Source organism: Rhineura floridana, chromosome 14 (genome assembly GCF_030035675.1).
Source record: "Rhineura floridana isolate rRhiFlo1 chromosome 14, rRhiFlo1.hap2, whole genome shotgun sequence".
NCBI lineage: Eukaryota > Metazoa > Chordata > Lepidosauria > Squamata > Rhineuridae > Rhineura > Rhineura floridana.
Genome location: NC_084493.1, coordinates 9,469,996 through 9,584,184, shown reverse-complemented (window position 1 = coordinate 9,584,184; position 114,189 = coordinate 9,469,996). Strand labels below are relative to the sequence as shown.

General features: G+C 43.8%; 2 protein-coding genes across 4 annotated transcripts; both read left to right on the top strand.

The window, feature by feature from the left end:
* The first annotated feature begins 7,496 nt into the window (after nt 1-7,496).
* Nucleotides 7,497-58,334, top strand: LOC133369616 (tropomodulin-3). Of its 3 annotated transcripts, XM_061594964.1 has the most exons (11): nt 7,497-7,638; nt 25,831-26,034; nt 27,859-28,015; nt 41,006-41,128; nt 41,548-41,637; nt 42,202-42,332; nt 44,272-44,379; nt 45,057-45,200; nt 46,060-46,204; nt 48,639-48,708; nt 53,226-58,334. In XM_061594964.1, exons 2-10 carry the CDS (start codon nt 25,909-25,911, stop codon nt 48,692-48,694), a joined length of 1,080 nt encoding a protein of 359 aa, XP_061450948.1. In that variant the 5' UTR covers nt 7,497-7,638; nt 25,831-25,908; the 3' UTR covers nt 48,695-48,708; nt 53,226-58,334. The 3 variants fall into 3 exon arrangements, with proteins under 3 accessions (XP_061450948.1, XP_061450946.1, XP_061450947.1); XM_061594962.1 differs by lacking the exon at nt 48,639-48,708 and having other exon boundaries at nt 7,502-7,638; XM_061594963.1 differs by lacking the exons at nt 7,497-7,638; nt 48,639-48,708 and adding an exon at nt 10,456-10,476.
* Nucleotides 58,335-61,711: 3,377 nt separating this feature from the next.
* LEO1 (LEO1 homolog, Paf1/RNA polymerase II complex component) lies at nt 61,712-81,012 on the top strand. Its single transcript, XM_061595541.1, has 12 exons — nt 61,712-61,986; nt 63,489-64,301; nt 65,347-65,451; nt 68,246-68,340; nt 68,866-69,011; nt 69,677-69,761; nt 71,479-71,573; nt 73,501-73,635; nt 74,900-75,035; nt 76,041-76,227; nt 76,569-76,666; nt 80,733-81,012. Exons 1-12 carry the CDS (start codon nt 61,929-61,931, stop codon nt 80,838-80,840), a joined length of 2,061 nt encoding a protein of 686 aa, XP_061451525.1. The 5' UTR covers nt 61,712-61,928; the 3' UTR covers nt 80,841-81,012.
* The last annotated feature ends 33,177 nt before the right edge of the window (nt 81,013-114,189 follow it).

Here is a 114,189-nt window from a genome sequence, read left to right as displayed (position 1 = left end):
GGGAGGAAAGGTGTGTGTTTGTGTGTGTCTCTGTGTGTGTGTGTGTGTGTGTGTGTGTGTGTATGCAATGACCAACCAACGCATAGGTAGACACACAACAAATGACTAGTAAATAAATAATACACAAGGGTATGAGAGAATATTGGGCAAGTGGCTCTTGATATTGATATTACAAGTGTGCCCCTATTTTAATCTGTGAAACATGGGGGTGGTGGCTGTAGTGGTTGGAAGAGGGATAGCCAATGTGGAGCCCTCCAGATGTGGCTGGACTCCCAACTCCCATCAGCCCCAGCCAACATGGCCAACTGTTAGGGATGATGGTCCAACAACATCTGGAGGTGTTGGCTGCCCCTGGGTTTGAGTGCCAAACTAAGACCTGGGTGGCCAAAGTTCAGATCCTCACTCAGCCTTACCATCCACTGGGTGACCTTGGGCCAGTTGCTACCTACCTCATAGGATCACTGTGAGGATACAACGGAGTGGGAGAGAAGAAAGGAAGCTGTCTTATACCAAGACAGACTATTGGTCCATCTAGCTTAGTATTGTCTACACTGACTGGCAGAGGCTCTCCAAGGTTTCAAAGAAGGCGTCTTTCCCCCAGCTCTACCTGGAGATGCCAGGGGTTGAACCTGGGGCCTTCTGCATGCAAAGCAGATGCTTTTTTATTGAGCTACATCCCCTAAGTTCACTCTAAATTCAGACTTCATGGCTAGAACATCCACCTATTTTTTTGTAATCTTCTATTGTTATTTTCCCCCTCGTTCCCCACCTCCTTGCTTTGTGCAACATCTTGTCTGATGAGATTTCTGGAGAACTCAAAAGCAGGGGCAGCTGCAAAGGGGGGGAAGTTCCTCCCAAACAAGGAGCTACCCCCCCACTTAGTATATTTCACCCACCGAGAAATATACTTTGCCCCTTCTGTGCCACCCCAGAATTGTTTTTTCTGGTGTCCTTGCAAAAGCTTGCTCACCATTTTGTGACATTCCTAAAATAAAGATATTGTCCAACTGTGTAGTTTGCAGGGGTTGTTTTTTAATGGACCAACAAGGCAACCTTCAATTTCTATAAAATAGAATGGTTAGCAAATTCCTCACTGAGTGGAGGGGAAGAGGAAGGGAACTCTAGAGACTTAAATCCTGTGGTTGGATCTGAATCATCCCAGCTCCCAGAAGAATGATCTCAATTGGGGGAGGAGAAATACTCATAGTAAGGTTATAAATACAATCTTGCATGCCTTTAGAGAAAAGGCGAGTCAAAGGTGACATGGCAGAAGTGTATAAAAATATGCATGACATGGAAAAAGAGGATTTCTCTCCTCTCATAACACTAGAACGCACGGACATCCAGTGAAGCTGAATGTTGGAAGACTCAGGACAGGACAGACAAAAAAGAAAGCACTTCTTCACACAGTGCATAGTTGAACTATAGAATTCACTCCCACAAGAGCCAGGGATGGCCACCAGCTTGGATGGCTTTAAAGGAAGATTAGACAAACTCATGGAAGATAGGGCTATCAATGGCTGCTAGCCATAATGGCTGTGCTCTACCACCATAGTCAGAGGCAACATGCTTCTGAAAACCAGTTGTCGGAAGCCACAGGAGGGGAGTGTGCTCTTGCACTCAGGACCTGCTTGTGGGCTTCCCATGGGCACTTGGTGGGCTACTGTGAGACCCGGATGCTGGCCAGATCCAGCGGGCTCTTCTTATGTTCAGCATTAAATTGTCAAAAAGCAGTGTAGATTTTTTCCCCAGAGCATTTGTGGTGGTTATTTCATATTACCTTCTTGTAAACCAGCGATCTGGGTGCTTTGGAGGAATGGAAAATGGAAATGGCCTGTCTTCAAGTGGATCCCGACTTATGGTGACCCTATGAATAGGGTTTTCATGGTAAGCGGTATTCAGAGGGGGTTTACCAGTGCCTCCCTCTGAGGCTAGTCCTCCCCAGCTGCCTAGGGCCTGTTCAGCTTGCCACAGCTGCACAAGCCAGCCCCTTCCTTCTCCGCAACTGCCAGCTGGGGGGCAACTGGGCTCCTTGGGACTCTGCAGCTTGCCCACGGCTGCACAGGTGGCAGGGCACGTAACCCCTGAGCCACTCATTTGGGGGAGTGATCTTTAGCTCGCCCTTGACACCCAGTAGACATGAGCGGGGATTTGAACTCACAGACTCTGGACTCCCAGCCAGGCTCTCCTCCCCATTGTGCTATACCAGCTGCTTTGGAGGAATACTAATGTCCTAAATTATGCAGAAAGATGGCGACTGTCTCTCTTCCTTAATGGCACACCTGCCTGTCCAAGCCATTCCTAGGAGCAATCTTAGAAATTCTCATGATCAAAGGTTCTGATTACTAGTAGAGCAATATCCTTCAAGGACACATGGAAGCGCCTGTTAAAGATGAACCTGACCACGAGCAATAACCTTGTTCCTAAACTGGAGCTGCAAGTTAAGCTAGTCTAGTAAGCATCAAACAGATCTTCCCTTATCATTGAAATATAATGAACCATGCACTCATTTAATTAAACAGTGTGCCTCTTTATAGTGACACATCATTTATGACTTAATTGTGAGAAAGATACTGGAACATGTCAACTAAGATGCATACCTCGTTTCTGTCATTGCCCATGATAGATATTCACTCATCAAAGGGCATATATGCATCGGGCTTTCTGCCTGCCCCCAAATCTCCAAATGCACTAGTTCAGTGCACCCAATTCCTGCTAGTGAAACAGTAGCAATGAGATTCAGCTCACAATGCTGTGTTTGTTGACATAGCACAGGCTGTTTAAATGTTTTCTTGTGTTTGGTCAGTCTTACATAGGGGAGCCTCCAGACTCAGGATTTTGCAGGAGGGATTCAAGCACAGACTGGGAAATTTAGGTTTGCTCAATTAAAAGGGGATGAAAGCGCTGTGTTGTCCTAGCTAGCATAACAAATCCATTTTTTAAAAAACTGACTTTTTGTGGCTAGGAAAGTAATGGGGAAATGCATTGAGACGTGGAATGAATGAAGGATTAATGGGGAAAGGCATATCAACACAGTTCAAGGAAATCAGGATGAATTTGGTAAGAATGCTTCTTCTTGTATAACCTCCCAGCAAACAAGTCAGAATGAACAAATCAAAATGAAGGCTTACGCTTTGTGCAAGTGAATCTGGACGAAAGCTGAATAAAGACCAGGCATATTCTAATCCAAATAAGAATGAATGCTCAAAAATAGGTCACCTGGAGGAGCTCTAAATGGCTCTTTGCATAGATTGATAGATTTAAAAGTATTTGTATACTGCTTAATATTTCAAAAATCTCTAAGCAGTGTACTATCTAAAAAACAAACAATATATAGTTAATAGAAAAACACAACCTAAAACAAGTAAAACAGCAATATAATGAAGCATAAAAGTTCATTGTTGTTGTTCAAGTCAATTACAACTTACAGCCACCCTATGAATCAGCGACCTCCAATAGCATCTGTTATAAAACACCCTGTTCAGATCTTGTAAGTTCAGCTCTGTGGCTTCCTTTATGGAATCAATCCATCTCTTGTTTGGCCTTCCTCTTTTTCTACTCCCTTCTGTTTTTCCCAGCATTATTGTCTTTTCTAGTGAATCATGTCTTCTCATTATGTGTCCCAAGTATGATAACCTCAGTTTCATCATTTTAGCTTCTAATGATAGTTCTGGTTTAATTTGTTCTAACACCCAATTATTGGTCTTTTTTGCAGTCCATGGTATGCACAAAGCTCTCGCCCAACACCACATTTCAAATGAGTTTTCTCTTATCCACTTTTTTCACTGTCCAATTGGTTCCTCTAGCTCAGTATATTCAGCTAAAGTCCACTTCCTCAGATGAATGAAGCGTTATCCTAAATTGCAAGTATATATAGTCCACATGGACATTTTCTCTTCATTTTTTCATTGCTACTTTGGTCACATCTGTTTGTTGTTGTTATGTGCCTTCAAGTCGATCATGACTTATGGCAACCCTATGAATCAGCGACCTCCTATAGCATCTGTCATGAACCACCCTGTTCAGATCTTGTAAGTTCAGGTCTGTGGCTTCCTTTATGGAATCAATCCATCTCTTGCTTGGCCTTCCTCTTTTTCTACTCCCTCCTGTTTTTCCCAGCATTATCATCTTTTCTAGTGAGTCCTGTCTTCTCAATATGTGTCCAAAGTATGATAACCTCAGTTTCATCATTTTAGCTTTTAGTGATAGTTCTGGTTTAATTTGTTCTAACACCCAGAGAAATTGCATGCAAAAATTTTGTACGTTAGTCCAAAAAAATGGAAAATGGAAACAGCCTGCCTTCAAGTCGATCCTGACTTATGGCAACCCTATGAATAGGGTTTTCATGGTAAGCAGTATTCAGAGGGGGTTTACCATTGCCTCCCTCTGAGGCTAGTCCTCCCCAGCTGGCTAGAGCCTGCTCAGCTTGCCACAGCTGCATAAGCCAGCCCTTTCCTTGTCCGCAACTGCCAGCTGGGGGGGGGGGCAACTGGGCTGCTTGGGACTATGCAGCTTGCCCATGGCAAGAAAATCTCAAGGGCTGCAGAAGTACATAAAATCTTAAGTGGCAGGGGGAGGGGACCCCAATACAGCTTAAAGAGGACTGAGCATCCTCAGTGGCCACAGAATGCTGCCTGACTGTTGAGGAAGAGAGGTAACCAGAAAACTGGGAATAATGGTGGAATAGAGCATTCTGGAAAAGGGCATGGATAGCTGGCTGGAACTGTGAACTGGAGCACTCGAACTGCAACATTTTCTGGCAGCAGGTCCCACTTGTTTCAACTGACACCCATTTATAGACCAATCACAGATTCCCCCATGTAATGTTGCATCTGGCTCTTTGCTTGGGTTTTGCTAAAAGAGCTTCTTTCAGTGTCTGTTTTGAGTTATTAAAAAGAAGATGTAGCCCAGTTAGGGCACTGCAAAAACTTTCTGGGGCTGTTACAAGAAGAAATAAAAAACACAATTAAAAATCAATATGAATATTGAATGCAATGGCTCTGTTGTCTCCCATCATCAACCACAAATCCACAGACATGCCAAGGACCACCTGAATTAAGCTCATGGGCCCCTGGTGGTCCATGGACCCCAGTTTGGGAACCCTTGCTATAATGTATTTATGTTTTTAAATGCAAGTTGCTTGGAGACCTTTTGGATAACAAGTGACTAAGGCTACAATCCAATACATGCTGACCAGTAAGTCCCATTAAACCCAATGGAGCTTATTTCTGAGTAGACATGTCTTGGATTGCAGCCTAATAAGTCTAGTTATTTATTTATTAATAAATAAATGATCATCATCATATTTTTCTGTTAGCATTTTACACATTTTGCATTTTCCCAAGAGCTGCAACGTTTTAAACTGTTGTTTCATTACAGATTTCAGAAGCTGGGTTACTCCTTTGAGAAGGAGCTTTTGTTTTTTAGTCATCCTCTCATGCTCAAGCATATTAGCTGCAAGTTTGGGAAAAGACTAGCCTCCTAAGGAGCACCGCTGAATTATAATAGAGCTCTTCTCTATGGCAAGCATACTCTTGGGCATACAAAAGCCCCTCTTCATTCAAGCCTTAGGCAATGTGCCAGGAGTACTCAGCTTTGCTTGGTGGCATCTCTCACCCCCACTCCCTGCACATCACTCTCAAGTGAAACTCTCACAGCCATTAAGCAGCTGAAGCAGATCAGTTGCAAAAAAACTCCCGGCTTAGTACACAGAGGATGCTTTTTATGTGTGGAACAAAGAGCTCTAAGATAGCTTTGTCTTTCATGTTGGACTCTCCCATCCCAAGGCCAGAGGAAGGGGGGGAGAAAATGACAGCACACCATAAGTATAGTTGAGTAGCAAAAGCAAGGGTCATTATAAGCCTCAGAACACTAATTGTTCTAATCTCTCTTTACCATTTGTCCAGACCATAAAGATGTCATCAATATAACTAGGGGTGCCACGTTCGTGGCCTGAGACTGATCCTGTATCTTTAGGAGAAGAGAAAATCAGTCAAGTGCAGATGTTCTTGCAACTCTGTAATGGGGAAAACAACAAGGTGGAATTCTCCCTTCCCTCTGCACAACTTTTAAAGATACAGAAGACCTCTTGGTTGCCAGGCCTATCTCCAAGAGGTCTTCTGTATCTTTAAAAGTTGTGCAGGGAGAAGGGAGAATTCCACCCTGTGGTTTTTCCCATTACAGAGTTGCAAGAACACCTGCACTTGGCTGACTTCCTCTTCTCCTAAAAATACAGGATCAGTCTCAGGCCATGAACCTGGCAACCCTATAGTAGTTTGTTAATGGCCTTTTTGAGGATCTCTTGTTCCAGTTTACCCATCAATTCACATAGGATAGAGCCATGCAAGTCCCCATAGTTGTGCCTTGTAATTGCAGGTAGTGTTCTCCACTGAATGTAAAGTTGTTGCAAGTCAGGACTAGTGTAGCTCAAGTTTTGATAACGTCTGTTGGAGGATTGTTAGCATTTCTGGTGTTAAGGAACTCATTTAAAGCCTGAATCCCATCATTATGTGGTATATTGGTATAAAGAGATGTGACATCTAAAGCAGCTAGTATAGCATTGTTGTAGAATTGATACTGCTTGTTTAAAGACTCAATTTTAAGTAAGAAGTCATTGGTGCCTTTGCTATATGATGGGAGGTTTTGCACCATGTTTTGTAGATTTAAGTCAATGTACAGAGAAATCCTTTCCGTAGCTGTGTTGTTACCTGAGACAATTGGGCGACCACCATTATTGGTTTTGTGGATTGTAGGCAGCATGTAAAACCTTCTAGGGGTGGGATTTGGATTAACAAGATCAGCAGTCTCCTCTTTAAGAGGTTTCTTACTTGTAAGGTTTTGTATAGTTGTAATGATGTATTGAGATCTGTGGCGATGTCTTTGTCAAGAAGTGTATATTTTGTTTCATCCTTTAGCTGTCTTTGACCTTCTGCTATGTAGTCTGCCCTGTTAAGTATCACGACAGCACCACCCTTATCCACAGGCTTGATGACACCATGTCTTCTCATCTGAAAGTTCCTTAGGGCTATTCTTTCTTCTTTTAAAGGTTGTCATGAGTAGGAGTTGGTGTGTGGTTGTTAATGACTGTTTATTGATAAGAAGGAAAGTGTGCATAAAATGAATATATTCGTGAAAATAACATACAAAACTTCATTATTCTAGGAGGAAATGCTTGCAAAAATAAATACACTAGTCAAAACTGCATACAAAATTGTGTTTATTAGGAGAAATCCGCCCTAAAGTGGTGAAGAATGTACTCGGGGAATTTTTAAAAGAAATCCATAAACTGCTGAAGAAATCTGGAGAACTGAATTTAAGACTGGGTAAATGACAAACTGAGAGAACCGAAATTGACAGCTGCTTCCATCCCTGTAAGCTCAGGGGAAACCGCAGGTCGATCAATGCGATAGGCATCGGATAGGAAGATCCTCCCTTCCCCCTTCTACACTGAACGCTGCGGTCGCCGAGCGGACTACAGCCCAAATCGATGACGGACTACAGCTCCCATCATTCCGCGAAACAACTTCGCGTCAGCTCAGAGAGGGCGCGCAGGCGTAGTGGCCGGGCGGAGACTTGCAACCGCAGCTTTACAACTTTCAAAGACTGGGCAGCTGGGCTGGAAGTTCTCTTTCTGGTTGGGTGAGTCTCTAGTGGCCGCGGGTGGGGTGCGGGGGCATCAGCGCGGCGTGGAAAGGATCGGGGGGGGGGACGGCGGCTGGGATCTTGCAGTTGTTGGGAGACGCTTCTGACGCTTTAGGTGCCCTTCAGGAAAGCTGAAAGAAGAGGAAGTGGCAGCGTGGGGAGGAAACGGGCAGAACTTGCTGTTTTAAAAGGGGTCGTAACTGCGGGCTGCGGGAGAGATTTATGGTACAGGGAAAGAGGTGAAGCCCTCTGTTGCTTGGGTAGGCCGAGTTGCTGCCTGCAGCTGCTGTTTGGGAGTAATGAGAGAGAAGCAGAAAAGGCAGTGAGAAAAGATAGGATTTGGATTTGTGTAGGAGTCAAACTCCACTCCCCCCCTCTCCAGGGCTGCCTTCCTTCCCTACAGCTCTGTCTCTGAAAACATGATAAACCCACCCAGGAAGAAGCACACTCCACCCCATGCCACCCAGTGAAGAATATATATATATATTCCTCCCCTTCCACTCTGGAGGATTTCTTCCGTCTCTGACTTGTCCCTCAAGCCCTCCCTTCCTCGGGGAAACTTCCTTCCTCTCTGAAAACTTTTCTTGAGTTGGGTTTAGTGTTTTGTTTAAGATTCTCTTTCCCCCCCCCTTTGCACTTTTCTGATCAGGACTGCTGCCTGGTGAGCTTCCAGGCACTGGTCTGTTTCCCCCCCCCCCCGATAAAGAGCATTAAGGTGTATATATTTCAGCCTGCACTCGATTTAAAGTGATCGAGAGTTCAGTGGTTTTTACGACGAGCGAGGGTGGCCCACAGTATTTTGCTACCATGTGTGGTTTCGCTATGGAACATTTTGTTTTGTGCTACACCCAACTGCTTTGTGCAGCGGAGTTGTTCCCTCCTTTTCCTTTTCAGTGTATTCACTGTGCTCAACAAAAGGGCGTTAATTGCCACTGTAAATGGTGGTAGAGAAAGGAAGGGGAGTTCTTACTCACGGAAAGATATGGTGGTGCAATTAGGCCACTGTAGACTCTGGACTTAATATTGTCTTATGATGCACCCACCCACACCCTTTGAGATGGTAATGCAGGAATTTGGAAGCTGGCTTATACCAGCTTAGACCATTGGTCTACCTAGCTCAGTACTGTCTACACTGACTGGCAGCCACTCTCTGGGGTTTCAGCCTTGCCTGGAGATGCTGGGGACTGAACCTGGGGACTGAACCTGGGACCTTCTGCATGCAAAGCAGATGTGCTGCCACTGAGCTACAGTGCTGTGTGAATTGCTTCAAAATGCAGCCCTGCTGCATCATGCTGGGGTCTTTACTCTGTTCTGCTGGAGAGCCCCAAACTTCTCCCCCCAAGTCCTGGCCTAATGGCGCCACTCAAAGTAGCTCAGTGGCAGAACACATGCTTTGCATTCAGAAGGTCCCAGGTTCTAGGCCCTGCCTGTGATACCAGGGTGTGAAAGACCCTCATCTGAAACCTTGCAGAGTGGTTTCAGTGCAGGTCATTGTGTACACATATGTTGTTTCTATTTTTCTGGCCTTTTTTTCCCAATCGGTTGATTTGAGTATTGTTCTTACGGTGCTGTGTGCTATGAATATAAATTAAAACATGATTGATAGAGCAGTTGAAAGGATATTGAATAGAATTGCCCACCCAGGTTATTTGAAGTGGTGGTGTGTGGCTTGCTAATACACTTCTGTCATCTTGGACAGGCTTGCAGTGCTAGTGCCAACTTTCCCTCTTGGGAAAGATGCCTTTGATGTGCCTCCCCAACTTTTTCTGTGTCGGTCCCTCCCCCGTCTCTGCCAATACTGCTTATTTGCTTGTCATGTCCCTAAGAGCCAAATTTGCACCAACTTGCTCCAGAAGTAAAAGACCAAGGCCAAGTGAAGGTCTCTGTCTCTTCTTGCTCTGGTCGGCACTCTCGGAAAGGGCGGGTGAACATGTAGCCTTGGACACGCAACAGAGGAGAAGGAGTGAGGGATTTGCGGTCAGCCAGGGCCCCTTGCCTTAGCACAGAGGTAGGGAACCTCAGGCCTGAATGTGGCCCTCAAGGCCCCTCTTTCTGGTCCTCAGAACTCTTCCCCAAGCTGCACCTCCTCTTCCTCGGCCACACCCCTCACCAGCCCTGGCTGAAATGCTTAAATTGATTCCATAAAGGAAGCCACAGACCTGAACATACAAGATCTGAACAGGGTGGTTTATAACAGATGCTCTTGGAGGTCGCTGATTCATAGGGTCGCCATAAGTCGTAATCGACTTGAAGGCGCATAACACACACACATTCTTGGGATTCTAATTTATTTTAAACTGTTTTCAGTGTTGTATTTTAAATTGCTGTGACCTGTCTTGGGACCTTGGGGTGAAGAGCAGGTAATAAATGAAATCATTAATAACAATAATACCAACAGGCTAGTGCTTAAATGAAAGGCTGCTGTATCAGTGTAGCTCTTAAAAACAAACAAGCATGTCATGGGCATCCATTTAACCTCTCCAGACTTCCAGGAGAGTCCAAAGAACGTCAAAAATTTATCTTGAAGCTTTCCTAAAATTGTAACTGAGGGGGTGGGCCCAGGAAGTGTTGCTTTCAGAACTGAGATCTCCTGCGCATTTTGTTGTTTCTGTTCATGCAATCGTATGACAGCCTCAAATTAGTTGTTTTACTTTCCACGTGACTTAAAAATTGCACAGGTATGTGATTATCTCAAAGGATGTCATGACTAAGGAATGCTCACTCAACATGATGTGGCTAATAAAAGGTTAGGCGTGCTCTGTCACTTTAATGCCAAGGAGTTCCAGTGCTAGGGAGTATTGCTGAGTGGAAACAGGAAATAAGAGCATTTGAAAGGTATGTTTACTTCTAGAAATGGAACTTGAATGACACGGGCCCCTTGCAACTCTGTGTTCTGTTTGCTATCTAAATGTGTACATACTCGAAATGTTTCCATAATACCCAGGGCATCTCCTAGACCAGTTTGTTTGCTTTGGGTCTCAAGGATGTAAAGTTCACTGGGACAGTTCTGGAATACAGAGCAATTGTCTTTTCAAAAAAGTAAATACGAATAAACTCTGGGAAGAGAACGGGGTGGCAGCCATACCAACCTTATCTGAGTTCTCGGGTTGTGCAAGCATCTTTCAATTTCTGCTGAGAACTTTTGAGTAGTGAATGCCTGGGATGTCTTATAGCTCAACCAGCTGTGAAGAGCCTGGCTATTGTGAGCTGATTCCCAGTGGGCCAGTTGTCGCTATGGGAGAAAGGGGGGGGGAATGATTTCAGGCCAAAATATCAATGAGTGGGTGTTTTTTTTTTGAAATCTGGCTTTGAGATCTAGAATTGCTGAGTTGAGAGGGAACAAAGATCATCCAGCCCAACCCTCTGCAATATCCATTAGCCTTTCTGCTCAGTTTTAGGGCCCAAAGTGCGGCCCTCCAGGCCTTTGTATCTGGCCCTTGTGACACTCCACAGGCCACATCATTTGCCAGCTCTGCTTGTACTCTCTTTGAATGTTTTTGCACAGCTGGAAAGTGTTTCTGAACTCTGTTCATGCCTCCTGGTTGCCTAGATAGAGAACCTAGAGGGCTGTGTGTAGAAACTAGCGTACTGTACAAAGATAAAAATTCACATTAGTAGCTCTGTCCACTTTTGCCTCTGGCCCTGCCCACTGCTAGCATATGGCCCCCAGAAGGTAATGTGGCCCTCAGGCTGAAAAGTGTTCTACATCCCTGGCCTTACTCAGTGCACATCAAGGAGAGAGGAATTGCAACATGGCAGGGATGGGCAACCTGTGGCCCTCCAGATGTTGTTGGACTACAACTCTCATCAGTGTGGCCAATGGTCAAGGATGGTGGGAGCTGTTGTTGCAGGAAAGATCTGGAGGGCCCCTGGTTCCCCATCCATGCTCTCCATAACTGAGATCAGCTGCAAATGGGCGGACTGACAAAGTGCTACCTGGTAGCTCTTCACCACCACCCCAAAAAAACACCCTGCAGATTTACTGGCACCAGTGACACAACAGCAACAGTGTTGCCGCGATCTCCAGTGGGTTCAGCTTTCCATTTTGATCTTGCAATGCTCTCATGTTAACATCTCACTCCGTAGCTCTGTGGGAATGTTAAAAGAATAATTCCCTACCCTCTCCCCACTGCAAAATTTGAGTCCAGGGTTGAGGATAGGTGTCAGGGTCCAGCTTGAGCACCTGTAGGCTGTTGGCAAATACGTAGCCATGCTGGCCCTGTTCAGTGATAACTTTGGATCCAAGAGCTCCCAGTGTTTTGCATGTAGTATATTGGTGTCCGTGTTCGTCCCTGTTATTAACTTTTTCATGACTCCTTACTCAGCTCCTTACTCCATCTGGCCAGCAGGCTGAATCCTCATGGATCTAGTATGATAGGTGGATAGGGCACCTGTTTGACCGGTGCGCCGTGCAAGCCCCGACAAATGCATAGTGCTGCTGACAGGGCATTGCAGGTGCCGCTGATCTGCTCTTTGGGGGTTCCTGCACACTGCTTTGGTCCAGCCACGTCTTTACCTGCCCGACATATACGTCAGATGTAGGGCAGGGTGTGGCTTGGCCAAAACAGCCCCATGGACCAAAGGGGACGGCTTGGTGGGCATAGTTAGGCCCACAGGCTGCAGGGGTCCCCACTGCAGCCTTAGTCTGTATTCACCAACTGGTCCCAGACTATGGTCTGAAGGCACATGAGGCCAGCTCCCTCCTGAAGCTAAGCAGGGTCAGGTCTGGTCAGTGCCTGGATGGGAGACCGCCTGGGAACCACATGTAGGCACTGACCAGACCTGACCCTGCTTAGGAGGGAGCTGGCCTCATGTGCCTTCAGACCATAGGCTTATGTCAGGGCAGACTATTTGTCCATCATGGTCTACTGGTTGGCAGCAGGCTGCTTGACCTCAGGCCGAGGTCTTAACCATCACCTCTGGTCCTTTTATGTGGAGACACCAGAGCAGGGGTAGGGAACCTTTTCTAGACCGAGGACCACGTTCCCTTCTTGGCAAGCTTCTGAGGGCCAGCGTTGGGCAGGGCCAGAGACCAAAATCGGACAAAGAGGGGGGGAAATAATTTTTTACCTTTTGCAATAGGCTAGTTTCTGCACACACTCGCACACCTCTCTCTTTCCTGCATCCTGGCAAGTGCGAGGCCTTACTGGAGTTTGACAAGGACGCCTTCCAGCTGGGCAAAAACAGTTGAGGAGGGTGCAAAGTGATACTGTGGAGGGGGGTATGGCTGAGAAAGAGGTAAAGCCTGGAGAGAGTGTTGAGGGCCAGAGAGAGAGGCCGGGGGAGGGCGCATTTGTCCCCTAGGCGTGAGGTTCCCCACCACTGTGCTAGACCTTTGAACCTGGGATCTTCTGTATTTTAAATTTGGGGTTGTCAGCTTCTCTGATCAAGAACCTGTAATTATTTTGTGCTCAGGTCCTGCTTGGGGGCTTTCCATAGGTATCTGGTTGGCCACTGTGAGAACAGGATGCTGGACCAAATGGGCCATTGCTGCTCTTCTGATGTTCTCATATTTTTGCTCTGTCGTCTCCCCAGATGATGGCTGTTTCTCCTTCCTGGTCCCCTCGCCTTAATGTTTTGTCTGTGGCCTATGTTTGTGAATATAGCACTGCCTCATCTCCATAGAACTCTGCCTAAATAAATACATTGGGGAAAGGAGAAGGAGTGGAAGGTTGCTCCCCTGCCCCAAGGAGCATACATTTCAATACAGGTGGAGACATCAAAGGGAGAGGCAGGTGGACCATTAGGCCTGCAGCTCCTGAAGCTGGCAACTGGGTGGATGATGCTTTGCATCAAGGAGACTTGGGTACGCAGGAGGTGGAGAGCTTGACAACCGTAACCTTTGCACACTTGAACTCCCAGTACTTGAAAAGATTTGTTTATGATCCCTTATAATTATGGTATAGCACAGTGGGGAGGAGAGCCTAGCTGGGAGCCCAGAGTCTGTGAGTTCAAATCCCCGCTCATGCTCCTGGGCGTCAAGGGCCAGCTAAAGATCACTTCCACAGTGAGTGGCTCAGGGGTTACGTACCCTGCCACCTGTGCAGCAAGCTGCATAGTCCCAAGGAGCCCAGTTGCCCCCCAGCTGGCAGTTGCGGACAAGGAAGGGGCTGGCTTGTGCAGCTGTGGCAAGCTGAGCAGGCCCTAGCCAGCTGGGGAGGACTAGCCTCAGAGGGAGGCAATCAGAAACCCCCTCTGAATACCGCTTACCATGAACACCCTATGCATAGGGTCGCCATAAGTCGGGATCGACTTGAAGGCAGGCCATTTCCATTTTTATAATCTTGCTCTTACATGGTGCTTCCCGTGGTCTCCCATGCAAGGGACGGACCAGACCCTGCTTAGCTGCAGCATCAGATGCTCCTGAAGCCACTGGCTCTTCCCAAAATTTTCTCCTTGTAATGAGTACAGAAAGAACATAAGTGTGCAGGGCCGACCAACATCCACATTCCCTTCTGGGCAGCCTTGCAAGGGCCATATGCTAACAGTGGCTGGGGCCAGAGGCAAAAAAAGTGGTTGACGCAAAAAATGTAAGCGTTGCCTTTGTACAGTAAGCTAGTTTTCCACACGCCCCTGTCTGTCCTCCAATCTGGCAGGACAAACACTTTATAATGTGCATCTTTATTGCACAACTACAGCAGGAATGCCCTAACCTTTTTCATGGTGGTGAAGAGTTAATGCTGCTGCCATTGTAAGGATCGTCTGGTGAGAAGGTTGAAATTAGCTTCCCTTAAGCTGCTGGAACAGTTTCAAGCCTCTGATTGATGGTGGAAAACTGATCAACTTTGTTTGCAAGACCCTCCCTTCTCCGGTTTAGGTTCATGCAGAGGCGGAATGGAAGAATAGGCAAACCAAATTTTTTTTAAAGGATATCGTTTTAGGTTTGTTAGCATTCTGTGCAGAACCAGTTCTGTTTATTTGCCTCTGATGTCATAATCTATTTTAAAATATGAGTAACGTAGGTTGGTTTGCAAGTATCATCAGTAAACTTGGAAGTTCCACACTCCTTCTAAAGAAATTTGTGACAAGAAAACCAATTAGGACTGTAACTTTGCAGCTTGCTTGTTTCCGATAACCTCTTTGTAGGCTTGGTAGTGCCTGGGATCAAGGGGTCCTGGGTACCTGCATTTTGCATGCATCTGCTAAAATATTTATTTAGATCTTAATTCAGGACAAATAGCAACATTTCCGTTTTTTACTGTAGGTAAATTGCTTTCAAGTTCACGGGCAATGGACTGAAAAACAGTATTTTCATGTACAAACACTTTGCCTGGGGGCCTGGAGAAAATACTGCCAGTCAGAATAAGACTATACAGGACTTAGATGGTGGCATGGTGTAAGGATCATTCAGATCATGGTATTCCCAATCTCTGTGTATGCATGTGAAAGTTGGACAGTGAAAAAAGTGGATAAAAGACAAATCAATTCATTTGAAATGTGGTGCTGGAGGAGAGCTTTGCACATACCATGGACTGTGAAAAAGACAAATAATTGGGTGTTAGAACAAATGAAACCAGAACTATCACTAGAAGCTAAAATGATGAAACTGAGGTTATCATCCTTTGGACACATCATGAGAAGACATGATTAGCTAGACAAGACAATAATGCTGGGAAAAACAGAAGGGAGTAGAAAAAGAAGGCCAAACAAGTGATGGATTGATTCCATAGAGGAAGCCACAGACCTGAACTTACAAGATCTGGTGGTCCATGACAGATGCTCTTGGAGGTCGCTCATTCACAGGGTTGCCATAAGTCGTAGTCGACTTGAAGGCACATAACAACATGGTGTAAGGCAGATATGCTTTTCGGGAGCAAGCTTCTATTCCTCATTGTTGCGGAGAAAGAACCTGAATGTGTTTTGTGCTTCTGGAAAACAAAACAGAGTATGTGCTTTCAGATTCAATCCTTGGCACCTTCTGTTTTTGGCGAAAGGCTATTGCTTCAGGGTAGAGAGCACGTGCTTTGCACAACAAATGTCCCAGGTTCAATTCCTGGCATATACCAATAATATTTACTAATTTCATTTTTTAATCACTTTCCATACAACATCCCCAAATAATTTAAAAATAAAACACCAATGATAAAAGCATGTTTAAAAACTTCAAGGCCGATACAGATACAGACAGTGCAGTAGAGATACGAAAGATCCCTGTCTGAAATCCCAGAGAGCCCCTGCCAGTCACCGAGGACTATATTGAGCTAGATTGGCTAATGATCTGACTTGATGTTAGGCTGCTTCTATGTTCCTAAAACAGAAAAAGCGTCTCACTCCTTATATATCTGGTTGATCACTGCATTCTGCAGGTGAGGGCCTGCTGCAGATACCATCTTATCAGGAAGCCCGTTCCTCACAACATAGGAAACGGACCTTTAGTGTGTCGGCACCTACCCTGTGGAACTCCCTCCCCTTACATATTAGACAGGTGCCATCTCTGTTATCTCTTTGGCACCTACTAAAGACATTCCAGACAGCCAGTGTGGTGTAGTGGTTAAGGTGTTGGACTACGACCTGGGAGACCTGGTTTCGAATCCCCACACAGCCATGTAACTCACTGGGTGACCTTGGGCCAGTCATTGCCTCTCAGCCTCATGAAAACCCTCTTCATAGGGTCGCCATGAGTCAGAATTGACTTGGAAGCAGTACATTTACATTTTAAAGACATTCCTCTTGCAACAGGCCTGGCACCAGTGTGTGGCCAGATTGGGCACTGGCCAAAGGCCCCTGGCGCTGAGAGGGGCTCCTGCTTCTGGGGCTGGGCAGCTGTAGCTCCCTCTCCATGATCCGCGCTTGCATCAGGTCACGAAGCAGGTACCCTGTGACCTGATGCTGATATGGAACGTGGAGCAGCAGCCACCCTCCCAGGCATCTCCCACCTGCCGCTAGCGTGGGCTGGCTGTGCAACTTCCTGTGGCAGTGCCACGCCAGCTGTAGTGCCGCTGCCGTGGGCCCCTGCAGTTTGGAGCCCAAGGGCCCACTGCAGGCTGCTGCCTGCCCTGTCTTTCAACAAGACTTTTTTAAGTATATAAACTATTGTATTAGAGTTTCAGTAATACAGAAAAAATGGATGGTAAGAGAGGGGATGATGCACAGCTTACAATATATGGTCCTGTATAAACAATATAATACAAGAAACCTCTATCCAGAGAAAAGGTGAGGAAGGAAAGTGAAAAGAAAGGCATAGAAATGACTCAAGCCTTTTAAGTGGAGAGCTTAAAATCCCAGTCTGCATCTGTTTAAGATCTATTTAAGATGTTTTCATTGTTTTATTAGAGAGCCAGTGTGGTGTACTGGTTAAAGTGTTGGACTACGACCTGGGAGACCAGGGTTCAAATCCCCGCACAGCCATGAAGCTCACTGGGAGACCTTGGGCCGGTCACTGCCTCGCAGCCTCAGAGGGAGGCAATGGTAAACCCCCTCTGAATACCGCTTACCATGAAAACCCTATTCATAGGGTCGGAATTGACTTGAAGGCAGTCAATTTCATTTCATCATTGGCTCTGGCACCACCTACTGTTGAACTTCCTGTCTTCCATCCTACCAGTCCCAATGGCCACCAGCCACCACCATGGCTGCCATGACCCTTATGTCTGGCTGCTTGGATTGCATGACTTTCTGTGCAGTCTCAGAGGGAGGCAATGGTAAACCCCCTCTGAATACCGCTTACCATGAAAACCCTGTTCGTAGGGTCGCCATAAGTCAGAATCGACTTGAAGGCAGTCCATTTCCATTGTTTTATTGCTTGTCACTTGCCGCCCTGGCCTCTTTTGGGAGTAAGGGCAGGATTTAAATTTAATGTATAATAATAATTTAAAAAAATATTGAAAAGTAAGCAGGTCTGACTGAGAATTCCAGTAAGAGGAGTACTTTTCTAGTGAGAATGTTTTTTATTGTTGATGTTAATAATATTAAGAGCACGTCTGTATCCCTGCCTCCAAAGTATTTGGCAGCTCTGATCCTTGACATGTTTACTTGGAAGTAGACCCGTAGTTCAATGGGCTTACTCCTAAGTAAGCTCCCGCACAAGAACGTGCAAGCAACACGTGACCTGATCAAGGTTTTGCGGGTTGGCTGCACCTCAGGACGACATGCAATCTGCAGAACCAGCTGAGCATTTGCACTGTGTTGAGCAGGTCATATGGGCATCTCGTGGGACTGGAGATGCTCCCAGAGATGCTCCCAGAGATGAAGTGGTTGGCTGAGGAAGGCAGATGATGGGAACAATGACCAGCATCACGTTGTAGTACAATAGATGCTTGTTTTTTTCTTTCTGGAATGAGATGGCATTCAAGAGGCAATCTGTTGGGAATGCTTTGATTTGGATTCCTGCACTGAGCAGGGGGTTGGACTTGATGGCTTTATAGGCCCCTTCCAACTCTACTATTCTATGATTATGAAATACAACTGGACCCGTTGCCTGCTTTGGGATAGATATTAATTCATTGGAATGGATGCAAATGTAAGTAACATTGTGGTTGAGCCAAAAAACAAAACAAAACTAGAGGCCATGACAGTCTGGCTTAAAAACAGCCAGCTAGCCAAACCCTTGATAGGAGAAGAAAATGAGGAGGCTGGAAATACTGAGCATGTCAAAACCTTTTCTTTTTTTTAATGTTCACTGTATGTCTCTGATCACCAGCACTCATGTTGTAAAGGGTTCCCTTCTCCCAAAGTCTTGCAATCTGGTCTGATTATAAACAGATTTGCACAATGCTGGCAGAAGGGACAAAACCCCAGTCTAATGTCGACTTGGCAAATGGATCTGCAGCTTGGCAGCTAACAGTGCCATGGTCATTAACTGCAGGAAGCCATTTCCTTTTTAAGACGCTGGCTCGCATTGAAGTGCAGGTTTGGAAAGTAGGGAGGGGGAAGACCATCTGTGGGTTAGGAGCAGGAACTTTTGTTTGCCTGCCCTACGAGATCAGCCGCTGTTCCAGGCTGGTTTGTTTGTTTTTAATCTGATGGGGATGTGCCGTGCATCCAGTGGTAGTGTTGACACTCTCATGGGGAAGAGCCAAAGAACAGTGGTTAGAGCATCTCTTTGCAAGCAGAAGGTCCCCATCCCCGGCATTTCCAGGTAGAGGTAGGAGGGGCCAGTGACTGAAACCATGGAAAGCTGCTGCCGGTCAGTGTGGACAGTGCTGAGCTAGATGAACCAATGATCTCACTTGGTATAAGGTAGCTTCCTTTGTTCTTTGGGTATCAGGTGGAGCTCAAGGCACCAACGCTGATGCAAGGCAGCTCCTTTGAAGAAGGACTGGCATATAAGTGTGTTTTCCTGGAGTTCATGCAGATCAAGAGTGGAGACCCTTTTTCATTCCAAAAGCCTCATCTGCTTCTGGGCAACCTACTGGGCGATGTGCAGTAGTACTTTCTCGTATCCTTATAGAATGTGATGATGCTGTTCCCGTCCCCGCCCCCAATCTGGTGTCCAGCTATTTAATGGCAAGCTTGTATCTCGTAATATTCTTGAGCGTTGATGTGCAATGCGCCCTGTGCATCGAAGTGACCTGTTGAGTCCATTCACTAATACGTGGCTTGCCTGTTACCTTTTGAAATGTGGTCCCATCCTATCCTAGCTAGCAGTTTAAGCTCATCTGTTGCTGTTAGAATCGTAAGAACTGGGAGAGACCTCAAAAGTCATCTTATGTTAGGGTTTATTTCTATGCCACCTTTTGGCTAAAAAGGCCCCCAGTGCAGCTCACAAAGTATCCACACAAATACAAAATACAACTCAGAAAAGAACAATGCAATTTACAAAAATTTAAGCCAACAGAAGCTTAATGTTTTTTTTAAAAAGGCAACAACAAATACATTAATCTTCCTGGTAAAGAGGCATTCCCCAGGAAGATGTCAGAAAGAGCAGGAGGCAAGGCAGGTGGAAAGGTTTGCGCCTTGATGGTCCTAGCGCAGTCTCACTCCTGCAGCAGTTCCTCTCAGTTCGCAGCTCCTGCTTATAAGGGTCCAGGCAGAGGGACCCTCTAGTCTAATCCCCTGCCAATGCAGAACATCACCTGCTACAACATCCCTGCTAGGTGGGCCATCTAGCTCCTGCTTAAAAGCTTCTGACGAAAGAGAGTCCACCACCTTCTGAGGTAGCCTGTTCCACTGCCCAACAGTTCATACCACCAGCACTGGGGTGTGGGTTGGAAGCCAGCAAACAGGTGACTTGCGGTGCTGCATCCTGGAGAGGAAGACAAAGCAAGTTGGGTGGGATGGGTCTCAGCAGTGGCTTTTCAGTGTGACCCAGATGATGGCTGGGGGGGGGGGATGCAAAGAGCTTCAAATAAAGATTTCTGAGCTCTCGCTGATCTGAGATCACATGGATGATTTGCCTTTAGGCGCATCATTCTTCTCCGACTCTCTAGTGAATGTGTAAACTCAGTGGAAGAGCATCTGCTTTGCATGCAGAAGGTCCCAGGTTCATTTCCCCGGCAACTCCAAGTGCAGCTGGGAATGTCCTGTGCCTGAAACTCTGGAGAGTTGCTGCCGGTCAGAGTAGACAGTGCTGAGTTAGATGGACGAATGGTCTGACTTGGTATAAGGCAGCTTCCTGTGTTCCTATGACATTATTATTATTTTTATTATTATTATTATTATTATTAGATTTATACCCCGGCCTTCCTCCCAGCAGGAGCCCAAGGCGGCAGGGTGGTGAGGCTATTGGACTACAATTCCCATCAACCTCAGGCAGCTTGGCTAATGGCAAGGGAGAATGGGAGTTGTGGTCCAACAGTATCTGCAAGGTAGTGTGTTGGTTACCCCTGTGTTTGAGGCATCTCCCAAGGTAGATAAAGGGTTCTCAGCTACTGGAGTGACTCTGCCCATCTATATTGGCCCCACTGGCTCTTCTCAACAGGAAATACTAGAACAACTTCCTGTTCAGGTAAGGATTTTTTCCTGGACAATTATCACTGATTCTGGCTTTTAGCATGTTCACCAGCTCTTTCTCCCTGCCTAGCCCTCTGCTTCCCACTCAGCAGCTGCCCTGGTTCAGATCTGTTTGTTACAGACATGCTGTGAATAATATGCCAGTGGTATAAACTTTTCTTTGTGTACCTGACATCTTTTTAGGGACCTGCCAACTTCCACTTCATATAGAAGTTGGACCCTGACATGTTTTCCCTTTGCCTCTTGTGAAAAGTACTTGTACTTGTCTGTAATAAAGATGTGAGGTTAATGTTGATCTTTAGCAGAAGTTCTTAATCGGTTCCTGACTTACTAGGAGATGACAAAATTTTGACATTTCCTGCCGGGTTCCCAAAATACAAAGAATTACCAGCAAATGAGACAGTGTTTGATATTTACTTTATGTATAATAGTTAGATGTTAAATCTGTGCTTTGGAGCAAGTAAATGAAAGGTCCCGCGTTCGAACTCTGCAGTCGAGGAACAAGTTGTTCAATGGTGTCAAGTACCAAGATCAAATAGTTAGGCACTTCCTTCAAAGTAAACAGTGAGGTTCAGATAATTCTGCAAGTAGAGCTCTCATGAAGTTGAGTAAGAAAGGAGCTTTGGACTTGACTGCGCAAGATGTAAAAAAAAGACTGCATATTTTGGTTATCAAATAGGAGTAAAGTGATCAAATGTTCCAAAATCCACATTGGGGCAATACCTTTCTTAGGCCCATCAGCATGCCAGAGAATAGCGTGCAAGCTTTTTGAGTTCTCCAAAACTCTTAATCAGACCAGATGGTAAACAAAATGGATGGGGGAGGCAAAACGTTGGCTGATGTTGGAGCGATGGAGTCTGACCTTAGTCTTAAGATGGAATGTCTGCAGTCGCTCTATTACATGCTATGCAAGTTTCAGGTTGTACCTGGGACTGCTAGGAAGGAGGAACACACAATAATTGAGCCCCCATTTTTGAACACATAAAGTCTAGCTGTTACCCAGATCTCTATCCTTAGGCATAATACAGAGGTTCCTTCGTAGGTGGAATAGAAGCCAGGCTATTTTCAACAAAGGTGGAGATTAATTTTAGTAGGTGTGCTAGGTTAAAAAATAAAGTCAAGAGGAGTCCAATTGGGCAGCTTTATCTAATAGATTTGGTGTGGGGAACCTTTGGCCCTCCAGGTGTTACTGAACTACAACTCACATCAGTCCCAGCAAGCATGGCCAATCAGTTCCCACCTGTAATAGATGAAGGGACTGTTCCTTCAGAATAAAGTCCCATTTGTCTGGTGGTATGAGATCCTCTTCCTCTAATTTAGGATCCTGTTGTTGAATGGCTTAAATTCTGTATTCTTCAGGTCAAACAAAAAGCAAAGGTACTATGTTGGAACCTAAGAAAAACTGTATGACAAAATCAGCATGCATTAGTAACTGAGATGGCTCTTTGGGTTTGAATAAGGCAACCGTGAAAGGAAATATGTAGATATGTAACACGCACAATAGCATGCAAGTATCGAGTCCCACCTCCAGTTGGAGCAAGGAAGCTGTTTTGATAGAAAAGGAGGTGGAATCTGGTGCAGAAAAGGCTAATAAACTTCATTGTTTATCTCAAATAGGCAACACGTTCCTTTAAAAAAAACCCTCTCGAGAATTATATAAGAACTCTGGGTGTGCTTTAATTTGGATTCCTGCACTGAGTGGGGGGTTGGACTCGATAACCTATAGGCCCCTTCCAACTCTATGATTCTGTCTATTGTCTCCCACTGAGCTGAAGAACATTCCCCCAGATTTGTTTTTTTTGGGGGGGGGGGCACATCTAGCCCCAAGTTTTCAGTTGGTCATTCTTGCTATAAGGCAGGCATGGAAAACTAGTGGTCCTCCAGATGTTGTTGGACTCTCACTCACATCAGCCCCAGCCAGTGCAACCAATGATCAGACATGATGGGAGATGTAGCCCAGCAATATCTGAAGAGCCACAGATCCCCCAGATCATATTTTCTCTGCCTGTTAAGCAATATACCAGGATGTCTTGAGATCTTCTCAGCCAGTCTCCTCCAACCTGGTGCCTTCCAGATGTTTTGAGCTATAATTCCCGCCATCTTTGACCATTGGCCATGCCAGGTGGGACTGATGAGAGCTGTAGTCCAAAACATATGGAGGGCACGAGGCTGGGGGAGGCTGATACAACCAGTAGCTAGCACTGGGATGCAAGCAACTCAGCAGAAAATAGTTTTGCCATGTTTGCTGAATCATGTCCCTGTGTGTGTGATCTACTGAGAATGTAGTTTAAACCTCCTTTGTGCAATCGTCATGTTCATGCTGTGAAGGTGACCTTGAGCATGAAAAAAATAATAAATGGTCTTACAAAGTTTCTATATACACAGCTGACTCCAAGGTCATGGGATTATAGCAAGTGTTTTAAGAGTAGATAAACACTCTGCTCCCCCCCCATCCAATAGGATAGTGTCTTTGGATTTTCCATTGGTGTTTTAACAATGAAACTTATGTGTTCAGTTACTGACCAGGGCTAAAATTTAAAGGGGGGGGGGAAGTGCCAGTATGAGATGGCAGGGAGAATAACCCATGCATTTTTTCAACAAAACCCAGCAAGGTAGGTAAGCATTCAATTTTAAAAAAGAAACCGGAGATGTGACCTGAGTTAAACTCCGACAGGAGATCTCAGACGTTGCCCTTAAGAATCTTAGGATCAATTCTCACTTTACATTCTGTACTTCAGCATGGCTATCTGAATACAAAATGCATGAGCCTCTCAATGAAATGTGTACTTCTCCCTGTTGTTTTATCAGTATACTGCCTTTCCTTGGATATTTAAAGAAATTTACTGCAAAGCATGGTGGAAGCAACAGCAATTTATTTATTGAATTATATTGATTATCCTGCTCTTCCTCCCAGAGGAGCCCATGGCAGCAAACCATGAAGCGATAAAACAAATAGATCCACAACAGCTTATGAACATGCTTACAAATGGGCACTGTTGTTATTGTTGTTGTTATTACTATTATTATCAATAACAACAATAATAGTAATAATAATATTTAAATCCCACCCTTCCTTCCAGTAAATATTTGCCTTTTAAAACTTAAAATATTTCAAAGCCATAGTTGGGAAAGGGTTGGACCTTCCCACAGCTTCCTCCTGCAGCCTGGGATTCACCTTTGTTTCCAAAACATTAACTTTGCCCCCCCCCACTTCTTTGTTTTACCATATATTTGGCACCCCATAGGTTAGATCAGGCTGCCCCAAAGTAGTGGGACTTGACCCATCATTTGAAAACCAATGCTTTTAAAGCTGGAGTGGTTAACCTATGGCAGATGTGTGGAACCTTTGGCCCTGCAGATATTGCTGAAGTACAATTCCCATCAGCCCCAACAAGCGTGGCCAATAGCCAGGGATAATGGGAGTTGTAGTTCAGCAACAATTGGAAGGCCCGAGGTTCCCAATATCTGACCTATGGCCATTCAGGTGGTGTTAAACTACAACTCCCATCATCCCTCACTATCCATCTTGCTGGCTAGGGCTGAACTTCACAAGAGGTTTGTCTATTTCATAACTAAGAGTTGTATCCAATGCTAGTCCTACTGAAAGTAGACCCACTGAAATTGGTAAACATGACTAACTTAGGTCCATCGATTTCAGTGGGTTTACTCTGAGTAAGATTTAGCTGGATACAACCCCTAAGCATACATACCTAGATTTAAAGTGTGGATTGGTTCAAAGCTTAATTGCTTGAGACTATCAAAGGTAAAGTCCAACAGCAGGAGTGAACACTGGAACATCAAGGACCGCAAGAAAACTACAAACGGATGTAGTTGTCTGGGGTTACTTGGGGGGAGTCATAGACCTATTACTGTTTTGGGACCAGGGTCTCAGCCAGGTCCCTATGAGCCAATCAGCATGAAAAGGGAGCTTGTTTGCCACTGAGAATAGTCCTGGTCCTTTTGTGCTGGTTGGAGCCAATCAGTGAAAGGAGGTGAGTCAGCCGCTGAGAAGACTGTTCTCAGTAGCTAACACACAGCCTCCCCTTTGAGGCTGATTGGCTCCTAGGGATGTCTATTGTAGTGGAGTGTGGACTTGCGAAATGGCAGAGGGAGCAAGGGAGACAAAGGAAAGTAGAAAGGGGTGTGTGGCTATGAGGGGGTGTGGCATGACAAAGGAACCCTGCACATCTGAATTTGCCACTACACTACTGACTACAAATCTCTCACACACACACTCTCACACCCTTCTAAATTAGGGATGGGGGAGAAAATCATTTGCTTCACATTTTAGTGTGATTACCTTTTTTGAACTCCCTCATCTGAAATGTAGGTATCCAAAATTTGCACTCCTCCCTTCGAGATTCAGCTGTGTCTCTCAGCCAATATGTTGTAGTGGTTAGAGTGCTGGACGCCTGTTCTCAAATCCCCATGAAGCCATGAAACTCACTGGGTGACCTTGGGCCGGTCGCCAGCTCTCAGCCTAGCCTAACCTTGCAGGGTTGTTGTGAGGATAAAAATGTAGGGGCGCCACGTGTGCCTCGTGGAGTTCCTTGGAGGAAGGGCAGATTCGCAAATGTGATTAGTAATAAGTACTACTAATGATGGGTTGTAGCCAACTAAGTTCTACTCAGAGTAGGCCCACTGAAATTAATCGACTTAAGCTGTTTATGTCTATTGATTTCAATGGGTCTACTCTGAGTAGAATTAACATTGGATGCAACCCTGTAGTGAATGGAAATGGACTGCCTTCAAGTCAATCCCGACTTATGGTGACCCTATGAATAAGGATTTCATGGTAAACGGTATCCAGAGGGGGTTTACCATTGCCTCCCTCTGAGGCTAGTCCTCCCCAGCTGCCCAGGGCCTGCTCAGCTTGCCACAGCTGCACAAGCCAGCCCCTTCCTTGTCTGCAGCTGCCAGCTGGGGGGGCAATTGGGCTCCTTGGGACTATGCAGCTTGCCCACGGCTGCACAGGTGGCAGGGCACATAACCCCTGAGCCACTTACCGTGGGGGTGATGTTTAGGTGGCCCTTGACACCCAGGAGACACGAGCGGGGATTTGAACTCACAGACTCTGGACTCCCAGCCAGGCTCTCCTCCCCACTGTGCTATACCAGCTGAACCCTGTAGTACAATGGTGATTTTTTTTGCTGTCACTGTTGGAATGGCTGCTCTGTGCCAACCTACAAGTATACAGCTCAGATAAATTGTGCTCCATTTGCACGCCTCAACAGAGAGCAAATTTTCACTGAGGAGATGCCCTTGCTCAGGATTTCTTTTTTCCACACCTTTCCGCAGCTTCCAATTGCAAACAAAAGCCAAGTTGCCCGCCTTGCTGTCCCCTTGTAAACTGCTTGCCTCTTGCAAGCCAGAGTGATGGCTCTCCCCTTCCTGAAAGACTTGGACAAGTACAAGGACCTCGATGAAGATGAAATTCTGGGGAAGTTGTCAGAAGAAGAATTGAAGCAACTGGAAACCGTACTGGATGACCTTGATCCAGAGGTGTGTATTGGGTCAGCTGGAAAAATTCCCATGTTTCAAAAGTGTGTTTATCGCGCCTGTCATGCAGACATTTAAGGCGGTGAAGGTTACAAGATAATGCAAAAACAGTGGGTTGGATCTGTTGGAAGCGCAACGGGGGCAGGGGGAAATTGTTCAGTTTGTAACAAGGGTTAACTATGTTAGTGGTGAAGTCAGTTAGCCCAGAGGGGGGCAGGTGAGGGGTGTTGCTTAGCAACCAGGCAGAGTGGCATGATCCTTAATGACATAGCATATGCTCTGATTAAGTGTGTAGTCCTGAGGCAATTTTCAGAGCTTGGAAAAGTTACTTTTTTGAACTACAACTCCCATCAGCCCAATCCAGTGGCCATGCTGGCTGGGGCTGATGGGAGTTGTAGTTCAAAAAAGTAACTTTTCCAAGCGCTGGGAGTTTTTCCTCCCTATATTTGGCTGAATATCTTGCTGCCTGGTACAAGAACCGATCTAAGAAAGACAAAACCTCTCTGTTCCTTTCTCCTCAAATTATACACTGTTGTTGTTCAGTTTGCTCAGTAAAATGTTATCAGGGCTTTTCTGTCTAATACAGTAGTGGGGAAGCTGTAGCCTTTTGGATATCGCTGCGCTCTCAACTCCCATCAGCCCCAGACAGCATGGCCAACAGTCAGGGATAAGAACGGAAGAAGAGCCTGGCTGCGAGATCAGGCTAAAGGCTCATCTAAGTGAAGCATCCTGTTCTCACAGTGGCCAACCACGTACCTACGGGAAGCCTGCAAAGCAGGCATGAGCATGATAGTGCTCTCCCAGTTTGTGACACTCAGCAACCTGGCACACAGAGTGAAGGGAGAGCATGTTGAGAGTGGTAGTCCAGTAACATATGGATGGCCACAGGCTCCCCATCACTGTCTTAATGGCTGGGCTGCATGAGACTGCTTGCACCCCACCCAGTAATGGATATGCACATGTAATAGATTTTAAGCTATCAATCGTTAAGGATATGGATTCCAGAGAAACATGTCAATCGATTCGTTTCTTACGGTCACAGACCAGCAGAGTTAATATAAAGCATATAAAAGATCATTAAAAGGTGACATGAGAGCAATACAGTAGAATTCTTTCTCTCAGGAAGATAGCAACATTTCCCCCTAATTTGCATGGAGGTCATAAAAACTGTAGGAACCCTTTCAGTGATACAGGAGGACACATCCCTTTAACAAATTAGTACCAAATTTGTGGAGTTACTTCCAGAAAAGGCTGTTAATAATGGAAACATTAGCTTCTTTCTGCATTCCTACACATGTTGCAATACAAGAGGGCATGTTTAACAAATTCCATTGTTCCAGCACCACAGGGACATATCCGTTCCTTAACCAGGATCTTACTAAATCGTCCTGATAGTGGTGATGGCAACACATTAAAGCGAGCAAGGGTGAATGCTCTTCTGTACTTTGGAATGGTTAGCATATGCAGAGATATGAAGCTGCAGTGAGTCCATAGTTATTAAAATCATTCTAGACAGAGAAAAATAGGCAACGGATCTTGTGCAACTGTTTGCCGAAAGGCTTGCACCACTGGAAGGACATCTCTGGATTTCAGTTCACTTTTCACCCTTGGACCCAAAAGGTGCCATTCCACAAGGAGAGCCGCCTCTCACAGGTCCAAAGTCTGTAAAAAAAAAACTGGGTGTCTGCAGGGCTGCTGACTTGAGTGCTGAATGGGACACAGCAGTGGATAGCCGGAGGAAACTCTATCAGTCTTGGTGTCTGCCCATAAAAGCAAGCCCTGCCATGGGACAATTAAAGTGACTGTCTGTTTTGTTTTGCTTCGCAGAATGCCCTTTTGCCAGCAGGGTTCCGGCAAAAGGACCAGACTGCCAAAAGCCCCTCTGGTCCTTTCAACAGAGAGAAACTTCTTTCGTATTTGGAGAAGCAGGCGCTGGAGCATAAAGACATTGAAGATTTTGTCCCGTACACAGGAGAAAAGAAAGGTAACAGCTCTGCACCCTCACCCATCCTGAGCAAGGTGGTTTGTGCAAGTGCACCCTCCTCTCTTCCACCACAGGCGTGCAGAACCTCCCTGTGAGCTAAGTGCTTCCTCAGACGTGACCAATCGCATGCGCACATGACCTCCCACCCTTTTTTGGGGGGGGGAGAATCGTACAAATATTGGCATCTGCACAATTAGACATTTCGGAAGAGCATCTTGCAGATGCATATTGGGGGAGGAGTGGATGTGGGCTCCTTCACCCCCATGAACTGGTCCTCAGATGTGCCCTTGGCTACACAGATTTGTTCTCTTCAGAATGTTGCTTTTCAATATCAAAATGGATATGGCCACTTTTCCAAAATAACAGAGTACAATAGTGTTTATTGTGTTAGCCCATAGGCCATAGCAAGATGAAACAAGGTACACAGACTTTCACTAAAAGTGTAGTACTCACAATTAAAACCAGTCAGTCAAAATCAATTTTCAAGATACATAGGTTGGAAACAAGCAGGGCTTTACTTATAAGACAAATAAACATTACTAAAGAAAGGTGACATTAGGAGATTTTCAGAGCACTTTTTAAATTGGTTGCTTAAACTTAAAAGCCTCATCCTGTTCCATCTGTTGATAAAAACCTACAATGAGCTACTGTTGCTGGTGGAGAGGACTGATACAGTAAAACTTTTATTTCATGAAATGACATTTAAAAATACAAATTTCATTAATTCAACAATGGAAGCTTTTTGGCCGGAGGTCTTGTGAATATCAAAAAGGCATGCAGACAATCGTTGTCTGCTGCAAGCAAGACAGTCATACAGTTTAAGCACCGAAGGGGTTGGGGAGTTGATTTTCTGCTTCAGAGGTGGGGACCCTCCAGCCTGTGGGCCTAATTGTTTTTCACCAAGCTGCACCTATCTGCCTTACATATATGATATCAGATGTGAGGCAGATACGAGATGCAGCTCCTTGCAGGCACCACCACTCACCTGATCGGCATCCCCTTTGCCCACGTGACTTTATTTCAAACCATACAAGCAAAGGAGGCAGGGTTTGCAGGTTCTGCCAATTCATTGATCATCGCCACCTGCGAACCCCCATCCCTTTGCTTGCATGGTTTGATTTGTCTGGTTTGATTGCCTACAAATCCCTGAGCTTTTGCTTACGTGGCCTGCAACGCTGACTTCCTGTGCCACCTTGGCCAAGTCACTAAGGGTGTATTCAGACTTGACCAAAAGGGAAATAGGTCATTGGCTGCCATTGACATCCACATGCTTGCATTTCATGTTGATCACCTTGTTTTGCAACCCTAGCCAGCTTGACTTGTGGTACAACCAGTTTCTTGTAAGCAAATGTCTAGGTTATAATCTTCCGAGTTACAAATTTCATCTTAGAATGGTTTTATCTTCTGTAGTGGAACTACTTTGAAATCAGTGGTTGAAGACTTGTGATCTATTTATTTTCTTGAGAGTAAAATAGTATAATTCCATCAATGTTGTGAAGCTTGCTGCCTTAATGGTTATAAAACATTATACTTGCAGGGTGGAATTTGTTGATGGTGGCCTGGTTCATTCATGATAGCCAAACCATGGTTTGGCCATCAAGGCCTTGCCTAAAACTTAGGCATTCCCTAACAGCCTTGCACACTCAAATGATCTTCCTGGATTTCTGAATCATATAGCCATATAGTTTACCATGACATCTGAGTCTGCCAAACCTTGGTTTATCGTAAAACCTAGTTTACCTCCATAGGCTGCCCCCAGTTTATTTCCCCAGTTCTGGTTTGGCCACTTCAGATGTCATAGTAAATATTGTTATGAACCAGAAAGCTAGGGAGATAATTTGAACATGCAAGGTGAGGAAGGCATTTGGAAGCTTAAAAATGGCCCCAATATGGCCAGATCACAGTTTGGCTTATCATGTCTGGGACAGGCCCACTGTTATTATATTCCACCCTTCAGTTTAACATGATACCAAGCTGTCATGGCAAACTATCACTTATCACAAACCGGGATTTGAGGGAATGATTTCAGGTGCGTGAGGCCAGAAGGGAGTGAGCAAGCCCGAGGCATGGTGCTGGTGACCAAAACCTGCTTTGTCCATGACAAGTCTTCCCCAACCTGGTGTCCTTCAGATATTTTGGATTACAACTCCGATCAGCCCTAGCTAGCTAGCTGGAGCTGATGGGAGTTGTAGTCTAAAACATCTTGCTTGCACATTACTCGGCTTCAAGGTCTACTAGGCCTTCCTTTAAATTCTACCTACAAAATCCCATTATTTTCCTATAGTTGATTATGCATTTTCAACCAGACCACCACCACCACCATCCTGGCATAATAAGTTGAAATATACAGACCTACACAGGTGTGTATCTGGACTCACCCAGTGTCAGTTGGCCTAAAGTTAGTCATTTAAAAAAAACTAAAACCTTTGAAGCATTAGGAATTGCTCTTCTGGAAAATCCCCAACTACAACCATAGCTGAATTTAGTCATTTTTATCAGTCCTGTTTGAACTAGAATTGCACTTGTGTCCCACCCACCTTCATTCTGTAATGGAGAGTTCCATGCAGTCTCCCATCCAGGCACTGGCCACACCTAGACCTGCTTAGCTTCAGTGAGCACGCTCTTTCATGTGCACTCAGAACATGCCCCGCAACTATTCCTAGGTTCCGCTTTCAAGCTCATTTAACTATATAGCCATCGGTATACTTATTCTTGCATACTTTTGTCTAAAAGGTTTTTATAATCGTCTGAACGGTGCCAATGAATTTCACAAGCCAATTATGTGTTTGGAACATAGGCAGCTTCCCTGTACTGCGTCAGGCAATTGTTCCCTCTAGCTCAATATTGTCGGCACTGAGTGGCAATGGCTCTCCAGGGTTTGTATACAGTCCTTCTCAGCCCTTCTTTGAGATGCCAGGGATTGATCCTGAGATACTGCATGTACAAAGTATGTGCTTTGCCACTGAGCTACAGTCGTTCTCTGCTAAACCTACTTACCAAACAACTGTCACACTGAATGAGCCCTAAGATCTGGTGCAAGGGTGGGGAAAGTTTTGGCCCTCCAGATGCTACTGGACTCCAACTCCCATCAGCCTCAGCCAGCATGGCCACTCCCCAGGGTTGATGGGAGCTGTAGTTCAGCAACTTCTGGAGGGCCACAGGTTCCCTACCCTTGATCTAGTGTTGCTGGACTGTAACTCCCATCAGCCCCAGCCATCATGGCCAATGATTAGGAATTAGGGGAACATTAGTCCAGCAACATCTGGGGACCCAGAGGTTGGGAAACGCTGATCTAATGCTTTGAAGTGTCTGTCTGTCTTTTCTTGTTTCAAAAATCCATTAAGGTACGCCAGGGCTGGGGAACCTATGGCCCTCTAGATGCAGCTATGCTACAAGACCCGTCATCCCTGAACATTGACCATGCTAGCTGGAGCTGATGAGAGCTGGGCATCGGGGGAGCGGGGGGGCAGTTATAGGCTCCCCGCCCCAGATTGTACACTCTTCAGTGGTACTCAGCACCTAACCATCCAGACGCTCTTGACACTCTTTTGCCAAGCTGTTTGGTTCGGAAGCGTTTTGATGGTTTTCTACAACCCTCTCCTGTGTGATCTCATTTTTAAATAAACGAAACGTTCCCAGTTCATCAGCAAAATGGTTTCTGTGGCCCTTGCAAGCTCAAGTGCAGATGTGTCCTTTTGACAAATGTTTGTGTTGGTATGTGTCGAGGAAGAGGAATCTCTGAAAGCTGGCTTGGCTGCTTGCCCGTTAGTTAAGTCATTGTTTCCAAAGGCTCTGTAGAGCTTTATCCTTGGAGTGACTGAACAATCAGCTTGAGTTTTCAAAGTATTTGCTCATTACCTGGAAAGGAATCTTGAAGTTTTCTCAGAATAGAGAGAAGGGTGGGTCTGAACAAGATGAGACTTGTTTTGAGCGCCTATGAAACCAAGCTTGCACTTGCAGGAGGGTCTTTTTGACTTTTTATGCAGAAGGAAGCAGTATTGATCACAGCATTTTAAAGGGGGGGGGAATAGCAGTGTTTGTATTTGGATCAGACATGGGGAGCCTGTGGTACTTCTTGGACTTTAACTCCCATAAGCCCCAGCCAGCATGATCTGACATGGCCGAAGCTGTTGTCCACTGACACCTGAGATTCCCCATCTCTGAATTATGTACAATCCAATCCTATGCCCATTTTTTTGGTAAGCAAGTCCCACTGAACTCAGTGGAACTTAACTCCCATCTACGTGGGCAGAAGATTTGGAAAGGAAAGACATTGCCTGATTTTCCAGGTTTCCTCTGCAACAAGTATACTGTTATTGATATTTGTACCTCCACCGTTGGAAGCAGTATGCTTCTGAATAACAGGCCGAGTAGATACCATACATTTCAAGCACACAATGTTACCGCAAAGAATCCTGGAAACTGTTGTTTGTTAAGGGTGTTGGGAATTGTAGCTCTGTGAGAGGTAAACTGCCATTCCCAAGAAACTTTGGGGGAAGCAGTGTGCTTTAAATGTGCTTTCAAACACATTTCTCTCTCCCCCCCCAAAGAATCCTGGCAATTGTTGTTTACCCCAACAGAGCTACAGTTCCCAGCACCCTTAAACTAACAGTTCCCAGGATTCTTTGGGAGAAGAAATATGCTTGAAATGTATAGTGTGTATGCAGCCACAGTTACTGGGAATCAGGACCAGTGCCAGGCATGACCGGGCCCGTGGGCACCAGCCTACCCCAGGCAGGTGGCTCCTGCCTGTTCCACCTACCTCTCTGCTGTCTTCTGCTGCTGTGCGTGCTGCGCGCCCAGGGCTGCCATCAACCAAGATGGTGGTGGAAGCTTTTCTAAGGGGCTGATGCCCCTGCCGCCATCTTGGTTGATGGCACGCATGTGCGGCATGCCATATGCGCGCACATGCCTGCTGCCATCAACCAAGGTAGCAGTAGGGGCATCAGTCCCTTAAAGAAGCCTCCGCTGCCATCTTGGTTGATGGCAGCCCTGTGCGCACAGCGCACTCAGCAGCAGAACACAGGAGAGAGGTAGGTGGAGTGAGCGAATGGGCAGGCTGCCTGGAAGCTCCCTCCCTGTGATCCGCAGCAGGGACCCTAACGAGGGGTCCTTCAGGGGCCCTCTACCAGGGCCCGACCTGGCCGCCCTTTGGCGCCAGCCCTGCTGGGAATCGCAAATCGGAGGAGTGCTGTTGCATTTGGGTCCTGTTTGTGGGCTTCCCATAGGCATCTGTTTAGCCACTGTGAGAACAAGATGCTGGACTAGATCAGCCTTTGGCCTCATCCGGCATGGCTTTTCTTTTGTTGTTCTTAATCATACATGTGTACGGCTGTTCAGTAGAGTCTGCCAAAGAAATCCAGATTAGATTCTCATAATGCATTTTTGACGACACGCTTCTGGTGCTTTTGCATGCAGATCTCTCAGCCTGCATTGCATGGCTGCGCATGCAGATTTCCGAGCCTTTGCATGAGAGAGACGTCAAAGCGGAATGGGGGTGATGAAGAGGCACTGTAGGTTGAGCCACTTCAGTTCGTAACATCCAGTTCTCCAAGGCCAGGTTTCAGAATGGAAACAAATGGACACGAAAAGGGCAAGTTTGGCAGTTATTCCTGGAAAAAAATGGGAGGGTATGTCCTTTTTATCCAGTTGCGTGCTTTCCATTTTGTTGTCGAGGGGTGACAGCTTGTGCGTTTCATCAGATTGCCTCGGAGCCCTCTTTTGCGAAGCCAATTCTGTTTTTAATAATTGGGTTCTTTTCCTGTTGGACGCCATGAAGTATAATACTAATTAGAAGGAACAGAAAAGCAGTCGTGGAGGCTATAGCAGACACAGGAAAGGGTAGGAAAGCCTGTAGTATATATCCATAGCCTCCAACCTTTTCAGATTTGGGTCCTGCTATGGTTGGGGAGTTCATAGAGCACAGTCCTAGCCCAAAGTTCAACCCCTGATATCTCACAGGAACATAGGAAACGGCCTTCTACCAAGTTGGGTCATTTGTCTATCTAACTCCATGCTGTCTGCACAGACTGGCAGTGTCTTCCCAGGGTTTCAGGCAGGGGACATTTTCAGCCCTACCAAGAGATGATGGAGATTGATCTTGGGACCTTTTGAATGCAAACCGGCTCAAATGGCTAAGTAGCAGGTGATAGAAAAGGCTTTTCTCTGGAGAGATGCTGCAGTCAGTGGATAAAACTGGGCTAGATGGGTCAGTGGTTTGACACTGTAAAGCAAAATTTGCATTGATCGGAGTGGGACACGTGTGGCTCTCCAGATGCTGTTGGACTGCATCTCCCATCATCCTTTGTCACAGGCCGAGGTGGATGAAGGCTGGTGGGAGATAGAGTCCAACAACATCTGGTGGAGCACAGCTTCTCCACTCTTGACAAAGATTATGGGCATGAGCCATAAATAAGTGGTAGAGCGCATTCTTTGCACACAGAAGGTCCCAGGTTCAATCCCTGCTGCCTCCAGCTTTAATGATCAGGTAGCAATCGATGAAAAGGCCTCTGCTAGATCATCCAGCCCCTGCCTTGTGCCTCTCAAATACTCTTGGTCTCCCAAACCTCATCAGTCCCAGCCAGTATGGCCCAATGGTTGGGGATTATGAGGGTTGTAGTCTGTCAACATCTGGGGGGCATCAAGTTGGTGGATCAGAGGTCTGACATTATATAATGCAGCTTCACATGTCCTTGTGTACCATCATCCCCAATCTTCTTGGACCTACTTTTAAATGTTTGTATTATATATATTTGCTTTTCTCCACCCTCTTTCCAACATTCTCTCTCTTGGAAAAAAAGAAAAGAAAAAGTACAACATCCCTTTTTAAAAAAACACATCAGTAAATAGTGATGTTGTTACTAGTACAACCCTGTATAGCTGGGCTGTGCCCCATCCTACCAGGTGAGGATGATGGTATATTCCATTGTTGATGAGATCATCCTTGTATATCGACAAAATGATTCTCAATTAGTTGCTGTATACCTTTCATCACACTTTCCAAAAACTTTGGTTCATAGGGTTGTATCCAATGTTAGTTCTACCCAGAGTACACCCATTGAAATTAATGGACATGACAAACTGAGGCCCATTACTTTCAGTGGGCTTACTCTTAGTAGAGTTTAGTTTCTGTACAGCTCTCAGTCTGTATTGCACATGCTGTCTCAAAGATCTTGTGACATTAAGGTTGGTATCGGTCACGTTTGGTTCGACATGGATCTCTCAAGGCTATAAAACGAGTCTAGGGCAAAGATGAGTTTTGGGTGCATTCTATCAGATCCAGCCCCAAGTTTTCTGTGCCATCAAAATACCGACCTTTGAGCCCTCTGCTGGCTTCCTTCGCTTGTAATGTTCCTTCGATGGGTTCCAGACATTTTGTGCGTTCTTTTTTCTTTTTTCTTAAAGATTAGGGTTAGCACTTGCCAAAGCTTGTGACAACAAGAAAGTGAATGCAAGAGAAACAAAACCAGATGTTGAAGAGCTAGAAAGGGAGGCTTGCAGTTGTTTTTGCCATTCCCTTTTCAGTAAAAGATGTTTCTATAAAGTAGGATCCACTTTCTTTATTACAATGCTGCCAGTCTCATACACGGCATTGCTTGGGAATTCAAAGAAACCAAAACATCAGTACAGTTTTGAAATCAGTGCAACTTTGAAAGGTTCAGTCTGCCATCTTGATTCAAAGTGGCATCTAATTGTATTGAAGCATAGACAAAAACCTGCTGCTTGATTTTCAGGAACCATCATGCAAAATTTGGTATCTTAAGAGGTGTCCAAATTCATAGAGAACAGGCAGACAAACAACTTTTCAAAATATATAGTAGATTTGTACCCAGTCTTCTGACATATTTGTTATTTTAAAATGTACAACATCTACATGAGTTTAAAATAAAAGCACTTGGCCCAAGCAAAACAGCTAAGAGAAGCAGGAATTACTTATATATTTTCATTTACACGATTTCTCACTCGCCCTTCACCAGGGCTGGTTACAACAATATAACCAAAGAGTTAGAAAAAGAAGTAAGACATTTACTTACAGAGCAAGTAAAACTGTTTTGACCAAGACAAAACAGTATAGATTCAGCAAAAGAGAGTGGTCCCACAAAAGAAAAATGACTTAACTGTTGAATGCCAAGGTAAAGAGGCACATCTTCAGCATATAGCAGACGCTACCCAAAAAAGCTGTGGGGAGGGAGGCCCACAGTTTGGGTGCTGCCACCCTCTTTGGGACTCCATTCCCCACACTTTTGAGAGCGGTGGAACTACCAACAGGGCCCCGTCTGTTGACCTTAACGCCAATAAAGAGTCTGTAGGGGTGGAGACTGACTTTTGGAACCATTAGTAGTCTGTTTCAGTACCTACAAACACCTTCTGAAGTCCAACTTCTGTTTCCTGGGATCTGAAAGCCAACAAGAGGTGAAGCAGAGCAAAGGTTCCTGAGTAAGGGAGTTCCATAATTTCAGTGCCACCACAGAGAAGACCCTGTCCTGGGTTGCCTCTCACTGTGCCTCAAATGGTGGGGAAACACAGAGCAGGTCCCCTGAGGAAGGTTTTAAGGTACAGGTAGGGCCTTACAATGCAATCTTCTCTGATGTGGTGCCCTCCAGGCAGTGGAGGCTGGTCCACTGGGGCAAATGGGACACTGCCTCACCAACCTCAGTCTATTCTTAGCCAGCCTCCACCTGCCTGTCTTGTTCCAAAGGGGTGGCAAAGCCTTTCAGCTTCCTGCTATTCCTTAGTCTCAGTGTTGCCCCTGTCAAATTCAGCAGGGAGGAGGATGGGAACAAAACTAGAGTTGTCATTGGCTCTGACTCCAGCTCCTGTTGGTCCCCTTGCCTTCCGCCCTACCAGTCTCCAGTGGGCACGAGCCACCACCACTTCCAGGTGTGGTTAGACTGCAACTCGCATCATCTCTGACCATTGGCTGTGATAGCTCATGGGCATTAGAGTCCAACAGCACTTGGAGGCTCATCGGTTCCTTGCTCTTGTTTTAATAGCCCCGTGGCAGAGTCTGTGCTTTGCATGCAGAAGGTCCTAGGTTCAATGCCTGGCATCTCCAGTTAGGAGGATCAGGTAGCATGCGATGGGAAAGGTCCTTTCTGCTTGAGATTTGGGAGAGCTGCTGCTAGTCAGAGTAGGTGATACTGGGGTACTTTAACATCAGCCTGAAGTTAGAGTGGTACGACAATGGAACCAATGACCTAGGGAGGGGTGGGCTCTCCAACACTTGGAGGCATTCAAAAGGCAGCTGGACAGCTACCGGTCAGGTATGCTTTAAGTTGGGTTCCTGCGTTGAACAAGGGGCTAGACTGGATGGCCTTATAGGTTCCATTCCTACTCTGTGATTCTGTGACCTAGTTTAAGGCTGCTTCTTATGTTCCTGCCCATTTCTCTATCCACTGGCTTTTCCTGTTGTGTAGTTTGGCTGCATCTCCATGTTGTTTAAATCTTTTTAGTTGTGCGTTTGTTCTTGCTTTGCACTGAAGAATCTTGAAATAATTTGTTTATGGCTTTATGGGTGGAGGTCTGTATGTAAACACGCACGCGCAGAGAGTGCAGAAACACAGTTATTCAGCACCATGGTTGTTTCTACATTCGATCTTGTATGAAACAGCAAATTGGAATAGGAGTGCCATCTGTTGAATTATTCACAGTGCCTAATAACTAGAGAAATAACTGACCATTCAGATACTGCTGTCAGGCATCCAGAACCCGTATCGCTGCAGCACCATTGACGGTAGCCTTTGCCAACCTGATGTTTTGAAGCATGACACCCATCAGCCCCACTGAGCCTTGCTATGCTGACTGGGGCTGATGGCCGTCATTCTCTAAAACATCTGGAGCGCACCAAGGTGGCAAAGGCTGACTTAAGGTTTTGCCTGTGTTCCCACTTAAAGTGGATCTAAAATTGCTAAGATGTACAAAACCCATTTATCTCATACGATTATGGAGCAATGCACAGATGTATATCTTGATGTAAAGCTGAATGTTGATGTTCAACTTGGCAAAAGCAGTGTAGATTTTATGGAACTGGCTAGCAGGTTGGCTTGGTTATTGTGGAATGCAGTCATTATGATGTGTGGAAATGGTGATAATGATCTAGGCCAAGATCCAAAAAACTACTTTAGATGCTCCCGAGGGCTTGGGCGTGCTCAGAAGGTGCTGTGTTTTTTGTTTTTTTAAACCCTTTTGAGCAGCAGACACCCATGCTAAGCCATCTTGGTCTGAATATAAGCATCCCCCGAATATAGGCCGCGTAGGATATAGGCATATATCCCTAAAATGGGATCTCTTTGAAAGGAAAAAAATATAATCCGTAAAACTCCAGCCCCATTCAATGCTTTTTACAATCTAAAAACCATGTGCAACCTCTAAACTCATCTTGCAATGAATAACTCGCTAGGCAATCCAATGCATCCTGTCAGGAAGGGTGGCGATCCTTTTACAAAAACTACTAAAGTATACCAAGATTCTGCATGGTTCCTGAGGTCTCGTCTTCAATCATGGCTTCTCTGCCTATAAAAGTGTGATTACAGGTTGCACACAGGTTTTATACAAGCCAGATTTGGGGGGAAAGTGTGGCCTATATTCAGACCAAGATGCTATATCAAACACAGGGAGCCTCTGACCTGGAGGCAAAATACAGCCCTTGAGACCTCTCTGTTTGGCCCTCTGGACTCTGCCCAGACTATATCCCCTCCTCATTCTTGGCACTGGAGTGTGTACTTGAACTGTGGTAAGACAACTTAGCATGGATGGAGGATAGAAAGGGATGGGTGAGTCTGTGCAGAAACTCTGTTGGAAGGTAAAATTTACACACTTTTGCCTCTGCCCTGACATGTGGCCTTCGGGAGCTTGCCCAGAAGAGAATGTGGCTCTCAGTCTGAAAAAGGTTTATCACCCCTGCTGGACATTAAACTGCTTTTCAGACCTCCTTTAGTTTCAAAACGAGAGCCAGTGTGGCATAGTGGTTGGAGTGTTGGACTATGATCTGGGAGACCAGGGTTCAAATCCCCACACAGCCATGAAGGTCATTGGGTGACCTTGGGCCAGTCACTGCCTCTCAGCCTCAGAGGAAGGCAAAGGTAAACCCCCTCTGAATGCTGCTTACCATGAAAACCCTATTCATAGGGTTGCCATAAGTTGGAATCAACTGGTAGGCAATCCATTTCCATTTTTAGTTTCAAAAGAGGTTTTGACATGCAGCGTTTGGGGACTGCTGTTCAGGAAGCAAGCCCAAAGTACTTTTGGGTGTGCATGATTAATTGGGCAGCTCTTGAGGATCCAAGGCATTAATTAACTTTTTAAAAGAAAGGAAAAGTACAACTAAAATAATGATTCACATTAGGATGACATCAAGTCTGATCCCCTTTTGAAATAAATTAGTGGTCGTCGCTATATATGTTGTGATAGTGAGTTCCATAATTTATGTATCATGTGAAAAAAATCTCTTCTGTGTGACCTCAGTCCATTGGTGGTCAGTTTCGCTGGTGCTCTGGTCCAGGGGTTCTTAACCTAGTGGTTGTCCATGGACGGGCTTCAGGATGTCCGTGAACTGGGCACAAAAAGTAAAAAAAATCCAATGCAATAATATAAACTGCATTTATTTATGGGGGTCCATAGCTTTACTCAGATTCTCAAAGGGGGTTGTGACCTGAAAAAGGTTAAAAACCACTGCTCTAGTTATTTGGGAACGGAATTAAAATGATTCATGTTTCCACTCTGCACACGTATGTATAGCAGCCTTCCTCAACCCTGGTGCCCTCCAGATGTTGTGAACGGCACCTCCTGACAGTCATCATGGCCAATGATGGGCGACAAAACATTTGGAGGGCACCAGGTTGGGGAAGGCTGGTGTATAGTTTTATAAAAGTCTTATATCTTTTCCCTTAGTCTCTTTTTTTACTAAGCATAAAAAAGAAAGACCCAGATGTTTCCTCCTTTCTTCATAGTAAAACAGACATTTTTCCAGACACATGTAATTTTAGCTTAGTACTGATTTTAATCATGTTTTGAATTTTTTTAAAAAAAACTTGTGTTTAACTTCGACTTTTATTGATGATTTTAATGTATGTTGAACGTTTTTTGTAAATGGCTTACATTTTGTATTTATAGTTACATGGTATAAATTTTTTGTCAAATGAAATACACAGTGAAAAGCCCCGATAATTTGGGTTGCCCTTTTTCTGCTTGTAGCTAAAAACTGAGTCCCTGCTTTTCTTTCCTTTTCTTAAAAAAAGTTTTGTACTTTTATGAAGTTGTACTTTTTAAGACGCTAAATGCACCCTGGATCCTCCAGAATGGACCGCTTGTTCTGTTCACCCAAGGGTGGTTTGGGCTTGTTTCCTAAGCCACAGTCCTCCAATATTGCTTAGCAAACATCTCTTGAAACTAGGGATGTAAGAACAGAGAAGCTGCTGTGTACTCAACCCGTGGTCCATCAAGGTCTACACTGACTGGCAGTGGCTCTCCGAGATAGGATTTTCTCCCAACTCCCCCTTGAGATGTTGGGGGGTTAAACCTGAGACCTTCTGCATGTAGAGCAGACGCTGTCCCATTGAGTTACAGCCCTTCCTTTAAAGAAGACTTGGAAAGCAGCCTTTTTTCAAAAACACAAAATCATTGCGGGAAACAGTAAATAAAAATATAATAACCCATCACTTATTTCATAGTTGTGGGGCTTAGTATGATAACATGTAGTCTTCAAATTAATTAATCTTATTTGCAGGATTAATAACTAAATCATGTGTGTTCTTTTTAACCTGATGTCCTATGATTAAAAACCTTGTAAAAATCATAACTGACAGTAAAATTACTGGGACAAATCACAGAACTTAGGTTTTTTCAAAATATTGCCTTGCTGTTTGTTGTTCTTTAAATTTTATTTATGATATCCCTATTTTCAGAGTTGCTGAGGACAGTGGATATCTGCAAGGTTGCTTAACACTAAGCACTGATTCTATCCTAAAACCATTCTCCTCTTCTTCTGAACAGGGAAGATATTTGTCCCTAAACCAAAACCAGTCCAGTCTTACACAGAAGAAAAAGTGACTCTTGATCCTGAACTAGAGGAAGCGTTGACAAGTGCTACAGATACTGAACTGTGTGACATTGCAGGTTGGTATGTGGCTGGCTGTTTGATTTGGCTTTTTAAAAACATACATATGCATATAGAAATTCAGGAAGTTTCCTCCTGCACCACATATGGGAAAGCATACTTTATTAGACTACAATTCCCATCATGTCTAACCATGCTGGCTAGGGCTGATGGGAGTTGGGAGTCCAACCATAGTGAGAGAGCCACAGATTCACCATCTCTTGCATAGAAGAAGGGGATGAACCATAGCTCAATGGTAGCTCGTGCATCTTTATGGCACTATATAAACTGCAGCAGCAGCAATAATAATAATAATAATTACTACTACTACTACTACTACTTTGATCTTTGGGAAATTCTGCTGCAGATTCATGTTTTGTTTGAGTTACGGAGCAAACTGCATGATGTAACTGCATTTTTTCTTTCTTTCTCCTGATAGCTATCCTAGGAATGCACAACTTGATAAGCAACTCTCAGCTGTGTGATATTGTGGGAAGTAGCAATGGTGTTGGCAGTGAATGTTTCTCAAGTGAGTATTCATGCTGAAAGTCTAAAAATAAAGCACTGTGGGCTAGATCGAGTAATGCACTTCAGCACATGAAGACACATGGTGGACTATCCAAGTGTGTCATTAAAAAAAAAATGGCGTCCCCAGCTATAGCCCTGAACAAGACTGTAGCTTTATGGCATTCCTTCAGAGCTCCTATATCCGCTCAGTATTGCAGAGGCGACTTGGTGGGTCTCTTCATCCTTTGTGAAGGAGGTCCAAGACTCTTCTCATCATAAGATTCCTTTGAGACTTACTTACACAACTTTAATCACCATCCAAAGCTTTACAAGCACTTTCCCCTCCCTCCCCACTGGGTATCTCAAGTGCCCAGAACTGTGTAGTTGCTTTGCTCACTGCTTTAGTCCTCCACATCTTTCATCTGCCTCTTCTCAGCTTTCTTCGCTGCCTTTTGAGACTGAGGAGAAGATCCCGCTATAGTGCTGTCACTGGTTGCTGCTTCGTGTGCATCTGTTGCTGTTTGCCTTCCCCCACCACCACCATAAACAAGTTCATGCATCTCGCATTCTCTATCTCTTAATTCAGATGTAGTCAAAGGTGAAAAGATTATGCCTGTCTTCAATGAGCCACCAAATCCCACAAATGTGGAGGAGAGTTTGCACAGGATTAAAGAGAACGATCCTCGCCTTGTTGAAGTCAACTTGAATAACATAAAGGTAACTATCAACCATATAGAGTACAGGAGGGGCGGGGAACCTATGGCCCTCTAGATGTTCCTGGACTACAACTCCCATCATTCCTGACCATTGATTGACCGTCCTGGCTGAGGCTGATGGGAGCTGGAGTCCAACAATATCTAGAGGAACACAGGTGTCCCAGTCCTGGTACCCAGAAATGTAGCTTTTTAAAAAACATTTTTATTGATTTTGATTTTAAGGTAATTATAACCTGGGAGACCAGGGTTCGAATCCCCACACAGCCATGAAGCACACTGGGTGGCCTTGGGCCAGTCACTGCCCCTCATCCTCAGAGGACGGCAGGTAAACCCCCTCTGAATACTGCTTACCATGTAAACCCTATTCATAGGGTCGCCACAAGTCGAGATTGACTTGAAGGCAGTCCATTTCATTTTTTCATAACAAAAGAAAATCTACCACCTAAAGTATAATAAATGAAAGATAATTACAGTACAGAAGATTCCAAATCAATTAACATCAACATGGTGAAAGCCACAACAAGGAACAGACAATATGAGAAGCAATTGTCCAGCTAATTCAAAAGAATCCATTGCAAACAACTCATTTAAAAGATCTTATCCTCACAGACAGTAATATAGTTGTTAAGTTAGAAATGTAGCTTTTGAAATGAACTACATTTCTGTATACGTGGTAATGTGGATAACTCTCCAGTGTTTCAGGATGGCAAGACAATGTGTGCTAACATTAAAATACACATTGTTATGTACTTATTGCTGTTACGCTTTTTGACATGTGGGTGTTTATAGTGGGACATCGTTTCCATCCTATACAGATATAGCTTTGTTGTGTATCTTTGCAACATGTAAATCTGCCCACCTACTAGAGATCTTTCGAGACTGTGTTCAAAGTGGCACCACCTTCTGAGATGCAATAGGTGGCAAGTGGTGGTAGGTCCTAGGTTCGATTCCAGGCATCTCCGGTTTAAAAAATAAAAATAAGACAGGATTCAGTAGCAGGCAGATAGAAAGACCTCTGCTCAAGATCCTGGAGCATTGTTTTGTCTGTCAGAGTAGACAATATTCAGTTAGATGGACATATACTCTGGCCTGATATAAGACTGCCTCCTATGTATACTTCACATACATAGGTTTCCTCTTAAGTGTATTTCCTATGTATATTGTTCCTATGTATGTAAAGCGGGGGAGAGGTTGTGGGTCAGTGGTGGAGCACATGCTATGCATGTAAGAATGTTCTAGGTTCAATCTCTGCATAGGGCTGGGAAAGACCTGGTTTTGAAAGCAGTGGCCAGTGAATACAGGCAATATTGAACTAGAGGGACCAGTGTTCTTGACTCTGTTATAAGGCAGCTTCTGTAGGAGGAGCAGGGCCTTTTCAGTTGTGGTCCCTTGCCTCTGGAACGTCCTCCCCTTATTCATTCAGAGCCCTTGCTCAAATTTTTTTGAGCCTAGGTAATTATGTTTTCATGCTGTCTCCCTTTTAATTAGATCTATTCCTGTGGGTGTTTATTATGCTATTGTTAGCCCACTTGGGAATCGAGAGGCTGGATCTAAATATTTTAATAAATAAACATTCTGATGTTGCTCTTTTCCTGTTGAGGCCTAGTGTCCATTTTTGCCTCTGTGAAAGGATGCATATGGGGCGGAAGAGTTCAAGCAGGTTCTGCTAACCTCCGAGAGAATGAGACCCTTATCTATCAGGCACAACGTGCTGGTGGGGGTGGGCAGGACTGAACACAACAAGTGGGCAGGGTCAGATCCAAACGTGTGTGAGCCATCCCCCCCACACATACACACACACCTCCCCCTTCCTGCATGAAATTAGGCTGAGGGCCGCATGAACTTTAAGCTGAGGGTTGAGTTAAAGAGGAGGGAAATGTCATAATATTTCTAGTCATTATTAATCATTTTTTTTGTTTACTTTTCCATTTTAATTGAAGAACATTCCTGTTCCAACGCTGAAAGAATTTGCCAAGGCTCTGGAAACAAATACATACGTGAAGAGCTTCAGCCTTGCAGCTACTCGAAGCAACGACCCGGTTGCTGTTGTAAGTGAGATATCAGAATTGGCAAATCCAGTGTGTATTTTGACATGAAATGACTGAGAACTGAGGGAGCCAGTTGAACGGACAGCTATTCAAAACAATTTAGTTAAGGTAAAAGGTGACATGTGTAGGAAATGTGTTTTTCGACACCTGCCAGGCCTCAGCCAAGCTCAGACAATGGCCACAACTGAGGGTCCAGGTCTGACACAGGCAGATGTAGTCTAAGGTGGGTCCAGGGGTCAGGTTCTAGAGCAGGCAGATGAGAGGGGGAGATGAGGCAAGGCCAATCTCTTCAGCAGCTTCTCCCAATAGTGATTTGCTCAGACTGAGAAATTGATTTGGAAGTTTTGGCTTTTGTAGGGCCTGGTGGACTCCGATTGGCCAGGAGTTGGTCAGCTGACAGTGTTCGGGCTATCTCTAAAGCCTAGGAGATACCCTTGCACTGCATAATTTAGCCAGGTTTGCAGGATAACGCAGTACTTGACGTGTTGTAAGACACCAGGGGTAGAGGAAGTCCCGAACCAGGACACCGCCATCCTCCCCACCTTGCAACACCTTTGACTCTTCACGTTTGTGGGGTAGTTCTTTATTCTAGCCTGTTGTACCTAAACCAGCACAGCCATATTCTGCTTTGATTTTTCCGTACAGTCTGATTTCATTGACACTCCCTGTATTTCAAGGCTTTTGCAGACATGCTAAGGGTGAACAAAACACTGAAGAGTCTAAACATTGAATCCAACTTCATCACTGGTGTGGGCATACTGGCGCTGGTTGACGCACTCAAGGAAAATGAAACCCTGACTGAGATCAAAATTGATAACCAGGTAATTGTGGCTGCTGCTTCTTTTGCTCAGTAAACAATCAAAATACAGGCTGGCTAGGGCCCAAATGGAAATGGAAATTGACTGCCTTCAAGTCGATCCCGACTTATGGCGACCCTATGCATAGGGTGTTCATGGTAAGCGGTATTCAGAGGGGGTTTACCATTGCCTCCCTCTGAGGCTAGTCCTCCCCAGCTGGCTAGGGCCTGCTCAGCTTGCCACAGCTACACAAGCCAGCCCCTTCCTTGTCTGCAACTGCCAGCTGGGGGGCAAGTGGGCTCCTTGGGACTCTGCAGCTTGACTACAGTTCCCAGGATTGACTGTTTAATATTGGTTTCATTGTGCTTTAAATGTATAGTGCAGATAGGGCCAGAGCACCCAATGTAGTATCACCCTTGAGCATTGTTAGAAATTACAATTGGTGGCTCCCAATTGGGAGCCATTTTAGTTTCCCACAGTGCCCCCAAGCAATGCTTTGCTGGCTGCTATGGTCATGTTCATTGTTTTCAATGGATCTACTCTTGACTAGGGCTAGCTCTGGATACAACCTATCATTTTTTATACACAATACCCTTCTTAATCAAAGTGGAGGACTATTTCCCAAGCTTTGATTTGCTTCCTGCAATTTTAGCACTCCAAAAAGAAGTTTCCAAACTCATAAGATGACGCCAGTTATCTGGGAGATGGGAGAGATCATCAACCGCACGTGCTGTGCCTTGTCCTTCTAAGGTCGGATCTTCCACCTTGGTGTTGTCGCTGCTGATCTACCATCCAAGGAGGACGCTGAGGAGTCCTGTTTTGGACAACTCTGACGTAACTGAGTGTCGTTGGTTGATTTCTAACGGTTTGCTAATTCTACCAGAGGCAGCAGTTGGGGACGCCTGTAGAAATGGAGATCGCAAAGATGCTTGAGGAGAACACAAAGATCCTTAAGTTCGGCTACCACTTCACACAGCAGGGACCACGAGCCACAGCAGCAGCTGCAATTACAAAAAATAACGATTTAGGTAAGGCGGCATCCGCTACAGAAGGGGCAGGCATTATGCTGAGTATGGTGGTGGATAATTAGCATAAGAATACGCCAATAATAATGAGCTGTAAGTAAACCTGTTTTCAAAAATTCCATCCCTCCCACTGGTATGTTTCCCATTCACACGGACTTATTTTCAGTGTTGTCATCTTGATATGAGGACATCAGAAGAACCTTCCTGGATCAGACCAAATGCCTATCTCGGGTGGAGAACCTCAGACTCAGTGGTTAGATGCGGCCCTCCAGGCTTCTCTGCCTGGCCCTTGGGGATCTCCCCAGGCCATGCCCTCTCCACACCCCTTAGTGGCCTTGCTCTGTACTTTTCTCATGCTTTTGCCCTGCTGTAAAGTGTCCTTGAACTCTGATCATTTCTCTTGCTTGCCAGAATGGAGAGATGTGGGGTGTGTATCGCTGGATTTGTGCAGCTGGAATATGCCCTACTGAAGTTTAAGTTGCATCCATTGTTCTACCCGTTCCTGCTTTACGGCCCCACCTCCCGTTAGCACGTGGCCCTCACTAGGTTACTTGCTTGGGAGTGTGGCCCTCCGGCTGAAAAAGTTTCCCTGTCTCTGGTCTGTCTAGTGGAGCATCCAGCTTCCCACAGTGGCCAACCAGATTTAATTAATAAATTAACTGTTTGGGTGAGGTTTTGTTTATCCTGTTCTTTAGCTGAAAAGTCTTCCAGAACAGTTTGCAAAGAACAGCTGTAAAGCAGTGGCTACCCTGAGGTTTACAAAAAATGGAAATGGACAGCCTTGAAGTCGATTCCAACTTCTAGCGACCCTATGAATAGAGTGTTTAGCATTGCCTTCCTCTGAGGTTGAGAGGCAGTGACTGGCCCAAGGTCACCCAGAGAGCTTCATGGCTGTGTGGGGATTCGAACCCCACGTCTCCCAGGTCGTAGTCCAGCACCTTAACCACTACACCACACTGGCTCTCAAGGTTTACAGTCACAAGGAAAACAGGAATTGGAGAAAGTGGGAGGGGAAGCAACCTCAGTCACAAGTCCTTCACTTGCACCTCTTAACTATGCTTCTAAGGACCCAAGAGCAGAACATGAGCATAAGAAGCCCTCTTCTGCTTTTGTTCCCAGCAGTTGCTTTTCATTCAGAGAGATGCTGCTTCTGATCCTGGAGGGAGGGTATAACCATCATGGCCATTGTAGCCATTGATAGGCTTTACCCTCCATTCGCTTGCCTGATCACCTTTTAAAGCCTCTAAGATGGTGGCCATTGCCACAACTTACAGTACTGAATTCCCCCAGTTTAGCTCTGTTGCTGTGTGTGAAGGCATTCTTCCTTCTCTCTGTTCTGGATCTCCCACTGTTTTTAAAAATTACTATGGTTTAAATATTTATATATCGCACTGTCCATCAACGGTCAGCAAGGCAGTATACAGCATTCAACATTACAATGCAGTCAATCGAAGCATCAATAAAAACTGGCTGAGAAAAAGAAATTAACGTTTCAAAGGCCTGGCTGAATAACAGTTTTCAGGAGATGTCTAAAGGCAGTCAGGGATGATTCCTGTTGAGCTTCTGTTCTGCTAGCAGAGAGTTCCACAGGCCAGAGCCTGCCACGCTAAAGGCTTGGTCCCTAGTGAAGGCCAGCCATACCTCAAGGGCATGGGGAACCACCAGAAGTGCCCCTTCAGAAGATCTCAGTGACTGAGGTGGAGCAAAGGGAATCAAGTCATTGAATGACCCCCAAGTTCTAGCATTGTGAGTGAGGAAAAACTTCTACCTCATTATCCTCTTTCTCTGCAGTATTTTTTGTGAGAATCCATGAAGTGGAAATTGTGTCCTATGACCTTGGTAATAAAAAAGGTAAAGGTGTCCCCACACTTATAGTGCGAGTAGTTTCCGACTCTTGGGGTGGCGTCTTGCGACGTTTACTAGGCAGACCGTATATATGGGGTGGGATTGCCAGTTCCTTCCCCGGCCTTTCTTTACCCCCCAGCATATGCCAGGTACTCATTTTATGACCACAGATGGATGGAAGGCTGAGTGGACCTCGACTCCTTTTACTAGAGATTCGACTTCCTCCTTCCGTTGGAATCGAACTCCGGCCGTGAGCAGAGCTTCGGCTGCGTTACCGCTGCTTACCACTCTGCGCCACGGATAATTGCAGGTTACTCATGGATGAAAAGTTGCTTAAACATCTGCTAACATAAATGCAGCTACTAATATAGGTACAAGGCATCAGTGGGATGGAGAGTGAAAAGTATCCTCAATACCACAGAAAAAATAATTATTCTTATAGAGAAAATATAACTTGGTCTCTTTTTACCTTTAAGCCTCTCTGCTCGTTGTAAACTTTTCCTTTTTCCACTATTGCTCCAAATTCCAGCTGTACATTTCATTATCTTTTCTCATCTGTTGATATCTTGCTATTTTCTTCTTGCTTTCCTAGTCTGGCGTATAGGAGTAAAACTTTCAGCACATGCCCTTTCATCTCTTCAGCCCTGAAGCTTCTGAGACAGGTTATTGCCAATGCCTTTCTGGGTACTGAGCGTTGTAAGAGAGAGATCTCTTAAAATCTCTTCTCTTTGTCTCTAGATGAGTCTCCTAACAGCTGTGTGTGTGCATTTTTGCTCCATGTTTATATGCATGTTTATTTTAGTTGCTGAAGGCCCTGAAATTTCTAACTGCATGATTAACTAGGGGAACATAAATGACACACTGTACTATTTTATTCTTAAGCCAATTTCATACAGTAATATGTTGCCAGTGTAATAATTGGTCACTGTTTTTAAACGATGGGCTCAAAGATGATTGGGACCAAAAGCGTAGGGTGTGAAATTAAAGTAAAATAAGAAAATAAGCATAGCAAGTGGACTTTTGCTGTTATTAACAAGGTCGCTGTTAAAGATTTTGCTTCTTTTGAAATATCCTCCCCTGTCCAACTAAACAAAATCAACATTGAACTAAGTCTCAATGTAATCCCCCTAAATTCTATTATTATTTACATTTATTTGTTGCTTACTATGAAAATCTCTCTAAGAGACTTACAATTATATAAGTATAGATGGTACAGCATTTAAAATATATCACTGTTATTATTTATTTCATTTAAATATATATATAGTCTGCTTTTCGACATCTAGGTCACACAGTGGCTACAACACTAAAATATACAATATGTAAAATTTAAAACTTAAATTAAACAAAGATTTAAAATTTTGAAATTTTGAAAACAGTTATGATGCATATCACATAAAATGTATAATATGCACAGAAGCAGCCGAAAACTTGAGGAGCCCATTTCTTCCTGGCTGGCAAAAGAGTAGTGGGCTACATAGGCCTCGTTTGGGATGGAATTCCACCACTGAGGCACCACAACTGATAAGGCCCTACTCACAACCTTCACTTCTGAAGGCAAGGGAACACAGAGTGGGGCTTTAGATGTTGAGAGAAGCATTCTTTTTAAGACTGTCATTCATATCATATACATAAAAAATACACACCACACAAATAATAAATTCAGGTACTGAGTTATGATGGCAATGTAGCCAAAGTATTTTAAGATCTGTTTTTATGATGTTTTAAAGTGTTTAGGTGCTTTGTTTGCCGCCCTGGGCTGCTGCTGGGAGAAAGGGCGGGATACAAATTAAATAAATAAAGTGAGGCTACTGGGAAACAAGGAGAGGTGTCAGCATGCTTGGAGAGGGGAGAACCCCAAGGTTTTCAGAAGTAGAAAAAAGGGGGAACCAAATGGGCAAAAACCCCAACAACAACTCTGTGAGGGCTTCGCATGCTTAGAGGCCACAAAATGTTGAGTGGGAGAGGAGATGGATGGAATGGACTGTCCCCAAAAAGGGTGTAGCTGGCTGGAACACTGAACAGGGAGTCTCCACTCTGCACCATTTTGTTGCAAGTTGGGCCCTCCTCTGCACTATACATTTAAAGCAACATTGTACCACTGAACTGTCATGGCTTTCCCCCAAAGAATCCTGGAAGCTGTCATTTGTGAAAGGTGCTGAGAGTTGGTAGGAGACCCCTATTCCCCTCACACAGCTACAGTTCCCAGAGTTCCCTGGGGAGAGGGATGGATTGTTAAGCCACTCTGGGAACTCTCAGCACCCTCAACGAGCTACAGCTCCCAGGATTCTGTGGGGGAAGCCATGACCATTTAAAGTGGTATGATGCTGCCTTAAATGATTGGCAGATGGGGCCTCATCCTTGCAGCATTGGCAAACCAGCTGTACCAAGTCAGAGCATGGGTCCATCTAGCTCTGTATTGTTTACACTGACTGGCAGAGGGAATCTCTTCGATGTTACCAGACAGGTAATCTTTCCCAGTCCTAGCTAGGGATGGGGTTCGCTATCTGATTCCATTCTGTTTTTCAATTTGTCAGATGGGCTGCCAGTTCCTCTTTGCAATAAATTGTGTTCCGCTAGTTATCACGATTCCTGGCTCTCCCTTTTTTTGTTATTTTTTCTGGAAAATTACGTAATTTTCTCCATTATTCCTTATGCTGCTGTACATTGATATAATGTATACAGCAGCAGCAGATTATGTAAATAATTACGTAAATAATTACGTAAATAATTACATAATTCTCACCGCAGATTTAAAAAAAAATTGACATTGTCACTAGCAGCCTCGAATGCACACAAAAAGTGGACAAAGTGTTGGACAAAGAGGCAAACTTGTGGATTATCCCAGAATTCAATACCAAATCCTATTTTGTGACTATTCTACATCATCCCTAGTCCTAGCTGAAGACTGAACCTGGGACCTTCTGCATACAAAGCATGTGCTCTATGACTGAGCTGTGGCCCCTTTTCCTAAGGTAGATTGGGATTCACAGGACATCAACAAGGGTTTTTGACGTCTAATTCTTTAATATTAGTGACAACCACAAAAGGCCGTTGGGTGTTTTGTTCTTTCTAAATTAGGGTGCTGTAATGAAGAAAGGTGGAGTGGCATTAGATTTTGAGATGAAAGAGCTGTGAGCTCTCATTCTGCTACTGAAAACAAATTACTGGACTGGGCCATGTGCTCAAAGGCTTCCTGTTCCTTAATTCAGTGGACCAAACTGCACTGCTTTAACTGCCTATCAGTGCCTTTTAAGTCAGGGGTGGGGAACCTCCAGCCCATGGGCCCAGTTAGGCCCAGCATGGGTTCCAGTTTGGCCTGCAAGGCCTTTTTTCCCAACCATGCCCACCTGGATCACACCTGACCCAACACGTGACATCAGGTGAGGGGAAGGTGGAGATGTGCATTGGCGGGGACAGAATGCCAGCAGGAATCAGCTGTGCTACTGAGTTCCCTATTGGTTAAATTTTAAGTGAAGTGTTTTGATGTGTGTGTGTGTTTTAAACACAAATTGCCGGGGGGGGCAATCTGAATGAGGACCCTAGTGTGGTGAATAAGGGGGCTTTAACCCTTATCCCCCACTGTGGTCACTATCCAGATCAGCTTTCCCCATGCCCACAATCTGTGTAAACAAACGGCTACAGAGACGAAGTTAATGTATAACCGTGTCAGTGCCTCTGAGCAGCTATTTTGCACTCCAGCTGGTGAAGCTTGAGGTTCCAATAAAAACAAAGTTGATCCGGCAAACCATGATTCTGTGTCTGCCTACCCCAGCGTGGTGAGCTTCTTAGGGTTGTATCCAGTGTTAGTCGTATTCAGAGTAGACCCGTTAAAATGAATGAACATTACTAATTTGGGTCTATTTATTTCAGTGGGTCTTCTCTGAGTGGGACTAGCATTGGATACAACCCTTGTGGATTCTTAGAATGTAAATTTTGGCATATTGCTGATGTTTTGCCTTTAGGCTTAAAATGTTCTGAGTCACTGTTTACTTTCAAAATATTTTTTGATGCATATTTTTCCTCCTCGCTTTATACCCATGTTCAGTAACCTTCCCAAAATATTTACAAGAATGCTGAGTCTGAATGTTTTGATTCCCTTCACTGTTGACTTGGACTAATCTGTTCCCTTAATGTAGCAAAAAGGCTAAAGAATTGTGTGTTTGAAATTGACTAGTTAAATCTTTTTGCTTGTCAAATCCACTGTTTTGGAATGACTGTTTCCCTGTCTGGTTTTTTTAAAAACACAAGTAGTGAGGTTTGCAGTAAGAGACCTCTTTGAATTCTTTAATAATGTCTTTTTTAACCACCCACCACCCCTCCAACGGGTCTGGATCCCTGGGAAGGAGCGTAGCTCAGAGGTAGAGCATCAAGTCCCAAGTTCAATCCTCGGCATCTCCAGGTAGGGCTGGGAGAGACTCCTGCCTGAAAGCCTGAAGAGTTGCTGCCAGTCAGTGTAGACAATACTGAGCTTGATGGACCACTGTTCTGACTCTGTGTATGTTCTCATGAGTAGACTCTGACTCCTGGCATTAAAGCTTGAGCAGAGTTGATTGATTGATTGATTGGGTTTATTTATATGCCACCTTTCCACAGTGACCTGTGCTCACAGTGGCTTACAACAAACACTCAAAATAAAAGCAGTGGGGTAGGGGAGAGAAGTCAGTTTACAAAACATAGCAATATATTCCAGTAAGACAAAAATAATTTAGCAAACATAAAAAAAATTCAATATTACAAAAGGGGGGCTTTCTATCATCTTCCTAACTGCAGCCGCTGTGTGGCCCCCCTGCTCAAACATCTGCTCTGGAACAATGCAGGGGCTTAAGAAATTGCAGTAGGAAAGAGGAATTGGTGGGATGTGAGGTGGCGAACCCCTTTCATCGGCGAAAGAGCCTTCATACTCTAGGCAACTTTGGATCGAAATCATAAAAAATAAAATAACATTTCCCCACTGGATAGGAGAAGGCAGGGATGGCCACCATTTTGTGCGTGCGTGCGTGCGTGCGAGAGAGAGAGAGAGAGAGAGAGAGAGAGAGAGAGAGAGAGAGAGAGAGAGACACGACGGCTGCAATTATTCCTTCTGTCTCATAACTGTTAACAGGTATCCTTCTAGTACATGATAACCTCACACCAGCATTTTCTGTTTTTTTTTTTCTTTTTCCTATTGTGGGCACAGTTCGCAAAAGAAGAGTGGAAGGAGACCACCAATAAATCCTGTTGCCAGATTTGCACAGCGTGGAGAATGTGGAGCTCCTCCAGGAGCATCTGCTTAGATTGGGCTTCAGCAATCTCAAGATTTCTTCTTTCCTGGGTAGAAGGGAAAAGACTGGAATTGCCATTCCTCCTGTTGTTTGGGTCTTCTGTTTTTTGTTTTTGTAAATGTATATTGGTGTGTGTGATATCCAACACATGTTTGTTCAAAGCCTTGTAACTACATCTGCTCAAGATCAGATCTTGAATACCCTTTTTTTAATTTCATAACTTGGGTGTGTGTCTTCCACAAATATAAATACCAATTCTACCAATCTGTGGAATGTCTGCATGACAAGCAGTCAACGGTCAGTGGAGCAAGTGGTTTTAAACCTGCAGGGAGTAAGTTTTCAGACAGGAAATCTGGAGTCCTTTATTGAAAATACATCTTTTAGAAAACAATGTTTTAGGTGGGGCAGGGGGGGTGAGAGAGAAAGGGATCCTTCAAAGGAAAAACCAAGGACTTTGACTACTTACTTCATCTGCCTTGTTTGTATGTAATGCTGATGACTGATAAATCACTGCTACAGCAGTTACTTCTTCTTAACATGCTTTGACTGTGTAGGATGCTTTCTCGAAATGGAGATTCAAGCTTGTAACTTCTTTTTATAAGAGAAGATTATTCTACTTTATGGGCTGCTTCTGCTCTTTTACCTCTTTGGAGGTAAGTGAAGCTGGCTGAAATGGAGATTGGTATCTTAAGCCTACAGCCTTTGCAGTTTAGGGTGTTTGGTTGGCTTATTTTTCTGCTAATTTACAGAACACGACATTTCGGCACTTTTGTTCTGTTATGTCTGAACTGGATGTATTTATAGACCTTTTTTGTGTTTCATCAGCATCGTGTTGGGTTATATTCCTTGGTATTTAAGCTTGTACACACATACACACGTACTTCAATGGCAGCATGCCAAACTTACACAAATGGCTCCTCAGTCATAGTGCAGCTTCAATAGCAACCCACTGGGTGCTCAGTATGCTGTTTGTGTAGGCTCAGATACATGGCAACCACGTTTTATGCTCCTGGACTGTAAGTTCTGACCTGGGCTGTGAGTGGTATGGCATGTTTTGTTGGAATTTCACACTTTCTGTATTTATTAGCACCCTTGGCCAGCTGCTGGGGCCTCGTAGGCTCTGGGCACCTTGAGAGGGTCCATTGGCACTGATGCCTCCCCTGGGCCATAGTTTTAAATTTCCCACAATGCCCCAGAGCAGCTGGCAAGGCATCATCACTCAAGGGCATTGTAAGAAATTAAAATGTCTACCAGTTGGGGGCCACCACTTGCAATTTCCCACAATGCTCAAGGGCAATACTACATTGGGTGCTCTAAGACAGTGGCCCTATCTGCACTGTACATTTAAAGCAGTATTATACCACTTTAAAGAGTCATGGCTTTAAAACAGTATCACACCACTTTAAATAGGCATGCCTTCCCCCAAAGAATTCTGGGAAGTGTAGTTTGTTAAGGATGCTGAGAGTTGTTAGGGACTCCTATTCCCCTCACAGAGCTACTGTGTCCAGAATGGTTTAACAATCAGTCCCTCTTCCCAGGGAACTCTGAGAGCTGTAGCTCTGTGAAGGGAATCGGGGTCTCTTAACAACTCTCAGCACCCTTAACAAATTACAGTTCCCAGGATTCTTTGGGGGAATGCATGCCTATGTAAAGTGGTGTGATACTGTTTTAAATGTATAGTGCAGATGGGGCCACTGTGGAAATTTTTTAACTGGTGGCTTCTCATCCACCCAGCCCTGCCACTAGGTAAGCCCACAGCCAGGGGGCCTGCTGACTTAAAAGGAAGGTACCAGATGGCATTTTGCTAAGGGCCCACCTCAACTCTGGTGCCAGCTCTTATTCTACAACATCCATTGTGTGCATAGAAAAGTTTTTAGTCTTATACAATTCTGATGCACCTTGTTAGCTTGCAAGTAAGAATCCACAGTTTTGAAACCTTTGTTAAGAATAACGTGTACTTTGATCCTTACAACAGCTGAAACTAGTGGAATGATTATATGCAGTGGAGACTGGTGGCTCTGATGTCAGTGGGGCAGTGAATCCACACCAGATTTTAGTCCGAACTTTCAAGGAGCTGTCCAAGGCTCTGAACCTATTTTGGGGATAGGTTTCAGCACCTTGGACAGGTCCTTGGAAGATCAGACTAAAAACCCGGAGTGGATTCATGTCCCCACTGACATTGAACCTATCAGTCACCACTGATTATATGACCTGAGCTTGGTAGCCACTGTGAAAGAAGGTTTATATTAGAGTTACCACTATGTTAATGCTTACCACTGTTTTGTAGCTCTAGTTTCACATGGTATAGTGGACAATAATACATATTGGACACAATCCACCAGGCTGGTCCTATGCAAACCATAATAAAGTAAATGGCACACAATTAGTAGCAGTCTATGGTGATTGCACCCTTTATAGTATATGGAATAGGATTCACAGAGTAAACTTCAGATTTACTTTTGAGTTCAAGGTTCTGTCTTAAAAAAAACAGGCAACAAATCTGGTCCCATTTTTTCTGTTTTTCCTTCATTATTGTGAAATCACTTGATTCTTTGATTTTAATGAGCATAAAACTTAAATAGCACAGAGCAGAACATCAGACCGTGACTCGAGCATTTTGATTAAAGTTGCAAGCTTGCATATATTTTCACAATCAGTACCCAACTCTGATGTGCTATTTTTCATAAGGACTGTGATCATTATACTTTACCTGGAAGGAGCTCCACTGAAATCAGTGGTACATTCTTCCAAGTCAGTGCACTGAGGACCAAAGCAAAAGCTATATGTTGCTACAGGGCAGTCCCAAAACTGGTGCCTTTCAGATGTTGTTTAGGACTACAGCTCCCATCATCCCTGACTATTGCTGATTATGGCAAGAGCTAATGGGATTTATAGTCCAGAACACCTGGAGGGCACCAGCGTGGAGAAGGCTGCTATAGGCTTTCATTTTGTTTTGTTTGCTTGGCATCTTGATGCACATGGAAACCTTACTATTTGTTTCTATTATCACAGGAGTGGGGAGCTTTTGGCCCTCCAGATACTGCTGAACTACAACTCCCACCAGCCCCAGCAAGCACTGTCAATGGCCAGGGATGAGGGGAGTTGTAGTTCAGCAACATATGGGGGCACCTAAGGTTCCTCACACCTGCATTAGCACTTATGTGGGTAAAACAGAAATGCATGTGCATTTCAAAACCAATTTTGGAAAAAAAATCCATTCTTTTTATCGTTGTGCAACTTTAAAACAAACCCATCAACAAGAAAAAAAGAGGGGGGAATAGATGTCTCAGTATCAACAAATGCATTTAAAAAGCTCCAGTGTGTAAACATGATGCAGCTATTCAAAAGATTGGGTTGATTTGTTCTGCAGAAACTAAAGATTAAGTAGCTCCCTTTTTTGGTTGTTGCTCTTTTAACAAAAGACTTGTCAGATCTACAGCATGCCAGGTGGTTGGTGGGCCCAGTTTAGTTTTGGTGGGCTTCAGAAACAGCATGATTAGACACCTGGGGAACCAGAGTGCATGACTGGCATGCTGAAAACTCCAGGGCTACAAACTGGCAGGTCTGTTTACTTTGTCCTACAGGATGAGTTCCCATTATTTTCATGGATTAAAAAAAAAAATAGGGCTGCACTCCTGTCGTTGGGTTCTTTGCATACACGAACCTTGTTGTGTGGGCAGGATTGCTCTCTATGGGTCTTTCGACAAGTGGTGCTATACTAACTTGACCAAAGCATGAGAAATACTTGTACTGTATTCCATTGTCTGAAACTGGGAGGGGAGGGAGAGAAGATGATCCACCTAGCACTGCTACTGCATGACCTCCATTCGGTTCAATGTGAATTGCATGGGAGTTCGTATATGACGTATTAGGATCGACAGATGTTGCGGAGTAGCACTCCAGGGTGGATTGTGCTCAATTTCTGTAGTGCCTAATACAATTTAAAAGTTGCCAAAATGCACACATGCACAAAGCAGTTGGTAAATGTTTCTCTTTGTTCTGTTATTTGTGTTGTTAGCTGAGCAGATTTCATATTTGTCAGATCAGGTGCTGAGTACATTGGTGAAATCACTACTGCTATCAATGTTTCAATTAAAGACAAAGGAGAAAAGGTAGAGTGCAAAGGTCTTCTATGCTCTGGACCAAAAGTGGTCAAGGAGGGCGCCCTGCAGATGTTGTTGGACTGCAACTCCCATTATCCCTGACCGGAGCTGATGTGAGTCCAGCAACATCTGGAGAGCTATCCTTGGTCTAGATGAATCATCAATATTATGGTGATCTGAGCATTTAATAGCACCTAAATTTAGTGATCTGTGTGGGTTGGTAGCTAGTGTCAAGTTATTGACATTGCCCGAGTAGAGAGAAGCAGGCATCCTAACTCCAGTCTTCTCTACAAGTAAAGCAAAAGGAGGCAGAGAATGACTTAAGCCATCAAACAGTGCCCTTGAGATAGGCAGGAGGAATATTGGCAAGTGACATGGGAATACTTTAAGCATTTTTGGTTCTGTGCATGTTTTTTCCTCCCCTGTGGAATGTGAAGTCTCCTGAGTTGGAAACTATAATGCAGTGTGATTTTTTTCCCCTGACTTTGAATACTTTACTCAGGTTAAATAAGCTTAGTTTTCAGGGCACATATGTAACCCTACATACAATTTTGGTCCAACCATGAATATAAAACTGTTTCCCAAAAGGTGAAGGGTTTGTGCATTTTTACAGTCTTGATGAGGTGGTGGACTGCTTTATCTTTTAAAATATGCAGTTAACCTTTTCTTTTTAAAAAATGGCTTTTGGCTTCACTTTTAAGACCTTAAATAGAATGTTTTCATATTATACGACAAATTAATGTGCCTCCACTTAATACTGTTTACAAATGTTGACTTCTTATTATTTTTGATACAGATAATACCCTTTGTAAGCTATACACTTAAGCATCTTTGGTCAAAGTTCTGTTGAAGAAAAATGAATGGGAATATATAGGAATGCCAGCACTGTATGCTGTTATTGTAATAAAAATATCCAGATCATTTTTTCCAAAGTATTATTATCACAAAGGTTTTTCCCCCATTCAGGTTGGTTTATTGTTCCATATGATGTCAGAAATTGGAGTCCAAGGGCTGATACTAGCTGTACGACGCTAGTATGGTATGAAGAAGTAAGCATGTTTAATATGTGAGATGTTCAGCAACAGCACCAGAAAATCAGCACCAGAAAATGGCACCCCCCAAAAAAATCTGGGGGGCACAGAAGGGGCAAACCATATTTCTAGGTGGATGAAATATACTAGGTGAGGGGCAAGTTCCTTGTTTGGGGGGGCCTTGCTCCCCCAGCACTGCCCTGGTGACCAGGGCCGCATTATGACTTTCGTGGGCCCCTCCCACCATAATAATATCAATATTAAAAATTATTTTTGATACAACTTTAAATACTTCAACATTTTATTTTTTTTCTATTTTAGGCAAAATTTAATAATTTTCGTGAGCCCTAAAAGTTTCATTTTTTTCCGATGTGAGAAAAAAATTAAACATTTTCTTCAACCCTAAAAGTTCATTTTTTTCTTCTGATTTTAAAAGAAATTAAAACATTTTCGTGGGCCCCTAAAAGTATCGTGGGCCCTAGGCACTGTGCCTATTGTGCCTAATGGATAAGTCGGCCCTGCCGGTGACATCCTGCAGCAGGGATTGTACTGTTCAACCCCATCCCTTCAGTTCAGTTTTTTAGAACATGGGGAACCAATGGCTTTCTTCTACCCTTCACTTGGTGTAAAACTTTTAACATTTCATGTTGTGCATTTGGTAGTAACAGAGGAAGCTGCCTTACTCTGAGTTAGACCACTGGTCCATCTAGCTGCCTATACCAACTGGTAACAGCTCTCCAGGATTTTAGACACGGGTCCCTCTCCCAGCCCTACCTGGAGACGCCAGGGATTGAATCTTGAGAAGTAGAACTAGAGGCCTTACCGCAGCCCACATCCGTGTTGGAATTTTTAAGATATTTTTAAAGATGTTCTGTTTTTATGATGTTTTGTAAGAGGTTTTATAGATGTTTCATGTTTTCTTGTTTGTTTGCTGCCTTGGACTCCTGGGAGAAAGGGCAGGGTATAAATGTAGTAATAGTAAAACTAAAACAACCACCACCACCCAGGCCTTTCTGCCTGCAAAGCAGATGCTCTACCACTGTGCTATGGCCCTTCCATATTTTTTTTTAAAAAGAACAAGGTTCAACTGGTCCAAACTCTTGGTCAGGTGCTTCTTATATGAAAATACAGTGCAGGTCATTCATTCATTCATTGGCGATCACTCGTGGCCGAGTAGGATTGTCTTCCAAGATAATTTGGTTGGAAGACACCTGTGCATGAATTTGTTTTATGTGAGAAGATCTGCGCACAACGGTGAACACACAATCTTGACAGAAAAAAGGCTTTGATCCAATGGCATGAATACCACGACGATTGGAAGTCTTATCTGCTGCAGCCTTCATCCACCTTCACAGCTGTTGTAACATACACATTGTTATCCCCTGCCTGTTCTGCCATGGAGGACATTCTTGGATCATTCTTTGTCTGGTTCGTCTCCCTTGACCTTACCACCATGGGTGACCCTGCTGGGAATACATGACTCCCAACGTCATCGCTCATAGGGTTCATTGGAACATGCAAGCCCACTCACCACTACAAGGTGATGATCCATCGAGTGGGATCATATAAAGAGTGCATCTTCATATGAAAATACAGTGCAGGTGGGGGGGAGCATTGGGCAGGTTGCCCTCATTGGGCTTTCCTTTAGTGAGTGCATCCCAGCACTCACCAACGTGGTACCCTCCAGGTATTGTTGGACTCCAACTCCCATCAGCCCCTGCCAGCACTACGTTAGCTGGGCATCAGGTTGGTGAAAACTAGGCTACTCCCTCAATGCCATTGTTTGCAGCTGTTGCTGCACCTCTTCCTCCTCTTCTTGCTTGTCAGACAGAGCTAGTGAGCAAGTAGGCAGGGGAAGCTGCTGCTGCTTCTCAGCCCTGCTGTTTGCTTGCTCATCACTGCTAGGGGTAGAGTAATGGGCAGGTGAACAAGCAGGTTGCAGTGATGAAAAAGAGCAGAGGTCCAGCGGGCTCTTGTCAGTGGGCCCTTGGCAGGTACCCAGTGATGCTGATCCTTAATGTATAAATAACAATATAAATGTTAGCGGGAATTACATATCTCAAATCCTTCCAGAAGCATAGCCATGTTAGCCTGTTGCAGCAAATCCCACAAAGGATCTTACGGCTTTTTTGTTAGTCTTCTAAGATGTCACATGATACTTGTTTCTTTTTCAAGACAAAAAAAAAGGCAGATAGCCATGTTGGTCATTTGGAAACAACTCCAGCAGCAACAGTAACTTATTACCTTTTACTAGAGCCAGTGAGATGTTAAATCATTTTTTTTCGGGAGGGGGGGTTGGCGTGGAGAGATGAAAGATGCAATGAAAAGCCTTCCTCTGCAGTTTGCAATAGCCTGGAAAGTGGAATAGCAGTTTTCTGGAGGTTTATAGAGCAAGCCTATGGAAGTTTGCTCAGAAGCGAGTTAAACAGCGCTTACTCCCTAGTAAGAGTTCTTAGAACTGGAGTCTTACGCAGGTTAGATCACTACCTAGTCACATGCAAAAATAAATAAAAGATATCGGGATGTAAAGCGGCTGCGAAGGCCCACGGTTTTCTCTCCCTTTGGAAACATAAAAGGCTATTTAAAGAGGTTTCAAGGGATTGCAAATGAGCGCTAGACTGGGGCTTGGAAGGTGAGGAGAGGGAAGGGGCAGTTTAAATAGGTTGACTGGCGCTCAGTCGTGTAGCGGCAACTTCAGAAGTGCGGGATCCCTTCATGCTAGTCACAGCCACGGACCCTTCTAAGATTACAGAATAATCTGGCCAGGTTTGAACACTTCCCTTTCAAGCTGTGTGGTTTATAGGACTCTGTGGACAGAGGGACCTTGCTGGGCCTTGGCTCCCAAAAAGTAGGGGGTCTAAGACCGACCCACCCACCTCGACCCTAGATGGCTACACACCCCTGTTGGTGCCCCTTTCTGTTTCGAAATCGGGGTGGGGAACTTGATGCCCTCCAAATGTTGTTGGACTACAACTCCCATCATCCCTGCCCATTGTCCAAGCTTGTTGGAGCTAGTGGGAGTTAGAGTCCAGCAGCATTTGGAAGGCCACAGGCTCCCCGTTCTTTTCTAATCGTTCCACAATCACCCCTACGCTACAAATCATGGATTGCTGTATTGTTTTCTGTGGGCAGCTCTCACCTCCGCCCTGGGAAAGAGAGAGAAAGAGAGACGAAAACTGAGAAAGTCCTGGGATTCCTGCCATGGAAATGGTATGGGCTAGAGCGGCATTAATCTCTATGGATAACCACGGCCAATGGCGGCTTCCGTTTTTAACCGGAACCTCAGACTTCACGTCGCTGTGCAATTTCTTTTGTCTATTGACGAAGTTTTCAAAAAAATTAATGACAGCTATGAACGAGTCCTTCCTTTTCCGAGGAACAGTCGCAGTTTGTTTACGTCACAAGAAGGCGCCCTCTTCCGAGCTAGCATAGCCCTTTTGCCGGGTCCGCTTGAGGTGGCTTGAGAAATTCTGGTTTCTTCGCTATGGCGGACATGGAGGAGCTGTTCGGCAGCGATGCCGACACCGAGCCGGAGCAAAAAGGTACCAGGGCGGGGGTTTCTCCAGGGCACCCCCTCACGCATCCACGGAGGGCGGCTCTGGCTTTTAACAACACCTCCTCCTTCTTCCTTTGAGACTCTCTCTTCGCTCTTTTGTTCACGTTCAGACCTCGCCAGAACTTAGTCCCAAGACTTGTTTTGGTATCAGGGCGCACAACCCCGGAGCACGAGAAACAGCCATGCATAAAATAGTTCATCTGAGTATGTGCAGAGTGCCTTATTGCAACCCAGCCTTGTCCATCTGAGGTTAGGCGTGGGGAAGAGACTTCTTTGTATTTAGTACATCTATTATACTCTGTCTTTCCTCCAAGGAGTTCAGGGCCATGCATAGGGTTCTCCCCTCCAGCCAAATTTTTATTCTTGTGCCAACCCTGTGAGGAAAGTTAGGCTGAGAGTGAATGACTGGCCAAAGATCTTTTGGTGAGTTTCTTGACTGAGTGGAGTTTGGACTTGGATCTTCCCAGCCCTCTAACCACAGTACTACCACTCTCGCTGCTTTTTTTTTTAACTGAACTGAGACTAAACTGCTCCCCTAAAAAGTGAAGAATTGCCTGCATTCAGATTTTAATTATCTGCATTCAGATTTTAATTATTTTGATTCCTTCTCTGTTTCATCTTCTAAAAGTAAGTTGAACCTTGTGCAACTGCTTCCAGTGCAGGATGCTGGACTTGAAACACCAAAGTTGACTATATACGGATGGGACAAATAGAAAAACAAGCTTCCTGTACCTTTAACAGCTGGGTACAGCCAGGCTGTTTGTTATTAAATGTACGGTGTGTGTTTTATTGGTGAGCAGAGTGGTGGCGCACAGCCTTCCTCAATCAGCACGGAGCTGATAGGAGTTATATATAGTTCAAAACATCCAGAGGGAACCAGCTTGAGAACAACAGGCATAAAGTTCCCAAAAATGATGTGACAGTGTTCGTCGTCGTTGAGCCAGTCTAGAACAGCCTTAGAAATAAACCCACAAAAGTTGCTAGCCCATAATCCCCATAACCATTTTTACTAGCACATCTGACTCACACTTACCAATGCCAGTCATTTGTGGCTTTAAAGCAGAAAAAACGCTGGCTTGGATAATGTTTCACTGCTTGGTCATCTGGAGGTGATTCGTACTTTGCACAGGTGAGCCACTATTTATGATCCTGTCCATAGCAATATTTCTTAAACAAATGTCATAGCATAGAAATTACCTGGTACCACAAAGGAATTCCCTTAAGGAATATTTTTCCTGTTTCACCAATTTTCAATCAACGTTTATTTCTATGTAGTACTGCAATCAGGATTGTTCCTGGACTGCAGTTTAGTTATGAATTTTCATTTATGTTGGTATTTCTAGCAAGCTAACTAGTTCTCCAGATCAGTAAATTTCTATCTGATAGATTTGTTTAATTTAGGTAGAATAAATATTTAAAAAAATAGCATTGGTCATCTGTTATTTATATATATTGTGTGATTCTTTTAATATTTTTGTTTTTTAACAGATTCAGATTCTGCGTCTGAATCAGACTCTGATCAAGAGAATGTTGGTTCCATCAGTAATATTTCTGCTAGCGAGAGTGAAAGAGATGATGACCGAGAGGCTTTAAAACCCAGTAATAAAGAATTGTTTGGTGATGATAGCGAAGATGATGGGGCCTCTCATCATAGTGGCAGTGACAACCGGTCTGAAAGATCTTACAATCACTCCGAAGGCTCAGGACAATCTGAACATGAGGATAATGACCAGTCAGATATTGACCAACACAGTGGTTCAGAACCTGCTCATGAGGAGGAGGGAGAGGAGGAGGAGGAAGAGGAGGAGGATCACAGATCAGATGAAGGCAGCCACCACTCTGAGGCAGATGGATCTGAAAAAGCACACTCAGAGGATGAGAAATGGGGAAGGGAAGACAAAAGTGATCAATCAGATGATGATGAGAAGCTCCAGAACTCTGATGACGAAGAAAGGCCGCAGCACCTGGATGATGAAGAGAAGAACTCGGATGACGAGGACAGGCCTCAGATTTCTGATGACAAAGAGAGGCTGCAAAACTCTGATGAGGAGAAAATGCACAACTCGGACGATGAAGAGAGGCTGCTGGTTTCTGATGAGGAGAAGCTGCAGAATTCCGACGAAGATGAAAGGCCCCAGAATTCTGATGAGGAGAATGCGCAGAACTCGGATGATGACTATGAAAGGCCGCCACACTCCGACGAGGAGAAGACACAGAACTCTGACGATGAGAGACCCCTGCATTCTGACGACGAAGAGCGCAGGCTCTCGGAGGATGAAGAAGAGCATGAGCGTAAATCTGGTATGACAAATTGGGAATACAGGTGGCTAGACTCGGGGGGTTGAGGAACCCTGGGCCCAGAGGGCTCTTGGACAGGCCTCTTTCGCAGGCTTCTGCATGCAAGCATTTATTTAACATTTATTACCTAGGGACATGGTGAGCTCTCCAACACTGGAGGCTTTCAAGAGGCAGCTGGACAGCCACCTGTCCGGTATGCTTTAATTTGGATTCCTGCATTGAGCAGGGAATTTAATTCAAGGGCCTTATAGGCCCCTTCTAACTCTACGATTCTATGATTTGTTAAATTGATATCCGCAGTTCCTCCCAAGGGAGCCCAGGGTGGCAAACACACAAGTGATAGAAAATTAAAACATCTAAAAATATGAAAACAATTCCAGCATAGCAGCAGACTGGGAAAGATCTCTATTTAAAAGGCTTGCTGGAATTGGAAGGTCTTCAGTAGGCACTGAAAATACAGCAGAGACTTCACCTGTCTAATATGTGATGGGAGGGAGTTCCAAAGGAAGGTGCTATTACACTAAAGGCCCAGTTCCTATATCATGCAGAATAGACGTCCAGATAAAATGGTATCTGCAAAGCCCAGGCATTGATTAGGAATATAAGATGGGTAAGATGATCTTTTAGGTATCCTAGTCCCAAGCTGTACAGGGTTTTGTACACCAGAACCAGCACCTTGAACTTAACCTGGTAGCGTATGTGCTCTCTCACTTAGCTACAGCCTAGTAGTCTGCTCTTGAAGGTTGATACGACTCTTTTTCTTCCTCCCAGGTACAATAAGCCCAGCATAATCAGTCTTTAGTTTGCTGCAAGTAGGGATTTGAGCACCTGTGTTTCATATCTGTTCATTGCATTGCACCATCCTTATTTAGCACCAATATGATTTTTAAAAAAAACACTTTGGGGAGACTGCTAGCACTCATGTCATTCTCCCAAATGATATTGCTTCACTATGTTTTATTCTGAGTGTATGCATCATGAAACTGTGGAAGAGTATCTAATAAGATGTGCAATAATAGAAGCTAAAATCTGACATTTGTTTTCACAGAATCTGCAAGAGGCAGTGACAGCGATGATGAAGTTCCACACATGAAGCGTAAGAAGCAAATTGCATCAGATTCTGAAATGGATAGTGATGCAGAAGGAGAAAAAGGTAAGCAGCACCTCTTCCCATTGTCTTGCTGGAGCTGAGACATGCAATGCCAAGCCACCTGTCGTTGTAGAGCAGACGTTGTCACCCACAACTTGTGCAAGTGATTTAAGCCACTAATTAAGAACTCATTGACGTGTTCATTTTAATCATGTTATCTGTGCTTATTGTCACAATAGTTCTGACTGCAACATTTTGGGGCATCTCTTGCCGGTTGCTTGAGAGCAGGAATGGAGAACATGTAGCCCTCCAGATATTGTTGGACTTCAACTCCCATCAGCCCCAGCCAGTAGGCCATTGGTCAGGGATGATGGGAGTTGCAGTCCAACAGCATTTGGAAGTCTACAGGTTCCTCTTCCCTGCCCTGTAGGAGGTGCTCAAGGAATGACAAATGTTTTATTGGAAAAGTTTCCATAATCCAGGGTTGGCCACATGTTGGTCTGTGGGCTGAGACAATTCCATCTGGACTTTGGGGCCCTATTTACTTTTCAGATGTTTTACCACCCTCTGTCTTCTGGAATCCCACTGTACGTGTCATTGCTAGAACAATATATGAAATATGTCTGATCTGTGTCAGGCTGGTTTGCTGTCACCACTCCCTGTTTTGTCACATTAATACCCTGGCCAGCCTGGGAGCACCCTTAATTTAAAAGACACCAAACACCGTAAGCAAGGTTGAGAGTAAAGTGTCATGGGAGGAGTGTAGGAAAGGAATCTTTGCTGAAATACAAGAGCCCCCATCAGTATTGGCATCCTACCGGCTCTTGAAGACACACCTGTATAGGCAAGCATTCCCCTGAACTTGAACTTGTGATCTCATTGTCTTAGTTGTATTTTAACTGTTTTAACTGATACACTTTTTAAACTGGCTTGTTTTATTGTATTTTTTAATTATGGATGTTTTTAAGCTTTGATATTTATCAAATTTGTTAGTCACTTTTCTGCACACATATGTGCACTCAAAGCAACTTACCGTTAATAAAAAGTAAAATTTTAATATATGTGTGTGTGCATGTGTGAGATATGCAATTCTTCTTGGGAAGGCTACAGAAGCCCTCCAAAAGCCTTCTAAAGTTATGAACCAAATACCTGTGAAAAGAGAAATGATACACTTTTTTAATGATGCATCTTAATTATGTGTGGATTTTATAATTGATTTTATACTTGTAAACCACTTAGAGGTCATTTAGGCATGTAACCAGTATATATATTTATAAATAATAATAATAGGGATCCCCACCAAGAGTGTCACTAAATACTCAACAGGGTTTATTTTATCCATAAGCCAAATGGACAGGTTCCATATAATGAAAACAAAGGTGAGGCATGCAGAATATTTCCTTCCAGAGACAACAAAAATTCTTGTGGCACTTTAAAGGCTACCCTCTCTCTATCACATTTGTTTATTAAATTTGTTAGTTGCTTTTCTTCACAAAAGTGAACCGAAAGCGACTTACAGTTACAGTAGCACAGGACATCTAAATGACAGAGACAAGCTTAGAACAGATCATCTAGTTTAGGGATGAGGAACCTTTGGCCCTCCAGAAGTTGTTGAACAACAACTCCCATCAGCTCCGTCAAACATGGCAAATGGCCTGGGATGATGGGAGTTGTCGTTCAGCAACACCTGGAGGGCCAAAGGTTCCCCGCGCCTGAGCTAATTCCCTGCCCCCATCCCTTTCTGCTTCTCTGCCCCAGAGGTCTAACTGCCTTCTCCCAACTGACCCAAGTTCCAACTGCCGCTGAGGCTGTCTTCCCTCCTGCTTTCTGTTGAGGAGGAGGGGCCTTCCTTTTGACAGGCAGCTCCTCAGGCTCATCTGTCAAGCCTTACCACATCGTTTTGTTACACCTTCCCACAGGACAGTTGGTGGAAGAAGGTCCAGTGCTGGTGTAGGGCAAACAATTCAGCTGGAGCAGGTTCTGAGGTGGTCTTTGCCTGCCTCCTTCTCCAGGAATCCTGGAGAGCAAACTGGGTATATTAGTTTGTTTAAAAAAAGTTTGTTCTGTTAGTTTGTAAGGAAGAGAGAAGCAGCAACGTCCCATGGTTCTTCTTTTTTTTTAAGGCAGGGTATTTATGTTGTTATCGACTGCCTTCAAGTCGATCCCGACTTATGGCAACCCTATGAATAGGGTTTTGATGGTAAGCTGTATTCAGAGGTGGTTTTTACCATTGCCTTCCTCTGAGGCTGAGAGGCAGTGACTGGCCCAAAGTCACCCCGTGAGCTTCATGGCTGTGTGGGGATTCGAACCCTGGTCTCCCAGGTCGTAGTCCAACACTCTAACCACTACGCCACACTGGCTCTAGGCAGGGTATAAATGTATTTAATTACTTAAGAAGATTTTATACTGCTTAATTAGACAAAATCTAAGCATATACATAAAATAATACGAAATATTCTTAAGAAAATATCAATAAAATCAACAGAATTTAAAAACATAGGTTGTATGTAAAGAATAAATGGATGATCCTCCCCCCCTTTTTTTTAAAAATCATCACAACAACCCTGTGAGCTCAGTTACTCTGAGTGGGGAAAAAGAATGTATGCAACCCTTGGATCCCCTTCAGTCAAAGTCCAGCACAAACCATCTTAGCACTCTGGCTTGTGTGTCTGTTGTCTTTTATTTTATATGTAAGACATTCCTGCATTTTTCTTTACAATGCTATGATTGGTAACTTTCATATCCCTTGTATGATTTTTATAAATAAGCTGTATTTTAAAAATAAATCTCAGACAGATTTTCTGCCTTTCTCAACCTTCCAAGTATAATTTCTCTCTTCTCTTATTATCTGGGCAAGGTAATAAGGATGCGATGGATCTATTTGGAGGAGCAGATGACATATCTTCAGGGAGTGATGGGGAAGACAAGCCCCCAACTCCAGGGCAGCCTATTGTAAGTACATTTATTTGCGAAGCTTTGAGGTGGGGGTAGCGCATGTCACGCTGTCCTTTTGCCCATTATCAGCTCAATATGGGATTTAACCTGGAATGTCAAGCTGACAACGTGACCGTTGTAATGCTTGCACATATATCAAATTGGTATTCTTTTAATTGGGTAAAAGTGACATAGCGTGGTAATCAGCGCTAGTCCTACTCAGAGCAGACCCATTAAAGTTAACAGACATGACTAACCTGGGTTCATTAATTTTACTGATTATCCTCTGAGTAGGACTTAGTTGGATACAACCCATAAGAATGATGGATCCCTCTTAGAAGGGGTTCTAGATAAGTGTATTCAGCTTGGGCCTTTGGCTAGTGGGAGACCGCCCTTCTACTCTCACATTAAGATAATGTCCCAAGCAGGTGTAACTTTGATAATATGTATGTTCTCTCTGTATATGTAAGTATCCTAAACAGTATATGGAATTACATTAAAAGGATTTTATTTCCTACATGGTATGCTTCTCCCCTTCATTAGGATGAGAATGGGTTGAATGAGGATCAACAGGAGGAAGAACCTATTCCAGAAACACGGATAGAAGTAGAAATTCCTAAAGTAAACACAGACTTAGGAAATGACTTGTATTTTGTGAAGCTTCCCAACTTCCTCAGTGTGGAACCCAGGTAAAAATCATGAGCTCACTCCTGAAAAGTAGTGTTCCTGAGTTTTACAAAATGTTTTACAGAGAAAAAAGCGCAACTGTATTTATTTATTAATTAAACTTACATCCCTCCCTTCCTCCCAGAAGGAGCTCAGGGTGGCAAACAAGAAGTGATAAAGCACTAAATGCATCTTAAAGAAACAGAACATCTTTAAAAAAAATTTAAAAAACAGTTCCAGTGCAGATACAGCCTAGGATAAGGTCTCTACTTAAAAGGCTTTTTGAAAGAAAAAGGTCTTCAGTAGGTGCTGAAAAGACAACAGACAGCATAAAAGAAAAGTTCTTCCTCCCCAACCCCATAACACCTTTCTTCATGAAACATTTGTAAATACACTTTTTACAAAATGCTAAAACGTGCTCCAGGGTTCAGGCAGGAGTCATTCCCAGTCGTACCTGGAGATGCCTGCGATTGCTTGGAACCTTTTTCATGCAAATCAGATGCTCTACCACTAACCTACGGCCCTTCTCCAACCTTAATTCTGCTTCTCGCCACCCCCACCACCCAGAGGTACAAAGAGAGATGTGGCCATGAACCATAATTGCTATGCTCATGTTCTTGTCTGAGAATTCCAGCTCTGGTGCTGTATTGAAGATCTCTATGGTAACTTGTTGCTCAATTTATTACAGGCCTTTTGATCCGCAGTATTATGAGGATGAATTTGAAGATGAGGAGATGCTTGATGAAGAAGGTAGAACAAGGTTAAAACTGAAGGTACAGCTTAAATCTGCCTCTCCACAACAGGCCAACCCTCCTTGTTACATCTGAGACCACAACGCCTCATGCTTTAGACCAAGAAAGAGGAATCTGCGGCCCTCCAGCTATGGTTGGACTCCAACTCCCATCAACCCCAGCCAGCATGGCCAGTGGTCAAAGATGATGGGACATGTAGTTCAGATATTTGGAGGGCCACACATTCCCCATCACTGATTTAGATGTAATTATATTTTGAGTGCTGGTATAGCATAGCGGGTAAGAGATGGAGCTGTGAACCAGGAAAGGCCCAGCTTGAATTGCACTTCTGCAGTGGCATCAGCAGAATCATGAAGTTGGAGGGGACCTTTTATACCAGGAGTGGGGATCCTTTGGCCCTCCAGATGTTGCTGAACTGCAACTCTCATCAGCCCCAGCAAACATGGCCAGTGGCCAGCGATTATGAAAGTTGTAGTTCAGCAACATCTGGAGTGCCCAGGGTTCCTCATACTTGTTTTATAACGTCTAGTCTGACCCCTGCTCGATGTAGGAAATCCAGAACTGCAGCATCTCCAATGGATGGCTGACCAGCCTTGAAGACCACCAGCACGGGGGAGGCCACCACCCCTCTAGGTAATTGGTTTCATTGTCAAACAGCCATTTCCATCACGATTTAATGGGCTTAAGTTACAGAATGTAATGGTCTTGAGTTAGAGGGAGGATAAATTCAGTTGAACATGATAAGAAACTTCTTGACTGTAAGAGAGCCAGTGTGGTGTAATGGTTAGAGTGTTGGACTAGGACCTGGGAAACAAGGGTTCAAATTCCCTACTGAGCCATGAAGTTCCGTGGGTGATCTTGGGCCAGTCACCACCTCTTAGCCTAGCCTACCTCACAGGGTAGTTGTGAGGATAAAATGGGAAGGTAGGAGAACTATCTGTGCCGCCTTTTGCTCCTTGGAGGAAAGGTAGAAATGTAAAAATAAATAAATACAGGAGCAATAGGAGACCTTAAGCCAGCCTTGTTTTTCAGCTTTTGCAGTGTGGTGGAAAGAGTGCTGGTCTACCTTACAGCATCGTTGTAATGACTACTGTGATGATGTATGTGAAGCACTTTAGAGTATTCAAAGCTCTATTTAAATGCAAAGTATTACATACGGTGTGACATCTGGAGCACTATAGCAATGCTTATGCAGGATAAACTACGGTTTGCCAGTTGGGGCACCAGGGGTCTCTTCCTTGGTTTTTTAAAATTCATATCTCCCATCAATTTGCATGGGGTTTTTTCAGCATGAGGTAGGTCCCTGCCTGATGGAGTCTAAAATTTGGTACATGGAAAGCAACAGAGGGGAGCAGAATGAAGGTGAGGGTAAATGGAGGAGACTATGCATTCATTTCTGTTATGCATGCTGCTTCTTTTCTTTGGTGTGAGGCCTAAGGTGGTGTGCCAGTTTTTGCAGAAAAGGCCCGAGCTTACAGTGGGGAGACACCACCCCCAACCCCTCCTTCATGGTATGTTGAGCTCCCTTGCCATCTCACAGATTTCGACCTGATTCACAACACAGATACATTAAGCCAGTTAATATCGTGAACATTGCTTCAATGGTTTGGCAGAACAGCACCGGATGACACTCCTAACAATATTATTCCCGCCCCCCCCACTGTACTTCTTGTAAGCGGTGTGACATTTTACTCAAGAAACGCTTTCTGCACACGGCAACGTTGTTGTGTCCCAACAGGTGGAGAACACAATACGTTGGCGAACTCGCCGAGATGACGAAGGAAATGAGGTTCGCGAAAGCAACGCTCGGATAGTCAAGTGGTCTGACGGGAGGTTAGTTTGTGTCTGGTCCTCCTAGGCCTGTTCTCATGACCTGTAGGAAATCATGTTGTGCAGTACAGAGGCCTATCTTGGTCTCATTCACATGTTTTATTTCCCCTGGGTTCACCTCTTAGACCCCTGTGTGTCAGGCTTAGGCAATTTTTTTTTCTGGGTGGGGTGAAGGGGGGCATCCATCCACAGATGGCTCAAGTTCTCTTCCTGGGAGAGGCAAGGAATCGTGTGGCCCCAGCTTTTAAACACTATGCCTATCCTGTTGGTTCCTCCCCTGTTTAGTTCATTGCCTTGCTTGGGACAGAACTCTCTCCATTCAATCCTGTTGCATCTTGCCTTTTTCAGGCCTTTTTCTCTCTCCAGACTTCATATGTTTTTTTAATTCTTTTTGTAGAAAACCAGCTTTTTTTTTGCCTTCCTTCTCCATCCTCCTCTTCCCCTCTGCTCTTCCTTGAGGCAGTGGGAAAATCTGGATCTGAAAAGGCAAAGACCCCTAACAGATGCATAGAAAGCTCAGTACCCTAGGATTGGTTAACTAAAAATCTCTGTAAGTATTCCTTCCATGCCACAGAGCCTCTGAAATGGGCCTTGCCTGCATTATACATTTAAAGCAGTATCATGGCTCCCCCCTCCCCCAAGAATCCTGGGAACTGTAGTTTGTGAAAGGGTGCTGAGAGTTGTTAGAAGTCTCTTACTCTTCCCACCCCCCCGAGTTACAATTCCAAGAGTGGTTTAACAATCAGACCTTCCTCCCAGGGAACTCCGGGAGTTGTAACTCTGGGGGGAATAAGAGACTTCTAACAACTCTCAGCACCCTTAACAAACTACAGTTCCCAAGATTCTTTGGGGGAAGCCAAGTTTAAAGTGGTATGATACTGCTGTAAATGTACAGTTCCGATGGCGCCTGAGAGCCTCCACCTAACCGTTCTTTGTGCCATTGAGAACGTAGGATTTGCTCTCCTCACAGATTCAGGACCCAGCCAGTCTGGCATCAACCACCCTCTCATGTCGAAAATCATCTGGCCACCATACGACGTTCCTTCCAGCACTTCCAGGGGCAAGGAGCTCCTTGGCATTCCCCTTCAGGGCGATTTGGCCCTAATGCCTGAATGCAACCAGAGAGTCAAAGAAAATTTACTGAAGTACCCCAAAAGAAGTACTGTCTCCCACCTGACTTTATAGAACAGCTGAAGGTCCCAGTAATCAACACCCCGGTGCCTGTGCTAGTCTTCTGATAATGATGCTGTCCTTGGAAGACCCATTGAGAGGAAAGCGGAAGGTGCCTTTGATAAATCTTACAAAGGAAGTACCAAAGGACTTCCTTTGCTATTTCCATTTTTGCTGTGTTATGTCTGGAGCACCTGGAAGCAGTATACAAAAGTACAAACAAAATCATCCACGCCACAAATTAAACAAGAAAGCCAGCAATAAACAAGGTAAAAGACAGGCTAAAAAGATAACTAAGGAACATAACTATAGGCTGGGAGGACTAGCAAATTTCACATTTTTCTCCAAAATTCTGTAATGTCGGTCTAAAAATTCCCACGATCTAAGGAGTTGTCGGCAGACTTCTGTCCTTTGGAGGTGAACCTCTTTTGTGGCCCTTTGTGGGATAGGTCTGTCCTCTCGGTTCTATAAACAGATAATGATATCCTACTTCTAGATCACTTGCATAAACTAGGCACCTTCCATAAAACAAAAAATAAGTCACAGGCTCCTGCCATCAGACTTGTTGCCTAAGTAAAACTAGACATTGGAGAGAGTTGATATAGCTGAGAACAAATGGTTGACTGATGTGAGGATAACAGACATATAAATACATCAACTGAATTAGTCAGTTGGCTTTATGCACTTATGTAAGCATAGCAACTAGGCTCTTTCCTAATGGTCTGTATACTAATGGGAACAATCCTCCCTCCTTTTGAAGCATGTCGCTGCATTTGGGGAATGAAGTGTTCGACGTCTATAAAGCACCATTACAAGGGGATCACAATCATCTCTTCATCAGACAAGGAACAGGTCTTCAGGGGCAGGCTGTGTTCAAAACAAAACTAACCTTCAGGTAAGCAAACGGATCACATTGAGTTCAAAATACTTACAAGAGTGGTGTTGTGGTTAACATGATAGAGGATGCAAGGTGGCTTGTTTTATTACTTTCAAAGGGTAGCCGTGTTGAAATGAAAACATGGAAACTTGTCTCAACTGCAGACATTAATTAGCTTACCAGTGCCAGGATGTTTGGCTTATCATCTTCAGTGCTACTTTGTAAATGCTTACTGTAACAATTTCACAACCTGCACTTTTTGTATTTCATGTCCCTCTTAACCTCACTGCTTGCAATTCCCATCCACATCTAAACTACATCTGTGTGTCCCTGCCAATTGAGGAAAACGTGATACATCTGATGAAGTGGTCTCTGGTCTACAAAAGCTTATGCTATACTAAGTTTGTTAGTCTTTAAGAAGCCACAAAACTCTTAGTTGTTTTATTATGTTGTCTGTTTCCTGAGGCCTGTATCAGGTCGGGAACCTCAGGCCTGGAGGCTAAATGAGCTGATTGTCAGTGCTTGAAGAGAGTGCTGCACACCCCAAGGCCTGGCAATCATCGGCTGTGATGGCCTGCGCTTGGAAGTTACCTTTTGGGAACTCCCTAGAGCAGCCCAAGAGGCTGGAGGAAGCAGTTTGCATTCAAAGCTCTTTACATCCAAGCTACTTTCTCAGGAGATGGGGGGGGGAATGCTCAGATTAAAAATGGAGCAATTTTTTCTTTCCAGTGAAGTATTTGTATTCAAGGCACTTCCCCCAGCACTGTGAATACAAACTCCTTTCTCTGCAGAGAGAATGCTTCATTTTTAGGACCATTTTCCCCACGCCAGAGACATCACAGGGGTTCCCTGTAACCATCAATCAGCTGATTGACAGTTATAGGGAGCCTCTTTGAAGGCATCCTCCCAGTGCCTATCAGCTGATTGGCATTGAGAGTGTGTCTTCAGAGGAGGCTGCTGTAACCAACAATCAGCTGATTGTCTGTTACAATCCCCTGATGGTATTATGATGTCAGGTGATTACAGGTGGGTGGCCCGCAGAGGAGATGAACTCCTGAAGAAGAGCTCCCAGCCACTGTGCTCTTCACCAGTTCTTTGTGCTGCCACTAGCATGTTGTGCACACCGGGACTTGTGATCAAGCTCTCTCCTCGCTAACCATGAGATGTTCCTGGCTATTGTTTGGCTTACGTGTTATTTGTACCAGCTCAACAACATGTCATTCTCTCGAAATTGCAATCCCCTGAAAGAAGCATTTTTCACCCAGTAACAATTTTGCCACAGGCCCCACTCAACAGACAGCGCCACACACAGGAAGATGACTCTCTCGCTTGCAGACAGATGTTCAAAGACACAAAAAATCCGTATATTGCCAATGGCTGGCCGTGATCCAGAGTCCCAACGCACAGAAATGATTAAGGTATAGTAGAGGGGAGGGAGCGGAATCAAAATTTGCCTTCTAAGCTGTTCTTAATTCCCCCCCCCAAATCTTAAAATATTGTTGGTATGTTTGGCTCACCAGCATCTTTAAGCTTCCTCCTTAAAAGCTGCTAACCTCTTGCTAGACAGGGGCCTGAACTGCCATAGAAAACAATCTCCATTGTCTTCTCTGTGAGTAGCTAGGGGACCTCTTAGAGTGAATGACTCCAGGCAGACCCTGAAAACAGTTGAAAAGGGGAAGAAGCAGGGAACCAGAGGGGCTGAGCAGAAGAGATAAGAGTAACTTCATGTTTGCCACATCCTGTAAAACTCATATCTGCATCTGGCAATCGGCCATTATAAATCATTTTATGATATCAACAGTACTGCTAGGCAAGAATGGGCCAGTGTCCGGCACTCATGCTGCCAGTGCGCTAAAACACATTGTTCCTTATTTGGTGAAAAGTTACAGCTGAGTGTGAGCCAAGTTAACTTGGTCCAAAAGCAAAACCCCTCATCCGCCAGACTCCTCTTCCTCCTTCTGCAACACGTTGATCAGCCTGTGGAATCCAGGCCAGAGCAAATTAAAAATTGAGTGCAGAGAACTTCCACCGCCTTGCTCAGCTACAACATGTGGTAAGAGTCAGTCCTGGGAAAAAACATTGGAATGAGACTTAACTGCCACAAGAATGCCAAGATCCCATCTAGCATTCCTCCAGCTTCTGAAAGTGCACCTGTATACACAGGCGTTCAAGTGATTTCTCACCTTCTTGTTTTAAATTAATTGTTGAATTAATGGGCTTGTTTTATTGTGTATTTTAATGATGCGTGTGTGTTTTTTAATGTTTGTGTAACTGATTTTTATAAACTACTTAGATGTCTCGTTTGGCATTGAGAGGTGTATAAAATGATGATGATGATAAAGTGTAGGGCAATGCAGAATCGAAACACTGTTTGAGAAATCCTTGGCACGTGCCTGTTGTTCCTCTTCACCACCACCCTGCAGAAAGAGGAAGAAAGGTTGCGAGCTTCCATTCGCAGAGAGTCCCAGCAGAGGCGAATGCGTGAGAAGCAGCACCAGCGGGGGCTAAGTGCCAGCTACTTAGAGCCTGATCGCTACGATGAGGAGGATGAAGGGGAAGAGGCCATCAGCCTGGCTGCAATTAAGAACAGATATAAAGGCGGGATAAGAGGTACGCATGTCTTGGCTTGGAGTCCTCAGCTGGCCTGCTTTGGGCTTACTGCAGAAAGGAAAAGTGGGACGTTACCATTTGAATGTAACAGGAGGAAATCTTTTTGAAAAGAACGCATTTTATTTTATTATTATTTTTTAACGGCCAGTGGGCACACGACACTGATCGTGCTTGTTTGCACATTTTCCATTTGTGGGGCAGGATGTCTTGTGTAGTGAGTGACCCAGGGTCACATTATTTAAAAGAACATTCTCGATGCCTAGTTTCTAATTTGTAGCTTCTAATTTATGGTCATCTTCTGTAAACTCTTGGAAAGCGATGCATGTTTTTTCCCCTTTCAGAGGAGCGTGCTAGGATTTATTCTTCCGATAGCGATGAGGGCTCAGATGAAGACAAAGCACAGAGATTACTGAAGGCGAAGAAACTCAACAGTGATGAGGTGAGAGAAACCTGGGAGGAATGTATTCTGACTGGCAGTGTGCACATGTTGGTTATAATATTGCCCTGAAGAAGGTTGGACTACAGTCTGGGAGACCAGGGTTCAAATCGCCACTAAGCTCACTGGGTGACCCTGAGCTAGTTGCTGTCTTCCCACCTAACCCTACCTCACAGGGTTGTTATGAGGATAAGGCAAAGGGGACTGCCAAGGTCTGCCACCTTGAACTCCTTGGAAGAAAGTTGGGATGCAAATGTAATAACAAATAAATAAAAGGTAACCAGGCAAGGTGGTTGGACAATGGAGTGATGACTCATATCACAACACTTTCTGCCGTTACAAGAGCTTCAAGTAGCTCAAGAAGGGTGTACACAGTTCATGTAATAATAAAGAACTGGACTAAAGGGTTAGCAACTGTTGTGCTCTGCATTCATGCAACATAGGAAGGATGTCTAAAGTATGGCTTTGAGGGCGCATGAGACCATCACCTTGCTGAAGCTAAGCAGGTTTGCTTCTGGTAAGTGCCTGTATGGGAGACCTCCAGGGACCTATATGGATGCCACCTTGGTGCTCCATGATGGAGGAAAGGTGGAATGTAAACATCATGAAATAAAGTTGTATCACCAAGCTTATTAACATCCTCTACGCTAGCAAAGATTGTCGTCTAAAAACATTATTGCCTCTTAAGATTGAAAGTTCATACTCAGAAAGCATCCATTTAATGCTGTGGTTTTAGATGCCTGCAAGTTTTTCCTTAACTGGTTAGGATCCAACATCTTGGAGGGGGGGGTTGGCCTTGTATTTCAAAAGCAGTTTGTGATACGGCATTGAGGAAGGGGTTTGCTGGTCAATGAAAAGTCATCAGCAGTTCCACCGGGCTTATGCAAGCCTGTAGCAGCTCTTGGGATTCTGTCATCTGCCACAAGTTGTTCATTTCTATGTGGGTAAAAGACAACTGAGCCTCTGCTTTAACACTTTTTTGTCTTCCATTTTAAAAGTAATTTAGCTTGTATGCTGAAGTTCAACTTCACCACATGGGGGCGCTTAAACATTAAAAAAATTAGTTAAGAGAGTAGCATCTCAACATGAACCACAAATTGTGGGCTGCTCAGACTTGCACTTTGGTCTGCGTCTTGTTTAACCATTTGTCCATTTTTGGTCTCCAAAAATTGATCCAGATGATAACTGTCTTTGGGTCAGAGGTGTTGGAGTTCTGCAGAACGTCTCAGAAAGACTTTAGAAGTGGAGAAGTGAGTTTGGATAGAAGCCCGAAAGAGGAATTCTGTGTTAAGAGCAATTTACATGTATTAGGGTGGAGAATAAAACCTGGGTGGACTTCAGTTTGAAAAGCTCTGTTATTTAGGGGTTCAAACCTATTTAGAGCAATATTTAATCAGGACTTAGACAAGGGACGGGGAACCCTTTTCAGCCCAAGGGCTGCATTCCCTTCTGGACAACCTCTGGGTGGAGCCAGAGGCAAAAGTGGGTGGAGCTATGCATGTAAATTTTACATTTGTAAAGTAGGCGAGTTTCTACACACACACCTCTCTTTTATCCATCCAGAGAAGGAAATGCAGTTATCAGAGTTCAAGGATACGTTCTAGCCAGGCAAAAGTACTCGGGATGCGCCAGTGAGGGGTGTGGCCTTTGGAGAATTCCAAGGGCCAAATAGAGAGGCCTGGAGGGCCATATTTTGTTCCCAGGCTTGAGGCAACTCATCCCTGCCCTAGATCAAACAGCTCCACTGGTGAGGAAACATCACTGGCACCCCCTCCATTTGTTCAACTTTTTAACATTTTCTTTTCTTTGCATTTGTACCGTTTCACAACTTTGATGCAGTCTGCATGCATGACTCACCTCTCATTTATGATGTGTTTGTACTGTTTCTTTCTTGTACTATTGAGGGGATAGTTGAATCAAATGCCCTTGGCAGGTGCCACCCCCTCAAAGCCCAGTGCCCAGGTGCTTCCTTGGATCTGAACCCATGCTTAATGGTGTCCTAGGTGCCGTTATGCTAAATTTTATTGTGAAAGTGAATCAAGTTATTGGGTTAATTAATAAAAAGCAAGTAATTTTCCAGTTGGTGGAAATCTAATGAAACTCTATTGCACTGCAAGAGAGAGATACAGGAGTGACGACTTCATTAAAATAATCGCCAGCCTCTTTTGAAGTATGTGTTGCAGTCGGAGGCTGACTTTGACATTCATAAGGACTTTACCGTGGCCTTTCATTTGCATGAAACCTGGATCTGTTAATGGTCGGGGGTGGGAGACAGACAGTAATTAGCTTTCAACCAAAGGTTCAAATCCCTTTGTAGCATTTCTTGTTCCTTACAGCTAATGGTAAAATATTAAATATTAAAATATTGATTGAGAGTGGTAGGGAATTCTGTCCCTGTAGCTGTTAAGAACTATTAAAGCAAGGGTAACCAACGTGGTGCCCTCCACATGTTCTTGGAGTCCAACGACCTCTGGAGGGTGCCACGATGGCTGCCTCTGTATTAAGCATTTCTTGTGGTCTGTTTTTCTCTCTCTGTTCCATTTACTAAATTACTATGTTCCAAGATACAAGATCTTCTCTGAGAGGAAAAAGAAATCTTCAAGCTCATCGCCACTAATACATTCAATATTAAAATGTGATTTCATTGTAAATTAGATGAGGATACTTACCTTTCAAATTAAGGAAATTAATTATGGCTAATGTATTGTTGTCTTTTTACCAATTTTTACATGTGGTCCTTATTTTAGTCAAAGTGGACAAGATATTTTATCTTTACAGTAGGGCCCCGCTCATACGGCGGGTTCCGTTCTGGACCGCCGCTGTAAAGCGAAATCCGCTGTAAAGCAGAACACATTGACTTACATTGACAAAAATGGTGCCCGATGCCTGAAAAACACCGTAAAACTGGAACATGTGCCGTAGGAGTGGGGCCTTTTTGCAATTGACAACCGCTGTATCGGTGGAACGCTGTAAAGCGGAGCGCCACAAAGCGGGGCCCTACTGTATTATTAACATCTAGCAGTTAGCTGAGATCTAGGCTGAATTTGTAACTTCTGTTCAGGAAGGGTTAAGAATATGCCCTTCAGCTGTAACTAGAGTCCCTGAGCGGATCCGCACATTGCCTTTAGGAACATAGGAAGCTGCGTTATACTGAGTCAGACTCACTGGTCCATCTAGCTCAATATTGTCTACACTGACCGGCAGTAGCTCTCCAGGATTTCAGACCGGAAGTCTCTCCCTCGACCTGGAGATGTCAGGGATTGAACCTGGGACCTTCTGCATCCAGGCACTCCACTTTTTTTGGGGGGGGGGTTGAGGATGTCACTGAAAATGGCATTTCCTGTCTTGTGTTTGTGCTCTCTGTAATGTGTAGTGACACTCACGTTGTGACACTATAACGATGTGCATTTTCCCAGAACAGTCAGTGGTGCCTAGTTGTGGGGGCCTTGCAGTGGTTGTCATGTAGGAAACACTCAAAAACGTGCTACTTCTCCCTTGCTTTGAAAGCCGTAACTGAACTGTAGTCCTAAACACATCCGATTGCATCCAGTGCTACTGTTTCACTCACGCAGTGGATTTCTGCTTGTGAAATGGACCTCCTCCACTGCAGGCCCCCTGTGCACCCTCAATATCTCTTCCAGAGGGTTGGGAGACCCTCTGGGGCAGATTTTGGGGGCAGGCTGAGAGGTGAGGAAGGGGACGGGGAAGTCCTACTGCACGGGGGGTGCTCCGCTTGCACAATGTTGGATACAATCCATTCACTAAAGAGTGACTCTTAGAGGGATTTAACTTTTAAGTGAGCATGCTTAGGAGCATGCTGTGAATTCTCAGCTGCATTCAGTCCTGCTTGTATCCTCAGATAGTTGTGCACAAAATTGCAAAATCCTTCTTTCCTCTGTTTCTTTAGTTTCTCTCATCATTAATAGAGGGGGTGTCTTCTTTTTCCCTTGGGAGCATGAAAGGCCCATTTCTTAGTGCAAGGATGATTAAAACTGGGACTTTAGTCACTGACATCAGTAAATCTATCCAAATGCTCACTTTGGCTTAAAACCACTGTGCTCTCCTGCAGGAGGGTGAGCCATCCGGTAAAAGAAAAGGAGAAGATGACGAGAAGGCAACCAAGAAGCATAAGAAGTATGTGATCAGCGATGAGGAAAACGAGGATGAGGATGCATAACACAAGTCTGAATGTTAGATACATGTGTATATATAATGACTGTGCTGTTCTGTTACAGCCAAGATGTAAGTAAACCCAGTGAGGATTTGTTTTTTTAAAAAAAAAAAAACGAAAGAAACTTGCATTAAGAACCGGAATCTTAAAAGGGAATAAAGCTTTTTGTTGGACCTTTTTAATTGAATTGCTTTGTTACACCAGAATATGTCGTTGCAGTTTTTTAGATCCATACAGGGCTGGTCATCGAGAACGCCATGCTCGCCCAAATACTCGTTTCTGCTGGGCTGTTGACTTTTACGAAGCCACAACGAAATGTGTTTCGGTTCATATCTTCCTGCCCAAAACACGAGCAACCCTACATCTCCTCTTCCCTCTTATAATATTTAGAAGGGCAAAGCACAGGGCAGGGCATCGTCACGCTATAAGCTTCCCTGCTCAGTGTCACACGATTGTATCACATCTTTTGCATAACTGAATGCTACAGTGGGAGAGGAAGTGAAGATAGAGACACGAGGCTGCGGATTTGGGTAGCAGGCATAATAGGTTTGGATCTGCAGAGGATGTTGGACGACAACTCGCATCCTCCCCAGCTAGGATGGCCAGTGGCACTAGGGCTAATAGAAATTGTAATCCAACAACATCGAGGGGCCCAAGATTGGGAAGAACAACTTTAGAGCCTATTTTCTTTCGTCCCTGGGCCTGTAAGAGGTTGGGGCTGTCCTGCGACATTTTGTTTCTGATCGCTGGTTGTCTAATTGTTTTAATTAAATAGGACACGTGTTGGGGCTAAATATGGGTTCTGGTCTGGAACGATTAAAGGCTGCTGCTTTAAGCTATGGGGGGGGGAGTCCAAGTTTTGTTTAGTTTTATAGCCAAAAGATCCTCAACCTACTGCAAAGGGCCATAGTAAGGCCCAGCTGTAGCTCGGTGGCAGCGCATCTGCTTTGCATGCAGAAGGTCCCAGGTTCAATCCCCGGCATCTCCAGGTAAGGCTAGGAAAGATTTCCTGTCTGAAGTCAGTCAGTGCAGACAATACCGAGCTAGATGGGCCAACAGTCTTCCTGTGTCCATATTAAACATTCCCCGATTCCTTCAGCTTCCTTTTTTCTAGCCCAGAGGCTCCCACATTTTAGTTCCCCACAGACCACCTGAAAATTGCTGAGAATCTTGGCGGACCACTTCATGATTTTTCTGCCTGTTGTAGCAATCATAATGCACTGCGCTAGATGCTGTATTTATTTATTTATTTAAAATATTTCTATCCCGCCCTTCTACCCTATAATAGGGCACTCAGGGCGGCTTACAAAAATAAAATCAAACATCTACATCATAAAATTGTAAACAATAAAATCACAAAAACATTAAAATAAATTAAAATACATACAATTAAAATACAATACAATATATATATATATATATATATATATATATACACACACACACATATATATATACATATAGAGAGAGATTGGTACTAAAGGGACTACAAAGGTAAAATTTCACGTAGAAGGCATAAAACCAGTCCCTCCCAAAGGCTCTCCAGAACAAGATCGTTTTCAGAAGTCTCTGGAAAACCAACAAGTTTTTATTTTTGGTTTATTGGATGATTGTTATTTTTATGGCTTCTTTTATATCTTAGATTTTATCCATAGAATTCAAATTGGAATGCAGTAAAATGCAATATAAGAAATAAAAGGAATAGAAATACAATTAAAAATCAATAATGGATGTGCCGTCTCCTGTCTTTTAACGGCAAATCCACACCTGAATGAAGCTTATGGCGATTTGTGAACCACCGTTTTGGAACGCCTGGCTGAGGATGTTCAGTCAATGTCTCTTAAAGAGAGTTAATGATGACGAGATGTCCAGTGATCTCTCTGGAATGTTTCACGAGAGCGACAGAGCTGGGTTGATCCCCACCTCCAATGTAAAGTGCATAGGTAAAGGTACAAAATGAGCAGTTTTGAGGCTGAGACAGGCATAGAATGAGAGAGTTAGTTGAAGGCTGCAAGCATCTTGGGCTGCAAGCAGATCGCCCACATTGGAAATCTGATGTGAAGCAGCAGACCAGCCTCCTGCTAGCAGTGCTTATGAACAGTGGATTAAGGATAGTTTATATATTTACGCAAGCCAGTGGTCCCCAAATACTTTCCCCCCATGGCCCACTTGAAAATTGCTGATGGTCTTTGTGGACCACTGAATGGTTTTCCTTCCTGTTGTTGCAATTGCAGTGTGCTGCGCTAGATGCCATGTCATTTTTACTTGTATCTTTGTTGCTTCTTTTATTTGTTGTGCTGAATGTTACAGTTTACATTACAATTTTTATTCCATTGGAAATCAAATTGTAAAACAATAAAATATGATATAAGAATGCAAACATAATTAAAAGTTAATATAAATAGTATATGTGGACATGCCACGGACCACCTGGATGAAACTAGTGGACCACTGGTGGTCTACTGATGACAGTTTGGGAACCCCTGGTTTAGCCCAAGCCACAGTCATCTTCCAGGCTTTCTCAAGGATTCTCAGCATCCCACAACAGCCTGTCCAAAGCTTTGTTGTTTTTCCCAGCCCCATCCATCCCCTTTCATTTTTTTAATTTTGTTTTTATAATCATCAAAGTTGGATGGTCCCACATTTCTAACTGGAGGGTCCCACATTTCTAATTCCTACATTTTGAAGAAAATAAATTGCTAATTTACCCTAAACTTGTGAGCAGCCGATACATGAGAAACTCTCCATGTAACTTTCCTCTGTGTTACTGTAGTGGTTTCCAAAAGTTCATGCGTTCCCTTAGAGATTTCCTCCCCCACTTCCCTCAAAAATAATGCTGCTTTATAACTTTTTGGAATTTTGCCCTGGTAATCTTCTTAGCAGATTTACATCAGCAGAGGCAATGATCCCCTTAGTGAGGTTCTCTAGCTATTACTTGGGCTTTTTCACAGAACAGAAGCCAGCGATTAAGACATTGGCCTTTCATTATGTAACATACAGTGTTCCTGCATGGTCCCAGTACACGTTCATGCTAGAATTCTGCTGGGAGTGTGGGAAGCTGTTGACACCAGTGGAATATTACTGTCACCTTGTATACTTAATTGCTATTTAGAGTGCTTTGGTTTTGTCATTTGTTTTGCTCAGGATTTTAACTTTGAAAAACATTTGTTTGTACATTTTGCACGACAGTGTTAAACTTCTACAGGGCAATCTGTAGACATTTTCAATCAGCGATTTTCAGTTTATCACACCATTAATTCTGGCTTCTGCAATTTCATTAGATGTTTCCCACATACATACTTTTAAGTCCATAAGGACTAGAAACTTCTGTCTCATTTGTGTTTGTTTACAACCTGATTTTCATTTCGGTGCCTAACTCCAAAGTGTAGACTTGCAGCAGATTCATAGAATACACTCGTACTTTTCTCCCTCGGGTTTTAGGATCATCTGACTTCTGGATTGCTGTCACTGGGAAAAACAATTTACTGTATATTTTAAAAATCCCGTTCCTCTTTCAAGGTATTTTTCTTTCTCACTTAGGGCTGGTTCACTGGGCTGTAATTGTCACATTTGTACATAATCATTTGCTCTTGTCCTTGCCTCATGCTCCCCAATTTTAATTGCTTTTCCATCCAATCCAGCCACCATGTCTAAACTGAGACTGTCAATTCTTCAGGGGCAGAGACCTGCTTTTTCTCTATGATACTCTGTTAAGCAGTGTATACACAAATGGCAGATGTGAAGGCAGTGTTAGTGGCAGCATCCAGAGAACTCATAAGTCACCCGCACGTGTTTCTTTACTGGCATCTGCCCACACGTTCCAATATTTGCCAGGGAGGCAATGCTTACTGCAAGTGAGCAAGAGCAGGTGAGACTATATTAATGTGGCAAAGCACATCAAGGTGATGCTGTGCCTGCTTTTACTCCTCTGTTACTGGTGCATCAACCCAGACCCTGCATTCAGCTGAGGCCTTTGTTTGTGTTGCCCCTCCGAGGGATGTCGACGTGAGAACGGGTCCCCTCAGTGGTGGCCCCCTGCTTAGGGAATGGTCTCCCCAGGCACCATCATTATCTATTTATACTCACAAGGCAAAAACATTCCTTTTTTCCCAGGCATTTGCGCCTAATTTTGGAGGGTTATTTGATGTTGTAACCTCTTTTAGGGGATGGGTTGTTCCACCAGTGTTACATCTGTGTTTTTAACTTTTTGTTTTAAGTTCTTATACTTTTTTTTTTACTTTTGTTGATTGTAAGTCGATCTGAGTTCACTTTTCTGAAGAAAAGCGACTAACAAATTTAATTAATAAACAGCCAATCTTTTCAGAAAAAAGACTTCACATCCACACTGTGCATTTAAAGTATATGGCTTACCCCAAAGGATTCTGGGAACTACAGTTTGCTGGGAACTGTAGTGCTCCGAGGGGTAAACTACAGTCCTTAAGATTCTTTGGGAGAAGCCATAACAGTTAGAGTAGTATAAATGTCAGAGCTTGGAAGATTACTTTTAAAAAGTAATAAATTACAGTTACAGTTGCATGGCCCAAAAAAGTAGTAATTACCGTTACAATTGCAATTGCTCTGAAAGTAACTGATTACTTTGCTTTTCCTCCAAAGTAATCACTACAATTACATTTCAGTTACTTTAAAAAAACCGCCTACAAGGTGCTGGCCTTGGCTGCTACACATCTAAGTAGCCTAAAACAACATTAAAAATAAACAAACACATACAGAGGTAGTAGAATAATTATTTTTATTCATAAGATAGCAATGGTGGTCTCTCCGCTGGTAAGGGTGGTGGGGAGGGAGGCTGAGGCCAGTACTCAGATCTTTGCATGCCAAACCAAGTGCAACCCCCCCACTCAGCCAGCCAGCATAATCTCTCTCACTTAACCACCTCCCAGACCCTGCCCTGCCACCAACTAAGGGACTCTCACTCAAGCAAACATTTTCCCCTCAGATGCAAAAAAGTTAAAATACTGCAAATGCAGCACAGTAGCCAGAGAGGGTGGTGGAGGTCACTTTGTGTGCCAAGTGCAAACACAGTATTCACACACGTTGTCATCTTTCACCTCCACAGTTCTTTATCTCCATTCTGCTGCTGCCTCCTTCTCCTCCGTTATCCATGTTCTTGACCTCCAGATCCTTTTTCCCTCCACTGCATTCTTCACCACCACTATACGTTTTTTAAAATAATTGTTTTCTCCACTCCACCCTGTCTCACTCTCTGCCTCCTCCCTCATCGCCTCCTACCCATCCACAGAGCATGAGGAAAGAGCAACACTGCACAGAAGCCCAGTTTGAGGCACATGATTTTCATCCACAAATCAGAGGAGCAGAAGACTTCCCCTGCTCCCCCCAAGTAATGCCCAAAAGTAATTCTGGAAACGTTACAATTACTCCACAAAAGTAGTAAAATTACTCCTAGTTCTATTACAATCGAAATGTAAAGGAATTACCCTTTCGTTACTCAAAAAAGTAATGAATTACAAGTAATTCGTTACTTGTAACTACCAAGCTCTGATAAATGTGCTTTAAATGTGTGATCTGGATGTGACCTACGCATCCCACTTTCTTCTCCTCTTTGCTCTCCAAAATCTCTCTTGCTCAGGACATCTTCCCCCTGCAGGCATACTGGTTTCATAGACATTTTTGTGCCCTGAAGATCCATGGCAATTGTACAGGATGTGTGTGTGGATCTGCAGAGATCCTCTAAAACGGTCTTCTTCGCAGAAGCGCTACATTTCAGTTCCCATGTTTTTGTTTTTGCAAGCCTTGGCAGTTGACCTAGTACCAAACTATTATAACACGGCACAGTTCCTCCCCCAACCTTTCTCCTTTGATCCGCCACTGGTGAGATTTCATCAGCTGGAGACCAAAGTATTGCTTCAGTTAGCTTGGCAGCAAATTAGGAATACTAAAGGCAGCAATATGTTCTGATTATTGCAGATGTAATCCTGTCCTAGTGTAAGTGTTGTTAAAACATTCAGTTGGATGGGCTGCTGCATGCATAACTGAAAGCAGGCGTGCCACCCAGTGTCTCTCAATTGCAAAGGCCAGGGATTCTTAACCTTTATTGGGTCACAGACCCCTTTGAGAATCTGATGAAAGCTATAGACCTCCATAAGTAAATAAAGTTCATTTTATTGCATTGGAAATTTGTTTGGGGTTTTTTGTGTGTGCCCGGTTCACAGACCCCCTGAAGCCCATTCATTGACCCACTAGGGGTCCATGGACCAGATTAAGAACCCCTGGCTTAGGCCCTGATTTGACACTTTTTAAAACCATAAGTATATGCTAGAAAATATAAAGTAGGGACACACCCGTGTTTGTATACATGGGTATCATACTGATTTTATTTATTTATTTATTTATTAAATTTATTAGTCGCCCATCTGGCTGGTTATCCAGCCACTCTGGGCGACGTACAACATAAAAACATACAAATTACATTAGAGCATTAAAAATGTCAAACAATAATAATAAAACCTAAGCAGGGGTGTAGTGGTCCAGGGTCTCGGGGGGTCTTAGAGCCTTTACTTTTTTGGAAGCAGAGTCTATGTCTCCAGTGTCCTACGAGCCAATCAGCATGAAAGGGGAATATGTTAGCCACTGAGAAAAATCTAATTTGCGACTTCCGGGAAGGGTGACTTAGCCTGTGCCTGCTTTTGAGACGGGCTCCTGCCTCAAAAGAAGCTTATTCAGATATATCAGTCAGGTTTTTTTTTTTTTGACTGATTAAACTTCTCCCGGGTAGGGAGAAACGAAGAGATTAACCTCAAAGCCTATTTTTGTTGGGACGACCAGATCTCATTAATTTATGGGACGAGGTCCAGCCTACGAAGGTGGGACGGATTTTCAACAACAAGCTCTATCTGATAAAGCGAACGTTCATCTTATCTTCTAAGAGAGAACGCACTAACAGGCAAGCACCCTTCTTTCTATATTTTTCTTTTATTTGACTTAAATTGTTGCTGTTTAAAAGAGATTTACCAGATTGATCGGTTTTTGACATCTCACTGGGGAGCCATAACTTCTCTCTGCTACTCACTAATTAATAGCTTATCTCTGTTTTTGTTGCAAAAAGCTGTCCTGGATTTGCATTCTAAAGATATACACAGAAGAGGGATTTCTATTCCAGATTTTTATTTTGAAGAATATTATATTGTCTGAGACTACTCTCTTTTTGGTCTATTTTATTTTGACGAATCTGTTTCCTGACGACCGCCATTAATTGTTTCGATCCTGGGAACTGCATTTTGTTTACTTAAGCATGGAGAGATAAGGCTGTCTGCTCTGTTTATACTGTGATGTCACCAAGTTTGGAGTATTAACCCAATTGTTGCTGAAATAAGAAGTGGTTTTCCTATATTTTTCTTTTAAAATGGCAATTAAGAAAGTGGCTGAGAATCTGGAAATAACTATGTTTCAGAAAATAATGGATGAGATTGAGATAACGAAACAAAACCTGCGACAGGGTTGTAAGGAGCTGAAAATTGAATTGAGTAAAATGAAGCAGGAGATTAAAGATATAGGGGTCCCTGTGAGAGAGGTGACCCTGGAAGGGGTCCCTGTGAGAGAGGAGACCCCGGAGATTGGAACAAACGTGGAACAGGAAAAAGATTTGGAGTCTATGGACTTTAGAAACAAAATCTATTGTTTGGAGACACAGGAGATTAAAGACATAGGGGTCCTTGTGAGAGAGGAGACCCTGGAGACTGGAACAGGGGTCCCTGTGAGAGAGGAGACCCTGGAGACTGGAACAGGGGTCCCTGTGAGAGAGGAGATCCCGGAGATTGGAACAAACGTGGAACAGGAACAAGATTTGGAGTCTATGGACTTTAGAAATAAAATCTATTGTTTGGAACTCAATGTTATCTCTGAAGAAATTAATGAAGATTCTAGAGATAAAGTTATCAATGGCATGGATAATCTTCTGGACTGGAATGATGTGATGGAGCCCAATATAGAGAAAATCTATGGAATTAACTGCAGCCATGTGACAATGGAAAAACTTTCAAGAGATGACCCAGTGTATTTTGAAAAAAAGAACAGAGATATGATTTTACAGCAGTATTTCAGCAACCTATTCAGAATGGATGGCAAGAAAATATTTGGGATAGAGGTAATTCCCATCAGACTCTTACTATATGACTATGGCTTTGACAGCAAGATTATTATGGAATACTGATAATGGAAGATTGGATATTGAAATTACTGGACTTAACAAGACTACTGAAGATGGAAGATGGAAAATGGAACTAATAGGGATAATAGAACAATGGCTACTGAAATTACTGAACCTAACAGATTCTGATGTGATGGATTAATTGAAATGTTTATTTTGACTATGGTTATGACAATAAGATTATCATAATTAGTAATGAGATGGATTAATCGATATGCTTATCTGGAAAAAAAAATTGATAGATATATTTCTTAAAGAATTGAAACCTCTCTTTGACTTTTTGTGGAAAGAATAAAGTAATGTTTATGAGATTTGATGATTAAGTAAGATAACTACTGGAGGAAAGTGATTTTATAATATGACTTAAGAGACAGGATTGTTATATATTATAGACTTATAACTGATTTGATCTTTGACAAATGGGAAGTCAATATTTTACTCTTTATTTTTTATTTTTGTTTTTTTTTTCTTTTTTTTTTTTTGTTTAACTATTTTTGATTTTGTTTTTTGTCTTTGAATGTTTTATGATTTCGTCTTGTATGTTTTATGAAAATCTGAATAAAAATTATTGGAAAAAAAAAAAAAAAAAAAGAAAAATCTAATTTGCTTCCTTGTCCTTTCCTGCTGGTTGGAGTCAATCAGAGTGAAAGGAGGAGTCATACATGGAGAAGACCCTTTTCAGTAGCTAACACTCTCCCCTTTCATTCTGATTGGCACCTAGGGACAACTGTTGTTGTGGAGGAAGGCATTAACAAGGATCTCATTCTTCTCAACGCAGCAGCAAAAGGGAAAAAAGGGGGGGAGAGGGTTTGGCTATGAAGATCATGAAGGGACCCTGCACTTCTGAATTTGCCACTACATAACTGCTGATACGTCCCTGTCAAGTGTCTTTTGGCGACAAACCTGGGCATTTGCCTCTGTGTAATGTGTGAATACATCTTTAAAATGAGGTTGGCTGGCAGCGGCTGAAAAAATAAATAGTGGGATATTCTGGAGAGCTTTAAAAAGGCTCTGGCTGTGGCTGTTGCTGCTGTTGCTTGGCAGAGAGTTTATTCTAACAGTCGGTCAACCTCTTTTCCATCTCTCTCTCTCCTTCCTCAAGTGGCAAGAGCTTCTGACTGCTGCTTTCTTCTGATAATCCTTGGCGGAAAGGGCAGAGAACATGTTTGCCTAGTTTGTTCCCTTTTGACTCCAAGCACGTATCTTTACACTTGCCTGAACATGAAAAGCTTACAGAAAGCTACAGACTAGTCTTGGTCAGTAGGGTAGTGACTGCTTGCTTTTGCCAAGGTTTGGGCATTCTGAACACTTATGTAAGCTGGACTGGCAGGAGGTGGAATATCAATTTTTGCTTTCTCAAATGATTAGTTTTGCCTGGTTTATAGCAGTGGTTGGCAATCCTTTTTGAGATTCAGGAAATCAGATTCTTTATTTCTGCTGCAGAACCCCGCACTTTGAAGATGATTCTGGGCAGTGGTGGCTTGTGCCCTTTGGAACTGGTAGGGCAGAGGGCAGGGAGCCCGACAGTAGGTGGCGCCAGAGCCAATGACAGGCAGAGCCAACGACTTCTAGCTTTGTCCCCGTCCTCCTCCCTGCTGAGTTCTACAGAGGCAACACTGATACTTAGGAGCAGGAGGAAGATGGCAAGCAGTGCCATCCCCCTAGACTGGTTGTAAGTAAGGAGGTGGGCAGATAGGGGCTGGCTGAGCTTGGTGGGGCAATACTTCACTTGCCCTAATGAACCAGTCTCTACTGATTCTGGGATGTACTCTAGAGTGCCCACTCAGTTCCTTCAAGTCACTGGGTTGGATCCAACAAAGTTATACTCAGAGTAGACCCATTGGATTGCATTCAAAAAAGCTGTCCAATAGGTGCAAGGACCTTTGCTTGCACGTTGTATCCAACAAAGTCATCCCGCTTGCACAAGGACGTCTAGTTGCACAACAGAACGCCCCTTTCTTCTCTTTCCCCTGCAGTCCCCTTCCCAAATCTGCTCCGGAGGGTTGGAGGAACCCCCAGAACAGATCTGAGTGATGCGCAGAGGGAGGGGGAGTTCAGTTGTGCAAGGAGGAATCCTTGTGCGAACGGGATGACTTTGTTGGAGACAACCCATTGAAATTAATGGACCTAAGCAAATAATATCCATTCTTTTCAGTGGATCTACTCCAAGTAGGACTAACATTGGAGAGAGCCCACTGGCCGGACCTATTCAGCCCTCATATAAGCTGGGCATGTAAGGCTTCCGTGACATTGCAGAGCGTACAGAAGAATGTTGTTAAGACTAGGGAAGAAGGGATAAGTCTATTCCCATCTATATTTATAGGTCCATTCCTTTCCATTACCACGTCAATCTCTGTTGATGCTTTTTAAACAAAAAAATCACAAAAATGTGCATTATTTTTAATGCATTTTATCCTAAATACACATTTTTGTATGCATTTTACCCTAGAATAAGAATGTTAGTACATATTTTGGTGGTTTGGGGTTTATTTGAGGCAAGAATGATATTGATAAATCTAGAGAACTGAAAGATAACTGCATTCCACTCCGTGTGTTAGTTTGGGATGGGCCAATCAGTCCGGTTTGCTTTGAAAATACAGATTGAACAAAATCCTCAAGCATCTCTTTTTCTAGTACATGCGTTACCTGCAGAAGTCCCCATGTTCAATCCCTTTAATTTCCAGTTAAGGATAAGTCAGTGGAGGAGAGCTTTGATGGTAAGGATGAGGCGCTTGTGCTGGAAGCCAAGGTAGGGACTGACTAGCAACAAAGTGCCCCTTTTGCAAAGTGGGCCTGTCAGGCAGCTGGCCAAAGGTGAAGCAGCTTGATGGAACCAGGGATGGTCCCATCAGGAGGTCAACAACAATGTTTCCATAAGAGACTGCAGTACCAAGGTAACTTCCTTTAGGTGATGAAATCCGTACTTTGTCCGAGACATTTGGATGGCAAAACATGCCTATCTATAAATGTAAAACCCACGATTACCCATCAATGATGCTTTCTAAAGTGATAAGATAAAAGCAGCTGGGAAACTGTTTTATTTGTTTAAGGCTGTTTGAGTATTTCGTCTCCCAAGTCCCGCTCGACTGGGTTGAATTTCAGTGCCAGGCAAAGTTCAACATTCCCTCTGCCCTGGCACTGGGTTTCCGACTGGTGCAATGCTCGTCATTCAGAAGCAGACAAAAGTGCCTTTTTTCCCTCCCTGTATTTTTCAGATTCCAATGGGTCATGTTGCATTTTGAATGGGGAGTTGTGCCTCTTTGGAGAAAGAAATGAGATAGCAAGCCAACAAAGCATAGCTGCAGTCTGGCAAATCTCTCTGCCCTACTCTCCCCCACTTTTTTTTCATATGAAGGCTTGGGGGGTGAATAGCAAATGCCAAAGCAAAACCTATTCTGGGCAGCTCAGCTGTGTGCATTCCAGATTTTCCAGTTTCTCACCATCACAAACAAGTGGACTTTATATAGGATTGTAAAAGACACTGACGAGGACACAAATAGTTTCACTAATCGATGCACAGATTGCCATCTTCAGGATCTCTGTAATAATTCATATGACTGATGAAAGTTTGGGTGACTTGTTCTAACACACTGGTTTTCCAAGTGTGTGCGCATGCATTTTATTTTAACTGGGAAATCTTGGTGTTCTTCAGAAGCATCCTGGGAATTCCTCTGTGTGATCACTAATGAAAGGCGCTTTTTCCTGAAAGGCAGCCTGCCTGTCGCTACGGAACTTCTCCATCAGAGTGCATGCATGTGGGTATGTTGGGTGTGTTCTAGATCAGGTGTGGGCTGACTTCAGGCTAGGGACGGATGAATCCGTCCATCTCTGTTTCTCATTTTTCCAATCTGAAGTTCAGTTCCCCACATTTCAACATCCGGTTGCATTTTTTTTTTAAAAAAAGGCCTCGTGAAAATTCATCCATGTTTTAATGCAAAGTTATCCTGATATACACATTTTTGTATGCAATTTTGCCTAATTTTGTTCTAAAACAGTTGCATTGGTTGCCACTTTATTTCTGGGCCCAGTTTAAGGTGCTCACAATAGTGTTTAAAGTCCTAAATGACTTAGGCCCCAAATATCTGAGAGGACCCCCTGACAGACCCTCTTGGGTGCTAAGATCAGCACAGGAGACCTTCTTAGTAACTCCACTGCTCTTAGAGGTTTGGGTCCAGGAGACAGCATTCTCTGTGGCAGCCCCTAAGTTGTGGAATTCCCTCCCCACAGAGGTGCATCTAGCATCTTGCTGTACAGTTTTCAGTGAATGCTGAACATGCACCTCTTTAACCTGGTCTTTTACATTTAAGGTGAATGTTTTCAGGACGCACCGTATTCCTGTGAATTTCTTTTAATTGTTTTTAACACTGAATTTTAAACTGTTGTAACTCGCCCTGGGATCTGCTGGTGAAGGATGGGTAACAACAACAACAACTTTGTTTCAGAAAGTGTGACTTAGGTAAGTTTGCCTTTAAATGCAACCTGAATGGGATTCTTCCCCCATCTCTACTTCAGGCTAATGTGGGGTCTACTTTTTATGAACTTACAAGATCTGAACAGGGTGGTTCACGACAGATGCTACTGGAGGTCACTCATTCATAGGATCGCTGTAAGTCGTAATTGACTTGAAGGCACATAACAACAAATCATTTTTATGCACACGTTCCCCTAATATATGCATTTTTGTAAATGTTGTTTAGTTGGCGAACCGCATCCCAAAATTCTAATAAATGCGAATTTTGAAGGATGGCTGTGTTTCAGTTCTCATATTGTTGCAGAAATTGTGAATTTGATAAATTCTGCTTGAAATGCTAACTGAATTGAAATTCTCACCCATCCCTATCCAATATAAAGCAACTTCCCACATTCTTAACTATTCCCATCCCTAATTTATATTGACACATAATGAAGCTAATTTCCAAACTGGAGGCATCTGTGAAATCACCTTTTGGCAAATTGTAATTTTAAAATGTCTCTTTTTTTTTCCCACTCGAAATTGGACTAAACTAGGGTTGGGGGAGATACTTGATTCAGTTCACATTTAAAGCCAAATCTATCAAATTCGCACATTCTGAAACAATGTAAGAACCAAAACATAGCTATCCTTTGAAATGCAGTTCTCCAAACAAACTGTATTTACCAAAATGCATAGATTTGAGTAAAGGTGTGCATAAAATATTACTATACATAGAAAAATGCACCATATTAGGTAAATTGCTTGCAAAAATGTGTACATTAGTCAAAAGTGCATACAAAAATGTGCTTATTAGGAGAAATTTGCACAAAAAGACTGAAGAATATTCATGAGGGTTTTAAAAAAATCGCAAAAGACTTGAATTTCAGATTGGAAAAATGACAAACGGAGAGAATCGAAATGGACAGATCCTTTAATTTCTAGACCATATGTTGCCTTAAAAACATACAACTGAAAGTTGAACAGGCTTAATTAGACCTTATCCCATTTATTTGCCCATGGCCATACTACCCCGAACACACCCAATCTCATCTGATTTCGAAAGCTAAGCAGGGTCAGACCTGGTTAGTACTTGGATGGGAGACCGTCTGGAAATACCGGAATGGTAAACCACCTCTGAATATCTCTTACCATGAAAACCCTATGAATACATCAAAAAAAGATTCATAGGGTCACCATAAGTCTTAATTGACTTGAAGGCGCATAACAACTCCTCATTTATTTATTTATAAACATATTTGTGTACTGCTATTTCATTTCCAAAACGTGTCACAGTGGCTTACAACATGATGTGCTGAAGACTAGGAGCTAGCTCCTCAAGCTTTTTTGGGGGGGGAAGCATTCAGAAGGTGTCTGCTTTTGGGAAACAGCTGAAGCTGTATTCAAAATAAGCATTAATTGAACCCATTTGCTTCCCTTTTTTGCACTATAACTAGGCCACAGATATTAACTATACTTTGCTGGGAGAACGCAGAATGTTCATTGCACAGCAATTTCAGATTATGCATACTTTCCAGGGGATTTAATTTAATGGTTGCAGATTATACTTTGAAGCCACATGAGGTATCAGACAATTTCAGGTTTGAGATTACCACTCTATGAAAATAGCATTTTGTGGAGGGGTCAATCTAGACGTGTATAAAGCCTGAAAAAAGTTTGCTATAATGCATACTATTACTTCATTCATTGTAGGCATTTATATACCGCTTAATCATTAGCATTTCTAAATGGCAGTAGAATATATCAGCAGTCAAGGTGGGCAGCGGCAGAACAAACCCTTTTCCAAGTCTGCTTGGTCACCTGTATCCAATTTTTACTCACTACAAACAACTAGGAGGAATGGCTATTGACAAACCTGGGATAATGGGAGAGAAATTCACAGTTTGCAGGTGGCGGGGAGGAAGCCATATGCTGGTCTCTTGTCTTTATCTGCTCTTTCCTCCCTGTGAAGCTATAGGCATATGGAGCCCTTATTAGTCAATGCTCCTGTGTCCTCTCAAAGCACTAGATTTGATTTCTGTTGCTCCAAAGGGTAGAACCCTCACCAACAGACTAAAATTACAAGCGATTTAGACTAAACGTTAGGAAGAACTTTACTGATGGTACCAGCTGCCTGACAGTGGAACAGGATGGCTCGGAAGGTGGTGAACTCTCCTACATTAGAGGTTTCTAAGCAGAGGCTGGATGCTGTAGTAGTCTATTCCCCACATCGGCAGAGGGTTGGACTAGATGACTTTTGGATGTCCCATCCAACTCTATTAAGCTATGACAGGGAGAGGAGGAAAGGCAGGAGAGAGAAAAGGGGGCACTGCAGCTAGTGAGATTGGCATGACTAGTTGGGCCACGGGTTTCTCAAAGAGGCCACTGATAAAGCTAGTTGCCAACCTACACCATCCGATATTCAGAAGTATACTTCTCCTGAAAATGGAGGTTCTCTCTTGGATAGATAGGTCCTTGCAAGACTTTTGTTAAAAAGCCACCTAAGCTTCACATCACACAGCACGTTGTTAACAGAAACAGAGGGTGATGTTACACCAACAGTCTGAGTAAAAATATTGTGATGCATTTACTTACGTACGTACTTACTTGTTCATTCATTCTTTATTCAAAACATCTATGCCCCACTTTTCAACCAGGAAAAAAAATAATAAAAATAGTGTCTCTGCCCTCAAGTTATTTTTGTTTTTATTACAAATCAATATAAAATAACACTGTCCCTGCCCTCAGACCTATAGTCTAAAAAGACATGGCAGAAAAGGAAAAGGGGTTGGGGAAAGCAGCAGGAAACGAGCAAACTCGGGCATCAAATTCTTAATGTAACAAGGTCCTTATTACAACCCGCTTGGATGGAAATGGGCTGTTCACTGTTCAAGAACAAGAGGCCTTGATGGACCCCTGAGAAATAGTTTGGCGATTCGGCCTTTCCGGAAGTGATTAAAATGCAACTGGAAGTTGTTGATCTTGCATGGGTGGTCCTTGACGTTCAGGGTCTCTGCTGGCTTCATGTGACTCTCGTGATTGCAGCAGGTAATTTCACAGGGCGTCCTGTTGGTACCATCACTCCCAGGGCAGAGAGCTCAGTGGCAGAACACCTGCCTTGCATGCAGAAGATCCCAGTGTCAATCCCCAGCATCTCCAGACAGGGCTGAGAAACACTCCTGCCTGTAAACCTGGACTACTACTGCCAGCAGTGGCGGCAGGTGGCTTCATGTCAGTACGGCAATGGAATCCGCTCCGGGCTTTTGTTTGAACTTTCAAGGAGCTGTCCAAAGTCTGAAGCTTGGACTAAAACCCGAAGAAGATTCCATTGCCCCACTGACATGGAGGCACCAGCCACTGCTGGCTGCCAGTCAGTGTAGAGAATACTGAGCTAGATGGCCCAATGGTCTGACTTGATATAAGCCAGTTTCTTACGACCCTCTTCCTCACAGGGCAGGCGGAACGGATGGCGTTTGTAAGGGGGAAGAAAGGTCCAGTCCAGCCAGTGAGCGGTTAGAATCCTCGCTTCTGTCTCGAGCGATCACAAGTCGTCTCGGCCTTTGCTCCATATGGGAAAGCTTTGTCCTGAATAGCGAGAAAGGCGAGCTTGTTTAAAATGGCCCAGATAGGATTTTGCTTGCTCCTATCTGATCTAACAATAGAACATTCTGTGCTGAATACAGAGAGAGAGGGAGAGTTCAGAACTCTCCGACAATCATAATGATGGTGGAGGAAGGGAGAGCTCTTCTGCAGTAAACACACAGCACCTTCTCAGTCTCCTTAAAATTTAAGTGGCACTGGCAAGCCACAGATCCATTTAGCTCCCTTCTCCAAGTGGGAATCTCGGGCAGTATGTAGTTTTTCTGCCCCAGCTGTTTAGACTTGGAGGGCATTTTTGAGGCATCTTTATTCAACGATCCCTTAGTCACGATCAAAACGTTCAACTGCAGTCACGTCTCAAAGCATCAGAAAGTGAGAACTGAATTGCACAATGAGGATGCTCCATTGGGGAGAGGGGGGGTGCAGTTGTTGGCAGATTCTGCCATTTCAGAATGGAGGGGGAGAGAAATCATGGGTTGTATTCAACTAAATCCTACTCAGAGCAGATGCATTGAAATGAATGAACCTATGTTTGTCATGTCTATTGCCTTCAATGGGTTTACTCTGAGTAGGACTGCCAGTGTTGAATACCACCCCATGTTTTGCTCTATATTAAACCCAAAATTCTCTGTGCATCCCAAACTAGGGATTGAAAGACCTGTCAATTCTGAAACTGTCAGTTTCTCATTTTTCCAATTTTGAATTCAGTTCTTCACATTTCTGCAGCAATTTGCGATTTTTTTTAAAAAAAATCTCATGAAAATTCTCCAGCATTGCAGTGCAAATTTCTTCTAATAAACACATCTTGTTGTTGTTATGTGCCTTCAATTTGATGACGATTTAGGGCGACCCTATGAATCAGCGACCTCCAAGAGCATCTGTCATGAACCACCCTGTTCAGATCTTGTAAGTTCAGGTCTGTGGCTTCCTTTATGGAATCAATCCATCTCTTGTTTGGCCTTCCTCTTTTTCTACTCTCTGCTGTTTTTCCCAGCATTATTGTCTTTTCTAGTCAATCATGTTTTAACTAATGTACATGTTTTTAACTAATGTACATATTTTTGCAAGCAATTTCTCATCATATAGTGTATTTTAGTATGTTATTTTTAGTATGTTATTTTTCACATGCTATTTTTATTCTCCCAGGCATTTTAGCTGTGAGTTTTATCTCTGGTGACAGGTATTTACGATACTCTGCCATCTGCTATTGTAGATTTTATTGCAGTTGTTTTATTGCACGAATGTTATTATGATAACTCTTTTGTTTTATTATGCCTTGATTTTTATTGTGAAGCAGACCTGGGAAAGTTTATTTTATGGGTGAGGTATAAATAAATAAGTAAATAAAAAGCCCTGCTTATAGATGTAGCCGCTGTAATCTTCCATAAGTACCTCCTCTAAAGTCACATTCCTTGTTTATTCCAACGCATAGACTACTCCTGTAGGCCAGTATTTGCCATATTGGACCATGGAAGAACACCTGGTTTCCAGGAAGAAGGTTCCAGGTTCAGTCCCCAGCATCTCCAGGGTTGGGAAAGATGCCTCTCTGAACCCTGCAGAGGTAGTCAGCTAGCCAGGTTAGGACAATATTAAGCTAGACAGACCAATGGTCTGACTGAGGCAATTTATGTTCCAGCCACTGTGATAATGTACAAGCCAATTCTAAGGCTACATCTGCGCTAAACATTTTAAACACTATTATACCACTTTAACAATCATGGCTCCCCCTCCCAGTGAAGAATCCTGGGAACTGTAGTTTATTAAATGTGTTGCGAGTTGTGAGGAGACCTCTATTCCCCTCACAGAGCTACCATTCTCAGAGTGGTTTAACGATCAATACTTCTTCCCATGGGACTCTGAGAATTGTACCTCTGTGTGGAAAATAGGGGTCTCCTAACAACTCTCAGCACCTTTAACAAACTACAGTTCCCAGGATTCTTTGGGAGGCGGGGCAAGCAATGAGTGTTTAAAGTGGTATGCTGCTTTAGATGCATAGTGCGGATATGGCCTAAGTGACCTTATTTACAATAAAGGCAAACTAATGCCAGTTTAAGAAACAAAGGGTAGCTTCATACATGATAAATTATATGTGCAGAGATCAGTTTGATGGTAAGAAATGGAGTGCATCCCTCTCTTCTTGTTTTATGTTTTTAAAGAATTTAACCCTGCTCTTCAGCTGAAAAGAGATCCCCAGCAGCTTGCAAACATCAGTGATGAGACAAGCCCTGCCCTCGGGCTTACAATCTAAAAGAAACGACACAAAAGGGGAATGTATTCGGGAGGGATGAGGGAAAAATGCAAACTCAGGTGCTGGTTCTTAACTGCAGAGTTCATACAATCAGCAGCTGGAATGGAAAGGGTTCAAGGAGAAGATGAGCCAGAAATTGCTGGTGCAGTTAGCTCTTTGTGGTTTATTCTTTTTCACGAGTTGACAAACCTGTGACCTTGCCAGACCTTGCCTTCTTAGCACATCACCATTAAGCATCCCACCCATGTGACATCACTCTCTCGTGAGTAGAGATGGAGGAGAAATTCAATTCAATTTTCAAGGCGAATCTACATAATGTGCACTTTCCGAAACATTAGGCAAACTGATACGCACAGCCATCCTTCATAATTTCTACTTCTCTGAATTTTGCAATGCAGTTCTCCAGGCAAGTAATGTTTACAAAAATGCATCTACTATGGTAAAGGGTGGATAAAAATGCATATATTAGTCAAAACAGCATGCAAAGCACACTAGGGAAAATTGCTTTGCAAAAATGCCTTGTATGGGGAAAATTTGCTTTGCGAATGTGTCTGTTAGACAAAATTGCATACAAAAATGTACATGTTAGGAGAAGTTCACACTTATGAGCATTTTCTTTTTTAAAAAACAAAACACAAACTTACGTGGAGAAATGAGTTTACGATTGGAAAAATGAGAAATGGAGAGAAATCAAGATTGACAGATTCACCCATCCCTACCCCGAGTCACTTTGGGATGCTGGTGACCAGCTGTAACCCTCTAGGCAGCTACAAGCACATTTTAGTGACTGCCACATTGCTCTCGTTCATCTGAATCCATTCCGATTATCCCACTTTAAAATCCCCCGCAGAACTCAGCAGGAATGTAAAGCAAACCAGCTGGGAAATGCACCAGCTCATTCAATAGGGCAGTCCTTTGAAGCTCATTTCCCAAGCTACCTCTGCCAGCCCAATTCTGCGAGTCGTCATTCTGAGGGTGCCCTCTCTATCTGCCGTCCCTGGGAAGGTGTTTGTTTTCCAGCCTTGGTGGAATCCCTGCCAACTCTCTGAAGATGGTTTTCCAATATCTCCTTTCCTGGAGGCGAAACTGATTTGTTTCCCCATGACATCTTGACTGCTCACCATTTTATCCCCTCTTTCCCTGCCCTCAGATTCACTCCCCTTTCTCTTCTTAGACTTCTTGGGGCCCTGGACTGGCACCTGGATGCAGCGATGGGGATGGATGAAGGAAAATAAGCTGAGCTTGAATCCTGGCAACGTGGAGGCGCTGTGGGTGAGTGGCTCCCGCGTCTGAGAAATTGGTCAATTGCTTGCCCTAGGTAGGGTTGCACTCCCCCTGAAGGAGCAGGTATGTAGCCTGGGGGGCTTTTAGACCTGGCTTTGTCCCTGGATGCCAGGTAGCTTCAGTGGCTAGAAGCACCTTGTACCAGATGCCTCTGGTTTCACAGCTACGGGAGGGTTTGCCCATAGTAGTTCAGGCATTGATGTCTTCAAAGCTGGATTACTGCAGTGCACTCTATGTGGGACTTCCCTTGTACGTGACTCAGAAACTGCAGTTAGTACAGAATGCTGCAGCAAGGTTGCTGACAGGAGTGAGTCCCTATCAGCATATAACACCTCTGCTCAGAGATCTGTTGTAGTTGCTGATTTGTTACTGGGCCACATTCAAAGTGTTCCTACAAAGCCCTTAATAGCTTGGGACCAGTTTACTTGTGGGACTAGGGTTGCCAGGTTCTTGGCCTGAGACAGATCCTGTATCTTTAGGAGAAGAGAAAGTCATCCAAGTGCAGGTGTTCTTGCAACCCTGTAATGGGAAAAACCACAAGGTGGAATTCTCCCTTCCCCCTGCACAACTTTTAAAGATACAGAAGACCTCTTGGAGACCGGGCCTGGCAACCAAGAAGTCTTCTGTATCTTTAAAAGTTGTGCAAGGGGAAGGGAGAATTCCACCTTGTGGTTTTTCCCATTACAGTGTTGCAAGAACACCTGCACTTGGCTGATTTTCTCTTCTCCTAAAGATACAGGATCAGTCTCAGGCCATGAACCTGGCAATCTTATGTGGGACCATCTTACCTTGTATGTGCCCACTCAACCACTTCAGTCTGTGGAGCTAGCACTGTTACAGGTGCCACATAATGCTTGTTCCACACTTGTAAGACATTGTTCTTTTAGTGTGGCAGCGCCTTCACTTTGGAACTCCCTGCCTACTGACATCTGGCAGGTGCCTTCGCTGTATTCTTTTCAGGCCTGCTTAGAATATTTCTGTTTAGGCAAGCCTATCCAGACACGTAGATGTTGATGTGTTCCAAACTCTTTTTGGTTTGCTGCCAATTTTGATTGCATTTTAAATGTTTTTAATTACTGGCTTTTATTGATAATTTAATATTTCTTGTAACCCGTTTCCAGGTAAACCAAATAGGTCAACAGGACTGGGGCATTGTCTCACATGAAAGCAGCAGTCAGAACTGTGGTTGGGGTCACGTTGTTTCGAGCGTGGAACTCCAGTGTTACATGGACCACACTGCTCTCTGATCTGTTTTCAGACCCTGTTCGAAGGGATGGTTGTGTGGTGGCTACATATGCACCACTAAGAAAAGAGAAAATGCATGACGGAGAATGAAGACACTGATTTACATCAAAATCTTAACTTGTTTGTTGTTATGTGCCTTCAAGTCGATTACGACTTATGGCGACGCTATGAATCAGTGACCTGCAAGAGCATCTGTCATGAACCACCCTTTTCAGATCTTGCAAGTTCAGGTCTCTGGCTTCCTTTTGGGAACCAATCCATTGTTTGGCCTTCCTCTTTTTCTACTCCATTCTGTATTCCCCAGCATTATGGTCTTTTCTAGTGAATCAGGTCTCTCATGATGTGTCCAAAGGATGATAACCTCAGTTTCATCATTTTAGCTTCTAGTGACAGTTCTGGTTTAATTTGTTCCAACACTCAATTATTTGTCTTTTTAACAGTCCATGGTATGCGCAAAGCTCTCCTCCAACACCACATTTCAAATGAGTTGATTTTTCTTTTATCTGATTTTTTCACTGTCCAACTTTCACATCCATACATAGAGATTGCTGGAAGCCTCAGGAGGGGAGAGTGTTCTTGCACTCAGATCCTGCTTGCGGGCTTCCCCCAGGCACCTGGTTGGCCACTGTGAGAACAGGATGCTGGACTAGATGGGCCACTGGCCTGATCCAGCAGGCTCTTCTTATGTTCTTAGATTGGGAATACCATGGTCTGAATGATCCTGACTTTAGTGTTCAGTGATACATATTTGCATCTGAGGACCTTTTCTAGTTCTCTCATAGCTGCCTTTCCCAGTCCTAGCCTTCTGATTTCTTGACTATTGACTCCATTTTGGTTAATGACTGTGCCAAGGTATTGATAATCAAAATCTTAATACACTAAATTATATGGCCTTTGATTCCTCCCGTGAGTCAGGCTCAGCTGAAGGCATCTGTGAGGTTCTTGGTTCAGGCTCTGCTAGGCCTCCAAGACACAGTCTTGGGTTCTGTGGTCTCCGAAACACCAGTCTCAGGAGCCTGCTTCAATTTCCAAGCTCGTGGTACAATTGCACAAGGCTCAGGCAGCTGCTTTTCCACTGAGCTTAAGGCCAGGGCCACGACACCTTTCTCTGTCTCTCTCTGTCTCAGATGGCTGGTAGCCGTTGATAGCCTTCTTCTCCATGACTTTGTCTAATCCTCTTTTAAAGCCGTCCACATTGGTGGCCATCACTGCCACTTGTGGGAGCGAATACCATTGCTTAACTGTGTTTTGCATGAAGAAGGACTTTCTTTTGTCTGGCCTGACTAGAAGGCCTTTGAGGTCCCTTTCAGCTGTACAAGTCTCTCTCTTGGCCTCCATTACAGGGACTGTTGATCAGTTTCAAAGGCTGCACTCTGGAAAGCAGGAGGGAGCAGCTGGTGCCTCAAAGCAATTCACCTGGCCGGGATCATACAAAGCTTCTTTAATGTCAGAAGTTCATAAGTCTTGCACGCAAACAAATGTTTCAGCCCCACTGGATATTTAAAGGGCACACACCCTCCTAAACACGCTTAGCCTTTGCAGATGGAAAAAACAGCAGCAGCCGAAAGCTTGATCCGTGGGTGGAGGGAATAGCTTATGGAGCAACTCTTAGTCACTGCCCAGAAACCACTCCCAGCCAAGACCATAGGTGTTTCCTACACGTGCATCCACACTAGGTTGTCCGATTACTTCCCAGCAGGGCAGTGCCGAACCACGTGAGGACTGTCTGTTGCATCAAGCCGAGAGAAGCTTCTGAGTTTCCGCCTTAAAAGTTAATTCTCCTGCGCAGTTTGCTTTAAGGCATTCGTTTGTTTTGCGACTTCATTGTTCTCGGCATATTTCTAGCAACTGGGTGTGGCAATGATCCCCTTCCCCTCCTTTCTTAAATCCTGAAAGTAGGTGTTCAATCAGTCGTCGGTTCTTTATCCTTTGGAAAGGGGATGTTTGAGCACAACCCTTAAGAAGAGCTTTGCTGGATCAGACCAAACTCCTACTTCAAGGGTGAGGAGCCTTAGGCCTGAGGGACAAGTGTGGCCCCCCAGGCCTTTCTATCTGGTCTTTGGGACTCTCTCTAGGCTTCAGCTCCTCCCTGGTCACACTCTTTCTCCGTAGGCTACCCCCCTCTCTGGCTTTGCTTCATAATAAAAAAAATAATAAATTTTATTTTTCAGTCGCCTATCTGTCTGGGTTAGGGACACTCTAGGCGACGAACAACAAGAATAAAACAATACATATATATATATAACAACACCATCAAATTTTAAAATTAAAAAACCATCCTTTAATTCATTCTAACATAAATTACTCTGTCTCAATCTTGTAGGCCTGCCTGAACAGCCAGGTCTTCAAGGCTCGGCTCCCTCCCTGCGTGTTTCTCCCTGGCTGGAAAGTGTTCTAGAACTCTGACAGGACCTATTCCTTGCTTGGATGGATGAATGGAGGATGGGGGGGGTGAGAGCGTGCGCAGAGACTGGCCGACTGAACAATGCCAAAATTTACATGTATTGCTCCGCCCACTTTTGCCTCTGGCCCCACCCACCACTGGCATGTAACAATATAATAAAAAAACCAGCAACCACTGATACAGGATTTGAGGATTACATACGTTGATAAAGCCAAAGCATTTAACGTGAGATTTTGAAAAATTGTGGCAGCTGAAAGTTTCCTATGCCATAGATTCATAGAAGCTCTCCAAAATGCCTGCTGCGGGACTGGTGGCTGATGTGCCCCTCTCTGCAAGTAAAAAAAAAGGGAACCACTCATCCATAAAATTTTCTTTCTTCATCTCTCTCCCCCCCACCCCCAGCTAATCTGCATTGCTGAGTTAATTTGTCATCTAGAGCAGGGGTTCCCAAACTGGTCTGCAGACCGCTAGTGGTCTGCAAGGTGGTCCACAACATGTCCACATTAAATATGGAAGGCAAATTGTAATACAATTAAATGCAATATAAGAAATAAAAAATGCAATCAAAATACAATTAAAAATCATGCAGCAGCTCTCACAACCCATTGCAATTGCTACAATGCAGAAAAATCTTGAAGTGGTCCACCAAGACCTTCAGCTCCACAGTTTGGGAACTACTGGTTTAGAGGTAACCACTGCACTCTGTGCTAATCCCAAGCGCTCCATGCTTATTGACAGCCCAGATTATGGTTAGATGCAATCAGTGGGGCGTGAGAGCCTAAGAAGGCACAAGCATCGCTACCAGGAATTCACCTGGGACTTCTAAGTACCCTGAGACTTCTAAGTACCGAGCAATGCCACTCTCTACATGCTAAGTATGTACTCTGCTACTCACCTGTGGCCCTTTCCTTTTTTTTTTTCAATAATTTTTATTCAAATTTTCATAAAACATACAAAACAAAATCATAAAACATTCAAAGACAAAAAACAAAACAAAACAAAAATGATTAAACAAAAAAAATAAAATGTTGACTTCCCATTTGTCACAGATCAAATCAGTTATAGGTCTACAATATATAACAATCCTGTCTCTTAAATTATATTATAAAATCACTTTCCTCCAGTAGTTATCTTAATTAATCATCAAATCTCATAAACATTACTTTATTCTTTCCACAAAAAGTCAAAGAGAGGTTTCAATTCTTTAAGAAATATATCTATCAATTTTTCTCCAAATAAACATGTCGATTAATCCATCTCGTTAATAATAATAATAATCTTATTGTCATAACCATAGTCCAAATAAACATATCGATTAATCCATCTCATCAAAATCTGTTAGGTCCAATAATTTCAATAGCCATTATTCCATTATCCCTATTAATTCCATCTTCCATCTTCAATAGTCCTGTTAAGTCCAGTAATTTCAGTGTCCAATCTTCCATTATCAGTATTCCATAATAATCTTGCTGTCATAGCCATAGTCATATAATAAGAGTCTGATGGGAATTTCCTCTATCCCAAATATTTTCTTGCCATCAATTCTGAATAAGTTGCTGAAATATTGTTGTAAAGTCATATCTGTGTTCTTCTTTTTTACAAAATGCACTGGCTCATCTCTTGAGAGTTTTTCCATTGTCACATGGCTGCTGTTAATTCCATAGATTTTCTCTATATCAAGCTCCATCACGTCATTCCAGTCCAGAAGATTATCCAAGCCATTGATAACTTTATCTCTAATATCTTCATTAATTTCTTCAGAGATAACGTTAAATTCCAAACAGTAGATTTTATTTCTAATATCCATAAACTCCAGATCTTTTTCCAATTCCACATTTGTTCCAATCTCCAGGGCTTGTATCTTCCCTTTATTTTTTCTTTTCTCATCTCTGATCTCATTCTCCTCTCTCACAGGATCCCCTATTTCTTTAAGCTCCTGCGTCATTTTGCTCAGTTCAATTTTCAGCTCCTTACTGCCCTGTCGCAGGGTTTGTTTCGTTATCTCAATCTCATCCATTATTTTCTGAAACATAATTACTTCCAGATTCTCAGCCACTTTCTTGATTGCCATTTTTTAAAACCACGAAAACAAAGCAAAACAAAAATAAAGAAGAACCACTTCTTATTTCAACAACAATTGGGTTAATATTCCAGGCTTGATGACATCACAGTATAAACAGAGCAGCCTGCCTTATCTCTCTATGTTCAAGAATACAAAACAAATTTAGTTCCCAGCATCAAAACAGTTAGCGGCGTCGTGAAGAAGCAGATTCGTCAAAATAAAATAGACCAAAAAGAGAATAGTCCCAGACAATATAATGTTCCTCGGAATAGAAATCCCTCTTCTGTGTATATCTTTAGAATGCACTTCCAGGACAGCTTTTTGCAATAGAGACAGAGATAAGCTGTTAATTTCGTGAATAACAGAGAAGAATTATAGCTCACCCAGAAGCTCTTTAAAGCTGATTAAATTGACAAATCTCTTTTTGCTGCAACAATTTAAACCAAGTAAAAAAAATAATAGAAAGAAGGGTGCTTGCCTGTTAGTCTGTTTTCTCTTTGAAGAAAAGATAAACGTATCGCATTAAACAGATAGAGCTTGTTCGGAAGTCCGTCCGGCATTGCTGGCTGGACCTTTTCTCATAAATTAATGAAATCCAGTCCTCCCAACAAAAACAGGCTTTTGAGGTTGATCTCTACGTTTCTCCCTGCCCGGGAGAAATTTCATCAGTCAAAATAAAAATGTTCTGACTGATTTATATCTGAATAAGCTTCTTTTGAGGCGGGAGCCCGTCTCAAAAGCAGGCACAAGCGAAGTCACCCTCCCTGGAAGTCCTCACCTGTGGCCCTTTCCCTTGTTATTAGAGAGGGAGGGGTGGAGTTTAGAAAAGAGGGCTTCTGTTTACCTCCCTCAGTCTCAGTATGACCTTGGCCCCGTGTGTGTAAGATTGGGTTGGAGAGGTCTAGGCAGGAAAGCGAGAACAACTGGAGTGGGACACGTGACATTTCTGCCTATTGATCTCATCTGGGTCAATGGCACCCACTAGCAGCGCTTTAAAAGGATGAAAAATGAAACCCTTTGAGAGCTGCTACTTTGGGCTGGTGTCAGCCAGTTCACAACATCCAGAGCTGGGGAGATTAGTTTTAAAAAGGAATAAATTACAATTACTGTTACATGGCCCCAGAAAGAAAGAAATCACCATTACAAATTGTTCTGAAAGGAATTTATTACTTTACTGTCACTCAAAAGTAATTGCTACAATTACAGTTAAGTTACTTTAAAACAACCAAACTAGAGTGCCTACAAGATGCTGGCCTTGGCTGCTGCACATCCAAATAGCCTAAAACAACATTAAAAATAAGTACACACAAACAGAGGTAGTAGAATAATTATTTTTATCCATAAGATAGCAGTGGTGGTCTCTCTGCTGGTAAGGGAGGCAGGGAGGGAGGCAGAGGCCACTGCTCAGATCTTTGCGTGTCAAACCAAGTGCAACACACACACTCTCAGCCAGCAAGCTGGCTCAACCACCTCCCAGACCCTGCCCTGCTACCAACTAAGGGACACCACCCAAGCAAAGATTTTCCCCTTGGGTGCAAAAAAAGTGTAACCACGGCAAATGCATCAATGTAGCCAGGGAGGGCAGAAGAGGCCGCTTTGCACGCCAAGTGCAAACACAGTATTCACACACACACACACACACACACACACACATGTTGTGATCTATCACCTCCACAGTTCTTTATCTCCATTCTGCTGCTGCCGCCTCCTCCTCCATCATCCACATCCTTGCCCTCCAGCTCTTTTCTCCCTCTACTCCATTCTTCACCACCACTCTCCATTTTTTTAGCAATTGTTTTCTCCACTCTAACCCCTACACTACTCTCCACCTCCTCCCTCATCACCTCCTACCCACCCACAGAGCACAAGGGAAGAGTGACGCTGCACAGAAGCCCACTTTGAGGCACATGATTTTCATCCACGAATCAGAGGAGCAGAAGACTTCCCCTGCTCCCCCCCCAGTAATGCCCAAAAGTAATGCTGGAAATGTTACAATTACTCCTCAAAAGTAATTAAATGACTCCTCGTTCTATTACAATCAGAATGTACAGAAATTACCCACTTGTTCCTCAAAAAAAGTAAAAAATTACAGGTAATTTGTTTTTGTAACTAATTACTTCCAGGCTCTGACAACACCCTCTGTCAGTTTTTTAGCAATTCAGAAAGAAACAAGGCAGATTACAACATAAGACAAGTTTGGCTGCTGGATCAGACCAGTGGCCCATCTAGTCCAGCATCCTGTTCTCACAGTGGCCAACCAGATGTCTACAAGGAAAGCCCAGAGGCAGGACCTGAGTAAAAAAGCACTCTCCACACATGTGAATTGCATCAACCAGGGTTGTAGTCATCCGGAACTTGGGGGGGGGTCTTAGATCCCCTACTTTTTTGGAGCAGGGTCCCAGCAGGGTCCCTATGTCTCCAGCATCCTACACAATCAGCATGAAAAGGGAGTGTGTTAGCCACTGAGAAGAGTCTTCTAACATGCTTCCTTGTCCTTTCCTGCAGACTGGAACCAGAGTAAAAGGAGATAAGTCAGCCACTGAGAAGGCTCTTTTCAGTAACTAACACTCTCCCCTTTCATGCTGATTGGCCCCTAGGGACATTTTGTTGTTGTGAGAGAAGACATTAACAAGGATGTCATTGTCAACCCAGCAACATAAAAAGGGGGGAGGTGGTGTGGCTGTGATGATCATGGAGGGACCCTGACTTTGCCACTACACTACTGGCATCGACTGGTATTCAGAGGTTTACTGCCTTTGGCAGTCGAGGAAGAATATAGCCATAGTGGCTAGCAGCCATTGCTAGTGTTATCCCTCACGAATCTATCCAATCCTCTCTTAAAGCCATCCAAGCTGGTGGCCATCACTGACTCCTACCGGAGCAAACTCTGTAGTACTTCCTTTTGCCTGTCCTGAATCTTCCAACGTTTCAGCTTCATTGGGTGTCCCCGGGTTCTGCTGTTACGAAACTGGAGGAGGCAGTCAAGGCAGAACATTATTATCTTTGTGAAACCTTCCAAGTCTTGTGCCTTGTCCCCCCTCCCACCCCATAGCAGGGAAAAGATGGAGCATTGATTTCAAATGGTTCTCTGGAACGCTCCACCTCTCTCCCCTTCACCCAGTTTGCTTCTCTTGGCGAAAAAGGGTGAGATCTACCCTTGACAGATTCTGATCTGGGAGGGTGCCAGGTTGTTCATGCAGAGGGGAGCTGGCAGCCTTCCCTCTGCCCCATGTGCGACAAGGCATACCTCCAGCTGCTGACATCGACTGATTCGAAGGTCCCAAATTAGATGCATAGAGGAAAGCTGCCAAAAGTGTTGTGCTACATTTTGAAGCGCTGGAGCTCATAATCACAGCTCCTATAGCCATGCCCTCCAAGAGGAGTCCAGAAACGCAGGCAGCTGTGTTGATCCATTTCTAGTTATTTATCCCTCATTATTCACACACTCATCCAAGGAGCAGTAATGCATAGCACAATGCCCAGTTTATTGGGATCGGCATGGCCACAATCTCATGCATAGTTCCCCAGGAGGAAGCTCCATTAACCACTCTGGTGTTTCCTTCTGACTAAATAGGTTCAGCTTGTAAACACACCAAGCTTTCACACCAAGCTTCAGCCTGCTGAAATGCAAACTTTAGAAAGGCAAGCAACCTTGCCAAGAAATGTTACAGTGTCATTGGCTATTTTGTGAAGTAGGAACCCCATCAAAGAAAAGGAACAAAGTATCCAGCCTCTGTCTGATTAATTCCCTCAGCCTCTGACTTCCTATGTACTAATCTGTCACAAACGTGAAAATCTCATTTTCACTGCCTTCATTTGCCAGATTACTTTGGCAGTCCATAAGATTACATCATCACTCTTGCTCTGAAAAAGGTCCGGTGCTTCACTCCCACTTACCTCCGTTCCCCCTCCGCTACACAGCTGGACGCTGCAGGTTCCAAAGCTGGTTAGGAATACACATTTGCCTCTCTCTGTAACTAAGAGCTGAAAAGTCAAATACAAACTCAAGGAACAATGGGGAGAAGAATCCAGGATGGTGCCAACTAAGAGTGTGGAGTAGCGGCTAAGGTTTAGTTCTCACAATGTTACAGCTTGCACAGAGACACCAAGTTTCACCCCAGCCAAACTCCCAGGGTTGCTAGGATTAAATAAGCTAAATCCATGCACCATGTACTGAGCTTTTGGGGAGAAGAGTGGGCTACAGATGAGACAGATAAATACAAGAGAATCAGGGACTGCATATATCATTAGATATACAAGTGGTGCCCACCACAAAAAGTCACATTGCGGAGTGTTCCCATTCAGTGCCCTTATACAGGATATTCCATGCCATCCCATCCCCCATCACAGTTTTTCATTCCCCCCCTCAATAGTCAAGCATTCTGTAGCCACTGAGTATGCTTAGTCCAAAAGCAGCTTTGGGGGTTCTCCCCCCTCTTAGCATTTTGTCCGTCTTGTTCTTCTGCAAATCTTGGGCTTTCCCCAAACCTGCAAGTATGTGAGTGTGTGTGTCTTGTGTGTGAGTGGTGCCATTCTGGCTACAGAAGCGAGAGCACTCATATCTGCACATCAGAAATAGAGGAACTATTCATAGCTACGCAATAGGGTGATATTGCTGTTGGCTGTGCAGTTTATACTGTGTAACTCAGGGGCTCCCAACATAGTGCCCACGGGTGCAATGGTGCCCTTGAGGGCTCTGAGCGCCCCCACCCATTCTTCCCCCTTGGTCATGAGATGGTAAGGGCAGTTCCTTTTGTCTCCCTTGAAAAGCGCATCATTATTGAAATGAAGAGTATGAAGAATGGCTTGATAGGAACGTATTTATATGACTGGTAGAACATGGGTATCATATCAATGTTAAAAAACTGAAACGGCAAAAAGTCAAGGTAACATACAACTTTATATTTTGCTATTTTCAGTTGTATAATGAGATAGTTGATAAGGTTATTTTCTTTTTTATGGTTTGTAATTCTTGTTTGGTTATTTCTCTCTATTTTTAAGTAGCTATCTAAGTTTTCATTTCCTGTTGGTTTCTATCTCTTGCTTGTTTTATATTCTATTGCATGTCCATTTATGTATATCTTAATTCAGCGACAGCTAACCTTTTTTGGGGCCAATGGCCACATTGACCCATGGTCAACACTCTGGGGCCCACAGGTTACAGTGGGCGTGGCCAAAGTGCACAAGTGGGTGTGGCCTTGTTTTTTTAAGGGCACATAGGGGGGTCTTGGGAAGCTTTTAGCATCACAGAATCACAGCAGGAGACCTGCGAGAGTGCTCAGTAAAGATATATAGAGAGAGAGAGAGGGCACATGGGGGAGAATTTATGTAATTTTTATCCCACCCTTTCGCCCAAAGGAGCCCAGAGTGGCAAACATATCAGCTTTAAAACAATACAATTAAAAATAAAATACACATCTAAAAACTTCTTTTTTAAAAAAATACTTTTTTGGGCATCACGGTGGGATACCTATGGGAGCAGTCAAAAAAAATGTGATCACAGAATATTTTATTTTACTTTTTAAATTTAAAATGTAAATAACAAATTTGGGGGTGGGAGGTTCTTGGGGGAGACACACACAAAAGCCCTCTTGATTTGTTGTCTGTTGGTCCTTTCACTATCAGCATCAGCATCACCATCGTCACCACCACAAGAACCCTAACACTGATCCTGACCATTGGGGCCTGCAGGTCCCTTTGTTAAAAAGGCACATTAGATGTGACCATTCATTCATTTTAATGATTAGTTTGGTCCTCGCACAAAACCCTCTTGGACTCCCAGCTTGCCCTCTTCTGCTTCTTTTATGTGTTTCTTGATCCTTCCTTGTAATATCAACCCGCCTACTGTTCACACACACTTCATTTCCTCCCCACTTCATCCACTGTGTTGTGACCAACAACATGTTTTCTGGACAAGGACCAGCTGGTTTAATTTTAAAACCTACTTCAGCGGGGAAACTAAAGATGACTCTTTGATTAGCTGAGAACTGTTTGCATGCCCACGTCTCACACCCACTGTTGTGTTTACGAAAAGACAATAGGAAGTCAAGCTACTCAAGTCAATTAGGAAGTATTTCCCTAAGACTTCCTCCTCTGTTTGTGTGTGTGTCTGAGAACACTTGCAGTCCCTTTCTCTCTCTCTATCTCTGTGGCATGCGTGAATCTGTCAATTTTCAGTTTCTCTCAGCTCCTCACTTGTCAAATCTTAAGTTCACTTCTCCACATGACCACATCCGTTTCTGTTTTTTTTTCCTTCCAAAAAGTCCTTGTGAAAATTCACTAGCGTTTTAGTGCTAATTTCCCCCCAACATACTCATGACTGTATGCAATATTGCCTAATATACACATTTTGCATTGCAATTTCCCCGTATATAATGCATTCTTGTACGTTTTTTTTAATGCACACTTTACCCTAGAGTATGCACTTTTGTACACATTCCTTGGCTGGAGAACTGCATTGCAAAATTCAGGGAAGTGCGAATTTTGAACAAGGCCGTGTTTTGGCTCACATGTTTTTTGGAAAGTGCAACAATAGATAGGTTTGCCTCTGAATGCAAACTGAATTGAATTTCTCCCCTGTCCCTATTGCCCTCCTGCTTTCTGTTCCTTTATGTATCTTGCTGTTGGGGGGTTATTTTTCCTCACGCTGTATCATATCAGCTGGCCTTTTTCCAAGCTGAATCTCCTTTTATCCCCTCCCATCTGTGTAGCCTCTGGGGACAATATCATCTTTCTCCCCCTCAATCTCATGGGAAGGTACATGTGTGTTTAACCATCCATTTAGAATACCTCTTGAATACTCAGTGATAAACATGTTGAGAAAAATTTCCTCTGCTAATATTATTAGGGAACAGGCGTGACTGGAGTTGAGTGTGCTTCTGATACTTCAGGAATGCTCACCAAGTCTTTGTTTAAAAAAATTATTTTGAACCTAGTCTCAGGAACTGCTGCCAGTTCTCACCAGGACTCAGTTCCCAAATCCTGGGCAATTGATCCTGGCCAGGCAACAACCCGTGCCTCCCTTACCAGGGCTGAGTAACTCCAACCCTGCAAGATTGCCACCACCCCTTAACCCTGGTCACCCACTCTGGGCCAAGGGGAAACCCAGAGTGCCAGAAATAGACCTACCAAGGTTTCCAGAAGATAAGAGCCAAAGATGTGCTCATTGTCTTGGAGCTTTAGGCAAGATATCCTAATATACAGTAGTCAGTGGTTAATTGGCCTAGGTACTGGACTCAGAGCCAAATCTCCCCTGCAATGAACACACACTGGTAAATAAGAAATAGCTTTATTAAATAAAATATAAGTGCACAAATATAGCAACAAAACAGTTCCTTAAACCAAACACCCCCAAGGGCTAGGTAAAATACAGAGAGTTACACCCACAGATAAAAATAACAAAACTGTCTAGCCTAATCTAACAACAGAGAAACAGCAAAATAACTGCATGGTTTCACATCTCTCCAGAGATGGATAGCCTGGGTAGCAGCTGGAACATGGAACCTGAACATCAGGTAACATCAAGAACATTGAGGAACAAAGGCTAAGGTCTGAATCCTATTCTTATGGGAAAATGCCCAGCAACAGCCAGGAATTAATTAGCCAATCAGGTGGCTTTCTGATGATGAAATTTTCTAGAGCTTTCGTGCCTAACGGTCACACACTCACTAACCTTCCCAGGCCTTGGCCTTGAAGTACCAGTCTCAACTGATAAGCAGGTGTTCTTGCTTATAGCTTAATTAACTAGCTTCAGCTATGAGAACTGCAATCTCATGGCCTTCTCAGAGGCCCCATTTTAGACAAGATATTTCCCCCACAATTCCTTGCCTCAGAAACATTTTAGAAACCAGGCGTTCTTGACACCTAGAGCCTGTGTA

Coding starts and splice junctions, on each gene's coding strand:
- LEO1 (XM_061595541.1), top strand. CDS start 61,929: ATGGCGGACATGGAGGAGCTGTTCGGCAGCGATGCCGACACCGAGCCG. Junction 68,341..68,865: donor CAACTCCAGGGCAGCCTATT/GTAAGTACATTT, acceptor CCCCTTCATTAG/GATGAGAATGGGTTGAATGA. Junction 76,667..80,732: donor AGAAACTCAACAGTGATGAG/GTGAGAGAAACC, acceptor GCTCTCCTGCAG/GAGGGTGAGCCATCCGGTAA.
- LOC133369616 (XM_061594964.1), top strand. CDS start 25,909: ATGGCTCTCCCCTTCCTGAAAGACTTGGACAAGTACAAGGACCTCGAT. Junction 41,129..41,547: donor TGAACTGTGTGACATTGCAG/GTTGGTATGTGG, acceptor TTCTCCTGATAG/CTATCCTAGGAATGCACAAC. Junction 44,380..45,056: donor GCAACGACCCGGTTGCTGTT/GTAAGTGAGATA, acceptor CTGTATTTCAAG/GCTTTTGCAGACATGCTAAG.